General features: G+C 44.4%; 1 protein-coding gene across 2 annotated transcripts; it reads left to right on the top strand.

Moving 5' to 3' along the window:
- Positions 1-25,492: 25,492 nt before the first annotated feature.
- MRPL39 (mitochondrial ribosomal protein L39) lies at positions 25,493-130,473 on the top strand. Of its 2 annotated transcripts, none has more exons than XM_085620547.1 (10): positions 25,493-25,679; positions 32,684-32,890; positions 41,126-41,265; positions 55,253-55,352; positions 70,526-70,593; positions 82,537-82,649; positions 84,025-84,090; positions 103,147-103,300; positions 128,513-128,560; positions 130,369-130,473. In XM_085620547.1, the coding sequence occupies exons 1-10, from the start codon at positions 25,595-25,597 to the stop codon at positions 130,411-130,413; spliced, it is 1,026 nt and encodes a 341-aa protein (XP_085476673.1). In that variant the 5' UTR covers positions 25,493-25,594; the 3' UTR covers positions 130,414-130,473. The 2 variants fall into 2 exon arrangements, with proteins under 2 accessions (XP_085476673.1, XP_085476674.1); XM_085620548.1 differs by lacking the exon at positions 25,493-25,679 and adding an exon at positions 25,695-25,825.
- Positions 130,474-144,179: the final 13,706 nt, after the last annotated feature.

Raw genomic sequence — 144,179 nt, 5'->3', positions numbered from 1 at the left:
CACAGTTCCCAGTGCTGCGGGTCGAAGAATTTGAAGTCTTTGCTGTTCCTGAGACTTCATGAACTCTAGGCAAGCTCTACCTCAAGCCCTTGGAGAGACCCACAAATTAGGTTGCAGAAAGTCCAGTCCAGGCCTTTCACTGCCCAAGACAGAAGCAGCCACTGCAGGTCAGCCCAGCAAAGCACCCAGCAAAGCAGTCCTTGCTTTTTGCAGCTTCTCCGGCTCTTCTTCTTGGCAATCCACTTGATCCAGATGAGTTCTAAAGTTCAGGGGTCTGGGACCCAGTATTTATGTCCAAAAAATCCTTTGATCTTTCAGGCAGAGGGTGTCTGGGCCCGGCCAGAACCAGTTGGGTCTTCTCTGGTGTGAATTCCTCACAGGAGGTGGAGATGGCATTTGTCAGAGGCAGACCAGGCCTTTTGAGGTGCAAGGAAATCTCCTCCCCCTTTCGCCATCGTAGCCCAGGTCTCTTCAGTTCTTTCCTGACCTACCTAGACCATCTGGAGCCCCTCCGGTCCCCCAGCCTTCTGTCATCCAAAACCCAGACAGGTAATCCACAATCCAGCAGAGGCACACAGGATGACTGAGCAAGAAAATACCCGCTTTCTAAAAGTGGTATCTTCAAACGCAGAATGTAAAAATCACCTTCACTAAAAGATGCATCTTTAGATTCTGAGTTCAAGCATACAAAATGTTATTTTCTTACAGAATTCCCTGGGCCAGTTATGTTTATAAGATGTTATAAACAAACCTCCCATTCTATAGGGAACTGGGAGCCTTGCAATAGTGAATAACGAAATTGGCTGTAATTCACTATTAGGACATGCCACACACACCAGGGCATGTCCTACCTTTCACATACACTGCACCCTGCCCACTGGGGTACCTTGGGCCTACCTTAGGGGTGCCTGACATGTAAGAAATGGGAAGGTTGGGGACTGGCAAGTGTGTGCACTGGCCAAGTCGACATGGCAGTTACAAACTGCGTGCAATGGCAGGTCTGAGGTACCTTTTCAGGGCTACTCACAGGGGTGGCATAATCAGGGCTGCAGGCCCACGAGTAGCATTTGATTCACAGGCCCTGGCAGACTCAGTGCACCTTACTAGGGACTAACAAATAAATCAAATATCCAATCATGGAAACACCAATCCATAGCACAATTTACACAGAGCACCTGTACTTTACCACTGATCAGCAGTGCGAAAAGTGCGCAGAAACGTTACGCCAGCAAAAACCAGGTAGTCAGAAAGCAAAAAACACGCCAAAAGATGCCAAGTCTAACAATGAGATAATGCAAAGCAGACTACTGCATGTCCTACCTTTCACATACACGCACCCTGCCATAAGGCTACCTTGGGCCTACCTTACATGTAGTAAGCGGGAATTGGGTGCACTTGCCAGGGCGACATGGCAGTAAGACCTGCCCACAGACACTGCGGTGGCAGGTCTGAGACACCTTTTAAAGGCTGCTTGTGTGGGTGGCACAACCAGTGCTGCTGGCCCACTAGTAAAGAAAAAACAGTATCCCAACTGGTAGCACTATAGAGGACAATTAGACATGTATGTATAATACATTACGTGGAAAGAAAGCGGGAGACTCTGAAATGATTTTGAAATGTGCACATGGCATCATATAATTATGTTCAAAATTGAAAGGTACAGTTATAGCAGCACTATAAGCAAATAATGCGTGAACAACCCGAATTGGACTTGGTGCTCAATTGTGTACGTGAAACAAACAGGTGGCGACGCAAGTGACAATTGTGAAATCAGCGGAAAAGGCGCAAAGTGTGGATGTGAACAAATATATACAGTGGATGCTGTGGCTCAAGTCAATGATTTACAATGTTAGATTTGCAAAATTGAAACAATTTCATTTGAGTCACAGAAGGAAATGCACCATCAGTTGCACTGAGGAGTCGACGACGTTTCAATCCTATCAATCAGGATCATCTTCAGGACCGGGTTGTAGGTAATAGCGGTGCTGTACAGGGAGGGAAAGGAGAAGGGTAAGGGCGGGGCGGGGGATTGGGCTGCTCATGTGAGCAAGGGGGTAACAACGCCCGGGTCACATCAATGAAGGGAGCAAAATTGGGATGCAGCCTTTGAGCGGAGGCGCAGGTAAGTAATACAGTGACGGGCTGGTGTGAATCCCAATGGAGCGTCTGTGCACAAACGGTGGCTACAGAGGTTGGAGCGGGGAGTGGAGGAGAAATTAAAACGAGGAAGGGCAGTCAATGTGTGAGTGGGTAAGGAAAAGATGTGAAAGGCGCATGGAAAAGAACGAGCGCCGGTGGTAGGCTGCTAGTCACGCAGGCAAGGTGATTAGTGTAGGGTGATGTGTAAAATAAAAATGAAGGAGGGGTGGAAAACCGGGAAGCAGGTCGGAGGAAAACGCTACCTGCTACTAATACTGCAGGTGCCTTAACTGTGAAAATAAAGAATTGCTTGCCATGAGAGCTATGATTATGAAAAATCGCCTTGTGTTGGATTTTCTCCTTGCAAAGAAAGGGGGAGTTTGCAAAGTCATTCACGCTTGGGAATATTGCTCTTATATACCACATGTAGACAAGCAACTTAGTGGCTATGTTACTAACATTACAAATCTAACACATGAATTAACTAAGCTGGAAGAGTCAGGAGCCTGGGAAGCATTATGATCGATATTTTGATCCATTGGAATGGGATTTGCTAAGATAGGAGAATGTTTTGGTAGTGTAGGTGGAGGAATTCTTAAATTGCTTCTAACCCCTCTCTTGAGTATACTAATTGGCATTGCATGTGCGCTTATTTTCTTTTTTTTTTTATTTAGTCCTCATTCGACTTGAGTAAAAACAGAGATGTTTGGGATTTCTCGCCCCCCCCTTAATCGGCACCAACCAGAGAACTCTGTTTCAAGGTGGTGTACTTTACACAGAACCTCTCCTTTTGTGATTGATTCCGGCCCTTTCTCAGAGCGACCCAGCGGGCAACCGGAGCGTTGCAGTATCTTAGTGTAGAGTCAAAATCATAGGACAGTGTTCACCTCAGATTCCAGCCAACTCACACATGGTAACCAAAAATCTCTCTTCATATTTGGTGATAACCTATCCAACTTAATTATGAATCTCACAGAATTGACCCAATCTCTTATGTTCGGGAGAACGTTTTTTACCTTTTCTTGGGTGCATTTAGGGCATTTCGGGGATGGCAGCCTTCACAAATGTAGAAAGCCTTAAGAGTGTCCTATGGTGACAAAAATGTGGTTTCTCTTTAAATTTGCAGCCTGCACCGTGGAATACAAGATGTTACAAGATACTTGCCATAGTTCTGCTAGCTGGATCCCAGGCAAGCTCTTCTCCCACAGCTCCATCAGCAGTCTGAAATTGCCCTCTGAAAGTTCAATCAAGCATCAGTATAGGTTTGCCACCTCTTTCTTTCTTGCCACGTTCCTCATCAATGCAGATTCAAACTCATTTAGGGTGCCCACGTTTGCTCCAGCTGCTTGGTGCAAACTTTTCAATTGAAGATATTTGAATCTGGATAGTTCACTATCCGTAATGTCCAACAATTTTTCTCAAGAAAGTAGAGTACCATCTTCAACTAGCTGTTTCCAGCACAATATTCCCGCTTCCCTCAGAGGTGCCGCTAGAGAATCCTTTGTCCACTCCAGGGAGCCGGGAGCATCCCAAATAGGTGCTAATGCGCTGTAGTAGTTGATCTTTAACTCCTTTCTGATGTTATACCACGCAGCGGCTAATCCATGCAGGATCTTGAGGCGCACCTTTTTAAAGTATCTGGGATCTCAGAATTTATCGATGAAACCTAGCTCCCCTCCCTTCACATCTAAAAGCATCACCTTTAACATTTTCCTGATGTCTGAACCATCCGGATCATTTAATAACATTTTACCATTCCTTATAAGGAAAACCCATGCATAATAGGCTAAATCTGGCAAACACAGACCTCCCTTATATTTCTTCCTACGTAACTTTTTCCACGAGATTTGTGTACCCTTGGAGGCCCAGATAAAACTGCTTATCTTAGACTGCAATTTCTTAAGCCAGTCTTCTCTAAAAACTAAAATAGATATTCTGAAATATAAAGATGAGTTTCGGGAAGATCATCATTTTTCTTAGGTTTACCCTTCCAATAATAGTCAACGGTAAGTGTGACCAGTTTTCTAATGACTTACAGATCTCTTTACGAACTTTTTTAAAGTTAATTTCTGGGATTCTCTCGATATTCTGTGAGACCATGATACCCAAATATCTTATCTTTATTTTGATATTCCCTTGTTGTGTGTTCATGTTCCAGGCCATTATCTCTGTTTTTGTTGCATTTACTTCATAGCCTGAAATACGACCAAATTGGGAAGTCAAGTTGTACAATACTGCGACCGCAGAGGACAGATCCGATTTTTATACCATTAAATCATCTGCATAAATGGCCACCTTATTCTCCCAGCTGCTGCACATAAAAGGGGGATTCTATCTTCTTGTCTGATTTTTACAGCCAGGGGCTCTATGTATAAATTAAAAAGTAAAGGAGACATAGGACACCCCTGTCTGGTTCCCCTCTGGATCTTGAAAGGGGCAGATACATTTCATTACAAGACCGGAGGCTACCATTATGCAAATACTTTTATTTGCTGCCCAAACATGCAGCCCTTTAAAGAACGTTAATACATCATAATAAAATAGAACGTTGACAATATGATGAGTGGACTGAGTAGGCTCTCATCTTCCTCTTTTGTTCGCTGCTCTGACACAGCTAAGTACTCCGCTATATCTATCCTGTTTATTTATGATAATTGTGCCATATTTGCCAATAGATGTTTCTTTGTACAACCTCTCTGTAACCCTTTTCAACATCACGATTTCATTGCATGTTTGCCGTTGTTATACTATTTATAACTGCTGTTGTAATAACATCTTGTATTCAAATGACATTCTTTTGTATTTAGAACCCGTTTATGTTTTTTTAATTAAACCTTTATTTCAGGTTTCACCTTAACCCCCTTGTCCAATTTATGGCAAGCGGAGTAACCCTAAATTCACTACAAACATCGTGATGTGATTGCCTTGTAGCCTGTACAAACATTGTGATGTTATTGCCTTGTAGCCTGTCCCTATGTGCCAATACGATTTCGAGTACTGCGAGTATTTTTTGGGGCTCAGGGAACTTAGCGTAGTGTAAGTATTTGGATATAAATAGACTTTAACCCTGCTAAGCGGAGACCAGTGTTTCCTTTCAAATGCTTCGAAACGAGACGCGCTTCAAGCGTCTCGTTTCCTACGTCAGCTATCTCTTTGTTGACTCTGTGTCCTAGCAACACAGAGGGGAGCGAGACGCGCGGGGAGCGAGACGCGCTTCAACAGGAAGCGCGTCTCATCCTTCCGTCAGTTTCCATGGCTACGCTGCTTTTTCCGAGCCAGTGAGCTTAACTGTTTCTCGCCCCTTACAGATCGATCGGAAAACGGTGCCCTTAAAACAAGTACAGGTTCTTGAATGAGACAAGATCGCCACCCGGTGGCTTTCTTTCATAATAATTTACAAAGGATTTCTAAGCCCTCCGTGTAGTGGCAACAATTCCTTCAGCGCTAGCAGTAACTGTGAGTAAACTGCCTATCATTGGCTCGCATCCTTTTCAAAGACTTCTGCCTTAATTAACTTCGGAAAAAATGAATATTGACACTAACCAGACAAATAAAGAACCCCTAGGGGACAATTTAAAGAAATTAATTGATGAGGAGGTTAAAATATCAATTAAAGAAGCAGTTAATGCTGCCTTATCAAAAAGAAAAAGAATTTCACCTCCGCAAGGGACGTACTTCTCTCTTACAGATGGGGATTCACCCTCTGGCAGTGCACCCAAGATTAGGGGTAAAAACACATGGATGAGGCATCAACCCATGCTTTTGGATTTGGTAGCCCCCGCGCTACAATAGATGTTGGTGCTCATAGCAGCACAATAGAGAGATCCCAGTTCCCTGGGAGAAGAGGTGCCCTTAACGGCATTATAGATAATGGTATTTTATATAACACCAATGATTTTTCGAATGACTCTGACCTAGAGGAGGATGAATTTATATTTGATCCACAAGATACCCCTGAGGATCTTGATGAAGACATGGATCTACCCTCAACTTCCTCACTCACTGTTTAAGATTCTTTTGGTCAAGACATGTTCAACCCCACTGCCATTAGACACCCTCGCAGCAAAGAGTGGTGGCCTATGCCTCACGTGGGTAAATATTTATCAAAATGGGTAAGAAAACCACTGGATAGAGATTCACGCAATTTATTGCGTAATGAATGCCCTCGCCCCTCTTCGGAGGACAAGATTTGCAATACACCCAATCTTGACCCTGAACTAATCACCTTCCTTTTTAAGTCAGGCAGAGACCCAAGAAAAGGTATTGAAAGATGCCTAAAACAATGCCAAGATAAACTTCTTGATGTTCTGGGCCCACTTTCAAGAATTCTTGATATGACTGAACAAGCTCGATCCAATAGTACTCCCATCGACATTGAAACTTTGAGGGGATGGGCTCAACGCTCAATTTGTTTCATTGGAAATGCTAACGCAAATTTAATCACTGAACGGAGGAAGGCTGTCCTTCTTATAATGAACCCAAAACTCGCGGATCTTTCAGCGAAAGAGGACATGTGTGATGCTAAAAGCTTGTTGTTTGGTGACAATTTCGTAAAATCTCTGGGTAAATATGTCTCCACCTTTAATTCATTCAGTAAGGCGCAATCTAACATGTGCAGAGTTTTCGGTGGAAGACCACTTTTTGGAAGGGCTGACAGAAGGGGACAATCTGTCAGCCGTGGCTACTTTAAGTCCCAATTTTACCCACAAGAAGGAAGAGACTCTCGTCCCTACAGAGGAACTAGATCGAACTTTTACCCCCAAAGAGGAAGAGGTTCGAGGTCTCGTGGTGGAAGACCTAGGTACCAATCCTTCCAAGGTAAGTGTGAATTCCACCCCTCCTTTGCAAGTGGCTGGGAGACTCAAACATTTTGCGAACAATTGGCTCAGAATCACTCAAGACCCATGGGTTTTAGAAACCGTAACCGGGTTCAAGATAGATTTTTGGAAGGAACCTTTCCAGAAGAAAATCCCCAAGGAAATCGTTATAGACAAGGAAAATTCTAAATTATTAGAAATAGAAATTTCTCAAATGTTAGAGAAAGGAGCCATTATTATAATCCCACATTCACAAACTGCAGAGAGTTTCTTAAGTACCATTTTCCTCGTCAAAAAGAAGGACAAGGGCTGGCGTCCCGTCATAAATCTCAAGTCATTAAACAATTTTCTAATATACAGACATTTCAAGATGGAAGGTATCCATCTTTTGAGGGACATCCTTCAGAACAGGGACTGGTTAGTAAAATTAGACCTGAAGGATGCCTATTTTACCATTCCCATGCACGAGGGATATCGCAAGTACCTTCGCTTCACATGGAAAGGAACCCTCTATCAATTCCAATGCCTTCCTTTCGGCCTATCCTCAGCCCCTTGGTGCTACACCAAGGTCCTACGTCCAGTAGTCAGCTTTCTCAGAGAAAGAGGGATTCGTCTTATTATTTATTTAGACGATATCCTTATCATGTCTCAAGACAAGCTGGAGATTATGAATCCGCTCGGAGGCTCAGACTGTGCTGCGTTGTGCTGTACATCGGCTGGGGCCACACTGAAGATCGTATTTATTGCTGCAAGGGACGTCACGCTCTGCTGTGGGGAAAGCTGAATAACTTCGCTACGGGGACTGCGAGGACCAGGGTGCTGTGTGCATCAGTAATCAGCTGCACCTGGGACCTCTTCCCGACTCCTCCCTACCGGCTACTTAACGCCTCGCGGCCCCCGCTTCGCAGGAGCCGCTCGGAGGCTCAGACTGTGCTGCGTTGTGCTGTACATTGGCTGGGGCCACACTGAAGATCGTATTTATTGCTGCAAGGGACGTCACGCTCTGCTGTGGGGAAAGCTGAATAACTTCGCTACCGGGACTGCGAGGACCAGGGTGCTGTGTGCATCAGTAATCAGCTGCACCTGGGACCTCTTCCCGACTCCTCCTCCTCTAGCCCCCTCCTTCCTTATCAACAAGACCTCGCCCACATGCGTTAGCGGGACGCGTGCGGGTCGGAGTCCGGGGCGAAGACCGGGCAAAGAGCGGGCCGTTTGAGGCCGTTCGAGTACGTATGAGGGAGGAGGAGGCTAACTACCTTACACTTGGGTCGACCAGCATCTTCTGGGAACTTGACGTGGGGAAGATGTCTGCGAGAAAAACCAGGAGCAAAACTTCGTTGGCCCTGGGGGCCCCCAAAGGTACCTTGGACACATACTTTGTTAAGGCAGGGTCCCTTCTCATAGATGAAATTTCCATACTTGAAAGGCGCATCTCCCAAGAGCTGGATTGGGCTAGAAGATCTTCTTTGGGTCACTTCCAACACGCTATATCCCCTGACCCCCCACCTAACTGCCCTTTAATGGATGGGGAGGGAGCTAACGCAATATTACCTGAGCTTTCGGGACCCTTTAACTCTAGTGCTTTAATAACTGATTGTGACATCTCTGCTCATGTTGACCTCAGTTTATTACCCCTCCAACCACCCATTTCAACTATACCAGCTATTAATGTTGAACCTAGCATATTAACTAGAGAGCCAATTATTATCCCTATAGCCCAGCCTGTTCGAACACCGGAACACGTCAGGGAAGGAGCTATCTTGAAAAGAAAAAGAGGGGCGCAAATTACAGGTGGGCGCAAGGCCAATATCCCCAAACACACCACCATTCGGGAGAATAACTTAGTTTGTAGGGCCAAAAAGCCTAAAAGCAGACCCCAAGAACAAGGGCTCCTAACCCCTAATACTTTGTCCCAAGAAAACTCGAGTCTAAATGTTGGACTGAGAGAGGAGCGCCTTACATTATTGAATATTGGCGCACTCCTGAGGGATTTACTCAACCCCATTGTAGGTTGTCTGGTTAAAATAGAAAAAGCCCTAGTGCACCTCCAGAAGGACACCTCCCAAGCAACTAAGGGACCAAGCACACTTAATCAGACCCTACGTAGTAAATCACTTGGTATCACCAACCCCCCTATACTTGAGACCTTAGACGAGATTGGCTGTTTGACTCCAAAACATATACAACTCCAACAAGCCACCTCTAATATCGCAGAGCTTCCAAACTCTAACCTCCCAGAGAAGGCTATAGGCCCAAGCCAGCAAGCGAAGAAAGTAGATCTACCTATAGGTACTTATGGTAAAGACCCAAACTATAGAACCATCGATCTACCTCCAGAGGCTACACCCTATATCGTAATTTTAGCCGGTATTCCCGAATTAAATCCTTCCACCCGCGAACCACAGGGGGCTTTGAAGAATAAAGTAATTCACTGGCTTTCCACCAATAGGCCATTACCGGTAGGCATACATAGTGAGGTGATGATGGTGAGGCGAGTTCCCTGGATAGGAAACACCAGGAAGTCAATTCAAGGTGATTGTGTCCTGATTAATTTTAGGGATCCACTCACAGTTTCACACATATGTAGCTGGTTACCCCAGGCACATGGGTCTTTAATACAGGCACTTCCTTTGTCTTTCTTTTATCCCATTGCTAATTGTGACCTGGGAAAGGATCATTGGGAATTAGTAACCAGAAGGGGTAGGAACTGGGCGCCTAGACTCCCAAATGCAAATCCCCACCTCAGACTTCCAAGTATCGACCATTTTTCTACTCATAACAGATTTTGTAGTCTTGATATGGTGGACTGACCAACAAAGACAGAGAGGGAGGAAGCCCCAGAGCCCAAACGGTTTAACAACACTCAAGCTAGGATAGCTGATTTAACTGAGAAGACCATAACTAACCGGGAACCTCAAGCCATGGTGACAAGTCCCGTTTTTTTCCTTCCAATACCCAGCTTAATTGAGGGCACTGCACTCCTAGCGGCCAGTCCAGTGAACACTCCATCTCTAAGGCAGGATATGAGTGAGGCCAGTCTAGTGGACGTTCCACTCAGGGGGCGGGTCACGGGTGAGGCTGTTACTGCAAACCTTGTCAGGGAGAGTCCCAGGCGTCCCTTTCTTAAGATCTTATCTTGGAATGTGGCAGGTCTGGCCAATAAAGTAAATTGTCCAGATTGGTGCGCATTCATCCAGGCTCAAGACATCTGCCTATTCCAAGAAACTTGGGCGAGAGAACATCTTCCCCATACGGGGTGTGCAACATTTGTTGTACAAGCGAAATGGGCCGGTATAGAACGTCCCTCGGGAGGCTTGGCTATCTGGGTGTCCAGTGAGCTGGGAAGCAGGGCAGTCGTTCACCCACAAAAGTCGGAGGATATTCTCGTAGTGCGCCTGGAGTGGCCGAACGCAAATAGTCTCCTGCTGATCAACATATACTCCAGGCCAACTAAGATCTCAAAGACATCGCAAACTATAGAGGAGTTGGCAGCTGTTCTAGATGAAATCTCGCAGGGCACCCCCATCCTGATTGGGGGAGACCTTAACTCCCACTTCGAGCCCCTCCCAGGCCTATTGGTGGACTTGGCCCAGGAGGAGGACTTGGAGTGGTCTATACCTTCCCTGCAAGCCTCGGCTCCTAGAGCTTGGACTCCTCTTGCCACACAAATTACTACTCTAACTATGAATTATGGTCTTCGGGCATGCAACGGTAGGGCAACCTCGGATAAACCAGCCAGCTACACCTTTAATTGTAAGGGTAGGGAGTCAAGATTGGATTACATACTTGTCCCCTTAGCCCTCTGGCCGCGCATCATCGACTTTCGAGTGTCACCCAGGCAAGACAGTGACCACAATGCGTTGTAACTGGATTACGATCACCCTGGCTTAGACCCCAAGTTGAGACAGAGGGCGTCTTTGGAGGCTGGGCTTGGTCTCACACAAAACAGACGTAGAGTGAAGTGGGAGAGATTAATCTCTAACCCAGAGAAGATACCCATGCTCTATGCAAGGCTTCTTATTCGGAAAAATTCAGGCACTCATGGTCTCTGATATAACTCAGAGTGCACAAGAACAAATAGGGGAGTTCCATAAAGATCTCTCTAATTCAATATCAACAATCCTCACACGAGTGCCAAAGAGGGCTAACGGCAGCGCTGTAGGACCAGTTTGGTACAACAAGAGCTGCCATAACGCTAAAACAAGCCTCTTGACCTCCATCAAGGCGGGTGTGGGGAGCGAAGAGATTAGGGCCAAGAGATCTGCTAATAAAATCTTAATTACCAACGCAAAAAAAGAATGGGAACATCTAAAATGGGAAAAACTCTCAGCATCACTTGCCAGGGGAGATTCGCGTAAATTCTGGCGAACTCTGAACACTGGCTCGATGGAATTGGCCACAGCATCGGAGCCGAACATTTCAGCTAGGGTATGGTCAGACCATTTCCAATCGCTATACCAATCCCCAGATGGGGAATTGGTTGCCCCTCTCTTGCTGTCGGTTGATGACACGGCAGAAACGCCCTTGTTTACAAACAAGGAGGTTAGAGCGGTTATCGTTGGATTGGCATCAGGTAAGGCTCCATGTCTGGACGGTCTTCCGGGCGACCTCTTTAAGCAGGAGCCGGACGTCTGGGCCCCTTACTTAGCTCTCTTATTTAATTCCATCTTGGGTGGTATGGAGCTCCCTGACACCTGGCTGGGCGCAGAGATTGTCCCCATCTATAAAAAGGGCTCACCTCTGCTCCCAGCCAACTATAGACCTATCAGTCTCATAGACGTCCCACAAAAAGTCTTTGGAAGACTGATCTTGAATCGACTCCAGGTTTGGATTGAGGACCATGACATACTGAGCCGCTTTCAAAAGGGCTTTAGGAGGGGTGTGTCAACGGTGGACCAAATTTTTCGTCTGAACCTCCTATATTGGAAGTCAGTAACAGTTGAAGGGGGCAGCTTATATACGATATTTGTAGACCTGCGAGCGGCTTTCGATTTAGTCCCTAGGGACAAATTGTGGGCTGTTTTGACGGCCCTAGGGGCCTCCGCAGATCTTCTTGCAATCCTGAAAAAACTACACCAGAGTAACTTTGCAAGGGTAAGGTGTGGCAGAGGTGGAACTCTTTCAGAAGCTTTTCCCGTTGACAGGGGGGTTAGACAGGGCTGTGTGCTGGCACCGACCCTTTTCTGCCTCTTTGTCAACGGGGTGTTCAACCACCTGAATGAGCTAAGTGATATCGACGCTCCTAAGCTGGCGGGCAGCAGGGTGCCAGCTATCATGTTCGCAGAGGACACCCTGCTGCTCTCCAAATCTCCCATGGGCATACAGAGGGTCCTAGATGGCTTCGTGGACTTCTGTACGATACATGGATTGGAGATCAACACCACAAAAACTAAATACATGATCTTCAACCCGTCTGCTTTAGCTCGACCAAGCCCCAGGATAGGGGCCTCCAGCCTAGAGAGGGTACATACCTTTGAATATTTAGGGGTTTCCTTTAATCAATTTATGAAGTGGAACTCCCATCAGACAAAAGCAAACCTGAAGCTAACCCAGATGACGGGTGCCATTTCCAGGATGACAAATGGCCTGACTTACAAACCACTAGGCCCACGCCTCCATATTTACAAAACCCAGGCTAGGGCGGCTGGGTTATACGGGGGCGAAATTTGGGGGCATACAGCCAACCAGAAACTGCAGATGATTGAGAACAACTTCTTGAGGCAGTTGACAGCCCTACCGTCTAGCACACCATTACTACCATTAAGACTAGACATGGGCTTAAGACCTATTGTGGTGGAGCTTGGGCTTAAACCTCTAACTTTTTGGCGTAAAATATGGTGTACCCCAGAGCTTGAGAACTTCAGAATAGAGTTACAAGAGATTTTGCGCCTTGTAAAAGTGGACCAAGTTCCATGGCTAATGCACGTGAAACAATCCTGTGAGATAATAGGCAGACCCGATTTGTGGTCTGACCCAGCTAATGCATGTTACACGATTTCCCGAAAAACTATCTCATTGGCCTATTACGAGCACAATTTACGTGTTCTACTAACGAAGGTCAGGGCTGGGTCTTTATCTGAGTATTTTCTGGGGTTCAAAGACACGTACCACCGTGAATTAGTCTTAGATAATATTGAACCAACGTTAACCAGAAAACTTTATTTACAATGGCGCTATGGCACCCTCCCCTTAGGGGCTTACACCGCAAGTTGGTCACATTTGCAACCAGCAACACAATGCCCAGCATGCAGCCATCCTTTCGAGTCAGATTTGCATATCATATTCTTTTGCCGAGTATATCAAAGACCGAGGAGATACTGGCTTGCCCCTTTATTAAAAAACCTGAGCTTTAAACAGCACCCCCCAGCCTTTAGAATTTTAAAAACTGACCTATCAGCTTCTACTGTATTCGCAGTTGCGTAATTTTTAACAGCTATGTGGATCATTCGTAACCGCTGTATAAAATCAAACACTGTGTCTAAAACATCTTCTGTTACAGTTGTGCCGTAATTGTCAATTGACGTATTTTTACATGTATTGAGAAATATGTATATTTCTTTTTTATGTTTTTGTATGCTTATTTTGTGTTCCTTTTATGGTCCTAGTGGCCGAAATAAAGCTGATATGATGATGATGAATCATTTAAACACGACCATCAATCTCCTTCAAGATTTGGGATTCATCATAAATATGGAAAAGTCTGTTTTGGTTCCCTCTCAAAGTCTAGAGTTCCTGGGCTTCAACGTGAATACCGTTCTTTCCAATTTAACCCTCCCTCACAAGAAGGTTGCCAAAATAAGGAAAAAAAATTCTCATACTCTTTCCAAAGAGTCTGTCCGTTTAAAAGACCTGGACAGGATTTTAGGACTCCTTTCTTCATCCATCCAAGCAATATCACCGGGTCCGCTGCATTACAGGGGCCTACAAAGACTAAAGGCTTTAGGCCTGAGGAAGGGACTCTGGTACCAGGACTCCGTTCCTCTCACTCAAGATGCCCGAGAGGATCTTCATTGGTGGTTGAAAAACCTTCAAGCCTGGAACGGGAAAGCTATCTTCGGCAATGTACCAGACTTTACCTTAGAATCAGACGCGAGCAACCAGGGATGGGGTGCCCGCTTAAAAGACTTAGAGACAGGTGGGAGGTGGTCTCTGGAAGAAAAACTCCTTCACATAAATTCGTTGGAAATGCTTGCAGCTCTCAATGCAATTATGAGTTTTAAGGAAATGTTAAAAAACTCCAACATACTAATACGGATAGACAACTTCTCACCTGTCTCCTATATAAATCGCCTTGGGGGCGCAAAATTAAAAATCCTATCGGAACTTGCCCAAAGAATATGGTATTTTTGTTGGGAACACAAGATTACCATAAGAGCAGAATTCATCCCTGGGTCTCAGAATGTGAGGGCAGATTGGAACTCCCGTTTCCTCCACGATGCAAGCGATTGGAAATTGAGGAAGGAGATCTTCTCTCAGATTCAAACGATTTGGGGCCCGATAGAATAAGACCTCTTTGCCAGCAGGCTGACCCACCAAGTAACGAGATACTTCAGTTGGAGACCGGACCCATATGCTTCTGGAGTGGATGCTTTTCTCCAATCTTGGGCAGGGTTCAAAGCCTACGATTTTCCCCCCTTCTCAATGATTCAGAGACTATTATGGAAAGTCAAACTCGAGTCTTACTCAATCATTCTGATAACCCCCTTCTGGAAATCACAGGTTTGGTTCCCGGGGGTGATGGAGTTAGCAGCAGACTTTCCTCTTCTGATTCCCTCATCCCCGGGCCTTCTCAAGGGCCCAGACGGAGAAGAACACCCCTTGGTCTTGGAAGGGAATTTGAACCTTCTTGCTTGGAGGATATCAGGAATTCAGGAAGATATTCTGATCTTTCAAGAGAAGCTAAAAGCCTATTGGAAGATTCATGGGCTCCAGGTACAAGAAAAAGATACAAGGGCATATGGAGAAAATGGTCTTGTTGGTGCCTGGAGAGGGATTTGGATCCCGTACTTTGCCCTCTTCAACAAATAGCTAACTACCTTGCTCACCTCTTTGATTTGGGTCTTTCCTTTAGAACTATTAATTGCTATAGATCTGCAATTTCCTCAGGTCACGCTCTCATTAATAATCTTGCCATCGGTAGCAACTCCCTTGTTAAAAGAGTTATGAAGGGTATTAGACTAAAAAGACCTCCCAAAGCTCGTTACCATTACCTTTGGGATGTTAATCTTATTTTTAATCTCTTCCTTTCCTGGCCTGCCAATGAGCTACTCTCCCTTAAAAGGATCTCAATGAAATTGGCTACTCTCTTATGCTTAATTTCCTTTAGAAGGGTTTCTGATATTAGAGTTCTAGAAATTTCTAACAGATTTTACTCCTCTGAAGGGGTCCATTTTGACATCTGGAAAAGAACGAAAACAATGTCTGAATCTATCTTTTATCCTTATTTCCACGATTGTGAAAAACTGTGTGTTGTTAATTGTATGAAATGTTATGAAAACAAAATTTCTAATTTTAGAGATGTAAATTCGGATCAACTTCTTTTATCCTATGTTAAACCTTTTAAACCTGTAAGCTCAGCCACCCTTGCCAGGTGGATAAGGACGATCATGCATGAAGCTGGTATTGACCTTTCTAAATTTGGAGCTCACTCATCAAGAGGTGCAATGGCTAGTAAAGTATTCTGGGCAGGAGGTTCCCTGCCCGAAATACTTAAAGCAGCAGATTGGTCTAATGCAGCTTCCTTTTCTAAGTTTTATTTGAGACCTATTGAGCATGTTAGCAGTGTGATTCTACATAGCTTTAAACATGCATAATGGTAGCCTCCGGTCTTGTAATGAAATGACGATTCTCCAATTATTATGCAGAGAGAATCTTTATTTCATTAAAGACAAACGGAGGCTAACATTATCCCACCCTCTTCTCCCTGAAGAGGTTTGGGTTGAACTCATTTACTTATGGGATGTATTAATATTCTAGTTTATTATTCTAGTTTATTATTGTATTACATTACTTTAATAGTCCTTATACTTTTCACTATACATTGTACCTTTCTTATCCTCAGATAACAATATTAAAGATTAATTGGATTTTTCTGGAGCTTCTTCAAGTTGTTCAGCTGTGTCATCGCAGCCCACGAGGAAGATGAGAGCCTACTCAGTCCACTCATCATATTGTCAACGTTCTATTTTATTATGATGTATTAACGTTCTTTATAGGGCTACATATTTGGGCAGCAAATAAAAGTATTTGCATAATGTTAGCCTCCGTTTGTCTTTAATGAAATCAAGATTCTCTCTGCATAATAATTGGAGAATCGTCATTTCCATTCACCAAGACCTTAGCTGTAGGCGTTTGATACATCAGACTGACGGTCCTACGAATATTTTCTCCCAAATTGCACAACCTCAATACTTTTTGCAGATAGGACCAGTTTACCCTATCAAAAGCTTTTGTGGCATCTAAGGTGATAATGGCCGGGGGTATTTCATGAGGAATGGCTAAGTCTATTGAACCGATTATGTTGTAAGTTAAGTCCTGAATCCCTCTTCCTCAGACAAAACCTTTTTGATCCTCATGTAAAAGGCCCACCAGCACCCCATTTAACATTTCTGCTAAAAGTTTGGCGAAGATTTTGTAATCGCAGTTAAACAAAGGGATGGGCCTATATGAGTCACAAGAATTGGGTGGTTTTGCTGGCTTAAGGATCAGCATGACTATAGCTTAATTCCAGGATGCTGGCATGTCACTACCTTCCTCAAAGATGTGTAAGAACAACTTCTCCATTATGGAAGTGAGGTCCTCACTCAAACATTTATAAAGCTCAGCAGGTATCCCAGCTGGGCCTGCCGCTTTCCCAGACTTCCCAGCCATAATGGCCTCTTGATCTTGCTTCCTATAATTGGACTATTGAGGTTATCAGTATCTCTTTCATTGATTTTACGTGGAACATCGTGGCCCAGCCAGGCCTCTATGTCTTCTTCTGTAACTACTAAGCCCTCCTGGTAAACCTTTTCAAAATGGTTGTGGAAAGCCTCTTCTATTTCCTCACGGATCGTAAGGGGGTTTCCAAATACCTCACACCTTAGTTCTTTTAACCCTTTTGCCTGATCGTTCTTGGTTTTCCAGGCTACAGGTTTTCCACACCCTTCCCCATACTCGAAGTGGGATAGCTTACTCACTTGCCACTGTTTCCTTAATCTCTCTTCAATCACCCCGGCAAGTTCCGACCTGAGTCTGGAGAGATGTCTGTGTGAGCTCTAATTCCTGGCCGACCCCTGGAGCTAATAGCTGTTGTTCCAGCCCGCTGGATATTCTGTTCTATTTCCCCTACTTCACCTCTATACTTCTTCTGTTTGAATATTTGGAGAGACGTTATATACCCCCTTAAAAAGGTTTTATAGGCATCCCATACAACCCCCAATGGAGCACTATTCTGATTGATTGCAAAGAACTCCCATGTCTCAGCATTCAGCTTCTCAATAACTGCCTCATCTAACAGTAAAACACGGTCAAATCCCCAGCTCCTCTGAGCTGACTTAACTGGCAGATCTAATAGTAGGGTTATCGCAGAATGGTCTGATAAATGTACCCCTATCTGCTTTGCATCTTTCGCCCATCTTTACAGATCTTGATCAATTCAAAAGAAATCTGATTTTTATTGGTGACCATACTTTTTATTGTTAAAAGTGAATCCCCTTTCCGTACCCATATCATATAATTTCTCCATATACCCACCCATCCTAACTGCTTCATAGAAGACGTTAGTACGGACCTCATTTTACAATTTGGCATTGCTCTGCTCTTTGATGAACGATCCAAATCCAGATCCAAGAACACATTGAAATCTCCGGATAGGATTATAAGATCAGGAAAACTTAACAACTCCGTAAGTAATCCTCTGAGAGAGCTAGGGTCATCTTTGTTCGGTCCGTAATACCCAACCACAGTCAACTTATGGAGGTAGCACCTGATTCTAGCTACAGCCCACCTCCCCATCCTATTGTCTAAACAATGGGGTGACCCTGTGTCCCTCAGAACCTGGGTATGATTATTATAAGAAACAATGGTTCTGTCGGGTATGAGCAAAACAATTACTTTGTTCTACAAATGAATCGAGGATAATTGAAGAATTAATCCAGAAATGACCACATAAATTGTGAAGTACAAATCACACACACAATGTTAAAGTACAAATCACGGTAAAGTCAACTTTAGAGGGTGAAATGCTGTTCTTTATATATAAATTGCATCATTTATATAGACACCCATATCATTTGTAAAGCAAGGTTACCAAAGTAATAAACTATAAAGTGAATTTGTGAATTGGTGACAAAGTGACATAAGTGACAGAATTGTGCATAATATATACAAAGATTGAATACAAAAAACTTTTTATGTACAAAATATACAAGAAGAGGGCCAGTATTGAAGAGAATTACAATGACACCGTTTCACGAATAAATCAGAGTATGTATAGAAACAGGTCTTGAACTGGTCCTAGTTATTGTCGTCGACGTTTCAACCCAGTGTAAGCGACACTAAATCGTCATGTAGGGTCTTCATCAGGACATTAAAATAAACGATGGCAACCTGCAGAAGCAAGTAAAGTATGTATCAAAAATGTGATATGTAATTATTTTAATGTGTGGTCCTAAATATAACGTTATGATAAACTAATAATGGGAAGGCCATAACTCACCTAGCCTATGGTCTAGGATGGCCTAACAATCAAGCGTTCAGGTGTTCAAGGACAGAGCGCCTCGTCCAATGGGGTTTCTGAAAGTGAAATTAAGCGCGGAATGATGTCAAGATACCGCTAACACTAATTGTCATAAAAACATTGAAGTTGCGCCTCGACAACATTTAAATTACAAGGAGTGCGTCAAAGGGAGAAATACGATTAATCAAACGAATTCGCTCCAATGGAAAAATTCAAACCTAAAAGCGCAAACCGATTTGGGAGGTTAAATACATGAACAAAACGTGACAATCTCGGAATAAACACAAATGTCTTAGGCACTTGGAAGGGGCTCACCTCAAAAGGCGTTTTCCTGTAAGAAAAGCCGTGTCGGGTGAATGAAATGCGTCGGATCCAATCCGAAGTAAAATTTCGTACGAATATCTGTAAGGACAAACGCGTATTAAAGAGGGACTCATGGCTAAGTAAAAAAATGTGACGGGAGGCTTTGGGAGAGTACCTACTTTAGTTCAATGGTAATTAATGTCCAGCGATCTCGACTAAAGCTGCCGCACCACCTTTCGTAGTTGGAGGAAGCCGCAACTGACAGGCCGGCTGCTATATGAAGGCAAGCCAGTGCAGTCCTACCTGACGTAGGTAGAATGACGTACCAGGGAGGTTGCCAGGCAACCACGGTCGCGTCTGAGACCTAAGGTCCACTCTACTATCTTCTACTATGATGTATGGGTTTCCCTTAATCAGAATTGCCACTCCTTTTATAGTTAGCTGTTGGGTGGTACAGATAAGATCTTGGACCCAGCTTCTAGGTTTAAATAAGTGTCTCATTTCTGTGTCCGTTAAATCCGTTTCCTGCAATATTAAGATCTGTTCCGGGACATCTTTTAGGTATTGTAAAATCTTTTCCCTACTATACTTAACTCTTAGCCCCTTCACATTCCAAGACAGGACCCTCAACTGGGCTCTTTGGTCACTTTTCGGTTGTATCATGTTCCTTCTACCGACAGGGCGCCAGAAACCATACTAAGGCGAACGGGACATATTTTTTTTAAATATCTCCCTACTGCTACCCACCCAGTGATCCACATCCCTACCCCTCCCAGAAGCCACTGTGACACCCACCTCAGAGAACCCTCCTTTTCCCTCCTCCATGGCCCAAAACTAGGCCTATGGGCCACCCGTTGGAGTCGGGGGAGTACATGTCACCTCACATCTATTTACCGCTCTTTGCCCACTAGCATTTGTTACATAGTCTGAGGATATTTAAAAGCAATGGTAGCAGGTCAGAAACTGAAAAAAGGAAAGTTTTCTACCGTGTATCCTCTAGCTTATCCCTCCCTCTGAGATGGACTGCAGGAATTTCTCCTCATCTTCCACCGTCCGAAAAATCTGCATCTTATTATTATGCATCACCCTCAAAGTTGCTGTGCTGTGGCAACCAGTTTCTTCAAAGGATAAAGTAGTTTACCTAGCTCCCAATGTTTGGTTGCAGTGATCAATGACACATCTGATCGTATTTTGAAGCTAGTTCCATCCACCCTTAAGGATTTCTTTTTGAGAGCCTTACCCAGAATTTCTTCCTTTATCTTAAACGTAAGGAAGTGAATTAGAATCTTCCTGAGCTTTGTTTTGTTTGGCGTTAACCTAAACGGGTCTCTGTGGACCCTTTGAATATCGGCCATAAGAGCTTGTTCTGTGTAGCCAATTTGCGTCCCTTCTTTGATCAATTTGACCACAAATTCCTTAAGGTTATTCCCCCTTGGGGATTCGAGCTTTTCTTGAAAACCCACTCCCTTTTCTTTTAACAAAGTAATCTCTTTCTTATTTTCTTCAGTTTGGGAGGTTAGTACCATGACTGTTGATTCTAGAGCTGCTGTTCTAGCTGCCAGGGTATCTAGTTTCTCTTCCATTTTCTTGCATGCTGACTTGATCTCAACCTTATTTGTTTCCGAAATCTCTAATCCATTTCTGACTTCCGTTGTCAGTAACTGTATCAAGTCTGAAACTGACTGGGATGCTGCCTCATCTGATGGTCCAGCCTTCAGATCAGAACTCGGTATCTAACTTTGGCCGTTATCGCCTAATTGCATATCCCACCGTGCCTCCTCCAGAGGGGGTAGGATATTCACAGCTGTATCCTGACTCTCGACATCCGCCATCAGTGGTTCCGAGGTTGTTCCCTCCATTAACTGAGGGTCGTCTGCTAACACTTGATATCTACTGGGGCTTGTAATAGTCTCCGTGCTTTTTGGTACCCAGGGGACACTATTCGGGGGAGAAATGTCTTCAATATTAGATTTCTTGGCATTACCTTGAAAAAGGTTCTTAGTGAAGGGGTAACCTTTACTTTGTGCTGCTGAGAGGGCACATTTACCTTCCTTGGTTTCCCCCTCTTAGGCCTGACCCACTCCTCAACCTCAGCCACAGCATGGTCTAACTGGGCATTTACAGATTTTTTCAGCCTTAAAGAATTCTGATTCTGGGCTGGGTCAGGATTACCTTGTATACTTTGATGATTGATTAATAAGGGCCCTTTAAATGGTCCTACCCCTGCGCTCCTTAAGGCATATCTTCTTTGTTGTGCAGTGCTTACTGACTTGTCCCCCCTGGTGTTTACTTTTGGGTTCAACTCCACACTATTTCTTTGTTCCTCCAGAGTAATTCTTGCTTCCACCCCCGAAAATACTCTCAGATATTCTTTTGGGGCATTTTTCCCCTTATTTTCCCTGCTACTCTTTTACTGGGGCCTTTCCCCCCTCAGTATCAGCAGGGATGCTCCCAGCAGCTTTCAAGCCTGCCGTACTTGTTCTGCCCCTACCCCTGCCACCCTGGACTGGAATCCGCGCTACCGCTCTCCGCCCTCTTCCAAACTCGAGCGCCACGCGGGACCACCACAGATCCTGGGAGACCCAGCTGGATTGTTCCACTGCCACCGCCCCTGACTCTGCTGCTGCTGTGGTAAAGACGGCATGGAAGCAACACTCCTTCATGCACGTATCCTGCTACCGGTAAGTAATTCTATCGGCTTTACTGGTGAGTGTTTCATAGTAAAAAGGCAAAGAGCGTTCCAAAAGGCTCCTGACTCCTGGAGCCTCCGTGACCTGCTACTCGCTGGCCGCCATGTTCCCCCCGTGTGCTTATTGTCTTGAGGTTTTGCAAAGATATGTCATCATGGAAGAGTTTGTATTAGGGGTATAAGAAGCTGTTAGCAACAAGAGGAAGAAAAAGAAAGAGCCTTGATTTAAAGGTGGAAGAAATGTAAATCAAACTCTACGACATCTTGAAGGACCTGGGGGAATCCAAGAAGAAGAAACCAAAGTTAATGAATGATGTTTTGTAATAAAAGAGAATGAAGTGATGATTTATAAATCATCAGAGGGGGATTATGGGAGTTGTTTTCTTCTTTATTAAACACATTATAACCTGAGTTTACACTAACTTAGATTGTGTTTACCCTGTCCTCCATCTTGCACCGACGATACAATATATCAATTCAATTCAATCTTTATTCGGATAAGAGTATATCCATAAAACCACAAGTCGCACAGCAGCTTAAAATACACAAATCAATAATAGTCATAAGAATAATATAAAAAACAAATTCAATAAAAACATTATACATAAATATGCATCATGTTATTAGCAGATACAACAGTTTTCCAATTAATGCCCACTCGATTCATGTCATTCATGGTGAGTATATAAACAAATCTTCAGAAAGTGTTCGCTTAATTCATGATAATCATAATAATAGTATAAGGACTAACTCAATAAGATCAACCTTCATAAAGTGCACATCACATTACAGGCACGTACAGCGGCTTTCAAAAAGGTGCCTACATGAAGGACTAATTCTTCGTCGTGTAAGAATTTTCATGTAAGCAGCTTCGAGATGGACAGGCAAGATTTTTTTGTAAAATGATATCAAAAGCCATTTTGCGTATTGTATATAAAATTTACAAAAGAATGAAAAATGTAGTATCGTTTGCCGACTTCGGCCATTGCACGGACATGACAGAGGGTCTATATTAGCATTGTACCCAAGGGGAAAATAGAGTAAGAAGTTTACTGCCCCTGACCTTAAGCAAAAAAGGAGTCCCCTCACCCAGCGGCCTATAGGTTTTAAGAGATAACTAGATGGTATATGTGAGAGATTCTCAATAGGCATGTAGGTTACAACAGTAGATTTCTTAATCTCTCTATCATGTCTTGCTTTACTATAATATGTATATAGGGCCATCCGAAGGTCTTTTGTTGTTCACACTATCTGTTTCAGTCGGATTTGAAAAGAGCTGTTCATAATTGAAATACTTAAACTCTCACTCACCGTGGCAAGCCATATTATATCCATTCCCTTCTCGCACTTGAGGCAATCTCCTATTATCTCTCTTGTAAGAGACGCTGCTGGGTTTTTCCAGATTTCTAACCAAAATAAAGCAGGGCAGGCCTTTATATGGTCTTCAATGTAGTTCAATTTTAATTCACTGTGGCAAACGTATTGGTACGTGGAGAGTGGGGCTCCCAAGAGTATTCGCCAAAATCTTTTTTCTTCGCACTGAATGCTGTTGCTCTTTGTGAAACCCCAAACCTCTGCGCCATATGTTTTTTTGTCTCTGCGCCATATGTTGCTGTTGGTATGCACTGAGGTTTAAAAATGTTCACGATTGCTAAAATTGCCCCTGTCCTCTTTGGCTGGGGAAGACCAAGAATCTAATTATTAGCCTTAGAGAACTTATTCCTGCTGTATGCCACATTATCAGACCAGGAACCATTAGCAGTATATATCACGTGATGACTATTGCTGGTCTTCTTGGTCTAAATAAAGCATTGCTACTGTCCACACTAATAAACAGAGAGTGTGCCAAAAGACTTTCTCTCATTGTACCTAACCAAAGACATTTCAACTGCCCCAGGCTATTGTTATACAATGTATCAATTATATTGCTTGAGTAAATTGTGCGAATGACCAAAATTCGATGTGTTGCTACCATGAGAGAATCTTTGAATGTGTTCTGTAGTAAAATGTTTCTTATTGCTTGTTCCCTATTGCTGCATATCCTGAGAATCATGTACATGTGTAGAATGTATGAATGTCTTTGGCTAGAGTACTATAAAGGACATGTGGATTTCTGTATTGAGGAGACCCTTTTCCAAAGCATCTATATTTGAACATATACAAATGGAAACGGTGACTGCTCTAGTCGGGGAGCACCGAAGTCCATATTGGACTACTCCGCTTCCGGTCCTAGCAATTGGCATGCCCCATGAGCTGTATTTTAGAATACGTTTATGTGCCAACAATAGCTGTATTAGTTTAAGATGCAAGCTCACAGCGAACTCACCTGGTGGTGATGTTGTTTGTGTCACAGGGATACATTGTTGTTTCCTGTGATGTCACTGACAAGTGAAAGGTTGGAGATGTTATTTTATCTGATGTCATCATTATGCTAATGAGCATTTTCAAACCTGGAAAAACCTTGCCTTATTCAGTCAAATAATGTTGGTAAGTATTTTGAAACAGAACCTTCTGTCAGGGTCAGATTGGTAAGGCGGGCACTCGGGCAATGAGCCAGTATCTGAGTTGCAGCTGTGGTCCACCTTTTTGGGTAGCATGGAGGCCGATTTGGGCTTTGTCTGTGCTGTTCAGATGCAGCTTGTGGCCCAGTGTGGGCCTAAGTGGTCTTTCTGGAGGCAGATGGGCCTCAGTTACCTTACTTTTATCAATGGGGAGGGTGGGGGTGGTTGTAGGGGGGCAGAGGTATCATTCCCAGTCTCTCTGGGCTGGTCCTTTAATGTATGCAGATTGAGCAGCGTCAGTAGACCTGAGCAGAAGTGGCCTCACTTATATTCATTCAGGTGTGATTTACGAGTGGGAACTAATTGTGCAGCAGTGCAGGCAACATTTACATTTTTTTTATCTCAGTGAAATTAAGAAAAATGCCTCTTTTAGAGAGCCCTCCCATCCTTTCTTTTCATAAAACTTTGAAAGGCGAAATCTGCAGATGTGGGCCACTTTATTGAGTTTGCCTGGGTCGATTTGTATTCCCGAGCCAACCCTGCCTTCTGTACTTGAAATCGTCAAGCTTAAATAGGATGTCCATGGAAACTTCAGTGTTGCACATTCTTTTAGGCGTTGCTCCCACCTAGCGGCAGAAAAAAAGAAAACATGCAGCATTGTCAAGGAATGAGCTCCTAAAAGAAGTGTCTGAGCAAATTTGCGTTTAACAGAGAGAAGAAATCGCATACGATATCGTAGGGCGGTATATATAGTTGTTTCCTAAATTCAATTATATGGAAGCAGTTTTTTCAGGAACCTTTTTGAATGTATCATGCAAGTATTCGAGGTTTCGGAACACCAACAACGAATAACTCAAGATGGCCGTTGCATTTGACTAATTTTGAAAGCAGTCTGTAGAAAGCAAAAAAAAACATGACTGCCATAGAACTAGAGAACGACCCTCATTGAAGGACATCGTATCCAGTGAAACGCACGCCATTTAGGAGCCGGAAGTCTGTACTCGATAAAGTAGCCATATTGGAATTCTTTATTTTGTATACTGTAAATTGAGCTTCCTAAAAGCTTTCGTTTTTCCTACGACAAGCATTTTTGTAACTATACTTCCACTAATCGGTATGATTTGTAAATTGAAAAGAATTCGAAATTATATTTTACAATAATAACCTCTTTAACAAAAACATTAATTAAGAGTGCTTAATAATTTTGCGCTGTACGTTGGCATCACATAACTATAATACCAACATATGCATCTGAGGAATGTTTGCAATCACCTACTGTGTTTTAGCTCTTCCGAACTAGGTTGCCGAGGATCACTTTGCTACCATGTGTACGGAGGTCCCCAGAAGGACGGACGCTTTCTCTCGAGCGACGTTCCTGAGGGGGACGCTTTAGCGCGGTGCACAGTGTCAGCATGCGTAGCTGTGGATGATATTTTGTGTGTTCAAGCCAGGGTCATTGACTGTGTGCAGGATGGCCGGCGGAGGCTTAGGTTTTCGTCTTATACAGCGAAGTGAGTTGTTGTTAAGAAGGAGAGGAAGGCGGGCGGGTTCTTGGGATCTTGCGGGCTCTGCTGCTTCTAGGGTCTGTGTGTTTGTTGATTGCTGTGGCTGCCAAGAGCAAAAGCATGCATCATTCAGAATTCAAGCAATTTATTAGGTTTGTAGATTTCAGGCTCCTTCCTAACCAGCAGATGCCGATGGCAAGTGTTACTGATGTAGAATTGCTGCATTTTAAACGGAAAAGTTAAAATAACTAACTTTATACTTTTTGAAGGTTACCTTTTTTGTTGACAGTTATTTGTAACAGATGTTTCCGAAATTAGGCTGGAATTCCGCCTGGCAGTTTAACAAATGTTCTAATTTAAATGTTCATCATAGATGCGGAGTTTCTAGTTTGCTTATGCGCGACGTTTCCATATTTTGATATGTTTATATGTGACATTTTGTTGCTTTATGTGTGCCACCTTGAGTGGCAGTTTATTATGAGTAGAACGAAACAGTTAAATCCATGAAATTAGATATAGTATTGCAACGTACCAACAATTGGGTAATATAATGATTTATACGTGGTCTTAAAACAGCCCACAATGCAAGTGACCTGGTGAAAGTTATCAGTCAACTAATACTTGGACAATTATGTCATGTGCCTTACACGTTCCCTTCACACATCTCTCTCTGTTTCAAATGCTACAACCTGTCCTGTTTAGTTTGTATTTTTGCAGAATATAGAACCTGCAAATAGCAATTTATTATCAGTGAAAAATTACACGTGTCAGAAGACATTATGTTGTTAAATTACTGTGTCGGACTGGCCCATGCATTTGACAGTAACGCCATCTAGGAAGCATCACTAGCCGTCATTTTCGTAAGCCAAATTAATGAAATGCTATTTCCATCTTGTGGAATTTTAACAGGTGACCTCCAGATTATTGACTTTTCTTGTAAATAGCGGCTTAAACTACTGAGCTATCATTACTATAAATGGATACTATGATAGGAACTCGCTTAAACAGACTATAATTTTGTCCAAATCACACTCAAATGATAAGAATTAGAACAAGCATGTCTTAAACTGAGTCAGATATATAGAAGGAGCCCATCCGGATATGAACATATGTTGCTTGTTATGTTACAGAGTCCATTGTAATAGCATTAAAACTTGATCTATTATACTGTGTGCAACACCAGCAGGGGTGTGGAATTTAATCAAATATGTACTTGTCCATGGGATAGGTTGCTTCATAAATCTACTTGTCCTGTAAACAAATCCACTTGTTCCTATGGTGCCATGTAGTGCGGCGACAAATTGGGGCAACAATTTCATTATATAAGCACAGTGATAATAGCCACTCTGATTATGCCAAGACTCATACTATAGTAGGGTTTGAAAACTAGCAATTCCCCAAATTCTCCATTTTGTCATATGTCTACAGATCTATATGCTGGGGCTGGAGGTGGCGAAAGCAATAGTCCATGGTTGGAATGCCCTTTTGCGCAAACCTAACTTGCATGTTTTAGGGATTTTCACCAGCTCTACTCTAATCTTCTCCTTTTGTTTTTATTAAATTCTCTCCATCGATCGGCGGGGTTCACTATGAGTGACCACATTCTGCTCTTTCATAAGAAGCATATCAGGTCACAAAGTACATTTGTTCAGTACAGAAACTACTGTGGAAATGTGCACTTTTTGAGACAATTTTTTTTTGTTTTTTGCCAATGTTTGTTATAATGGTTATGGCCCGGCAGCTCCCACAAGTATAACGTTTTACAAAAAACATGTGAAAACAAGGCACACATGGACAAAATCAAAAGGCTGACCACCAAAGTTGACCTATTGGCATTTCCAATGCTCGTTTTTTTCATGTTTGCCATACATTTTTTTTAACTAGTTACACTGATTTTCCATGATGAACATTTATAGGAAACAGTAGCATGAATCAACACAACTTTGCTAAATGATGCTTAAAAGAAATAGTACCTAAAATTTCACAGTAGTTTAGCAAAGCGTTTTTTTCGCAGTTGCATTTTTTGTGAACATTTTATTTTGATAGCAAAAAATCATCAATCTTGATTTCAAGCTTCATCAAATATTTGTACCTAATCAGAGAGCATTCTGGGAGCATCATACATAGTTTTATATTGTTAGACTTTGCAAACGTGAGTACGCGTTTTTATACTGGAACCACTGTCAGTAGTGCAGTCCAAGCTATCAACATTTCCTTAGAGCGCACACCCTAATAAAGGCTTTGCATTAATGAACCACAAATACAAATTCTAAAAGCATTAACATACAGACTCAAATATTATCTTGACTGCCCATCCCTGATCCATAATTCACTATAAACTGGCAGCCAAAGGGTTTGTGATGCAAGGGGTTGGGCCTACTTGTCCCGAGGACAAAATAAACATGAAAACGTGTTGTCCTTGACGCCAAGCAATATGTCCTGGTCATCTGTCTATGGGAATTCCACACCCCTGCACCAGGCAGTTCTTTTATTTTTTGCCATGAACTCTTTGCATTTTGGGATTTGCAGTTTTGGTTTCGTATTAAAGACATGCCCTTCCTTGAATTAGCATGCAAGTGATGTTGGTATAAAAAGCAGAACTGCCCTAAAGTGGCTCACGCTCATCGTCTGAAAATATGCTGATGGTTCCAGAGATTGTCCCTCAAAAGCTGGCTTCAATCATGTTCCCCAAATATTCAGACTTTTGTAGAAAATATTGATGAGACTGCTCCTCAGATACCCAGACTGACTCCCAAATATGCACCAAGCAGCTCCTCGTGTTTGCAGCCCTCCACCCACCAGTGTTCATAAGTATTTACCTCAAATATGTAGTATACAGTTCTACACAGTGCTATGGCGAGCAGCCTTGAATATGGATTGGCGTCATAGTCGGGAGAATGGTCTCATTGCTTGTGGATTCGGAGGGAAGCGATGTAAAACACCGTAGCCGTTTTACATTGGTAGATAAAAATAGACTTTGAAGCAGAGAGTTGTGTATATATGGTCTGGGGTGATTCAAAATGGATGTTCATTTGTTGGGTACAATAATTTAATTAGAGTAAGTACGTCAGTTTGGGCGGAGGTGTGTCTGTGAATATTTGTAAGGTGAAAGTATATGTGAAAGTAGGTCGTTTTAATTAAAAATCTGTTATTAATGGTGACACAGCAGTGGTGTTGCGTGTAAGTTTGAAAGGTAAGAAAGCCTTGAGGAATCCTGTTGGTTGTGCATATCTTTTGTTGTAAATAGAGTGCTGCTCACATATACTGCGTGTGCTGATATATGCCTAGAAGTTCTAGGTAATTTCTTTATTAACAATGAAGCTGATGGTGAGCAGACACACCCAACTACCCATATTATCTTACGCTGTCAGAGGCCAGAAGTCATAGGTCACAAATATTGAGTCTAAGTGAAAAATTTCAATATTGTGTTGTGTGCATTAATGCCAAGCAAGCCCTGAAGTGCTAAAATACAGACAGACAAATGCTTGACCAGAGAATGCAAGCAGCAAAATGATAAACACTATATAAATGCGAATCGTTTTCCAACCAGAAACCATCCTCATACAAAAAATAGCAGTAAAATAGAGGAAATGTTGCAGGTATGCATTGCACTAAACAAAGGAAACAAATAATAGCAAGCTCCTGCGATAAATTAGATGTGCTGCAACATCATTGTAGAGATCAAAATCCTTCATCCTGTTTCGCTCGGTCTTCTTAAGAAATGTCCTCAACCACTTCTTAAGAAATGTCTTAACCACTCATCGAAAAATAGAGAATGTCTAATTTTTTCTGTATATAGTTTGCCTTATGTGTTTTCTAGGTGCCCTCAGAGACATTTTCTCATTTGCTTAGTGCATATAGGTTGTTATTCTTCTCAATAGTTGATGCATTTATTTGAATTATTATGTATTATGTGATTTGATAGTCTTCTTTTAGTTTATATATATATATATATTCATGTATTAAGTTGAACAGATGGTGCTCAGGAAAAAACAGAATAGTTTTAGGCTTTAACGTGAACATGCAAGAGAATCCTTCCCTTATTTTTCTCATCTGACATCATGTTCACAACTGTATAATATGTTGTCTGCTTTCATGTTATTTACATTCTGTGCGGTCACCATTGCTATGATATTATTGCTGTATGCAATTATTTTGTTACATTTATTCTTGACTAACATTGAAGTGAAATAAATCCTTGAAGTTTAACGGGGTATAATTTTTGTTTATACATGCTTCTGACGAAACATTTCCAGAACTCACAACAACAAATCAAGTATGCATGACTGCCTCCGGCAGTTTGTAACTTACCCAATATACATTATCTTCAGCTAAGATGAGGGCGATGCATGTCATAACTTGTCTGTTCCCTCCATTCAAGGTGGTAGATTACCCATACCTGCAGTAGATTTAAGAACCAAGTGTCCAGGGTCCCAAAACTCCGGTGATTGAGACATGATTATTGAAAGCAAACCCTGCCCTCCTTTAGAGTCGGTGTACCTTCTCATAGTGTGCTAGCACTGCCTCTGAGCAATCCATCTCCCCCTTCTCTCCTATGGCAATTGAGCAGAAATCCTCAGATCAAGGTGCTGTAGGCAAAATATACAATTTTGATCAGTGCAAAGCCTGGGTAAAATGCAGCAGAACCTGTGCCTGCAAGTATGCAGAATGAAGCCGCAAAATAAGGGAGAACTAAAAGTAGTGAACCGAGGGGTAAGAAGTAATTGAAAATGAAAATGGGTAGAAAGCTACAAAGTTAAATTATCCCTGCTGGGGAATCTGTGGACAGAAGGCTAGTGGACGGGTCGAAGACTAAAGATTTAAATCACCAACAGTTGGAAAGATGAAGAGCCGCCTAGTGTCACCCTGCAAGCCCAGTCTACCAATCTTCAATTGGCCCGACTACAACCACTACCTGTAAAAACAGCAAATCATCTGTCTCCAACCCTAGAGGTCCTTGATAGGAGAGATGATAGAAGTCAGCCCAGGATTGAAATATGACTGTGGTCAGACAGGTGGGTATGGCATGACCCGAAGCAGGGTGCAACAGATGGTCTAATGAATGATCCTGCTCTGTCCAGGCCTGAAGAGATCACACTTTTTCCCATACCCTCCACATCAACCCCAGCATTAGGTGTTTCATAATAAAATGGTGAATAGACCCACTACGTCAGCATGCCATTGAACTTTCTTCCCAATGGCATATCCTCAGCCGAGGCAAGCACTGCCTGGGTAAGGAAGGCGACTCTGTGACCGCAGACACGGCTCCATGTCTCCAGCCAAGGCCCATCATGAACTGCATAGATGAGGTCTCAACCTCCCCACTGGTCTCCCAAGCCTACCACATATTTAGGCAGCTGGGATTCTTCCAGGAGGGTATTTGTCTCAACATCAACCAAATTCTATCTTCCCTTCATGAGAACCAGTCACTGAAGCCATTAGTTCCTCAGCCAGAGCCATTCGATGGACAGAGCAGCAGATCCCATATAAAGGAAAATGACGGCCAGGGCCACTCCTCTCCATCCTCTCCCATTTCTCTTCTTTCAGAAACTGGGAATAGTGGCTTCTAGGAACAACACGCTGAATATAACGTAGAATTCAAGATCAGTGTTTTTTGTGTACAATATGCATTGTTTAGGAAAAGACAAATAATGCCCCATAAAGAAAAAACTAAAATGAGCAAAAAGAGAAACATACTCAAAACCAGTATTTGGACATGGAGTGGCCAAATAATACCATTAGCGGGAGAAACAGTACAAATCAAAAGCTATATTGAGGTTTTAGTCCCTATGTACTTAAGTGATCAAGTAATACAAGGCTCTAAGAACCCTCTAGCCATGCTTAAATTAAACCGCAGCATCAAGTATTTGAAAGATGTCTCGGATGGGTAAGGAATTGCTCTAGAGAATAGTAAATGAGATGTTATTTTGCTGTTGAAAACCTTTATACTTTTATTAGACTCATAGATCTGTGCTGTCAGAAAGGGGGATATTAATTTTGAAGCTGTTTCCCTATCAATATATTAGGGCACAATCTTGATAAGTTAAAACGCAGCTCATTGAAAAACACCCATGGACCACTGGTAGCTATGATACAGCAGCAGACGGCTCGTCAAAAGAATAGGTGAAAGGTTCAAGCACTGCAAAATAGAATGGGAGTTAAGAACATAGTGCAATAAAATTCCAAAATCAGTTTAGAGAAAATATGAAAAATGTAATAAATAAAATGGTCAAAACACGATAAAAGGATGTGGCGGTAACTGAAGAAAATGTCAAAGAATGCAGATGGCGAAAGGATAGTAAAAGTCTGTACCCAAGGGTTCCTTTCAGCTCCACAAACGGAAATTGCGTTATTACAACATTTAGTCAGAACCTTAAGGAACCAGTAGTTACTATAAATAGGACAGTGGTTCTGAGGACCTGTCCCTTTAAGGCCTAGTCTCATTATTAAAGCTTCACCCATGGCTCCTTTAGGTTTAATATGGTGAATGTAAAATTTGTGGGATAGAAGTGTGTGGGCATTAATCAAAGCAGGCTTAAAGTTCACATTACATCACACTGATTTGTTTGTATGCAAGGCAGGTATTGAGCCCCCTCTTTCTGAGCTTTCTCCAAGTTACAGGAGTTTCAACGTTAAAGCAGTATATATTTCAGTCCCCTAAAGTTAAATCTGAAGACTCTCTCATGGTATGCCCTGCTTTAGCTGTATCACCCCCTCCCCTACCCACCAACTTGCTTGCTAAACTTCATCCAAACACCCCGCAGAGCCAACTTTAAATATTATCTAACACTTGGACTACTCCTTATTTACTCTGTTAATGCTTTGCCTCAGGCTGCCCTATCTAGCACCAACTATTGTACTTCTGTATTACTCCAGTTCAATCCTCTTAAGTATTGGCTTTGAAACATGGGTCCCAAATGTGCCCTGTATTTTTTCAAGTCCTCAAACCTTTGTATTATTACAGTTTAAATCTCTTCAGAAGGGGTTTATAATGTGTTTTTGTTTTACAGGGTTCATTTCAACATCTCTTGCTTCACAGTTTTCATATGCTGAAATAGCCCAGATGCGCAATGAGTTGTTCATCAAAGAGAAGGCGCGCCAGCTGTCACTGTATCCACGTATTGAGAAGATTGAAGTCAAACACATTGGAAAGTCAGATCCTGGTGCTGTGTTTCTAATGAACAAAGGACTATCTACCCCATATAACTGTGCCATGCGTGAGTAAAGAAAAATAGTGTGATTAAAACTCTTACAGAAAATTATTTGCACTTCACTTTGGATGTTGCAATTGTAAATGTGACTCGGAGCTTCATGAGTGGCAGAGATCGTTTTTATTCAGTGTGTTCATTTGTAGGATGTTGCATCAGTGTACACTTTATTTGGTCTCGTTCACCATACACCACATGCTGTCTGTTTGCGAAAAGACCTATTGTCAGCCCATCTATTGCCCACCATTGGTTTGCTTTATGGCCACTCTCATTTGCTTGCTTTTTATTTGTTAGCTTGTGTGGCCCTTCCTTCCTCTTCTTAAGTTTTTTTTCTCCCCTTGAGGAAGCCCTCATTACTTTTGCTGCATATTTTCAGGCAACTACTCCTATTTTCTTTTTGTTTAAGCACCACATGAGAGTGTATGTGTTTTCCAGCTGTCTCCCTTGTGGGTTTTCGCTCCCCCCTACGCTGCACTCAAAGTTCCTCTCTGTTGCCTATGTGCTTCTCCCCCAACCCCTCATGTTGCACTTGCCCATGTAGGTTTCTCCCGTTTGCGTTGCTTTCATGCCTGTGGACTCCCCAGCTCCAAGTTGTTCTCGCTGTCACCTGTGTGCTTCTCTTATCCCTTCATGCTCTATGTTGCTCACACTGTAAGCCCTCAGAACCCAAATTCATCCATCTTCAAAATGACCTGGCATATTGTATTTTTTGGCCTTTTTGCAGTAAGGCAAATGCTTCAGAACGCTACTGGGCTTGAGGATGGATTGAGGCAGACAAAACCTGCTAAATCTGGCACTGTGATCTGTGAGAAGGACCTGAAGAGTCTGGACACCCTTCCACTTGAAATCCAAGGACAGAAAGATCTCAAAGGAACATAAAACTGATCCCCTGGGGCCAGGTCACGATAGACGAAGTGAGAAATACGTTCAATTCCTTGAAGAGCGGCTCCCCTAGCGACCCTGCGCCTCTGCGGATCCTTAGGGAGGTAGCCCCCACTATCATCCCCTCCCTTACTCATCTGATCAATACCTCATTCCAACAAGGAGTTGTACCTTTGAGCTGGAAGAAGGCTGTTGTAAAAGCCCTACTGAAGAAGCCTTCTCTCGATCCTGAGAATCTGGCAAACTACAGGCCCATTTCCTTACTCCCAGGAGTCAGCAAGATCGCGGAAAAGTTAGTTAATAGGAAACTCTCGCAGTTCCTAGAGGCCAATAACAAACTAAAAAATTCTCAGACGGGCTTCCGACCAGGGCACGGCACCGACATCGCCCTCCTGACAGCGGTAGAGGAGGCCAGAGCGCTATTGGATGGGGGAGGATCAGTGGCAGTGATCCTCCTCGACCTTAGCGCAGCGTTCGACACCGTTGACCACCAACTCCTTATTGAAAGACTCTCAGGAGTTGGAGTGGAAGGCACAGCCTTATCTTGGCTTGCATCTTTCCTGGCCCAACGGTCATATCAGATTTGGGAGAAGAACGCCCGCTCATCCGAAATGCCCCTCCAATGTGGTGTGCCTCAGGGCTCTTCCCTGAGCCCCACATTATTTAATATCTATATGTCCACATTGGAGGAGGTTATCACCCCATTCGGAGTGAGCGTCGTCAGCTATGCTGACGACACACAACTAGTGGTGTCCCTGTCCCATCCCAAACAACAGAAAGCTGATCTCTTCAACTGCCTTACGCAGGTCCATCGCTGGATGAATAGATCAGCCCTAAAGCTAAATGGGACAAAAACCGAGGTCCTTATACTTGGCCCGAAAGGAACCGCACTCCCCCTGGACAGCTGGCCAGCCTGTCTAGGTCCTCCCCCTGATCCAAAAACAGAGGTGAAAAGTCTGGGTGTATGGATCGATTCTGATCTCTCATTCACCTCGCAAGCAAAGAAGGTAGCAGGGACCTGCTTTGGCCTTCTAAAATCTTTGAGGAAAGTCCTGCCCCTTCTTCCCCCTAAATCCCAGAAATTACTAATCCAAGGTCTCGTAATATCGAGACTAGACTACAGTAATGTGATTTATCTCGGCGCTCCCGAAGCGACCCTGAATAAACTTCAAAGAATCCAGAACACCGCTGCCCGGATCATCACAAACACCCCGGCCAGAGCATCTGCTAAACCCGCTCTTAAACTCCTTCATTGGCTCCCCATAAGGGAGCGAGTCAAATTCAAAGCCTTGTGCCTCGTCCACAAAACGTTGCACAACCAAGGCCCCCCAGTTCTCAGCAACTTCATCATCCCTTACAAAACCACCAAATCCCTCCGTTCTAACACAGAAAACCTCATTAATACCCCAAGATTCAGGAAAGCCCGATCAGGAGGACGACGCTTTTCGGTACAAGCTGCTCGTCTTTGGAATTCACTCCCCCGCGACCTACGTCTTGAACCTCAATATCTGCGCTTCAGGAAGTTGCTAAAGACGCATCTCTTTCCCTAGCTCTCATACTCCCCCGTGTTTGATTCCTTACCCCTCCCCTCCTCTGCTCTCAGCTCCCGTTCCTCAGGTCTGCTGAACTAGGGTTTCACTAGCGCTGGGATACTTCCGGGTGACTACGCGCTTTATAAAAATAAATAATAATAATAATAATAACAAGGTGGTTCCTCAAACATAAAGCTGAAGGGAACATTTTGTGAAGCATCCCAGCTGACCAGTGTCAACTGGACCTAGATTGGACTTTGCTATTGCCCTCTACATGACACCCTAAAAGCCTCTAAGTGCTCTCCTTGAAGTCCTGGGGGCCTTAGTGGTGTACTTCTGTCTGTTGTTGTTTGGTCACCCAAAGAATGTTTGGAAACTTTTCCAGAAATTTTGCTCCAGAGCTTCAAGGGGAACTTGCATATGGCAGGCACCCCAAATGAAGTGAGCTGATAGTATTTGCATTGTTACACATGGACATCTTTTGATCTAACATTGTTAAAAAAGAAAGCACACGAACAGTTCCATGGACCTTGAAAGGCTCAGCAACACAGGTGGTGGTTTTACAACTCCCTCGAGGCCTGACCTGTCCTCTCTGCAACTGAGAGGCCAGTATCCCACGTTGAAACCACTGGGACTGAACTCCTCTGTACCGTTTCGATTTGCCGTTGCAAAGGCTTGTTGGCTCTGCACTCCAGAGATCTTCGGGCTACAAGAAGCTCTAGCCTTCTGTATCTCTTCCTGCCAAGATCTTCGTCGTCACCGCATCCTCTGCACCGTGAGCCTTGATCTTTGGAGAGCTGCTTGAGGTCCTCTTGTGACTCCTGTGCCTTTGGCCTGTGGGTCCTCTTGAGGGTCGTTTCTTGCCTCAGTGGGCTCCCCTACTTGCTCACGGCCTGCTCTGACCCTCCTGCACTTTGTGAATCCCTTAGATCTTGCTGATCCCAACGTTGCTCCTTCATCGTTTTCCGCACCTGTTGCTGCTGCCAAGGATTGTTGTTTGTGCTCCTGCTGGACACCGACCCCCTGGTTCTCGACTTCCGGCGTGGGGCACCTTGTGCACGGCTCCTGGTCTTCCTCACCATTGCATGGTCCCCACAGCTGTAACAACAAGGTCACCGTCTGCACTCCTGCATCTTCAGTCATTGGTGGGCATTGCTCTTCTGTTTCTCCTGGTCATCTGCGTGGCACAGACTCTGTCCCCTCTGCTTGCAGGTTTTTCTTGTCAAGAATCCACCGTTGGATTCAACCGGACTCTCACACCTTCTTTGGCAGAGGCATCTTTTCTGAAGTCCTCCATTCTCTACGGCGGTTTCCGAGGTCACTACGCACCTATGCACCTGGCTTCCCTGGTGTCGGTATCCTTGTTCCTGGGGCATCCACTGGTGGGGTGACTCTCCAACCTTCTGTCTTCAATGGGGTTTCTTATGGGTCCACTGGGAAGGGTCCTTCTTCTTAAAAACTGCAACTGCGATTCTCCCATTGACTTCTATTGAGTACGCAGCTGTGCTCTATCTCTGCACTCAGGCTCCGTGGGGTTCCTGGGCACTTACCTTGGGTGGTTCCTTGGGTCCCCAGCTGTTCTGAGTCTCCTGGTCCAAGTCCCAACATGGTCGCAGTTTGCATAACACTTTTTTTGTATATGGTTTGGTCTCCTCCCTTGAGACCACTGTGTATTGTGCTTACTTACCTTTTGCAATTGAAGTATTGTGTATTTGTGTTGATATCTCCGGGTAGGAGATATAGCAATGTGTTAGTGAGTGTTGTGTAATAAATGGACAATTTTTAACTGCACTTGGGGGTTCTTTTTCGTTTAACGTACACTACATGATTAGTTTTGGTAAAACAAGCTGCTTAGCACTCCTTCTGAACAAAGCCTGAAGGCTGCTCTCCCCAGCTACCACTTAGAGAGCTTTCTAAGATTGTCTAAGACCAATAAAACCACCATAAGGGTTGTCTGGATTACTGCAAGGTGCTTCACTTAAATAAGTGTGCACAATATACTTAGCCATCCTCCTACACAGAGGGAATCTGAGATTTCAATGGAATGCCCAAAGAGGAAGGAAAGACGATAGAGAAAATGAAGAAATAGGAAACATGAGAGAAATAAGAACAGAGTTTGCCAGAAACGAAAGAACAACATTAAGAGAGGAAGGGCAAGACAAAAAAGACACTGATAAACCGTCTAATAAAGGTTGGCAAGACTATAATGAAGGGAAGAAGGAATTAATGCAGGAGATGCGAAACGGGAATGGTTGGAATAAAAGGAGAATGAATACTAATGGTGTTGAGGCAAAATTGGCCACTTTTTATGCTTGGATCTTATCCTGGCTTCCTGACCATTCTGTAATCTTTCACAAATAGCCGCTGTTTTATTACAATTGGTAACATCTGCCAAATTCAAGAGCAACTATTTACAGGCAGAACACCCATGTTAAGCAGTACATGTAACCAAATCGACTACAGAAGAAAGGAGAACAATATTGACATTGTCACTATTAAATTCTAGAAGATCTTTGCCAGTGAAGTGGACAGAATTTTTTATCTTTTGCATCTCACACTGTCAGAGATTAACATTTTCTGCGGTAGCAGCAGTGGTTAAACAAGCATAGACAAATCGATCTTGCATTTTGGCCCTATTGGTTTTGCCAATGGTACTTAACAATTCTGTACAGTATCTACATTAGTGTGCAGCATGGCTAAAGCATCCACTATGCTGTGAAGCATGGCTGAAGGAAAAATAGCTTTAAAGAGTGCTGCTGTGGTGCAGTAGTCACATCATTTTGTAGGTGCAAGCAACATGCATAAGCACGGCTACAAAACGGGTGACCATTTTTGTTGTTGTTGCTGCTCTCTGGGGGTGAGCATCATGGAGGGTCAGTGTGTGTGGGAAGCAACACTGTGGGGTGGGGGGAAGCAGCCTGGAGGGGCTGGGAAGGAGAAACAACAAAAGGAGAAAAATGGCACAGACAGGGGAAGCAATACGGAGGGAGGAGGTTGGGCGAGAAGGAACGGGTAAGAGTAATGTTCGATGGGCGGGATTGAAACATACAAGCAAGCAGTGGGGGAATACAGAGATCGGTAGAAGAAGCCGCTGGTACGAGAGAATGGTGTGGGTGGGGGAAGCAACACGGGTGGGGAGAAGAAGCAACAGGTGAGTACAGTTTAGGGAGTCATACGATAGTAAGAGATTAAAAACACTTGCACTCTCATGGAGTGCTTATACTAAAAGGAACGAGCATTGAAAATGCAATAGGTCTCGCCTTTGATTAAGTTAAAGCCATTTGCTTTGCTAATGGTATTGTATAGCAAAGCAAATGGCTTTAACTTAATGAAAGGCGAGACCTATTGCATTTTTAATGCTTGTTTTCTCTTGGGGAGAACTTCTGGAACACCCCTTGATAGAGATATTCAAATATCTGAAGAATATAAATAAAGATTTAAACACATACATTGTTCAGATGAGTGATGTCAGCAGGAAGGATCATGGGAGCTTGCTCTGCAGAACTTTCCGTTCTGCTGCAAACTGCATTTGTGTAGCAAAAGATTCACTAATCCTTCACAGCGGAGTGGGGCTGTGTGCAGTGACGTACCCCCCACCCCCATGCTATGAATGGGGCAGTAATGGCACACTAAAGTCAATGACGGGACAGTGACCTGCCTGCGACAGCAGACGTTCCTCTTAGCATCTGAATTTGCAGTGTCGGCACTGAGATCCCTGTTCCTTAAAGAAACTGAGCAGATAATGCCCCTTATAGTAAGCAGCCACAACAAAGAATTACACATTATGAATGGGAGGTGGGAGGCAGCATAAATCAGTCGGTAGGACTGCTGTCAGCTCCTTCCAAGTCGGCACAGGCAGAGAGAGAGCGAGCTCCGCAGTTACCCCCTGCCTTCACAGTGTGAATCCATGCCATGCTTTGTGGCAGTGGGTGTGGTTGTAAAACATTGTGCACAACCATGTGTATTGCCACGGCGAACTCGTCCCGGAGGTATTGGAGCGCTTTAGATGAGCACCAGTTACGTTACACAAGGACACGTTCATTTTTGGAACGCACACGGAGATTAAACGATTTGCCCCAAATCGCAGCATGTTAAGAGCGACGCTGAGATTCGAACCTGGTTCCCCAACTGCAAGGTTGGCAGCTCTGACCATTGCGCCACATGCTTGGCTTGTTTTTTTCTGCCCTTTACTATGTGCCATGAATGCTCGCAGGTTCTCTTACAAAATGGACTGCAGCTGTGCGTACTTTTTCATCTAGCTTAGACAGTAAAAGCCGCTATGGATTGCTTTGTTTAAACACCACGCATTGTGCATTGAGATTTCTGTTGCCATGCTGCGTTCTGCGAAGAGAAGCTGCCCTTTTCGAGTAAAGTAAACAAGTCTGTAAGCCACGGTTGACGTCGACTTTTCGCTTTTTCTGCCATCTCACTTGGACGGCCTGCTTTCCTTCTGATCTTTATGGGGCCATGTGCTTGGCCCCGTAAAGATAAGAAACCTTTTACTTCAGAAGGAAAGCAGGCGAGGCCGTCCAAGTGGGACGGCAGAAAAAATCAGAGCGAAAACGTCACCAACAGCCCTTTAGTGAAAAATCCCCAAAACATTAAATCTCGACAGTGAGACTGCGCATGTGCGCAGCCTACGCTAGTGAGACCTAAAAAGTAGTGAGTGCCATGAAAACGAGCACGAGGACCAGGCAGTTAAACACATTGTAAAGATGCAATGATCGAATGAAATTACAAACCCAAGATTGAAGGAAAAGCCATCAAATAAGCAGAATAATGGGTGACAGTAAATATGCTGCTCCAAGCCTTGTGTGTTGTTGGTAAGCCGCACAATATGTATTGCAACAGACACCCACATGCTCTGTCTACTGGATTCGACCTAAACACTACATTTATGTTTAATATGTGACCTTTTGTCACTGAACTGATAAAATGGACAAGTACAGAGCATTCATGGTAGTCCAATGACATTAGTACTGTGCCGTGGACCTGCCCTTGTTAAAAATGAATCCTGTAATAGTGAGCGTTTGGCTGTCTGCTGTTTAAAGCACGCATCTCTATTTCAGTTTGGCGATCCAAAAATGTTCACAATTTCAGAGGCTTTCTGAATATTCCAAAGCGTGTTTGTCGACTAATGATGGATTGGGGAAAGAACTGTGAAGAGAACAATGTTCTTAACTAGTTTGTTTCATGGGTTTATAATAAATGTTGTGGAGATATCTCTTATTGATTTGATATTCTCTTGGTTCCTTTTGGTAGTCCTAAGAATTGCTAGAATTCATCCTGCAAATATATGGTCTCCAGCAACCTGCTGGCCAGTGGGCCTTTTTTCCAGAGCAGTCATAATGTAGAATAAATACCTTCTGTAGGATAAACATAATATCATACCTGCAAGCGATGCCAATTTTGCAAAAGTTTTTTTTTTATGAACCCAAAGCGGATTTGACATTTGAAATTGAGAATGTGCTGCGTACTGCATTATTTAGTATCTAGAAACAACATAGGAAAATTTGTTTGACAGGTGTTTAATCTTAATACAGTCACCGAGAATATATATTACATAATTGACTACATTTTAGTTTTAGTATTCAAGTCGGCAGCCAGGACTGGCATAATTTTAATCACCCATTGGCTGCACTGATACTGAGTCCAGTGCTTTAAGGGATATTGCATATGTATCTTAAGCTGACCACCACAATCCAGCAAAATCTCTTGCAACATAATGAATGAAAAAGGAGGCCTATGCACATGAAATTGTACTCTATGCTTACTCTGTAATAATCAGAAAATGGGATCCTAATTACATGTTTTCCGTTTAATTGGTTAGATCTTAGCGAGTGGTACTGTAAGCGTGCTGTACTGGCAGTTGTTGATGGAGAGGCTTGGGATATGTATCGGCCTTTAAACAAATCATGTGAAATTCAATTTCTTACCTTCAAAGATGAAGACCCAGAGGAAGTGAATAAGGTTGGTAAGAGTTTATATGCTGCCTCTTGTAATATGTGTAGGACATATGACTATTAAATTCTTTCTGCGGTATATGAGATATAGATTATTTTTGTGCCCATTATTGTATGTGGCAAATATACCCCCAAGAAACATTGAACCCTAGCGGATATCTGTATCCAAAAAGAGGCTATTCTGTATTGCTATATATTCCTTTGTTAATAACCCTTTTACCTTTCCAGCATGTATTGTAAACTGATGACAAACTGAAAACACAACACGAGAAACATCCCACACCAATGTAGAAAAATGGAGTAAGATGTAATTATTAAATTTACTGAGATCAAAACGTCTAAAATCCAATCGGTAGGACTGGAGATGTGCAGTTTTAAGTGAAAATAGTGCTTAGAAGCACTTAAAGCCAACTGTGGTTATCTTGTCACAAGTTCAGGCCGATCGCAAAGGAGCATGGGCCGGATACAGGGACCAAGTTAGGCCCGTTGAATAAAGTACCTTAAATTCTGGATATGGGGCATTGCGAGATCTAGCTTTGAGGCTGTGTCATGCAGCTGCTGTTCTGAGGAGCTGCAGGGCTGCTATGTGAAGTATTGCGTTGCCATCAAGGATACCATCAATGAGGGACTTGTGATGTGAAGACCTGCGTCTAGAATTCGTAGCTCAGCTGCGAATCTGAAGCAGAGCTACAAGGAGATGTCGATTCTGTCCACAGGACCACCGCTGGGCTGGCAGAGCACCTTCAGTCCCACCTACAAGGTCCCAGGACTGGGGTGGCACCACGTAGAGGGTAGGACTCACAAAAGACAGAGTTCAGGTGCTGGGTTCAAGGTGGTTGGAGCCTTTTCTGTCCCTGAGGCTCTGATCAGAAGGCCAGTCCCATAGCCCTTGGAGTCACTCAGCATTTGTCTGGCTCTTTCTCTCTCCTCCAGGAGTAGACACGCTAGCTGTAGGTGCCCCAGCACTCCGGTCAAATTTGCGAAAGGCAGCAGTGGAGCAATCACCTGCAGGCTCCTGTTTCTTCATAAGTCTCCCACTGGTTGCAAGCTTGCTTTTGGTGAGTTGGGGGTGGTGGAAGGCACTGGGGTCAAGGGTCACAGGGCTGCCTTGAAGGACTCTTCTTCTATCAGCCACTACCACATCATGGCTCATGTGCTGGGCTAGCAACACATTCTGCTCTGGCTTATTTTAAAGTTATAGATGCTTCATGATGTCATAGTGGCACAGTCCCTTTTGGCACAACTTCACGATGACACAACTACACATTCCTCTCTGACACAACTTCATGATGTTGCTGTAGCACGGTCCACTTGGGGACAATGTTGCAGGCTAATCATTGTGAGATAATGCATTCCAGTCTTTGGGGCATGCAGCTCGCTTTCCACAGTCTTCCTGAATGGACCGATCCTCATCCTGTGGGGCTCATGCAGGGTTGGCAGACTCCTTCCCTATCTTAGCAGTCAGGTTGACTCCAGGCACCTCAGGACAGTAGAACAACTTGTTTGTTCTAGGTCAGACTCCAGGTGATGTCCTGTCACGTTTGGGAAGCATTCTTTCAGGCACACACCAGCTTTGGTTGCATAGCAGGTATCTGAGTCCTCTGCGGGGCACTTTCTTCCATGATCAAAGAGAACTTGCAACTGGGATCACCTGTGGGCCAATGGCTCCTGCTTAGATACAGCGAAAGCAGACGGAGGAGGTCAATTTTCTGCCTGCTCTTTCAGAACCGGTGAGCTTTCTGCACCTGGCTGTCAAGAGCGACAATGAGCAATGATCACAGAGAGACAAAAGGCTGGCCTCACCTAAAGGACCTTTCACACTCAGAACAGCAGAGACTGAATCCCCACACTTTATGCCCACATCTACCAAGTGTCATTGCTCAGGAAGATTAATTAGCAGCCCCTCTAAGCGAAAGTACTTATTCAAATTGTTAAGGGGAGCCCTGTCTCCTTTTTCCCCACTTTAATTTCTAGATTTTCTCCCTGCGGCTTCAAGACTGTCAGCATTGCACATCCACTGTCTGGGAAAACGACCATACCTCCATCTTGTATACATGAATTGGCCAGGATCTTCAAAAGTGGAGCCCACCAGGCCTCCATTACTCTGGCTCACTCATTCATACATGGGATGTTAGCGGTAGGATCTGGGTTAACCCACAGAAGCAGAATTTTAAACGAATGGGCCAATAGTCCTCTATGCTAGAGAGACACTTACTGATCCACAAAATACGATAGGCTGTCAAAACTTGTCTACATGCCAAACCTATGACTGGAACTCCACTCCATTGTCTGTCAAATGAGGATATGCTTGATGCCCTCCTCCAGGCCACAGGGCAGGCCCAAGACCTCCTTAATGTCAAGAGAGAGGCCCTCAAGCACACACTCACACACTAGATCAGTGTGCGGTTGGGGGCAAAATCATAATAATAGATACAGTTGTGAACTCAGTTCTGGGGAGCACAGCTGTACACCATGCAGGGGACATTCCTGTCCCAACAGCCTATTTTTCATCAGGCGTATATTTTCTGAGTGAAAGGATAAATACATTTAAATAATGTTGCTCTGGCCGGTAACGAATAGTGCCAAGACTTAAAGATTGCATGTATTTCTTTTTTAAAGTGATACCGTGTGACATCTCTGTAAGTTGTGTGATATCCTTAGTACTCTTTTGCATTTCTACTTTTTAAACATCTCAATTTCTATATGACCTGTAATTAGTCTCTTATTGGCTCTGATATAATACAGAGACTGTGCCGCTTCTCCCTAAAATGTAGATAGCCTGGCTTTGGCTGGTGTGATGTCTTGGCAGTGTGTTGTCAATGAATCCAAACTAGATGCAAGCAGGATCCGTGCTGACTAAAATTGAGCTCAATCTTGTTGACAACAGTAGTAGAAAGAGGTCCTGTAGCTTATCAGTGTAGTAGTCTCTTCTGGACTTCCTTTGTGCCGCATCAGAGTTTTTTCATTTGGAAAAGGATGAATTTTCCGAACCTGGAGAAAATTCTTACTGTATTTCACAAATGACTAACATTGTTTCTTTATACGCATTGTGAGATACTTAGCGTTGCTAAACATTCCACAGACATTCAGAGGGCCTGGAACAGGGGTCTTCAACCTTTTCTGTAATTAGAGCTACTTCTGTTCAATGAAAATCGTCCCGAGCTACTAAAATTATTACTGTTTATAATAGTGACCAGATTAAAATAATGGCTACTCCAGTGCACGATTACCAGCAGCGAACACCTTTGTGTGTCAGGCAGGGTTGCCAGCAGTAATATAAAAAAGCATGGCAATTTTGGATGCCTCCGCATAGGTGATGCATGACTATTGAATAATGTATCACTCCAATATCAGCCATAAGTATATTTTGGAAATTCATTTTTCTTCAAACATCAGCATATGAGTTATGAACATACACACTTTTTCATTTTTAAGTAGGCAGGGCTGTACATAGGGAAGCTGGAGAGCTTCCAGTAGCTCCCCAGCTACTCATTGGAGAAGCCTGGCTTGAAACCTCACAGCACACGTTGCAGACGTTGTAGAGATTCGGCAACCTTTTGACACACTCCGTTTGATACGCAATCCTGGTGCTGCCAAATAATAAGTGTTAATGCACCCTTTGTCCATTGTCCAAAATGGTGGCTACATGCACCTCCTTGAACTCCAGGTCAGCAATTTGAGTTTACATTTTATAGCTATGAATTCTTCAAGGATATGTCAGCATCAAAATGTTATGAATTTTGCATGTTGTCTGTTGTTATACACATAATCTCCAGTGTTAAGTCATCATATATTGTGATACATCAGATTTCCTTTTTTTAATTAAATGAATCCTTAGGGAATTTGTATTTAAGAGTGTGCTTAAAAATGCACAGTAGGTTAGCAAAACTGCCTGCATCCTTGTCGGTTTGTTCTCTTTTGTATTGTAATTACATTCATATAGCGCTCTCTACCTCTGACGGGATGTTCAATCTGGAGCACGCTACATCAGATACCAAGGTTATTCCAATGGTTATTCCAGTACAGTTGTTGGTTATGAGGATTACCCGTGCTCCCCAGAAATAAAAAAAGCAATCCATGCATTTACTCCAGTATCTTTGTGCTAGATTAAAATTAATACCAGTTAGGTGTGTTTGTTAGTGGTGGGTCAGTGGTTTCATGCAGTTGGTTGGTGGTACAAGAAGGGTGCCAGATGTTAGGTATAGGTAGGTTGCATGGATGGGGTTTTAAAAAAAGTGAGGTTGTGATCTATCAAATGAGGTCTGAACCACTGGCAGAATTACAATAAGCGATATGAAGGCAGGCACGGATGGGAGGTGACTGTACTTGGAAATAAAAGGCTTGCGAAGGATGGAAGGGGATGAGTGTCGCTCTGAAAAAAGGAAGGAAAGAAAGTGATTGGAGGTAAGTCAGGATCAATTTTTCTGGATTTTAAGAGTATAGTGGAAGAAGACTCTCAGATAGCAAGCAATGTGAGGAAATAAGCCTTTATAACAACATTATATATAATGCTCTATTTCCGAGGCAGACAGGTTAATCATGCAAGTCAGAGAGTACAGATTGTTTAAACATTAACCGAGCCTGTTGTGCCAAGCCTAGGGCAGCCCTTGTAAGCATAGACTGAAGTATCCCAACTTTGGTACGGGATCTGTACTGCATAAGGGTAGGGGTTCAGAAAAAGAAAGTCTTATTTATTGATCTTCCCTCACTATTGTGTAGATTCACTCACTCACTAAAAATGAGTTATTTGACATTGACTGAGGGCTTCTTGCCAATGCGCAGTCAGATTTGTACCTCGCTTAGTTATCTAGTCTCATTCCCCGTTGTTTCTGCGGCACAGCAATGCAACCAAAGACACGAAAGATACTTAGCGCTAACATCCCAAATGTATATTGTGCATGTTTGTGTATTTCGCCAGTGCGGTACATGCTTTGTATGTATAATTCAAGCAGAGTAATGGAAGCCAGTGGGTTACATTTTGGAAGATGGGGGCGAGGATGTTTTCCCAGAAAGTAGAATTCTATTGCTGAAATTCCTGAAGTAGCAGGTTGGAGATGTAGACACAAAATGAGGACAGAGGAGACTGGGCTCGTATGGTAATTTGATTAGGTCCTTTTCCTGAGAGGGCCTGCTGATAAGTGTTTTGTAGCTCAGGCACTTGGTAGATGGTGGGAGTAAATGATGGGACTCTAGTGTCAGAGTGAGAAGGGTCCTTTAGATGGGACCAGTGTGTCATCTTTTCCCGATCACGGTTTGTGTGGCTGCTGATATCAAGGCACACTTTTAAAGCCATGGGCTTTGTTTAATGCCAAAGGTCCTTGGTATCTTTTCTCCTTAGTGAAACACTACTAACCCTGTGGAAGACTCAGGTCGACAAGCGCAGGGTTGTTGATGGTTCCCGTCACAGAAAGATTTTGTTTGGTTGGTTGCTCCTTCGGCTTCTGGGCCACAAAGCTGTGGAATACCCAGCCCCTTCACTTGAGACAAGAAACCCTAGAAGCAACTTTCAGGAAGAATCTTAAAACTTGATTGTTTAGGTTGACCTTATTTCAGCATTGCTTGTGTCTGCTTCTGGCCTTTTCTTGCTCCCCGTTCAGTTATGTCTTCCCTTTTTCCGCATGTGTCTTTTCCCGCTCTCTGCTGATCGTTGTGTAGGACAAGCCTAGCATGGGGACGCTCCGTTTGGAGTAACCAATGCTCTTTAAAAATGTATTACATAAAGTGTTCTGATTCGAAACACCAGCGAAAGTGACATGTTGGTGGCTGCCAAAGAAATTTTAATTATCTTTGCACTGCACAGTTGAAAAATTATGCAGATTATGACCCAATTAGACCAATACAGAGACCACCTGAAACACAAACGTACACAGAACATTCAAATAGCAGTACATGATAGTGCACAATGCAACATGCACACATAGCAGACTGAATTGGCTTAAAATGCCCCTAAATGAGCGCCTCGTATAGACGGTGCTCTAGTCACAGAAGACTTGTGCTGTAGGACAGCAGTGCTCACGTTGGCTCTGCCACTGCACTTACTTTTACAGAAATTGGCTCCAAGCAACAGACCCGCTGCGGGACAGATGCACAAACTCCTGAAACTGGGAGTCGCCTCCAAACCATGCATATGCAGCTGGTTAAACATTGTATGGTGGGATGGTACTGTCTCTAGTAAAGCAATCATAAGAAGACCTAGTGCAATGCCTGCCTCTAGTCCCTAAACAGAAAAGCCAAAATTAGCTTAAGCAGTTGGTACAAACATGAAACTGGAGCAGGGGACTAGGGTGGCTGTGACATTTAGCAATAAGCATTGGCATAGCCAATAGGTCTCGCCTTTGGGACCTTTTAAGTGTTTAGCTAGAGCTATTGTCTTCGCCAATGAGTTAAAGTTATGTTACAGAGCATTGTGGCTGCTGTCTAGCATGCTGAAAAGTTATAATAAAAAATTGTTATAAACATTTCTGTTTCAGACTGACGTATAACATTTGGACAGTTGATAGCTGTGCTTGTTGTGACTTTGGTATTTTTTTTCTGTTTTCGTTTCTTGTTTTGTTGTAGATTTGTGTTATTGATATGTAGAATGGCTAAAGGTTTTTGGTGTAAAGGGGTGTTGAGTGAAGGTTTGTAAATTAGAGTGTAGTGTTATGGAGTGGTGTCACTTCCTGTAAAGTCGTGGCTTGTGATGACACTTCCTATGATGTCTATTCCTGTGAAGCCACGCGCCGTGATGTCACGTTCTGTGATGTCACGTCCTGTGATGTCCCTTGCATACTGCCTAACTAGGTGAGTCTACTCGCTTCTTTTCTCAGGACTTGTGCCCTGGCTAGGCATGATTGAGTAGCAGAAGGGGAAAAGTAAAGATTGCATTATTTTCACTGGAGCACAGTAAGGAAGGCCAGAATGGGTATCAGAAATGGTGCAGCAGACCAGAGGCTACAAAACTGTGTTGCGTTCCAACACAAACCCATCTCCATCAAGCTGCTGAAACGTGGGTTTATGAGATTCGGATCCAACTTCCGGGTGGACCCCTGGGACTCACGAGAGCACGTAGCCAGCAAGCTTGGCCCGCTATGCGCTTTAATGAGCTCTCGGCGTGGCAGTCATTCTAGAACAAGCAGACAGTGAGATCAATAAGGGCTGAAAGGCCACACACACAGCAAAGAAACAGCCAGTTCACTCGTACTGAATTATCTGGGCATCAGTAAATGTCTCTTGCACACAATGGTACATGTACAGTCTGTCTAGAGCAACATCCCCTGTGGCATTTATGTCACCAAGAGGTAACTGCCGTCGGTCACCGCCAGCACAACTCTGATGCAGTCTGCCAACATGTGGACAGCAGCAAGCTCCCAGAGTGTGCCTGTCCAGAACACTCAAGAGCACAGTCTAAGCGCAGGCATGCACAGTAGCAGAAAACACCAATCACAGTCTGCGCCGCCGACCTTCCCGGAGGACATGTGTAGCAGGAAGGGAGACGGTCGGAATAAAGACCACTGCTGTGCAGGATACCTCTGTAAAGAGAATTGTGAACTCTGATACATCTGGAGAAAAAACGATGCTCCAAATGAAACTCAAGGTCTCAAAAACAGAATTCAATAAGATTTACACACTACGCGATCGCGCGTGAGTGCATTCAGCCGCAATAGTAAAAGCACAAGCTGAAAGTGATAATGAGGAAGAGAGGGGGGGCGGGTTGGCACGGCCCTGAAAGTGACGGCGCGCGCACACATCTTTAAAAGTGAAAGCAGGCTGGCGAGTGGCAAATGGCAGCTGTGCATGTCGCGCCCGCTTGTGCGCGTAACAGCAAGCTGGTGGCCAAGGCTTTGCTAGCAGCACTTTTAAAACCCACTTACAAAATGTCTCGCAGACTCAGCGAGACCTAAAAAGGGCCGTGTAGGAAATAAAATGAAATCAGGGCCTTCTGTTTAAAGATAATTTGTGGTTGCAAAGGCTCGGATTCAAAAAATCAGAGCAATTGTGACTGCAAAATAGATTTCGGATATGTTCAAAACCCAATTTGAGATTTAGTAACTCGTCAACGAATAGCAAAATAGGTTTGTGACTACATATTGATTTGCAAATTAAAAGAGACTTGTTTAGGACGTCCCATCCAATTTATGATTTCTTATGGTATGCATCAGTGGTTGGCGACCGCAATTGTGGTCACCAGTATTTGATGGGTTAGCACCTCCTTTGAGGTGACAGTAACCTACGCGCAAACAGGAAGGTCAGTGTTGTAAAATACATTTTTGGGGGAGTAGGCATTGATCCCTGGGACTGCTGCGTACTCGTAAAAAAAAGATTTTGAAACTTTTTTTTTTTTTTTTTAACGGGTGGAATACAAGCTGCGTTTTAAAAAAAGCAAAACAAAAAAAAAATTGCTTTATTTAAAAACAATCACAGACATGGTGGTTTGCTGACCCCAGCAGGCCAAAATCACTATGATGGCAGTAATTCATAGTGGCTTGTAATTTATAACCTACCTCATGCGTATTATTGAGTTAGGTCAAATTGCAACCACCGATTAGTTGGAATTTTGCAAACCAACATGTTTGAACATATCTCAGTTTGCATATAAACAGTGCGTTTGATAGGGGTCGGTGTACAGTTGCAGCCACTTTTACCGAATGCATTGTATAAACTCCAGGCCCTTAATTATGTAAAAATGCATGTAGGTTAGAGCACAGGAAATTCTATACTGCTTTCAAACACACTCCTGCGCTCTGAAGTCTAAAGTTTATAATGGAAGTGTGTGGGGTGCTGGAACTTGGAAACAGCAATACATTCCCCATTGCTGCTTTCTCCCATCTGTGCTGCTACCAAAGGAAACCAAAGACATAAATTATGTCCTCATTTAAGGCACTTTAACAGCATTGCGCTTCTGTCCCCTAAAAGGTCATGCACCATATCATTGTAAGCTTGATACGTTATACCTGTCTGCAAGCCTTCTCTTGGCAGCCATACTTCTGCTGAGCCAGGCAACTAGATAAACAAAATATATTAATCACAACTTTGTGAAGGACAGGCACTCTTTTGTGGAAGCACACAACTTATACCCAACTAAAACATGTCCTCCTGGCTCCCACTAAGATTTTGGAGTCAAAACCCCTCTCTGTAGTTTTCCTGCAAGCCCTTTTTAGAGGTACTACATTATGCTTGGCAACAGCGGCACTGTCAAGCCAGATCTAAAAATTGCACTGACAGGCCTCTTTTAATCACTACATAGCCCCTGTCTACTGTCAAATTGCCAGCTGTACATAGAGATGGAGCAAATAGTATTTTTAGGGACTGATTTTAGAAGGTGGTTTTCTCATGTATATCCAGAAGCACAAACTCTAAAAAAAAATATTTATATAATCAAGTAGCATAATGAAGGAAAGTGCCCCTTTTTGCGTGGTTGCTCCCCACTTTTTGCCTAATGTTGATGCACTTTGACTGAGTGTGCCCTGGGTTCCTGCCAACCAGGTACCCAAGGCCTATGTTGTTTCCCTAAAACTGTACTTTGTACTCCTAAATTGGCACCTTCCTGGCCACATGTAAGTCCCTTGTAAAAGGTACCATGGGTTCCAAGGGCCTTGTGACCAGGGAAGGCCTTTGAGGGCTGCAGCACATACTGTGCCACCCTTAGAGCCCATGTACCCTAACACACACTGCCATTGCAGGCTGCGAGTGAAGAGTCGCCATGTGAAGAGACGTCATGCCTACAGCCACTGCCTGCCTGATATAGGTAAGCCACTCCTCTAGCAGGGTGCACTATACAATTGGTGAGAGTACAGTGGCATGAGCCCTGTACTCCTACAGTTCCTAAGTCTATTCTTGGGCTTTGTAAGTGCAGTACAGCCATAAATAGTATATGGTCTGGAAGGTTTGTCATTACGAACTTCACAGCTCCATAATGGCTTTACTGAAAACTGGGAAGTTTGATATCAAAATTCTCAGCACATTAAACCCACACTGATGCCAATGTGTGGGATTTAATGAAAGATTCACTCGGAGGGCATCTTAGAGACGCCCCCTGAAAAACGACCTGACTCTAGTGTCTTGGCTGACTAGCTGCTCACCAGCTGCCACCCCCAGACATGTTTCTGGACCTCTGGGTCGAGAGACTACTGCTCTCAGGGTCCTGAAACAAAGTACATCCTGGGCAGAGGTGCCAAGCCTCCTCCTCCCAGGATGGGCAGGGTCCACGAAGGGGAAGCCTCAAGAGGCTTTTTTTTCCCCCCCTCATTCGCCTCCAACCCCATACAACTAGGAAATCGGTAGGTCGCCACTGTTACTCAGTTATGAGACGTAGGCCTTCGAGGTAGAAACCTCGTCTCTGTCACCCGCCTACCAGTAGCAGACCGGCTTCCTTCCAGTTGCTGACCTCTCGTTATCAGGGAGGGGGTCATTGCGCTCTCTTCTGATTACTTAAAACCGGCGACTGTTGCTGAGGGCCCACCTGAGATCGAAACTGGGGCACAAAAGAATACGGCGAGACCCAGCACAGCCTGAGAGCTTCCAATGAGGCTTAATCATAGGATGAAGGATTGTATAAATGATCTTTTTTGGAACAAAACGAATAATAGCTATTTAGACTGGAATCCAATTTGTCAAGAAGTCCCAGATGGCTCTCTTCTTATTGTTTTTTAATCTGGCCAAATCAGTCTTAGATGTTTTATACAAGGAGGATAGCCAATCTGAGTGTGTGGGAGGTAAGGCCTCAACTCATCTCTTGCATATTTCCCATCTGGCCAGCAGTATAGCGTAGAATAGAAAACCTCTCTTCGGGCCTAAGATTTCACTTGATATTCCAAAAATAATGAGTCATAGGGAGATTTGTATTGGGTATCCTAAAATGGTTGTTAAGGTGTTTCCGACTTTTTCCCAGAATTCAGAAATGGTGGGAAGGTCCAAAACATGTGCTTCAAAAGGCTTGTCACCTTTGTGAGCTGCCCCAGCCATTTGCTGCTCCCAGCAACTAGCCTCACCGGTTCTGACCCCCCAGTTTGGGCAGGAGAATCAGTGGGAAAAGCAAGATAGGAGATGAGGTGTGCCTACCTTTGCCAACCCCACCCCTCAGGTGGGGGAGGCGAGGCGGCGCACAACTCTTAGTCCTCGCCATTTTGAAGATGGGGGGACCCAGCCAACCAGAGTGAGGCTTATTCCCCCCTCCCACTGACTTGGCCCCAGCCCTACCGGCCTGTCCCGACCTCGACCTGCTGCAGCTAAATCCCGGTGTATCCTGCAGCCCCCCAGAACCCGGAGGACCTGCCCTGCCTTCCCCAACCAGACTTTGTCTCCTATGAACACTGTATTTCCTCACCAACAGACTCTGGCTCCGGCCAAATCCGCGAGTCTGCACCACTCTGCACCCGAAGCCCACGGCCCGAGTTTGAGTGGAAAAACCCCTCAAGGAGGTCTCCACGGCGATCATGCCCTGGTGATCCCTGACCTGCCTCGAGTCTCCAGACGACGCTTGTAGCCCCTTTCTGGAGGATCCCCGCGACTGGAGCCGGTAAGAAGAATCCGATGGCAAAAGACACCCCTGCACCCGACTCCCCACAGCCTTGGCTGGCCTAACTGATGGTGTCCGGTCATCCCACAAAATCCCAACTTACCAGTCCAACCGTTGGTTGCCTCCAGAAGATCTTCATTCCTAAGGCCTGCAGTGTTTGTTCGAACTGGAGAATCCCAATTGAAAGTCACAGGGCACCCGACGCCAAAACAGCACCCTGCACCTGGCCGCCCAAGTGCCACTGTGGGTGATCCTTGGGTGCTAACTTGAACCCCCTTTTGTCCTGAGCTTAAGTCCAGGAGCTATGCTCTCTCAACCTTGTGGCCTGCCGTGAGCTACCACCAATTGGAAGCCCACTATCCCCCCACTGGATGACATTTGGCCTCAGCACTCGGCCACACTAGTGCAGCTGAGGGTGCTTTAAGAGTGTATCCTTGAACCTAGGGTACCCTAGAAAACCAACTCCCAAAACGAAGTACTTACCACTAAACAGATGACATCATTTCCTCCCATAGGATTGCATTGACTGCTTTTCTGTGAAAAATGCTTTAAGTGTGGAGTTGGAAAATTGTATGAAACCTGAAGAAACTGTATATTTATAAAAACTGATTTACTCGCCCTTTATCTAGGAAATGGTCCACTGTGATATCTAGGTAGATCACACTGAATAGAAAAAGTAACTTAAAAATTAATCTGAAAAGTAACTTACAAAGAAATCTCAATAGTAACTGAAAAGTAATTCCAACTGTTTTATGAACAAGTGACTTACCTGTAATGAATCCAATTGCATTTAACTGCTTTAAAACTGTATTTAACTGCATTACTCTTGCACAGTACTATTACACTTACATGTACCAGGCCTGGCTTGGTTCTAGAAATAAAATACAACTAAATAATATTTTTATGCAAAACAAATTGGTCTGAGTTCAATCTTTGAGTGTGTGAAATCATTTCTTGCCGGAGTGTGTACAACAAATGCTTAACACTACCCTCTGATAAAGCCTTACTGCTCGCCCACACTACCACAAATCGAGAGTATGGTATTATCTACTTTTACCCACGCCTACCTTTGGGGATCCACTGGACTCTGTGCACACTATACCTTACTTTGGAATAGTATATACTGAGCCAGCTCCCTACACAACTGCACATTTTTGCAGTTTGCAAAAATGTTTAAAGATTTCTATCTTTGATTTTCAGTTTCGGTTATACAATTTGGGCTTGGAACTAACCGTGTTGCATTTGTAGTATTGAAACATGTATATGATTTTGCATGCCATGTATAAACAAATACATTGCTAAGACTTTTATAGCAGAGAACACTACTTTGACATTAACGCACTAGTCGCCAAGGCTTTTTCCCACTTGAAGGCTATAGGAGAAAGAGTTAGTGTGTACTTGTCCAGTAGACTAAAATGTAAGTGAAGGCTTCTTGTCCCCGACCACAATGTGTATCAGGCCGGCAGGTATTTCAAACACTTAAGACTGCTCTAGAAGTTACTGTTAAATGATTGGGCCTCTTATCCTTAGTGATAAAAAGGTTTGAACTGCCTTTCTGTGATACTAACATTAAGTGTTGGGATTCTTTGTCTTTTATACTTAGACTTACTCCATACATACAACATGCAGTTCAAAGAATGTGCACTTGTGCAAGCTTCCAAGGTTACTCAACCTAGGGACACTTGTCTCCTGCTAATGAAACATTCTATAGGAGGAGGCCATTTTGTCATATGTCACCCTGCCTTGTATGTTACTTATATGGCTGAAGTTACATTGAGACTAAAATGCGATATACCATCCTTAAGAGGGTCTCATCTCTAACTAATGCCAAACATTTGTAGCATTGGCTGTAGTTTTTCAACACCTAATGTATGTGCACTTTAGATGCTTCCTGTAGCATGTTGCTCACCACAAAATCGCAGCCTCTCATAAAAACATGGCCAGTGTCATGGGGAGTAACCAGTAGGCATCATGATTTACATGTGCCACAATGCCCAAAAGTGGACTTTTGAATGGGCTAATTATTTTTTTTAAAACTTTTTAAATTAGAAATGTTATTACATTTCTCTTTATTTCCCTATAGAGAGCTCTCTGCCCTGGTGGTGGTTATCCCTACAAAAAGGTGAAAAGTTATTTGTAGTAACTTTACACTTGTTAATTCAGTTGTAAGAGCCTCCCACCCTCATGCTTAAGTCTACACCTAGGGGTAAATCTCCTCTTGCAAGCGATAAATAGCAAAAAAGTCGAATATTAAACCTAGAGGTAGGAGTAGATCTACACATGAGTTGATCTACACATGCAAACTTACCTTTTTTAGAGACAGCCCCTCGGTGTTTTCTTTGGTTTCTCAGGGGCCCCATTTGCTGTTCAAAATCTTTTAATGTTGCTTCTTCTTGTCCATTTCCTCATCTACCTCTGCACTTTGCCTCAATATATGTAAGCAGGTTTGTATTTTGTTTTATATGTAGTGACAATGGTGACCACTTTTTATCTGCAGGCTTATTGGCGTTCCTGTGCTATGCTGCTCGGTTGTGCGCTGGAATCTGGTTTCAAAGACGAATATATGGTTAAACTCCTCAGAGCTCCAGAGGTGCCAGGTACAGTGAATCAAAAAAGTATCTGTTCCAGAATTTGTCTGCAGTTTTTGGTAGAAAACATACAAAGGTGAACCTCAATCGGAGAAGGATGCCTTGAACTTGTGTGATATTTGTGGGGGAGTTCTTGTGTGCGGACCCAGACTGGTGAGTGCTGGAGACGGACATTTGACCTCCACAGGTGTGATTAATAAAGTGGGCGGTAAGTGTCCATTTTGGACATTCCAGTCTGTACATACACACTGTCCTGTACCTGTCCCTGAAACTGGCTGGTGGGGGGTGTGGCCAGCCCCCATCCTTTGTATTATAGCTGATTTCAGCTCCTTGAGTAAAACCCACCAGCTCATCCCTTTCTCTGTTACTATGCAATTGTCCTCGAGGCTGGGCTAATAACGTTCCCCATCTAATCCAACCTAAACTGGTCTCCCGATGGACATTAGGGCAGGAAGTCTACAAACGTGGCTTTGAGCAGTGGTTACATGGCTTCCCCTGTATTGAGGAAGCCTTGAGACTTTTTAAAAGGTTAGGTCCTCTGATTGGCTGTTTGTTGTGTCTCGTGCTCCCAACTTGTGCTCCTGGTGGTATTGGAACTCTCTGTGTGGCATCGGGGGTTCCACGAGCGCATCAGTTGGGAACAGAGGAGGCGGTGGATCCGATCTCCGGCTTGCTATTGCCCCTCCCACAGCATGCTTTTTATAGATAAATAAGTAACTTTACTCAGACCTGTTTGATCTTTCTTCTGCCGTAAGATTGGTGGCGAGAATGGGATCGATCAGTAGATGGCCGCCTGAGCACTCTGTACTGAACTCTCTCTGCCAGTAATTTATTCAGCGTATTGGCATGACACCATGAAGGCTCACACATCAGTATAGATGAGAAGAAAACCAGAGCTAAGAGTGGAACCTCTGTGCACTTGCTGTTCTTCTTTCAGATTGGACCTAAGCCTTCAAAGCCTGCAGAGTTGTCTTGCCTCTTGACTTGGGACAAAGGAAGATGTGCCTGCATGAGGCGCTGGACCGCACTTGTCAAGAGGTGTGACCTGATGCAAGGAATGATGTTCTGTTTGAGATCATTTTCAGGCCTCTTTAGGAACGTAGACAGCCCAACCGCATTGAGGTCACCCCAGTCCAGCGAGAGAGACTTCTGTGTTGAGCACCTGCTCCATCACTCGAGAAGGGTGACTCTGCTTCTTCCCTGAGCATCACCATAGAGGGCTGTTGGGTCAGGCTGGGATTGGGAAAGTTGGAGTTGGAACCCTACGAGTGGTTCCACGGTTCCAGCAGTTGCTGCCTGGACCATGAGGAAGACTGTTGCGGAACAATAAACTGCAATTTAGCATGCTGAGCATCTTCCGTTTAGTGGGGTCGATTTGCAGCCGATCCCAGGTCATTCCTGCTTTTGGGGAGTGCGCTGTGTGTGGACTTCACTGTTCTTGTTGCCTGTCTTCTTCAGCCATGCCGTCTGTTTCTTCCCAAGAAATGGCAGGGTTCCAGGGGCAACGCTCCACACTAAATCGGCACCACCAGCGTGTGTGCAAAGTGCGGACATCACGCTGCTGCTTAAGTAGGTGTGACCAATCTAGCATTTTGCAGGTTATGCTCATCACTTGTAAAAACCATACATTGCGCGTAATGCGATGTAAATTTGGGAGGCCATCTTACTTCCTAGGGAAAGTGCAAGAGCGTCCTTAAGATGCCCCACTGCCTGTACAAAGCGCAATACGCCACTATTTCTGCAGCCATTTTGGGACACTGGCCAGGTTCCAATTCAATTGCATTGATTTCACAGCTTTACAAAACACGAGGGAGTGTTTTCAGGAAGCTCCACTGCTTGCAGAAAGTCACGCTGCATGAAGCCATGGCAGCCATTTTGGGACATTGGGCAAGTTTTCATTTAATTACTTTGAGCTCATGCTGTACTGTATGACTTGCCTGCCTTGCCTGCAGTATCAGTGAGAGGCGCTCCTTATCACAGAGAACTTTAAGCCAGTAAATTTTTAATTCAGCTCCTATTAGAATACAGTGCTTGTAACATTGGTGACAGGCAGACCTTTATCAAAGTATATTTCACACACACTTGTATGTGCAATTCTGTTTTCCTCTACACTTGTGATGCATCGGAAAGACTAGTCCAAATTTTTATCTCATTACTATTTATCTAATCTGATCACTTTCACTCATTGGGCCCGTTTCATAACCTACTTCAAGCACTGATCCTCCAATGGATCTTTTACCTGACAGGGATATTCAGAGAACGTGAGACAGTTCCTTATGAGGACCTGAAACAAGCCAAATATCATACTAAATCTCAACTACCAATCTACATTTGTCATCAACAATTAATAATTCTTACAATCATTAGGTTCACTGCAAGAAAGACTCGAATACGATAAATTTTGCTCATGCAAATGGTTTATCTAAAGCCTCAATTTGAATGGTGCGGAAACATGAAATTGCATTTCATAATTGGATTTAATACAGTTAATGTGGTAAATTAGCCACACAGTGTCATACAGATTCAAATAAAGAAAACATTTGCTGGTTGTCTAGGAAAGGAAATGAGATAGAAACATAGAAAAATCGATTATTTAGCATTTAGATCATACAAACCAAAGAGTGCAGAGTCGCAGTTCAATGTGCCACAAGAAAGAGTCAGAATAACCCTTCAGCCGAAAGGTCATCACCTGCACGCTTTACCAGTCGATAAATGCAGGTTCGGGTCAGTTCAGGAAAGTTCAGTTCAAATGGGGTTTGGTATTAAAGAGAAATCAGAGTTCAGTCCGACAGCATGCCAGGCAGGAAAGGGATAAATGACAGCCAGCCCCAACTCCTCCTCCAAGGGGCAATTATACTTCCAAAAGTCTAGTTTACTCCCATAAAGTATCCGTTCTTGTCATCCCATATGATTTTCATTGGTCATCCACAGTGGGCTGTTCATGGTGTGATCAATACCACACTTAAAATCCAGAAGCATTAAGTAATGCTTTTGCAAAATCATCTAATTCAACTAGTTTATATTTCTATCCTTTCCTCGGAAGTAAGAAGATTCACTTTACTCACTGTCTGTCCATTCCCAGACGCTCTCTCTGGGTTTGCAATTTTATCGATACATTTCTGTCAAAAGTGTTGCTGAATCGAAAGAGAGTTCTTTGTTTTAGAGCATAAAAAGGAGATTTCTCAGAGTTCTCACAGCATGTTTAAGTGACTACTTCAACTAGATTCTGTTTTTGGAACACGGAAAGAAAAGCATCTGAGGTCTACATAAATATTTTGCTGAATCATTACCACGTTCTTAGTTAATTAATTCATTCTTCTTCTTCTAAAAGTTACATGTCCATATTAGGCACTACAAAAAGTGATTTGCATGTATCATTTTTAAAACCAATATTTACTTTTCCATTCTAAAGTTACAAGTTTTTATAACGCAATACTAAAATATGCTGCAAGCTTTCATATTATCTGTCAATACTAAATTAAGCATTTGAATCATTATTATGTAGACATTGCTCTCATTTTTGACATCTTTTAAAAGTTATCGTCCGCACATTTTTTGTATTAAGTTTAGTTTCTCTTACAAAACCTGTTTCTGTTTCTCTCTTTGTTTACAATTTCATGTTTCCAAACACTCCTGAATGCTTTTACGATGCAGTATAAAATCTCAAGTTTTTCATTTCTATAATTTTACACAATTTCATCAACCATTTTTTATCGTCATTTTCTCGGCAATGGTGAGAATTGATAGGGGCGATTATTTAACTTTTACGCTCCATCACTTGCATCGTAATCAGTTTGTGCCAACCACCCACACAATTACTATTCTTTTATTAATCCAGAAAGGAGAAAATAGCAGCGCCACCTCCATTTCCTTAAGTTATAGGTACTCATTCTCTCGATTTAGGAACAGTGGCATGAAACGTTCCAGTCATATCTCAAAGGCATTGATGGTGATCAGATCCCCACAAAAAAAGTAAAAACACTTTAGTGTACAATTTGGGACCGACAGGAGGAGCATTTTAAATACTTCCTTTAGAAGTTTAAATGTGCGCAGTGGTATTAGTGATGATGGTAACTTCGCCTGAGATGCAGGATGAGTACGCGCCCATTGTAAAGACTCTGGATTATAGATACAGTCCAAGGAAGAGCACCATTTTGGAACTTCACAAGTTTCTTCAGCAGGCACAGTTGCCTGGGAGATGTATTGGTGACTTTGCGACTGCATTGAGAACACTTGCTTCGACTTGAAATTATTGTGATTATAAGGATGAAATAATTTGCAATCCGTTAATCGAGAGAACGAACAATAAGAGAATCCAAGAAGGGTCATTGTCGACAGAGGATCCTGACCTTGAGATAGCCTCAACTGTGGCTAGGGCTATTTAGACTCTGAATTATGTTTGAGGCAAATGAACATGAATGTAAAGTCAGGTGAAATAAAACTGATTACCATGCAACCTGATAAACCTGCTGTAAAGACTGAGAGTAAAAACTTGAGACCTCCAATATCAAGAGTGTACATGAGAAAAGTGAATTTGCATGCTTTCGATGTGGAATAAGTCTCATTTAGGCAACACCAAGTTCTGTGCAGCCCTTCACCAGGTCTTTTTCAGGTGTGGCAAGAAGAGGTATTTTGCACGGGTCTGCAAATCCTTGATTTGTCCTCCTTGCTTTCCCTCTAAAGCCATGAGGTGATGGGCTCAAAGTCCGCCCGCCCTTTCATGGCCACGCCCCCTCCACACACAGCAAAACAAATGTGGAAATTGTCAGTTCTGATTACATTGCAATTAAAAGACTTAAATACTATAAAAGAATAGAACATGTAAAATTAAAACGCTTGATATAAATGGCAGCTGGCATACATGTTGGCATATACTGCCACCTACTGGCCAACAGAGCAAAGCAGTTTTCAGATCGGAACAAAACCACATGATTTCAGTATTATAGTTTTGGTAATTATTTAGGTATTGCCAAACTGTCTTTGCAAAGTCTGTTGAAATAGTCTTCTTGCTGAACAGTAGGCTGACTTCGATATTTCAATTTAAAGTTGGTGTTTTTGGAGTCATAGTCCCAGTGTGCCTTTTGAAATGCCAAGGCTAGCTGTGAGAAAGGAGTGGCTGACATTGATTTTGGAGACAAGACACTCTTTGTCATGAAGGTGAGAAGACTGCACCAGACGTGTTTGTGGTTCTTCATTAAAGAATGGAACTGGAAGTGGTGAGGTAGAATTGAAAATGTGCCCCTATTGTACCCACCCTCATCTCCCCGAAAGCCGGTCTGGTTCTTGGCAGACACTGCTGCAAAATCTCAATGTCATCAAACAGCAAAACAAACAGTTTTCGGAGACTCTTAGAACCTGACTCACTTAGAAACGCATCTGAGAAAAATATATCCATGTAAACTAAGTGTTTGCAATCTGCACAACAAGCTTGGCACTTGATTTCAGAGCAAGAACAACCCATTGCTAAGTCCAAATGCAGAAGCTGCCTGAAATGCCTCACAGGACAAGTTGTGCATTGCCCCATATTGGACAGTCTACCTCAGCCTTCATGCAGCGGGATGCTACCTGCACTGTAAAAAAAGAAATGGTCACCTAGACAACGGATATTTAGCTTTCTTTGTGACTTGGTTCTTGATGAGGTGCAGGAGGTCATTGATGGTTCCTTGTTGAGTATGAATGAGCATGGATGAATTTCCAGTAGGTGTCGCTCTAGTTGTTAGTTTGTTTGCAAAATCTCCTTTTCCTCTTCGCTCTCCTTAGAGTTCACATTCTGGCATGTCTTGTGAAGCTGCGTTTCTAGTAGGTTGTGATCTTCTTGGAGGTTTCTTGCCTTTGGTCAGTATATAGTAGGCATCTTTGTCCTTGTTCTGATGGGGCGAGAATTGGGTTGATGGTAATGACTCTGCATTTCTAATAGTGTCTGGTTACTGTCCTCAGGTGCACTCCATACTGTTATTTACGTTGATAGTCATGTGCCACGTGGGCGACCAAAGTTTCGGTCTTGTTCCCCTATATTTATTCTCTAAGTTTGCTATGAATATTTGTACCATATTTTAGCGGCGTATCCCTGCTGGATCGCCTCCGTTACATCATAGAGCAGTACGTTGTGAAGGGTAGATAATAAAATAGTTAGAAGTGGGTCTATGTTAGTAAGATTAAAACAAGATTAACAACCTATTTTAAAGTAAGCCTCCACTACCACCCCCTCCCATGTGACTCAGCACCTGAGACGGTTTCATGCCCCACAATGAAGTAGAGGTGATTTAGGGTATTCGGATAATCTTAGATGTCAAAGAAACTTAACACCATTTTAGGTTTTTGTATTACCATTACTCAGAGAAAGTCAACTTCTCGTAGAGACTTCAAACTGCAGATTCCTCGCCTTAGAATATTCCCTAAATGTCAAACTGGATCTGGAAAATCTTGAGCAGTACCATAGACCGCCGGTAGGTGGCTCTGATCGGCTTCGTGTTGGTGTTGACCATGCCAGAAGTGACATTGCGGTGCCCCATAAGCGCCACCCCGGGATGCTGACATCAGTTCCTTTTTTTCTGTGCCAACAGCATGGATTCGGAGAGCTACCTCAGTCATTTTGGGACCAACATTTTCGACCTTTGTGTTGACTACTTTTTGAGCTGTTGCAGATGTCATAGTCTTATCTCCACTTGGTCGGTCTCTGCTGCCTGGGGTCGGGCCAGGACCCCGAGGCCTGTGTCGAGTGTGAGCAGATGCATCACAAGGCAATTTGCGAGCGGCGGGCGATGAAGCTCCTGGCGGCATGGTAGATTAAAGCTCTGCGTTGTTCCTAGTCCAGGGGTAGATCCCTTGGCCATTCTCTGAGTTGTTCCCGTGGACAACTGTCTTTGCGTTCCAAGACCTCCACCTCCAAGTCTGGTAAATACATAAAGCACAAGAAGTAGTCAACGTGTTCTTCAGCTTACCCATCCAAAAGCTGTCCTTCTAGGCCCTGCTCCCACACACCACCTACGTAGCTGACCTCTGTGTCTGCTACCTCGATTTCCCCAGAGCCTGTGTGATGCCTTTTCAAGTAAAATAGTTCTATAGTAATGCATGCCATCTTTGGGTCCCCTACTCCATCTGTTGTGCCTTTGGGCCCCACAGAGACGTGAGGTTCCCCGGCTGGATTACTGCCAGTGGGTCTGCCCCTGGCACCAGCTGGGCTCTCTCACGGGTGCTTTCTTTCACCCTGGCTTCTTTCCACCAGGTGCAGTCCTGACGCCACTAGCTCCACTCGTCGTTGAGCCCATCATCATTCCTGACCTCAAGCCGGTGCCGCTCAATGTTGATGCCAGCGGTGTCCAGACTCTACCTACCCCTAGACTGCCCCCCACCCCCCCAGATTGACCCTTCCCTCCTGAAAGGGGGAATGAGAAGGAAGGGTATGGTTCCCTGGAAGAGGACCCTGAGACAGAAGAAAACTTGTTTTAAGGGATGGGCGACACTAGTAGTTAAGTCACTTCTCCAGACTCTGGCATGCTTTCCCTTAAGGGCCCACTTTAGGAGTATAGTACATACTTCGCCACTGTTGTACCCAGGGCAGCAGAAATCCTTGACGTACAGCTCGCAGCAATCGAGGTCAAGACCAACATCTTGACAGAGGTGCTCCGCCCAGGTGTGGGTTTGGTTGCACCATTGCTCCCCTTCAGTGAAGCCATGACCGACATTCTCCTGGGCCACACCTTGCGCAGGGGCTCCTGTGTACCGCATATATACCTCCAGCCGTTGTTTCACTCCAGGAGATCCAATCTTCCTCTCCCAGCACCCCTCTCCTGAGAGCCTGGTTGCACAGGCCTCTACTGCCAAAGTCAACCCAAAGGCTTTTCCTTCCACTCCACCAGACAGGGAATCCAAGAGGCTAGACACCCTTGGGGAAGCGCATTTTTTCTTCCACCTTCACCAGCCTAGCCTTGCAGACGGTATTGTCAAGCGCTTTAGCTCTCTGTTGCACAGCTGCTTCCTGAGGGAGGGCCAAGCCATCCTCAACCAAGACTTAGTGATTGGTCGGGATGCAGTGAAGTTTGCCATCAGATGTGGACTCGATACTATGGAATCCCTGGGTAGAGCCATGGCTTCTATGGCTCGTCTTGCCTGGTTGCAATCCACTGGATTCTCGGGGGGATATCCACTCATCACTGATACACATGCCCTTAGATGGTTTGCGCCCATTGGGGAACATGGTGGATATACTTGGATACTTTTGGGAGGGCCGGGTACCTGCTAGATCTCTTGGACTTTCTCTAACTGCCGAGCCCCAGCAACAGTCCATTTGCCCATACTGCTGCCGTAGTCAGGGCACATATGGGTTTCCAAAATTCCAACCATACCCGCCGGTCTAACAGACTACCTAGTCCTGTCGGGGTTGCGAATCCCATTGCGGGAGTCCGACAAAGCATACTGTCTGGTCCACCTCCCCCCGTAGGCGGCTGCCGCCACTAAGCCTCTATAGTGCACCCTCCATCTGCACAGCAATTCCGTTGGCATCCGGATCAGGCGCCACCTACCCCAAAGACCTGCCATCACCTCTGACAAGTGGGGGCTCCACATTGTGTGGAAGCCCATCCATTTGTGGAAACCCCTCTGCTTTCGCCACCATCCCAAGAATGGCTGATGTAGGCCCATCTCTCCTTGCTTCTTCAGAAAATGCAGTCCCTTCTGGCCAAAGAAGTCATTGAGAGGAGGACCGTTCCAGAAGTAGGATGTGGTTGCTATTTCTGCTATTTTCTGGAGCCAAAAACAGACTGAGAAGTCCACCCTATACTAGATTTGTGCCCTCTCAATGCCTTTCTTCGGAAAGAGAAATTCATTATGCTCACCGTGGTTCAGGTATTTTCCCTGACCATTGATCCTGGAGACTGGATGGGAGTGTTAAACTTACAGTATGCTTATTTTCACCTCCCGGTCCTGCCAGCCCACAGGCTTTACCTTTAGTTCACGATGGATGTAAGGCATTGGGTTCTGCCCATCGAATCCACCCAGATTTTTAGCTTTTTGATCTCTTGGTTTTTGACCTTTTTACTGTGGGTGAGTCTCACAATGGGTGACCCCCCACGTTAAACACACAGTAAATGGACTGCGCGTGTTTACCACCAGTGTCTGCTTTTAAAGATAAGGCTGCTAGAATGCTGCAAGGGTAAGAGACACTTGGCTGGTTCCACAAGAACACGTGTGCCCACGCATATGCACACATGTGAGGGCTGTGGGTATGAGACTCCTGTAGTGCGCAGATATCAGGGGGTTCGAACTTCCAGTTTTCCATGGCTCCTACCTCAAGTCCCAGTGTCCAGGAAAAAAAAAACAAGAGAGCTCTAAGCTTTGTGCAAGACCTTTTATATGGGGCCAGACAGTTCTAGAAACCAGGAACCTCTGGTCTATCCTGGGGTGCCACTTCACCTCTCCACTCCAGTCCCAACCCTCCTGCACAGCATGCTGGGACAAATTTAAAATGGGGTCACTGGTCATATTTCCTCTGGGGGCCTCAGCTCCACCCCTCGCTGACATCACTGTCAGGGTCTTTCCCAACAAACCTTCAAAGCGGAGCCCCCTCCTGTTTGGCTCCAGAGGTTTGGGCTCCCTCCTTTGTTCAGTGGATTTGGGCTGGCCCATCCGTGGTTCAGTGCGACATATAATTGATTATTACAGATCCTTCATATCCACCTCTTTGAATGAAGCACTGTTAATTGCTCCCTTTGTGGGGTGCTGCCTATGTTCTTGCTGCTGGCGAGAAATTTAATTAACTTGGCACAGCAGTGTAACAAAAGCCTTGGGCTCTGATCTTGAGCTGAGGCAGATAAATACAACAATCCTGGATGACCCATAAGTTGTACACCCCATTTTGATATGTCGCTGTACTCTGTAGGCCAAAAGGAAGCAAAAATGGCCTCTAGGGCAGTCTTACCTATATGTGCATAATGGAACATCACTGCACACAAGACAGTAAACCACGCTAACTTTCCTTATGAGTGCACACTAACATTATGAGGCTACCCCACGTCAATATCCAATCCTGCAGTGTGCCCTCTGCAGCAGGCTATCTAAACTCATGGTGAATGACACTTTCAAGAAAGCATTGCCAAACAGTCATGAAGAACACTTTTCAATAATGCATTGTTCAAAGCCTTATGATAGCCACCTTTGAACAAAGTATTTCCCAACATGCACCATGACTGATATCCATGTGGACGAAGGACTGACTACAGTTGCCCTCAGGACCAGTGGGGCTCTCCCCAGGACCAGGGAAGCGGGTCCCCTTACACCTCCTAAGCTCTAGTTTGCAGAAGAACAAGGCTTCTGCACTCAGGAGGAGAGAAGCACCTGAGGAGAAGAAGAAAGGCTGGTGCAAGGAGTCAGTTGAACCTGCTCTCTGCATGGTACGCAGAAATTTGGGTTCATGATCCTTCAGGGATCAAATGTAATGTTGCCAAAGGTATTTCTACCAGCTTATGTATATTTTTAAATTACTGCACAGTATTCAGTAGTGTGTGTGTATGTAATGTTCTTTTACTTTTCTAAAGAAAAAACAGACTGAATGATTATGTATTGTGTTACTATTGCATAACAGCAATTGATTACTAGCCCACACCACCTCTCTTGAGTAGGCCTTTGACTGCTGCTTCGCTACCCTGAGAGAGTCGAGCGCTACAATTGGTTTCCATTGGAAGGTGACTGTGGACCCATTACTTGTGTAGGCCTCACAGGGGAAACAGCATTTACTCTGAAGTTTTCACTTCGTATTACATTTTCCATGCAGTTTTTACATCATAAAGACTGTTGGCATGCAAGTCTTTACAACGCAAGACAAAACCACAAGTTTGAGGGTAATTAAATAAGGTGAGGTTGGGGGGGGTCAACCCCCCAAAAATAACATTTTCAAATGGTACCAAACCAGTAAACGACAAATGTAATTAAAAATGTATTAACAATTAATGTATAATTTTTTAACAGTTGGTGGCAGTGTTAGACTGTGACCGTATTTTTCAGAAACAGTAAGCGTGGTAAAGGTATGCGTGAAAGTGGAATACATGGTGACGGTGTTTCTAATACGAGTGAATGTAAATGCGTGGTAGTGGTATGCGTTGTAAAATCTGTGATGTAAAAATGTGCGCGGTGCAGGAAGGCATGGTAATGTCATGCAACTGCCACACAGCCAATGGCCCGTTTACTAACCGTGGGACAGAGGCATTTCCAGTTCGCTGAGCTCCCCTTTGGCCTCAACACTGCCCCTCAGGTGTTCACATAAGTGATGTCAGTGGTTGTAGCTTATATTTGGAGGTGAGGAGTTCCAGTCTTCCCCTATCGTGATGCGTGGCTGCTGAAGGCAGCTCACCCCACCCTACGGGGAACCTCCTGGATTCACAGAGGTTTTCGATCAACATGCAGAAGTCATTCCCAACCCTTCTCAGACACTTCCTTTCATTGTAGATAATCTATATACAGTGCAGTTCTGCACCTATGTTCCAGAATGCAGAGTCCAGGATATTTGGGGTATGATTCCGATATTTCAGCCTCAATCCTGGATTTTGGTGAGATGAACTCCGAAGCTTCTGTGTCTAATCACATCCTGCTTCCTGCTAGGGAAGCGCATGCTTATGCGGGCTGTGTAGTGGGATTTGAAGTCCAAATAGGCACAGCACCAATTAATTTTCTTTGACCTGGTCCAGATTTTGAAGGAGACTTCAAACGATCTGCTTTGGCGGCTGATGGACTGCAATTGGGTCAATGACAGACCCTCTCTTTTCCCCACCCAGAGATGACAGTGGGGACCAATGCTCCACTTCTGTGTTGTGGCGGCCACCTTGGAGAGGTGGAGATCAGAGGACTCTGGTCTCCGGCGTAATCTCAGCTCTACATCAGCCTTCTGAAGCTGAGACCTATCTGCTTAGTATTGAAAGGCTTCCTTATGTCCATCAAGGGAAGGCTGGTTCAGGTGTTCACAGACATCACCAACACAATGTGGTATTGCAACAAACAGGGCGGGATGGCATTGTCGACCCGTGCCAGGAGATTCTGTGCCTCTGGACTTGGCTGGAGCACCAGAACATCTTCCTGGTTGTACAACACCTGACTGGCTCACTGAATGCCAGGGCAGCTGAATTCTTCCATCAATGCCTTGTGGATCACAAATGGCAACTAGATCCCGAGATGACACGAGGTCTCTTCCAAGAATGGGGAGAATCTTCACTCGATCAGTTCGCCTCCACCAAGAACGTGCAATGCCAGCGCCTGTATGTGCTGGAATTTCCAAATCGGCTGTCACTCGGAGACTTATTCTGCCTCAAATGGAATTCAGGTCTCCTATGTGCTTTTCTGCCAATACCTCTCTTGGCCTGAGTTCTCAAGAATATTAAAACACTCCAGGCTAAGTCATTCTAGTGGCTCCAGATTGGGCACGGAGAGTATGGTATCTCATGCTCCTGAGCGTCGGTCGTCTGAGAAGGCTGCCCCTTCGGTAGAATCTCTTGTCACAGCAACAGAGCAGAGTGATACATCCAAACCTTCTTCCTCTGCACCATCATGCATAGAGATTGAGCAGTGACAGTTGAGGGTCTTCAATCTCCCTCCTGAGGTTTGTGACGTGCTCTTGGCAGCCAGGCATCCCTTCCTAAAACCGTATATGCCTGCTGTTATATGTTTTGGCTTGGTGTTTCTCAAGACCTGTGGACCCCTTCTGTCCCCTGTTGGAAGTGTTGATCTTTAGCCCAGCAGTATCTTGCTAGGGTGGTCATCAGTTCTGGTAAAGGCAATCCTCTGACTTCCGGGCTCTGCTGAGCTATGGGGCATACCTCCAGTGGGGAGAGATGTCTGCCAACCATATCAACCATGCAATAACATCTAACCAACAGGGGAAGGGAAGGAGGGTAGGTGGTGGAGGGAGGTGAGTAGGAGAGCCAATAGAAAGGTGTAGAGAGGTTTGGAGGATCTGGTCCCATCGCGTGCCTGATAAGATGCAAGTAGAGGGGCGGGTCATTTGGGGGTGGTGGAATGCCTTTGCGTCATGCAAAAGTTGTGATTTGAGAAATCCGTGAGCGATTGGTGGGGGTTGATGAAAGGTGTGTGGCGGGATATGGGTTGCTGGCCTCCTCGCCTACAGAGTACCGGTGGGGAGTACGGTGTGCAGGTACTGTCTCATGTGTTGGCTTCTGGAAGTATGGTTGGTCTTTCAGTCTGGTTGGGGGGGGACGGGGCAAGGGTGGCCTCATGTATCTGTTTTCAGTTCAAAGTCTCAAAGAATGCGCCCCACACTTTTTCAAAGCTCTGGGCACTGCTAAAGGTTACCTGTCAGCTATTTTGGCTTTCCTGCGGTTGTCAGATCAACCCTCCCTGTTCAGGTCACCTGTTGTGACTCGTTTTCGGAAAGATTTGCAACATTTGTTCCCTGCTACCCCTTTTGTGATGCCCCAATGGTTCTTCGAACTGATGCTCATATTTCTCATGTGTTCCCCTTTGAGCCCCTACACGGATGTTCTCTGTGGCTTTTGACTAGTAAAACTGTTTTTAGGTGGTCATTACTTCGACCAAGAATGTTAATGAGCTTCAAGCTTTCTTTGTTCACACTCCGTACACCAGCTTCTTCCCTCATAAAATGGCTCTTTGGGTGAGGGGCTCTTTCCTGCCGAAAGTTCTCACCCCATTCCATGTCGGTCAGAGCATGACTACTTTTTTTGCTCCACCTCATCCTTTCAAGGAGGAGGAGAAACTCCATCGCTTGGACCCAAAGGGAGCTCTCTCTTTCTATGTTGGATCTCACCAAAGAACAATGGAGGTGGGGAGGGGGCTGAGCAGCTTCGCATCAGGTTTACTGGAACGAAGAAAGGCAGAGCTGTACAGAAACGGACCATCTCTCGATGAATTGTACTCTGCATTAAGATCTGCTACACATTAGCTAAGAAGCAACCTTCTGAGGGCTCGCGGGCCCACTCCACCAAGGCTGCTACTACTGTCCTGGGCATCTGTAAAGCTGCTACGTCTGCGTCACTCCACACATTCATGAAGCTCTACTACTTGGACAGTCTGGTCCATCAAGATGGGCATTTTCTCTGGTTCATCCTTCAGCATTTTCTGGTTTGAGTCACTTTGCAGACCCACCTCCGGGGAGGTATTGCTTGGTTGTCTAATTTAAGGTGAGGAACCTGCGGTTAGAAGTCTCTATCAGAAGCAGAGATTCTAGGTAACAGCATGTTCCTAACATACCTCCCCCCCCCCATCTTCTCCACTCTGCAAACTTGGCTCTTCACCACCTTTAGGCACTGAACAGTGGTTCAGCATTGTTTTTTACATGGCGATATATTTTTGGTGCAGAAAGTGTGACATTTAATGGGCACAGTGATGCCACTTTCAACACGGACAATGCCAACGCGGAGCCGATCGACACCACCTACTGGTGCACAGAGGTACTGATCAAGATTTTCTGGATCCAGTCTGATGCCTGGGGAAGAATCTTCGGTTAGATAGTCTCTACCAAACATGGCGTTACCCAAGTTAAGTAACTTGTTCTTTTGTACCATGTACCTTTTGTATGTGTGAATATTTCAGTAACATTGTAGGTGAGTTAAAGGTTTTTTTTAGTATTTGCAGTGTACGTGTTTGTATGGTTATGTGATTCAGTTGTTAGTCACTTTTTGTATTGCTTGATTGTAGTGTTTATTTTCTTAGATGGGTGTGCTCAGGCAAATATAATATCAGCTGTAGAAGTTTTTCTTCTCTTGGTTTTATTGAAGATGGTGTAAATGGTCGCACCTGCATTGTTCGCTCAATGTGTCCTTTGCTTTCCCTTGGCAAAGACATTAATTTTGTCTGCTGTGCCCAACACACTAACTCCATCTTTGATATTTTTAGCTATTTAGCCTTGTCTCATATAGGCGAGGTAGGATTAAAGATGGACATTTTATCATTCTGTTCTCATACATGTTCGTACCACAAAGATGTAGCTATGTGCCAAAAATACATATTTCTGTTGATGCCATGTTTTCTTAAATCTTGCGTGTATTAAAGTACACTGCGAAACGGTTAGATCGCGACTGATCGCTGCTAACCTTCTTTCAGCTGCTGCTACTTATCCTGAAAATGTCACGTTGAGTACTTTATTTTTCTGTCATATGAAAAGAATGTATAGCTTTTGTTACTTTTACCCCTTTAACATGTATATTTATCATTGCACTCTACAGTGATCTCTGGAGCCTTCTGCTACGACATTGTTTTAGACAACCGACTAGACAATTGGAAGCCAACACAGGTATCCCTTTTTTCTATTTAGTTCTTAAATATGGGCCCGATACAAGAGTTCATCATTCCTTCAGATTGAATTTGCAGGTGCGCCTTATCATTGTATATTTAACTAGCAAAGCACATAATGCAGGGAAACCTCAATTCCGGACCAGTTGTGAAATGTGTTTATCATGTGCTGTCTTCCCTTGAAAATCCACAGCAGCGCTGACAACAGTTTCAGGATTCATAGTACAGCAACTTATGGGTGGGACAAAGGAAAAGAAGAGCCGAAGCTAAAACAGCAAGCATTTACAAATACATGTTTGACCTTTCCATATCCAACCGTTGTGCATAATCTAGCAAACGGCAAACATTTACCTATCCTGGCTTTCGCAGAGATGTTTGGCTATGCATGTGCTCCAGTGTGCATGTTACATATGTTCTCTTGCCCGGTCTAACTCTCAAACAGGCTCGAAGGAGAAAGTGCTCGGCTAATGGACATTGTTTATTCTTTCCAGCCAGTAATGAGAATAACTTTCCCAAACCCTTGTGTCTTGGTAGTTACATACCAAGCAGCTACTTTTTGCTTAAAGGTTCACTCTGAGATAAAAAAAAATGCTGGTCCATGTAGGTCCTTCCAGTTTGCAAGACTTGGGTCATCTTTATACAACTGTGAAGTCCTTAATCCTGGATTTCAGTAGACCGAGTTAATTAAAAAATGCAATTGTCTACATTAAATGAAACAATGTGTGGCATACAAGGTACTGTTTGAAAACTGGGTGATCAATTTTAGATGAAAAGTACAGATCATCTCAAAAACTGCTCTAAACTATAATGGGAGGCATTAGTAATGGAGAGAGTACCGACCATAAAGGGAGTTATTTGCTGAAAACAAAGCATATATAGTAAGTTTCGATTACGCTGTTGTGGTTATTTAAAGTTGGAACTTGCATGCCCAGTTTACATGTTTTTCTATTAAAAATCATAGAAAATTAAGTGCGCTTACTAGAGATTATTGCCATGCATCAGTCAGTGTATTTGTATGTGGGAAGTACATTCGATTTCAGGACTAAAATACACTTTCGCTACACTGAGCAGTAGGAACGTTCAGTAATTGACTAGAAAAGTCACCATACTCTGCCTAAAAGCAAAGATTTAGTACATACCTCAAGTTTTGAAAACGTAAAAAAAAAAAATTACATTAAATTCTTGACCCCTCCCAGCCTTCGCTTTTCTATTTGAAAGTATTGATAAAAGGCAATATTTTTAAGGGCTTCTTCAGGAAAACATCATATACTAGCAGCATTCCTTGTTCGACTCTGGACAATTGCAGTCTGATTTGTTTTAATGATCCATTTTCCAGACAGTATAAAGGGATGCATGTTGTTGGGAGCTTGCAGAGTTTAATGTTATAGGAAATAAACTGCGGTCTCTCAATATCACTGGTTTAGGATTGAGGGAAGCTTTGCTTTAAAATATTGCTGGGAGGTTCTTAAAATAAATGGTTACAAAATTGAAAGCTTGTCTCTCCCTAAGCATTCACGAAGAAGGAAGGTCTAGCTGGTCGCATCACATGGTTTGTTTTCTCTCATGCTCGGTGTGATTCCTTCTCCTCCAGTCTCCCTGACTAAACATGTCTCTGCTCAGCCTACGTAAACTGGAGGGTGACAGAAGGTGCCCAAACCGTGGCACGAGATGCCTCGTTGCTCCGGGCTCCCGGCTTCCCTCATCTTAGCCCAGTCCTGGGCATTAATGTAGGCAAGCAGTAGCCGCCGGTGGCTGGATGCGCCTTGCATGGCCGTACAGGAGAAAGAGGTCCTGTAACACCAGGTGTGGTGGCACACACTATCCGCCCTACGAACGGGACCATGTCCAGATACCGGTGAAGAGACGGAGTGTGTAGATTGGCAGTCACTGGACTGTGAGGAGTTTCTGAGCGTTGTGACATGCTGTGGGTTCCGCAACAACAGCTGTGCAAGTAGACCCGACATGTAGGTGCTGACAGAGGGGCTTTTTTTGGCTTCCACCTCCCACGCGCCCAGTGCGTTGTGGCATGGGATTCTTTCTTTCATATGCATTGTTGGGTGTATCGTTTCAGTTTCACGTCCCCATGCAAGGCAATGATGCCTTATTTTCCTGCCAATAATGAGGATCGGCAGTTTGGCTCCCAGGAGTCACTGAGGTAAAACAGCCTCCTAATGTTTGCCACTAATGGCGCTCATGCAGCATTAACGCCAAACCTTGAAGTAAAAATGCGGCGTAATAGAACATACAGTTAAGGCTGGTTATAAGGATGGGTGATTTATTTATATGAACTGCGAATTAGGACTGCATTGCTACCCTCCTTCACTTTGATGCCCTTCATAGCAAAGGAATTGTAGAATGCATAGCTGTTTCTACACATTTCTATTTATGTATCCTGTGCGATTACATTGTGCAACTATAACTTTTCTGCTACAGGTGGATTTATTTGTTTTTCACAACAAACTGAATTACCTACAGAATTTTATTTTCATATGAAATAACGCACATGGGAATAATAATAATAATAATCCACATTTGTAAAGCGCGAACAATCACCCGTAAGGGTCTCTAGGCGCTGGGGGCCGTCGGGAAGATTAAGCAAGCTATTGCCCAGAGTCACAGGTGCTGGGCTAATCTGCCGCCGGGGATCGAACCGTGATCCCCAGATTCCGGAGTCAGTCGCCCTGGCCGCGGCGCCACACACCTTCCTCGTGGGAACGTTTAACCTATTGGTTAGGGGGTTCTGGAGTCACTCCCAACCAGAAGGTAGCGCCAGACATAAATGTATTTACAAAAGAACAAGAGCACCCTGTATGTCCATGTGAACAGGGGAATCAAGGCAACCTTAGCAAGTGTTCACATGAAACTCACGTATAGAAAAAAGATTTTGTTCTCAGACTTTACTGCGCAGAAAGAATCTATTAAACAGCTTTTCAAATTACATCAATACTACTCTTGAATAGAGAAAAGAAGATTCCAGAGCAGCCAGTGTTACGGATCAGCCAAATCAAGTTTATTTGAACAAGGAATAATAGTTCAGACAAGTAGATGTGAGTGTTTCTCAAGGAAAGCAGGGAGAGTGAATATACCTCAGGTGAAAAGACAAACCAAAACCGAATTTGAAGACGAGAAGTTAAGGTGCAAATGTAAACATACATTGTATATTGGTTGCTTTACAACAAAAGACAGCAGTTTTTTTTTTTTACTATTCAATAAAATTCGTGACACAGAAAATTAATCATTGTATCACAGTTCAAAGAAACAATCTATCTATACATTTGTTGACGATGTTTCGACCCTTGGAAAAAATAAATAGGTTTTCCTCTGACTGGACTGAGATGCCTGGGGTTGGCTGAGGAAACGGAGGCCCGGTCTGGGAAGGAAGGGCCACTATAGGTAGGGACGATTGTGGTTCTCAGTTGAGCAAAATGCTGTTTACGATTGGTTGGGGCGGCAATCCCCTAATATTTCCCTTAATTGGAGAGGAGCATCTGTAATGGGCTCTCTTTCAAGGTGAAGGGATCTTGTATGCCTGAAGATAGCACATCAATCAACTATCAGCAAAATTATACCCATTGGGCAGTGTATGCTCCCAAGCAGACCGCCGTGCGGTTCTGTGTGAAGTCGGCTGAACCTGCTCCTATTTGTACCCAGGACAAAGACGTTAAGTCCAAGGCCAGTTGGCTGACCTCCTGTTTGGCTACAATGACACAGCAAGCTGCAAGAGCACTTTTTCATGAGGTGCACAGCTGCCCATTACCAACTGGACCTGACCTGCTATGTTATGTCGATTTGTATAGTGTACTCATCACTCGAGGGTATCCAGGCACTTGGTCTGGACCCTGCTGTTGACCTTTGCTTTGTCTTGAATACCAAGTGCTCTTCCTGAGGTCCTGGGACCCTTGGCTGTGTTTATCTGGATTCTTCCCAACACCTCTGAAATATTTGGACTTGAAGACCTTCGGAGGATTGGGAAAAATCTGACAAGCTGGTCCACCCAGGGCACGACCTCTCTGTGCTGAACAAATAGGTTTCCTCCACGCTGAGCTACTGTGCAACATCAAATCCATTTCTGTGAGACCTCAGTGAGAAGGTATCCAGCCTTGTGGAGCTCCTGTCATACACAGCCCACAGTTTTGCCCGCTGCGGGATTTCGAGCTCCGAAAAACATACTTGAGTCCGAAGGTAAAAATCTTGTCCAGGCGAAGGTGGCGAAGGTGTCCGACAGGCAAGTGGACTTTCCTGGGCATGTAAGATTTTTTTTTTGCTTAATGTTTTTCTGCCAAAATTTAGCTCTTCACCGAACCGTAACCTTGCCAACACAGTTCTCCCCTTAGCAGTATGGTAAATGCAGTTTGTAGTGCACACTTACTTGGTATTTTGCTGGAGTGTTCCACCAAAGTTGGTGCAGATTAGTGCTGGACATCTCTAGACACATGTGTTTCTGGATTTTATCCGTCATCAGTAGAGATCAATAAACGATTTTTATCTGGGGTCGCTGAGCAGGCTGCCACAATTCTTACAGGTCACAGTCGCACAGGTGCATCTCCACTAGCTCGTCAGCTCAATGGCTCAAAGGAGCCTTTTTAAACAGGAAGGGGTGGGAGCACACTGCTGACCTCCCAGCACAGTTCGCCCCTTAGCATTATGGTAAATGCAGTTTGTGGTGTACGCTTACTTGGTATTTTGCTGGAGTGTTCCACCAAAGTTGGTGCAGATTAGTGCTGTCATCTGAGCTAACCCTGGTTTGTCTATCTGATCGGGTGCTTCTTCTCGTCAGCCTCAAATTGTTCCCAGGACTAGGTCTACCAAGAACATTGTCTACCATGAACATTGACTACCATTTGAGCTTGCAACAACAACAAGGTGAATGGATGTAATGCTTGTATTAATCTCAGCCACTGGTTATCGCTTGTGGCCACATTCCAGTCCATTATTTGTTGCCTACAATGCCACTTTAGACAAAGGCCAGGCTTCTGCAAATCAGTAACTACTCTGCTCCTCATGGGAACAGTCCCAAACTGCTAGGCAAGTCACCCTCGAGAAGGGACCACAGGCAACCCCAGACTGATTTCGACCTACTTAGGTCATTTGGAACCAAGCTGCACCCGACTGAATAGCCCTCAACACCGCAGCACACCTTTAATATGGCCCTTACTTTTCTTAGGTGTACCCTGATTAAGCTGTTACAGAGTTTTTCCCTGTATCTCCTGAAGACCGTTTTCCCAACGTGGTCACCTCCGCTCATTGCATGAGTGAGCTTCTAGCTCTTTTGTACAGCCATCCTACATCACCACTTTTCTGGCCAAATTGGCACTACGGGCTAAAGCAGACTTTCTGCAAGAGGCTGACTTCCTTTCATGTCGCCTTGCCTGTCACTCTCCCAACTTCCTTTGCTGGCATGTGCAGTGTCCGTCTTCAATATTTGTTACATGTCCAGCTTTACTTTACTATCTTTTCCTGGTAGGAGCTCAATCCCACCATGCTTTGCTGCCTTCTGATACTTACAAACTTTACTATATTCCTCCTGCCAGCCTCAGGGTGTACATAAGCCTTCTGCTGTCTGTCACCCTATGTTTTTAACTCCGAACGTCCTTTGCTCCACCTTGCCCCTCGAAAGAGGATTAGAAACTCATTTGTTTGGACCCCAAAAGAGTGCAGAGCTTTTACATCCTAGGCCATTAGGTGGAGCTCTTTGTGGAATTCTTTGTGGCACAGAAAGGCAAGGCAGTGCAGGAGAGGACCTATCAATGTGAATAGTCCTCTACATCAAATCTGCTATACGTTGGCCAAGAAGCACCCCCCAAGAGATTAAGGGCCCATTCAACCAGAGCCAATGCAGTTGCTACTGCACTGGCATGTGGAGTGCATGTCTTCAATATTTGTCAAGCTGCTTCGTGGACATCAGTGCACACGTTCATAAAGTACTACTGCCTTCTCAGCTTGGTCCGATGGAAAAGGAATTTTGGCTGTTCAGTTTGCAGGACTTTCTGGACTGAGTCATTCCACAAACACTTCACCTGGGGAGGTACAGCTTTGTATCTTTTTTCCAAGGTGAGCAATCTGTGGTTAGAAGTATGCATCAGAAGAACAAGGTACTTAGTTTCGGTAATGTTTTTTCTGGTGAATACGCAGAATACTCACCGCCCTCCCATCTCCCTATTCTGTGAAATGGACTGTTTTCAATCTGAAAAGGTCCCAGTCTAGAGATCTGCACACTGGTATGAACCACTGGTCTTTGGGCAACATGTCTGAGGGCGCAGACGGTGCCAGAAAGAAACTGACATCAGCGCACTTGGGTGGTGCTGATGCGATTCCCTCATCACTTCCCGGGCTGAGCAGAGTTAAAGTAGAGCTGTATTGGCATTATTGGACTATGATTGAAAGTCTTTAAGATTTAATCTGGCGCCTAGGGACCGTGTAAAGGTGAGGAATCTGCGGTTAGATAGACTATCTACCAGAAAGGGTGTACCAAAGGTACGTAACTTGTTTATTTAGTAAATACGTAAGTAAACGACTTCTAGAGCGTGCGCATGCCCAAAGGCATCTTGGTGCTTTGTATCTGTTTACTTTTTTTGTTTCCCTGGATCTTTAAGGCGAAGAATTTTTGATACATTTGCATTTAAAGTTTGAAAGCCTCCCAAATCATAGATGTGCTTGCAACTAACGCTTTTGAATAAATAAAATAAAATCTCTAGATATCACAGGCATCTCAAACTGCTATCACAAATAAAAATTACAAAGAGAACATCAAGGCCACGGAAAAAAATTGTTGGAGATGCCAGCTGAACGGGTTGTGAGGGGTCTTTGTCCTTAATACACCCTTTAGGTGCAATCAGTACACAGCTTACGCTTTGATATATTATTTGGATGACTAGTACTGTTCTAATTGGCACAAAATGAACCTGGCATAACAATATGTTTTCGTAGATTCAGAGCCAGCAAAACCGTACCACTCCTCACAGCAGGGGAGATGTGGGAAGAGGGATATTTAGTGCGAGAGAGAATACAGATTTCAATTTAAAAGATACACACTCTCGCACCATCATGACAATTCGCTTTCCAGCCACAATTCCCCTTCGTAAAATAAAGGGTGCAGTAGGGAGCTGTAGCCCCCTCTATCCTCCCTACATCCAAATTTATTTTGGCAGAGTGTTGGATAAGGTCTCAGCACCATGTATTTTATTCAAGGAATGATGCATGGTGTAAGTGTAAGTGGTGTCCCCAGGGCAGGGGTGGGGGCTCACAGGAGATACAATGTGATAAGTAGAGTAGAACTGGTATATTTGGAGGCAAGCTAATAGGCTTCTCATGGGGCAGGGGAAGAACCTCTACCTCATGATAATGGGTGTCGTGGTCAGCTGCAGTTTTGTTGTTATTGACTGTGCTGGAGGCATGAGCTTCCTGAAGTTGGGTTCGGTCTCAAGGGGATGCTCATAGTGGCATCACAGGCCACACAGGTGCAGAGAGAGGAAGAAAACACCTCTTTTGTGTCCACCCTCCTTATATTTGCACTGTGTCAGCACAAGGTTGAGAAAAGGTTTATTATTATTTCTTTTTAGATTTTGTGAAGGTTTTTGTAAAGATGACAGAATTTTTACAGAATACTGTTTTTTGCAATTAGTTAATTTTATTTATCATATCGCTTCAATCCTGTAGAGTTTGTCTGATTTTTGTTTTTGGTAGTTAGAATAACTTAATTTATCAATTGTTGTGTAGTCTACGTGTTTTCGCTTACCACAAATTGGGTTTTTATGCGGGATGGCAGCGTAGTATTTTTTGGTGATCCATTATGATCGCATTATCAATTACTTCCACACTAACGCTTTTTAAAAACGAGTATCTGATTTACGATGTGTGCTTTTTAATCAAAAGGATATGGGATTGGTTTACTCTTTCATAAAAGTTTGTTTTTCTGGTGTTTGAAAATATAGAGTAGAAGCTTGATTCCTTACCTCTACGTTTTTTTTAATTGAATCCATTAAAATTAGGATTTTGCACACTGATGCTGCATTTTCCTCATTGTTTTCCTTGATTTCTCTTTAATTTCCAAGCAGAGATGGTTGGTAATTTCTACTTGGAATCATTTTCTCATTGTTACCTTGTCCTGTCCAATGTGTAGTTCAACTTTGGAAGTGTAGCAGATGCTGACACCGAGATTGTACGAGTCACGTTGCTGTATACCTATGGGGAGGGAGCAGTTAATGGGAACCCTTGAGGTCCATTGGACTCATGCATGTATTTCTTGGTTAAGTCGCAGCTGGCGTGGTTTACCCCATGTTGTATTATAACTTCAGAGTAGATTTTGGACTGTAGTCATAAGAGCCTGGGAGTAACTGTGGCCATTGTTACAGAGGAGGTGAGCGGCACACCTTTGAGTAAGGGTTTCTGTCAACCCAAGTTACAAGTAAGGAAGCAATGTATTACATTTCCTTGCCCCTTGAATGTATGACTGTAGCTGTCTGTACATTCAAGTATTTGACTAGCACCTTGGTCAGTGCTTCTTCAAGGGCACCTACAGGTGGCCGACCACCATTGGCGTGTGGGCATTATGTTTCAAAAACATATTAGTCTTTGAAATACTAACTTTTATTGGTTTTAAAAATTAATCAAATACTCTGTTCAAACTTACCTCTGAAATTACCTGTTCGAGGCATATGAGCTGCAGATTGTACACTTAGCATAGATCGCCATCTGGTGTTGGGCCCGGATGTTTGCAGTTTGTTTTTGTTCTTTGGACAGTCTTTGGAAGTCACGAGTTCGGTGACTCCTCCTTCGGTCCGTACTGCGCATGGGCTTCGGCTCCATCCTCAGATTGTTTTTTTCCGCCATCGGGCTCGGATGTGATACTTCGTGCTCCGGCTTCGAACTTCTACGGTTCCAGCCTCGACGGAAAATCCTCGTTTCTTCGAGTTTCTTCATCATCATCTTCATCTCTCGAAGCGGCACTTTTCTCCATCCCGTACATCGGCACCGGCCTTCGGGCCCTCCTCGACTCCGGTCCCAGCCGATGGAAAGGACTCCGTTCAAAAAGTGCTCAAAATGTGGGTCTAAATTTCCCCACACCGACCTCCATCAGGTGTGTAACCTTTGCCTCTCTCCAGAACATGAGGCTAGAGACTGCCCCGCCTGTAAGTCTTTTCGATCAAAAAAGACCATCCGGGATCGAAGAGCTCGACGCACCATGGCGCACTCATCGTCCGCAGCTCCACCGGACATCTTCGGAGACGACGCCGAAGCTTCGGGGCAACTACACACCGAGCAGGAGGACGACGTCGTCCGCGCTTCCGAGGCCGACGACTCCGACGTGGAGGACATCACACCGGCGCAGCGGGTCGTGAGTACTGTACCCCCTCCCACCCCCGCGCCCAAAACCAAAGAGACTCCGGTTACACCCTCGCCTGCAGGCCTGGGCAAAACCAAACACACAGCTTCTATCACCCCACCTTCGGGCCCGGTGTCGAAGCCTCAGAAGTCTCACGGCAGCTCGGGCTCGAGCCAGCCGACGCCTGGTGCCGAAAAACACCCTCCGGCACCGAAAAAAGTGATACCCAGCTAGACTCCGAAGCCACCGGTGCCGAAGCCTGGACTCTCGGTGCCGACAAAACACAAACACAAATCTGTCGGCACCGACGCTCCGGCGCCGAAAACTCCTTCGACGCCGAAAAAACCGGAGGTTCCAAAAAAGCATGGCGCGCAGAAACCATCGAAACCCTCGGCTCCGAAAACATCGGCGCCAGCGGACGATTCGGCGCCACTGGATCTCTTTACACCAGACCCTTTGCAAAAGACTCTATTTAAAGATCCAAAGACTGGGCTATTAACTTTAGTTGTCAAGAAAAGACGTCTTGACACACCGGCTCCTCCTCCACCGCCCAAGCGGAAGGACTCTGCTACTTCTCCTCTCAGAGTGCCCTCCCCACTACCACCTCCTCCTCCACCCCCTCCCCCTCCCAGGTCTCCGCCACCCTTACCTCATCACTCCCCGACCCCGTCCCCAGATCCGGATTACGGGGATCCAGATTATGACCCGGCGGACGCCCCAATGGACCCCACTCCACCGGGGACCCCAGACCCATGGGAAGACTACCACAACCCTGACATACCGGATATGCCTCAGGACGACCTATACCCATCCAGGCCGTCTCCTCCAGAGGACTCCTTAGGGTTTCATCACTTAGTGCAGAGAGCAGCACACTACCATGGGGTGGACATGCATAGTGAACCAGTGGAAGACGACTTTCTACTGGACACATTTGACATTCAGGACAAGTCCACGTCTATCTTGCCCATGCTTAAAGGTGTCACCAAGCATGCTGCAGAGGTGTTCAAAGACCCCGTCAGGGCCAGGGTATTGAACCCCAGAATAGAAAAAAAGTACAAGGCGGCACCCACAGACCCTGCATACATTAAGGGCCCTGCTCCCTTAGATTCCCTAGTTGTGTCCACAGCTAGAAAGCGGGCTAACTCCCAGTCCTCAGGAGAAGCCCCACCGCCAGATAAGGAATCCAAACTTCTAGACGCGTCTGGCAAACGCACCGCCTCCCAAGCTTATGGAAGTCCTTAAACGAGTAATTCCTCCCAGGGCACCACCTTCCCCTGTATGGAATCTAAATGTAGTTCTTACACGGCTAATGGGTCCACCCTTCGAACCAATGCATAAATGTGAGCTACAGTTCCTCACCTGGAAAACAGCTTTCCTCGTAGCTATCACTTCCCTTAGAAGGGTTGGTGAAATACAAGCGTTCACTATACAGGAACCCTTCCTACAAATACATCACAGCAAGGTCATACTTCGAAGTTTCTGCCCAAGGTCATTTCCCCCTTCCATCTCAATCAATCGGTGGAATTACCTGTCTTTTTCTCGCAACCTCAATCTGTTGCAGAGAGGGCCTTACACACACTCAATGTTAAAAGGGCTTTGCTGTACTACATACAAAGAACGCAACCCTTCAGGAAGACTAAACAATTGTTCGTTTCCTTCTCTCCACCACATAAAGGCAACCCCATCTCTAAATCAGGGATAGCTAGGTGGATTGTAAAGTGTATACAAATTTGCTATCAAAAGGCAAAAAGAACATTATCTGTTCCACCTAAAGCCCACTCTACTAGAAAGTTAGGGGCTTCTATGGCTTTTCTAGGGAACATACCCTTAGATGACATCTGCAAAGCAGCCACATGGTCAACACCGCACACCTTCACAAAACATTACTGTGTAGATGTGCATTCCAAGCAGCAAGCTAGGGTGGGCCAGGCTGTACTAAAGACACTTTTTCAAACAGCTGCAACGGATACCGGTGGTCGCCGCTAAGGTTGGGTACTGCTATATAATCTATGCTAAGTGTACAATCTGCAGCTCATATGCCTCGAACGGAATATGCTACTTACCAGTATGCATCTGTTCTTGGCATGTAGAGCTGCAGAGTTGTACACGCCCACCCGCCTCCCCGGCTACCTGTATCCGTTCCAGTACATCTTATTTAGATACAACACATGGGTTTCTCACTGTTATTACTACGCTCCATCATTTCCCTGTTGGCGAAAAACAATCTGAGGATGGAGCCGAAGCCCATGCGCAGTACGGACCGAAGGAGGAGTCACCAAACTCGTGACTTCCAAAGACTGTCCAAAGAACAAAAACAAACTGCAAACATCCGGGCCCAACACCAGATGGCGATCTATGCTAAGTGTACAACTCTGCAGCTCTACATGCCAAGAACAGATGCATACTGGTAAGTAGCATATTCCTTCTAGATAATCCTGGAGATTTTTAAATTCACTGTTTGTGATTTAGGTACACAGTAGTCATGATAGTTGCTGACTGATATTTTGTGTGCACCATGTTGTGTCTGCTGTGGCCAATGCATTTGAGGGATTACAGCATGTAGTGGCTATTTTTTCTTTGACAAATCCATTGCTTTACCCATGGTTTGCTTTTTGTTTTCAGGGAAACCTACACTCGTTTACAAAAGATGTTCTGAAGCTAATTCATAAAGATCAGCCCTTTGAGCCCTTGGAAGTGGATGCTAAAGTGGCACTTGAAATGTTTCAGCACAATAAGTAAGTACTACAATCTGCACAAATTACTCCGCTAAAATGGTTTTGTAGCAGCTCTAAGGACTCCTGCAAGAAGAGGGTGAAGGCATAGTCTGCTGTATCTTTCTGTAGATGTACTGTACTGCATTGGCAGTTGAAAAGACTGTTAAATATACAGCAGCCAACACCAGCAATGCAGGTGTTTGGGGAGGACTGCTTCCAATATAGTAAACTGTTTCTTGGTTTTACGCCAACTCCTAGAAGATCTCCGCCAGAGAGCCCCTTAAAACGGGCCCGTGAGGGACTGCAGCGCCACCCCCACGAGGAGCACCTGCCCAATGATGATGCTATATACTTGCAAGGGTGTGTGAGGGCACCACAAGATTTATACAGGAGTACTCTTTCTCTCCTCTCTGCACACTCAAGTCAACTTGGAGACACCGCACACAGATCATAGCCGACTTGGCTGTTATATACCTTCCCTTTTTTCTTAGGAACTGATACCACTTACATTGTTGTTGTACTCAATGTTTTTAACCAGGCACAAAGGACTTGAACTTGAGATTGATTGATAAAACAGAGTAAGAAACAAATGGAATAATTATTTCCATCTTTAAAGAAATTCTGTATGGATCAACGTAATGACTACTTATTCACTGATTGTTCACTTGGTGTTTGCTTCACCACTAAATCTATTGATAAAACCATGGCGATGGTTTGGCATTTGATATTCAGAGATTAGAAATAGTTCAATAGGCGACTTTACAGAATTATCATTTAAGACCCTAACATTCAGCTTGAAAAACGTACATTTGTTTTTTGACACTTGTCCATTAGTGGTAGTAGTCACTGCCCATGGGTGCTTGACTTCCCTTTTAGTAAAGTAAATCTTTCATTATTGTTAATCTGTGTGACCCCTTTAACTGAACGCTGTTGCTGGCTTTCTCATATGGGTTGGCATGTTTGGTGTATTCAATTTTATTTCATTCTATTCAAATAATAATGCTTGAACTACTGCTAACCATAACTGTTAATTAAAAATCATTTTTGATTACATTATTATCTTTAACATATTGCTAACATTGACTCTTAATAATTGTAAATGTTTTAAACTGTTTATTAATTATTCTTAATCTAAATAAAACACTACCCCTAATTAAATTAGTAAGCCTTACCTCTACATTTGAATACATTTTATATTAATTCTCACCTTAATTAAATTAGTTAAACTAAATTAAATATTATTATAATTCTCTAAATTAATGTAGTGATACTTTGTTTTGTTGATGTAGTGACTCGTTGGTACAATGCCAGATAATAGTAAGGGATCTTAGAAATGATTGAATTGTGGGCTTACTAGGAAAAAGTTCAGCTAAACTTTTTAAATATCTTTACTTAGGTATAAATCTACCTTGGTGGAGGAGAAAGCATCTCAGAACCCAAAAGGAACCGTCAAGGTATACAGGTAAGCATGCACTTATTTCCTTAAAAGTTCTTTAGAGACATTTAAGCTTAAACTGTTTTAGGATGTCAGGGTAAGCATCCACTATTCAAGGGGCCTCCAAGTTAAAACTAGTACTCATGTTGCATGTTGTCTGTGTGCATCTGCTGTTCCGTTATAGGATACTGGGGTATAATGTATTAGTTTGAGACAATTTATTTCCTTAAGGCCCTGCTGCCCCCACATTCCCCCTGCATCTGCTTCTAGCACCACAGTTCCCACCACCACAACCAAAGGTATTGCCTCAATAATGCAACTAAAACAACTCCAAAACCACAAATCCAGTTACAAAGTTACACAACTCCAAATCCTCAGCAAACAGTAAATCTGGCTACAAAGAAACTCCAATTGAACACCACCTCTCCCTTATAAGTCCAGTATTACCATATATCCAGTCACATTACTTCATCTGCATCCTTTTCCGTCTATATTCTTCTCCTCTTTTCCTTCTGTCTTTAAATTCGTATTACCTGTTGACCTCTGAGAAGTGGAGGCCCCGTGGAAAGAAAACTGTAACTCCAAAGAAACGACACCTGCCCAACCCAGATGCTACAGTTACATAACTTCCTCAAAATTCCAGCACAACTTCACAAATACTCCTTTTAAACTTCACTACTTCAACAGAACCCCGAACCAATGTCACTACTCCATCTCAACAACTCAAGTGAAATTCTCATTCAGAAACATCTTCAACACACATCCAGAGCTTTTATTTACAAAAGAGCTGCCGTCCTGTCGCTCTTACTTGACTAGTGGAACCCTACTCGCATAACATGACCACCATTTTTCTGTTACTAAATTAACTCAAATCCATCCGCAGTCACTCACAGCACTCCTTCTAATTCAACTCTAGCACAAATCTAGCTTAACTCTAAAACGTCAACACAAATCCACCATGACTACACACATCTGCTCCAGCTCAGTAACTTCAACATAGCTCCACCTTCAGCACAACTGAGTAAACAACAGTTCCAACTCCACAGCAGTCACATACATCCAATAACAAATGAAACCTCTTCAGACCAACTTCATTACAATGCCATCTCCTGAACAGGATATTAACAGAACAGTAACACTACACGGAAAGCACTTCAAGTTTAGCTCCCATTTTTTACAAGTTTTACTGAGGCATTACAGAGGTCCCTATATAACACAGCTGGTTTCACTACGAAATACAAGCTCCTATACCACACTAAAAGAACTGGAGTACAGGAAGCACAACTGATACATTACGATTTCACCTGAGATACTACAATTACAACGGAACCACTATATTTACACAGCATTACCAGCAACATTTCCCCTGCTAAATAAAGGCTACAAGAAGTGTGCATCATGAATAACGCAAGTGACCACACTGGTCTACCACAGTAGACTATAACACTTTAAAAACAAAATCTCTTTTATATTTATCAGTGTTTGTTTATATATGGCGTAACAGTTGATTTAAGATGTTTGTTATTTAATTAGCTATATTTATTTAGATATATGAAAATAAGTAAACTTGGGCTTGAAATGCTTTTTGCATGCACAAGTTGAAAAGGAAATTTCAAATTAAGATTATCTTGCTTGTGTGCAGTCAATCAATCAATCAGTTCATTTGTAAAGCGCACTACATACCCGTGAGGGTTTCAAGGTGCTGAGGGAGGGCGGGGTGCTGCTGCTACTGGTCGAAGAGCTAGGTCTTGAGTCGTCTCCTGAAGGTCAGCAGGTCTTCGGTTTGTCGTAGGTTGAGGGGGAGGGTGTTCAAGGTTTTGGCGGCGCGGTGGGAGAAGGACCTGCCTCCGGATGTGGTTCTACGGATGCGCGGGACCGTGGCCAGGGCGTGGTCAGCGGAGCGGAGTTTCCTGTTGGGTATGTAGAAGGAGAGTCGACTGTTGAGATAGGCTGGGCCGGTTTTGTGGAGTGCCTTGTGTGCGTGGACCAGGAGCTTGAAGGAGATTCTTCTGTCGTTGGGAGCCAGTGCAGGTTCCTTAGGTGGGGGGTGATGTGATCGCAGCACGGGACGTCGAGGATTAGGCGTGCAGAGGCGTTCTGGATTCTTTGCAGTCTGTTGATGAGCTTGGACGAGGCTCCGGCGTAGAGGTAGTCTGCTGCTGACTAGGGCCTGGGTGACTGTTTTCCTCGTGTCTGTCTGGATCCATCTGTATATCTTGCGGAGCATACGGAGGGTGTTGAAGCAGGTGGAGGAGACTGCGTTGACTTGTTTGGTCATGGTGAGTTTCGAGTCGAGGATGACTCCCAGGTTGCATGTGTGGTTGGTAGGAGCCAGTGATGCGGGCCACCAGGAGTCGTCCCATGCTGAGGGGTTGGGCCCGAGAATGAGGATCTCCGTCATGTCTGAGTTCAGCTTAAGTCATCCTGTCGGCGACGGCCTTCATTCCCTGGTGGAGGTTGGATTTGGCGGTGAGGGGGTCCTTGGTGAGGGAGAGGATCAGCTGCGTGTCGTCGGCGTAGGAGATTATGTTGAGCGGGCGATGCGTGCGAGTGGTGCCATGTAGACGTTGAATAGCGTCGGGCTGAGGGAGGATCCCTGTGGAACGCCGCAGATGATCTCGGAGGCAACGGACCAGAACGGGGGGAGGCGGACTCTCTGAGTTCTGCCGGAGAGGAAGGAGGTGGTCCAGTTCAGGGCCTTGTCTCGGATCCCTGCGTCGTGGAGACGCGTGCGTAGTGTGCGGTGGCAGACTGTGTCGAAGGCGGCGGAGAAATCCAGGAGGATGAGGGCCGCCGTCTCGCCATTGTCTAGCAGGATCCTGATGTCGTCTGTGGTGGCGATGAGGCTGTTCTCGGTGCTGTGGTTGCTGCGGAATCCTGATTGGGAGGGGTCCAGGATGCTGTTGTCTTCGAGGTGACGGGTGAGCTGGATGTTAACTATCTTCTCGATGACCTTTGCTGGGAACGGAAGGAGGGAGATGGGCCGGAAGTTCTTGAGGTCGCTCGGATCCGCCTTGGGTTTCTTCAGTAGGGCGTTGATATTGGCGTGCTTCCAGCTCTCAGGGAAGGTAGTGGTCTCGAAGAAGAGGTTGATGATGTTGCGCAGGTGGGGTGCGATGGAACTGCCGGCTTTGTTTAAGATGTGGTGTGGGAGAGGGTCAGACGGGGATCCGGAGTGGATTGTGCCCATGGTCTTGATTGTGTCCTCGGTGCTTACGTTGGCCCAGGTTGTCAGGGAGTCGTGGTCGGTGGGATGCAGTGGGTCCGGCGTGTCGAGGCCTGTAGGGGTCGTCCGGGGGTTGAAATTGTCATGGATGTCGGTGATCTTTCGGTGAAAGAAGGTGGCGAGGGAGTCGCACAGGGCTTGCGATGGCGGGATGTCGTTGGCGCTGGAGTTGGAGAGTTCCTTCACGATGTTAAAGAGCTCCTTGCTGTTGTGTGCGTTGTTGTCAAGGCGGTCTTTGAAGGAGGTCCTTTTGGCGGTCCGAATGAGGTGGTGGTGGTTGCGGATAGCGTCTTTGTGGGCAGCACGGCTGTCCGTTGTCTTGTCGCTGTGCCATTTGTTCTCCAATTTCCGGCAGGTGCGCTTTGATGCTAGGAGTTCCGGGGTGAACCAGCTGGCTCTTTTGCTGGTGTCTCTGTTAGTGGGCTTTTTCAGCGGGGCTAAGGTGTTGGCGCAGTCGTCCATCCAGTGTCTGAGGGTGCGTGCACCATCGTCTGGGTTGGTGGGGTTGGTCGGTGAGTTGAATGCAAGGTTTGTCTGTAGTTGTTCTTCAGTGACTTGCCCCAGCAGCGTCGGGGGATCTATAGGGTGCGGTGGTGTGTGAGGGGTTTTCGGAAGGAGAAGTGGATGCAGTGGGGGTCTGTCCAGGTGAGTTCGGAGGCGTGGCTGAAGGCGACGTGGGGGCTTGAGGAGAAGATGGCATCAAGCGTGTGACCGGCGATGTGGGTCGGCGTCATAACGAGCTGTTTTAGTCCGAAGTTGGCGAGGTTGTCGATCAGGTTGGAGGAGTTGTTGTCGTTGTTGTTCTCCAGATGATAGTTCAGGTCTCCGAGGAGGATGTAGTCAGTGGAGGTCAGCGCGTGCGTGCTGATGAGGTCGGCGATGGAGTCACAGAATTGTGGCCGGGGTCCTGGTGGTCTGTAGACGAGGGTGCCTCTTAGGGTGGTCTTGGGGTCCGTGTGGATGTGAAAGTGCATGTGTTCGGCGGTGCTGAGAGTGTCGTGGTGTTTGTTGAGACCCTGATGGTGTTCTTGTGGACGATGGCGATTCCGGCTCAGTTGGTGCGGTCTCTGCGGGTGATCTTGTACCCGTCGGGGATGGCTATGACGATGTCTGGAGAGGAGGCTTCGTTCATCCAGGTCTCGGTCAGGAAGGCGACGTCCGGGGATGCGATGTCGAGTAGGTCCCAGAGCTCGACGGCGTGTTTGCGTGCGGAGCGGGTGTTGATCAGGATGCATCTGAGCTGGTTGGGTTCCGTCGTGGCGGGTGTCTCGGTGCCTTCGAGGCAGGAGAAGCTGCAGTTTCGGCAGGCGAAGGGACCGTGGGTGCGCTTCGGGGTGGCCTTGCAGCAGGTGTAGGTCCTTCCTGGGTTTAGAGTGACGATGGTGTTGGCGTCGTAGCGGAGGCGGTCTTCATGGCTGGTGCGGGGGGGCAGGGGTTCTGGCACTGGGCGCGGTCCAGGCGCGGACGGGCGCAGATAGGCTTGCCTTAGGCGCCGGGCGCGCGGCCGCGCAGAACCCGCCATATATGGGGATGTGGGGAGGGAGGAGCAGCTGGGAGGCGTGTGTCAGGGGCAGCGAATGGGCGTGGAGGGGGCGGGGCCGCAGGGGAAGCAGCCGCGGGGACGGGAGCAGGGAAGCGGAGCGGTAGCGGGAAGGAGACAAGGCAAAGAGGGGTACAGAATCAAAAAAGGGGGCACAGAAGTAAGTCAAGGGGTACAGAATCAAAAAAGGGCACAACAGAGAGCAGATACAAACCTAAGGCCACCACTGGCCACCAGGGATGAGGCGCAGGTGGTAGCCTGCGGGTGGTGGAGGGCCTCGACTTCAGCGGCGGCAGCAGGCGTCAATGGGGGTGCAGGCAGAGCTGCAGCGGGGGGGAGCGACCTACCAGGCAAGGGCAAGGCAGTACTCTGTATGCACACATATATGTATATTACAGTAATTATGTAATTCATATAAAGCATAAGGCGAATAATATGAGTCTTATTCCTCAATCAGCTATTCATATCTGCAAACCACTAGCATGCTATCCCCTCAGCAGAGTGCAATAGTTTATTTTCTAATGTTTGCAAATGACTGACACTTTAAGGCCCGATCTGTGCAATGCATACCCAATACGTGTGGGCGAAGGACTAGGGCCTGTTGACAACCACAGTCACCCCATACCATGCAGGGATCGCAGAAAATCTCTATTTCACATAAATAACCAGCATTTGCAATGCAATAGGTCTCACAGTTGTTAGAGTTTGAGCTATTGGCATTGTAAATGGCAATGCCTTTTATTTATGTGTTGGTTTTTAAAACCTAAATAAAAGGCATTGTCATTTACAATGCCAATAGGGTAAACTCTCGCAAATGCGTGACCTATTGCATTGCAAATGCTTGTTACACATGGTAATACTGTCTGGGCAAACATTTCACCTTTTTAGTACCAGTCTAACAACCAAATATATAAATAGGCAACTGAAAGATGACCAGCTAATGTCTGTGAAGGGTCTTCCAAAGCGTGTGAACATATATCACCAAGTTTTCAGTAACCTTTGATCCTTTAGTTAGAAACAATTTATCTACAGATTATGCGCCAGATAATTATGCAAAATAAGGCAGAAGCAGCAAACACAGGATCGCATAATTCCAGTGGCCCTCCCCATGACCCAATATTATATTTGAACTCTAACTTTTTGATGGTCAAACTGGATCCTCTCCATACCTGTCCATTGGGTGCAACGTGATGACTCTATTGCAGGTGTCTCCAACCGGTCGATCGCGAGCTACCGGTAGCTCGCCGAGACCCTGTCAGTAGCTCGCGACGCTTGCTGCTCAATTTAGTAGCCCATTAGTGTTATTTGGGCTATTTAGGCTTTTTTCATGCTCCGTTGCCGCCATCACCCAAAGCAGCTGCTCTGATTGGCTTAGAAGAGCTTAGCTGGGGCGGGCTGAAGAGGATGACGACGTTCCTCTCCTTTCTTTGTGGATCTTGTGACTGTTTCTGCGCCCCCTGCCCTTTTCTCACTGGCACCGCACTGTTCATTGTGCGAGTGCGACAGGAGCCATTGGGGAGCTGCAGCAGGCGTGTCAGGGCGGAGCAGCTGGTTTGCAGGTCTTGCAAGCAGGGACCCGCGCCATCTGCCCTTTTCTGCAGAACAGCTTTCCACCTCATATCTCACCAGCGCAGCAGGTAAGCCGTGTGAGCACACCCTGGCCCCCTGTAAAAGTAAAGAGTGAATGACCCTGCATAGTGCTGCATACCGACTTTCGTAAGGCTTTGTCTGGTCAACAATTCAGTTAAAAGCCATGTATTGCAATCGATATGGTAATCGTAATGGGTAAAAGTGTGTCTGCTTATTGTTGTGAGCCGTGTTCCTAGAATAGATAATACAGGAAAGGTTAATTCTCAGATGAGCCTGTTTAGTCAAATGCCTTGTACTGCTGTCAATATGGTAATCGTAATGGGTAAAAGTTCGTCTGCTTATTGTTGTGAGCCATGTTCCTGAATGGATAATACAGGAAAGGAAAGGTTAAATCTCAGATGAGCCTGTGCCTCAATAGTGGCCAAGATCCCCTGTAAAAGTAAAAATTGAATGACCATGCATAGTGCTGCATACCATCATCATGAGCCACGAGACTTTCATAACTGTGTCCGGCCAACAATAGTCAAATGCCTTGTAATGTAGTGCGATCAATATGGTAATCATAATGGGTAAAAGTGCGTCTGCTTATTGGTGTAAGTAAGCCATGTTCCTAGAATGGATAATACAGGAAAGGAAAGGTTAAATCTCAGATGAGCCTGTGCCCCAATAGCGGCCAAGATCCCTTTGCAGTATTTTTTCGGAAACAACAAGCTTAGGATTGCGAAAAGGTTTCATTCATTACCACTCATATAGCGGGAGGGTAGCCAGTCAACATCTTCGAACAGCTGTAGATGGGCCAAGAAAATTAACTTAACATAAAGAGAACAGAGATTGTTTATTTTTTAAGCATGTCCATTATTATTTTTTTTTAATCACACAAAGTACTGTAGGTGTAGGTAGGGAAGTAACGGCCCTTTAGTGTTGTTTGGTGGGCGATTTAGGCCGGGCAGACTTTTTTCAGGCTCCGTTGCCGCCCTTACCCAAACCAGCTGCTCAGATTGGCTTGAGCTTAGCTGGGGCAGCCGAAGAGGATGACGTTCCTCTCCTTCCTTTGTGGATCTCGTGACTGTTTCTGTGCCCCCTGCCTTTTCCTCACTGGCACCGCACTGTTCATTGCGCGAGTGCGACGGGTGCCAGTGGGGAGCTGCAGCAGGCATGTCAGGGCGGAGCAGCTGGTTTGCAGGTCTTGCAAGCAGTACACAACTGCTGGTACCCACGCCATCTGCCCTTTTCTACAGTACAGCCTGCCACCTTATATCTCACCAGCGCAGCAGGTAAGCCGTGTGAGCACACCCTGGGCTCCCTGTAAAAGTAAAGAGTGAATGACCCTGCATAGTGCTGCATACCATCAACATGAGTCATGAGACTTTCGTAAGGCTTTGTCCGGTGAACAATTCAATTAAAAGCCATGTATTGCGATCAATATGGTAATAATGGGTATAAGTGCGTATGCTTCGTGTTGTGAGCCGTGGCCAGTGTTCCTAGTATGAAGTTCCGAGTATGGATACACAGGGAAAGGTTTTTTTTAATCTCAGATGTGAGCCTGTGCCCCAATAGTGGCCAAGAACCTTTTACAGTATTTTATAACGAGACAACAAGCTGAGGTTGCCGAAAAGGTTATCATACATCACCACTCCTAGCCAGTGAGTAAACATCTTCGAGCAAAAAACAGAGATGGGACAATAATATATTTGGAGAACTTTACATAAAGAGGACAGGGATTGTTTATTTTTATTTTTTGGCTGCAGCATCTCCATTATTTGTTTTTTTATCACACAAAAGTACTGTAGGGAGTAGGGGTGGAGCACACATGGTATTAATTATCCCCTTTACGGGCCATGCAGTTAGGCTCCTACTCCTATGGGACCTCAGATGGAGCAAACTGCCAATGTAAACGGCGATAGCCAGTCCATAAAGTCAAAATTAGACAGGCCATAATTTTCTACTCTTCTACTTAGTCATCCATTGCAAAGGTGCCACCAATTGGGACCCCCTTGAAGCGGTTGTCATGGGAGCCTGATAATAGGAGGCCTGTCGGAGGTGTTACCATGGATCAGTCATGGATACCAATTTAAGAAGAGAATTCGTAGCGTTGTTAACTGAACAAAAGCAACGAAGCATGCTTAAACGTTTAAACCAGAATAACAGAATTAAGGCTTAACTCTCCATCTTCCAAAATGCTTACAGTGGAGCAAATATTTATTTGCTTGCATTGGAAAAACCTTTTACATAACACATGGAATATGAAAGCAACTTCCCAACAGGCTCAGAACACACATGGCTAAGAGAGAATTCACAGATGAAAGAATGAGAGATGAAATGGTACTTTGTGATGAAGTCGGGAAGCTAAGAGTCTTTATCTTTTGATAATTTTATAAGTGATAGGGGGCTGATATACGAGCTAGCAGGGGTGCACTATTACTTGCAATGGATCGCAGTTTCATTATTAAATCCTGAGTAGCGACACAAGATGGAATGGCCAATTAAGGTTGATGAAAAGCTCATGGCAATTAAGAGGATGAGCTCCAATAGGGCACTGAAACCAGATACACTGCTACATTTTACAATAGAACAGGAGTGGAGATCGTATCTGTTGTGGCCAATCTCTCTCTTAATACCTTATTGAGAAGGAAGGGATAACCCCAGATGACTGAGGCCAACATTACTTTAATTACAAAGTTTGGAAAGTGCACTGTTTTATCGCCCCAGAATACTGATTAACAGAGACACCACCATTATCACTGGAATTTTAAGCGGCAGACCCCTAACATAAAGGCTTTTTGTTTTCTCATAGCCTGGCCTGTCAGGTTTGTCCCCGGTAGAGTTGACTATTATTAAAAACATATGTATATGGTGGGAGTGACGCCATATTAGGACTGCACTCGAGAGGCTAGTGGGGCGGGAATGGCCTACAGGTGAACCAGGCCCTACCAAAGGCTTGTCTGACAGATCAGTACATTTCATTAGTTGGTTTTTGGGCTGCATTACAATGATTATTTCAGTGACAGCTATTGATAGGCACTGATTTTGAAGCTATTAATTGAAAGGTCGTAAACTAGCGGTTTGCCAACAGCACACATGCACAATCTTTTCTTTCAGTGTTATTGTGTTCAAACCACAGTATGGGCTCTGAAGAAATAGGCTTAACGTCAATGAAACTGGGCGGGGGAGGTCTCTCGGAAAAATGCGCGAGTTGCTTGGGATTTAGTAGCTCACGACGATTTTCACTGACCAGAAGTAGCTCTCACTACACAAAAGGTTGGAGACCCCTGCTCTATTGTGACCCCCCAGCCTCTACCCCCCTCGGCAGCCAAAACATACTTTTGCAGACCGTTCCATTTAAAGATAGTGGAGTGTTTCTAAGGATGGTGAAGTGGGTCTAAGGACGGTGGAGTGGGTCTAAAGGACACATTATTATTTTTTTATTTTTGGTAGGCATGGGGAGATTAGGTGATTTGCCCAGAATCACAGGATATGGAGTCGACCCCGAGGCTCGAACCTTGGTTTCCAGCACCAAAGTCAGCAGCTCTAGCCGTCCAACCATATCCTTTCCCAAGCTTTCTTCTTTTGACTCACTCCCGACATCGTCTGCGCTCTGTGCAAGTTTTTGCAATAGGTCTTGCAATGAGCTATTGGCATTGTAAATGACATTGTTTTTTTAGTTTGTTTCCTTTCTAAAAAACAAAGAAAATGCTCTAATGCAAATTGGCAATAGCTAACTTTTTTGTAACTGCGAAATCTATCGCATTGCATTTGTACTAGTGTGAGTTATCAGTATTGTAAATGGTACTGGTCCTTTCGCTAAGCGGAAGGGTACACAAGCATTTGCAATGCAATAGGTTTCGTACTTGTGAGAGTTTGAGCTATTGGCATTGTAAATGGCAATGTCTTTTATATATTTGTTAAAAAAACCTGCAATAATAGAAGTCATTTACAATACTAATATGTTAAAGTTTCAAAAATGCGAGATCTATTGCTATGCCAATGCTTGTTTTCCAATGTTCAGGGGGACGGGACTGTATAATATTAGTTGTCGTATTGCTAGATGTACAGGATTTGTATACCTAGACGTGTGGCGTGCCAGGTGTCATCAAGCACTGTGGGCAGTGCATGCGTCATTGACAGATGATTAGTAAACATCTGGCACAGCTATTGCACCGTTTCACTATTGCCTCAACATTGCTCGTCCAGCATGACAGGCACCTGATGGCTTCCACGTGTGTCCCTCGAAGAACCAAGAAACCGGTGGGGTGTGTGTGTCTGTCTGTGCAGTGCTGTGTGCATGTCTGTGTGTGCAGAGCTGTGTGCTGTGATTGAGGTCTAAGGTGGGGTGTGTGTCTGTGTGTGCAGAGCTGTGCGCTGTGATATAGGTCTAATGTGGGAAGTAACGTAGAAAGTGCCATGGGCCATGTTGCAAGCAAGAAAATAGCCCTTTGTGGCTGCTGTTGGGACAGTAAAATACAGCAATGGCAAGGTTCAATGGGCCCCTGGAGCTTCTGGGCCCCGGTGCAACTGTAGCTGCTGCGCCCCTGGGCAAACCCCTGCAGTGCACTTTGCACCACCCCCTTGGAGCCCAAGCGAACACTCTCCTGTGCATTTAGCGCAACCAAGCATGTGGCATCGCTGGAGGTTATTACCTGCTGTAGTTTACTGGGCGCAACGGTTGGACTCCTCGCACAGGAGCACTTAAGCTTTTTCGGGGTACAAGCACCGAGAGAAACACAAACAGGAACACACACCCTCTCACACTTCCTGTGAGGCACATGCAGAGAACACTCCTCCAATATTTGCCCACTGTGCAGCAGTGTAAACTTTAATGCTACCCTCAACTGAACCCCTACGCTCTGCACCCTACAGTATGATATCACCAGATTAGTTTTGTAAGGTGGAAAATACTGCCTGTAAACATTAATGCAGTCTTTTATTTACTGGGAAATTGTAGGGTCATGTACATATAATTTAAGAAGCAAATCGACCCCTCCTCCGCCACCCAGAAAACATTCTGCGCCTGAACAATTTGTTTGCCCAGTCCTGGAGCAGAGCTTTTTCTTTTCCTTGAAAAAAAGCTCTCTCCGGCAGCCTCGCTTGTCAGGCGAACGCATCTCCCAGGCTTCAGCAGCGGCAAATCCCTCTGAACTCAGTTTGAACCGAGATCTCGATCGTAAATCATCCCCAGCAGGGAAAAAAGCATGCTGTTTGCATCTCGTGCCGATCCCCCTTTCTTTAACACTTTCACAGGCGAGCGAGGGAGCCCAGCAGCGCCGGTAGGAGTTCACAGCCCGAATCTCTGTACCAGCAGCAGAAAAAAAAGAAGGTGGGGGTGGGAACCGGGGAGGGAGCGCACTACATAGCAAAACAAATATATAGAATGTGGGCATAAAAGCAATAACGCGAGCCACAGCTCAGAGTTAGAGTGGCCCGATGCAATCAGTCGCAGGGAAAATTTGCATTGATTAGTGAGTGCACAGGAAATAGGATTTTTAATAGAAAGGTGGAGTGAGTTGGAGAGATTTTTTTTAAAGGTGAGTTCGATAGGCTAATGGGGATTTTTTTTTATATGTTAGACAATGTCAGATTGTTTTTAATTAAAGCACGCAAAATAAGGGCTCTCTCCAAAATCACAGGATGGTGCCGGGCCTCAAACTTGGTTTTAAAGTTCCAAAGTGGGCAGCTTTGGCTGTAAACTTATATAAACTCCCCACTTTCCCGTTTTTTTTAACGTTACAAACTCAACATTGTTGTTTAAACGCGAAGCAAAACACGTGAAGACATATGTTTTTGAACTTCTAACACAGCAACCGAGTGAGTACATGAGTTAAGCATCCTTCTCAGTATTAGAGATGCAACTACTCCAATTTGCACGTTTACCGCCATGCGATAACAATAAAAAACTGGATATTGTTTGAGAGAAAAAAAATTGGATGGACATTCAGCTTCTTCACTCTGTGGTCCATTGTTGATCAAGCACCGCGTGCCGCGGTGCATAAATAATATGGCTGCACAGCAGCCCCACCCACTTCTGGAAAGTGCAAAGCGCTCCGCAAGGCAATACATTAATTTAAAAAATGCAGATTACTTGCTGCCTGTTGCACCCAGAACGGAGGTGTCTGCGTGTTGCAGGGAGGAGCGGTTGACATGAAGTCCTAAAGACTGACAACCAGAATTAACCCTGAGGCTGAAATGCCCATATAGGAGGCCGAGCCATCGCGCGCGCTGTGCCAGGAGCTGAACGCGTTGACCTTAAAAGTAATGTAAGCGCACAAAGGCAATGTGAAAAAAAGCCCTGGTACATCATAAACAATTAGCTAACACGCTCCATGCACTTTGTGCCTGCCTGCAGTGGGAACCAGTTTTCACTCAGCTGCATGTTTAAATTTGCATTGCGCTTTCACTTTAAGTGAAAGCGCCATGCAAAAATAAACACGGGGCTGAGTGAAAACAGATGGCCCCCATAAAGATAAGAAATTGCTTTGCGACAGCAGCAAAGCAGACAACCCTGTCCGGATTGGCCGAATGAAAAGGCGAAAGGGCGTCAACAAAAAAACCTCATTTCCAATGGCAGGCCACCGTTTAGCATAAACGGTGATGCCAGCCAATGAAAATGAGGGGCGGGGCTTCAAGTCCCCTTCTCAAATCTACTATCTTACAATATCTCGCGCGCAGCACTTTGCGCTGCAACGCCAGGCCAGACCTAAAAACAACTGTATGTACATTTGGCATTATTAAACACAGATTATTTAACAATACTCAATAGCCTATCTGATGTAACATTTTCAGAGATTTTCTGAAGTGTTGGGAATCCACTTCAATGAAAAATGCTACACAAGGCAACACTGCAGCATAAAAGCTAACTTGCTGCTTGGAGAAACAATAGAAACATGGAGGGAAAACGAAGAAAAATACAGTGCGATATCCTTGCAAACTAAACTGAAAATGAACTGTGTTCCTTTAAGTAGCTAACAGCTACCATATCCAAGCATACATTGTACTTTCAGTTGTCTTACAGAGTCACTTCTTTTGGAAAGGCTTACTTAATTTGCTTATTATTACTGAAGGTTTTTGCCATTCATGCAGCGGAGAGGTGAGACGATAATTTATGAGATCATGGAAGTTGCTTGGATTATGGGCAATCTGTATCCAGAAATGAATGGCACAATGTCACTCTCAAATCAGTCAGCATATTGTAGACGAGCCAAAAAGTGTCTTCTAAATAGCTTGATAAAATAAGATGGCTGCTCTGGCACCAGAATGTGTACAGTAATGTTTAAGGAAATTATGGACAGATCTCCAAGTGTCTCCTAACTTATTTAATTCAGAGTAATGTTTCTCCTCCAAGCCACAATACCTGCTGTTACCTTTATTGAATTTCCCTTTGACATACCTGTTAACAGTTATTTTGTCAGTTGGTAACAAAAACAATACAGGAAACAATCCACCTGGCTAAAGACTGTTTAAACGTGGTCAGGCCAGAAGGAGTGGACCATAGTTGCAAAAAAACTGATTCCTTCTTGAATATGAATTGATAATCACCTGGAATGGTGGTGAGAAAATATATCTTGGCTCTTCCCAGCCACATAATATTATAATGCTGATAACCAGTTAATCAAAATACGTGTCAGGTGTGTGTGAATCTGAGTGCAGCAACGCTTACCATATCATGCTAAAGGCATGTCTTTGGTCTATATGTGAACATTTGGGTGAGTTTCTTGAGGTTCGATTTATATCGAAAACCCTTTCAGCCATGCACTTTGAAAGGACGTGTAAGGGCCCGATGCATATAGGAAACCTCTGTGGCCTAGTCATGAGTATGAAGCACTGTAAGTTATACAGTGAATCTTGCACAAGACGGCCAAAGATTGAGAGTGCGCAATTCAAGCATTAGAGATGCAAACAAAATACAACTCTGGAGCTCAGATAGAATTTTAGTACATTCATATGCAAAAATAAAGCACTTAGGCCAGAAGATATACTCTTGTGCAGTGTGGGGAAGTCCAGCTCCATAAAAATATTCACTATAATGTGGTTGACTACATGATGTTTCTTTTGATGTGCTTCCTGTTTCCTAAAAAAAAAAAAATTGTAAGCGCCTTGGTACACACTCTTGTTGTTGATGGAATATCTTTCTAGCATACTTCTATTACTTTTCATTTGATGGTTTACCTCTGAGGAACAGAAAACCTAGTTCCCACTTACATGCCATTGTGTCAATATTTGAGATAGATGTTTTTCAGTATTGAAAGAGACATTACAGGCCGATGCAAGAAGAGAAAGGACACTTAAAATAAAAAATCCTGATTGGTACAAGTAAACAGAATCTGTAGTGGCCCTAGGCCAACTTTCACATAACCCCGATAAAGTGGTGCTGACGCAAATTTGATACGTTTTGGAATTGCTCTGCTCTAAAGTCCTTTGGAGATGATATCTATCATAAAATAAATATAATACGCAGAATTTCTTTACCTAGGACACCGTTATGTGTCTTTTAGGATCAGAACCCCAATCAGAGGGCCACTGGGCAAGCAGGGTTTAGTGGGCCCAACTGAAGGGATTGAGGTCATTTACCCCTGATGTGTCTGGGCTCACCCTAATATGAATCCCGCTCAACTGATTCAAGCACCTCCTTCTGCACCTGACTTGTTAGTATCCTAGCACGAGCAGTCACTGCTCCCTTGGAGGGAAGTGTAGATAAAGATCAGTGAACACGACTCATAACTCGACTTGCACGCAGCGCACACAATAAATCAATGTCCAGTCAAATACTTATTTTGTATAACGTTTTTTTCTGCCTTGCTCATGGGGTCAGTCTCCTTGCTTCGGCAGGGCTCCGACAACATCTCCTCTGTCTTCGGGCCGCCTCGGATACAAAGCCTCCCTAGTCTTGGTTGTAGCAGCAGTTTTGGGTCACAGGTAACAACCCAGACCTCTGGCCTCAGCACCTTGAGTGGCCCCACCTGGCATACGGGGTCTCTCCAATGAACCTCTCTGTCTGGTCATACTGGCCTCAAGTTGCCTCCTCCGCACATGGGGTCGCTGCACACTTTCCACACATGGGCGATGACCCAATCGATGCAACCTAGTCCTTGGCACACGGCGCCCCTCCTGACATACGGCGTAGCCAACTTCCTCAACACTGCACACAGGCAATGGCCCAGTCGATACAGCACTTCCTTGGTGCACGGCGGCCCTTCCTGGCATACGAGGTCACCAAACTTCACAATGTGGCATACAGGCAACGGGCCAATTGATGCAGCACTATCCTTGGTGGGTGGCAGCCCCTCCTGGCATATGGGGTTGCCAAACATCACAGTGCGGCACATGGGCAATGGCCCGATTGGTGCAACACAGCTTCTCACAACTCGCTCATAAGTCCCAATCTTCTGGGCTCCTTTCTGGATCTCGTTCCCTCCAATACACTCCTCTCCCTCATGGGTACACCGGTCTTGGCGAGCAGGCAGGTACTGGTGCTCCAGACTCCAGTGCAGGTGATCTTGGTTTCTCTGAGTGATGCCCGCTCACCCAGCAGGAAGGCTAGCAGGCTAGCCGCTAGTCCTGGCCACAGATCTTTCCCTCCTCATGCAGCCCGGCTGGCTAATCTGCACTGACAAAGTTTGGGGTCTCAGACTCCCCAACATATAGTTCTTTTGTAGGCACAAAATTTGAGTTAAGGTCTGCACCTTTGAAGTTTTATGTTGGGGTTCTGCTTCTTTGAAATGGACATCTCTCCCCTTTCATCTTCCTCTTGAAGGTTGTCTGTCACAGGAGGTAGGACTCCCGAAGCTGATTAACCCACAAGATTCATGGGAGTGACCAGAGTTCACACCTGGATGTCAGCCACAGTGATATGTGCATCAAAGGTTAATCCTGGGCCCTCAGCCCTACCCTTTGATTTTCTCCCCTCAGCCTAATCTCCCTCTTCCTGTGATATGTCTAGACCCCTTTCCTTGTGATCTGTCACTGAATCAAAGAGCATTTTGAAGTACACAGGGAGAGCCTGGCTCCCCTTCACACAGTGCGTGTACCACCCAGCCTACAGAAATGCAGCAATATACAATTCTGTCTGGGGGAGATTCCTCTACTCCTCATGTTTTCACAAGGCAGGCCTGGGCTTCCCAAAATGGAACTCAAGGTCCTCCTTGTAATGTACCAGTGCAGGCATCTCTGCACTCAGCATACATTCACAGCACAGTCTATTGGCTAGTATAGGTGTGCCCATGTACCATGCTACCACCAGCATTTCCACATGCAGCACACACCCTCACACTGTTCAGTACTAGTCTCTCTGTACTGCACCAGTGTGTCACTTTAAACACATCCTGCCAGCGCACACATATTTATCATATGCACAATGTCCCCACACTGCACACTCTGTGTAGTGTATGTCTTGCGCGTTCACATGCACTTGGCACGCTTTCACTGTGCACACACTTCTACTTCAACCTGATGTAGACCAAGTGTGAGTTAATTAAACAGCAGCAGCACTTTAAAAAAGGTGAGGGAGCCTGTAGGGCTCACTCCAATGACACGGGGTAAAAAGGACCTGGTCACTACCACTGATCATTGCATGGAATGCTGCCACCAATGCTCTTGTGCTGTTTAACTCCTGGTGAAGACAGTAGAATTCCACTACCATGCGGGTAGCGCTTTGGGTGCCCCTCCCGGTTCAATAAGACCACAATCCAGGAGATGGGCCTATGTCATGGCGCACACGCATGACAAAAATAGAGTTGAGCACTCATGGCAGGGGTACACTTCTTTACCATCCAGAGGACTTTTCCATCCTAACATTATGTATCTTTATTTGTCTATAACTTGATTTACAGATCTCTGGTTATAGAAAGGCTTTTGTTTTAAAATGTCTACATTGTGGCATTTTTTGCATCTAGAATCCTTGCCGTAAAGTTGTGAAGTTTGTGATTTTAAAGAAACAGCCTTAGTACCCAGTACTCCTGCATGTCTACCAATAAGACAGCATCTCGTGTGGGTATATCTATTGTAATGGACAGAAACAGGCAAAAAGCGCGATTGTGTGAAGTGATTGGACTGTTAATGTGGTCCTTTCACGGTTATGATTTTGGCCTGTTCCTGTCTTGTAAAATGAGCTCACTCGCACACACACTGGGTACTGTTTTTATCAGAAGTCTGGGAGCTTTGGATGTATGGGACTTTTGCAGTTTTGAGAAAGTCTGCACTTCTCTGTCACAGAAAATGGGAAACCAATACTTTGACATTTGCAGGGCATCCGGGGCAAAAAAAGGTGCTGAGATTTATAAAAGCCACATCACCCTTGATTCTCTTTGGTCTCTACCCTGACCCTAAACATTGCAGAAATGCCCTATGGAAGCTGATCCATAAAAACATACCTACAGTCTAGTGCTTCGATCCATGCTCAAGCCCATTGAAAGCCCATGCATGTCTGACACACCCACACTCATGAGTCAAAGAGGAACACTGGTCGGGGTTACGTTTTGGCAGAGATATGTTCCTGCTTGTGAGAGGCTGTGTGAGTAACTGTGCATTAAATACAATTGCTAAAAATCTGACAGTCATGTTCAGTGTCTTCTACTGGCCAGCAAGGCAGGCTGATAAAGGTCTGGCACCCAGTGGAAGAAACCTTTTTTGATGCTGAAAATCTATGGTTGTGGTATGTTTCGATATTGCCCAGCGGGTCATACCTCTGGCTAAAAGTCCGGTCCGTAAACGGCACTTTGCATTCAGTTGCTTTCCAAATTTCCCATATACATTGCACTCAGTTTACCGCCTGTGACCACACTAAGCCCATTCAAATCTCATACATGACGGGCACCCCCACACTGGGTAGACCCAGGGAAACAAAGATGGGGATCAAACCTTGGTATGGATATTTTCCTGCAGAACTCTTACAGACATTATGTTGAGTGTGTTCTACCAGCCAGTCAGGAAGAGGGAGGTCTGACTTGCCATGAAATAGTCTTTCGGTTGTACATTTGTATCAACACATATCTGGTATTGTCAGACCTCAGACATTCAGGGCAACATTTAATTGTTTCACGTTCTGGGATTTATGTTTGTCTATTTGCGAAATGCAATAAACTTCCTGCGGTGAGGTACTGATAAAGGACTTGCCCCCCAAGATAGTCCTTAATTTGCCAGAAAAAATATATTTTGTTTGTATGGGTGCACAGAGATAAGCGGTAGATGTGTTTAAACAACCTAACAGCAAAGCTTAAAAATTTTTACAAAAAACAGACATAGCTGCATGTAAAGTCCCTGGCAGTGAAAGGGTTTAAAGGTACTACTAAGATATGAACTAAACATTACAGAATACTACTTTAATACTTCTTACATTAAACAATTGTGCGAAAAAGCTAGTCCTGATTGAACCACGTTGAAAACTGTAGAGGTAACATCAAACATATTTATAAATGGGTTGCCATCCTTTAAGAAATCCTCCTCCTTTTCAGTAAAATATGATTTAAGCAAAACTTGAAATTAATTAGGGTTTTCATCTATGCCCTCTCAAAAAGATTGCATGTCATATTTGTGAATTTATTTCCCCTTTCATTTTTTTAATGTTATTCTTCTTGGAGAAAGGTAGTAGTCATTTATGAGAAATCGTAATATATTCTTTCAGTTGTGCGTTTCTCCAATAACAGTTGGTCCAGATCAGACTTCTGATCAGACTTCTGATGAGACGAGCTAGCATTGCCAAGTGGTATGCACTATTGACCTACTTTATCTTTTTTATTAGATGTGGTGACTTTGTAGATCTCTCAGATGGCCCACACATTCCAAGAACTAGCTTCTGTTTCCAGTATGAAGTAGCAGCAGCTCACAACATTTCCGAAAACGTACCTGAGCTTGTCCGGAGATTCCAGGGGCTTTCTCTACCAAGGCACTTGATGGTAATTTTTTAAAAGCATATTAACACTGAACTATCTGTGAGAATGACCTGTTTTCTGTGTATTTTGTCAAATTATTTAAAATAGACAGTTGCTGTCCCTAGCCGAAGACATCACTTTTATGTGTAATTGAGTAGCTGCTTATGTTCTGTTTAGTCATACATGAAGAGCGTTGTTGAATTATAATTGTATTGTTTATGATCGAGGGGTTCTTTTTTTTAAATTGTCCTGGATATGTACACCTGCAAGTCTTTATTCCTTCTTCATAAATCCATGGTGGGGAAATATAATTAAGCCCTCCATAGATCGTCATACTATAAGACTTGCACATCTAAAGCCTACAATGTTCTTGGTTCCTCCAAGCTGAAGTGTTGGTAAGTAATTCTTCTAGCCAAAAATTGATGTGCTCAGATCTTACATTCCTCAGCCTCCATAAGCTCATGGCCTGACTCAACCAAGAAGCACACCTTATCAGCCAACGTGGGCAAGTTATTAAAACCTGGGAAAGTTTCATCATTGTCCTAAGATGTATTCAAACCCTTGGTGGTGAATCTGTCTTCTTTAGAAGCAGCCTAGTCAATTACGATCTCAGCAAATGGATAATCCCCTAGAACCTCAAACATGCCATAAATTCTTCCAACTTGAATGTCACAGACACAAATCTGGTAAATACATTAAGACCTAGTCTTCAAGGCACCTCTCTTAAGGCCAAACATATAAGCGAAGGTAGGGATTCACAAAACATTATTTCCCATATACGCCTCTCCTTTATTTTACGTGGTAGTAACCTCCCACTTTATTGCCTTAAACTTTTAAATTAGTCTAATTTTTACAGATGGCAGTCACCACACTATATTACCCCTGACTAACGTGCAGGGGTATCACTGTGACTGGTGTATACAAATTAAACATCACAATAAAAAAATAGTGAAAGAACAAGATGACACCTCACGTGCGCACCACCAATAGAGCTCGCTGGTTGGTACTCACCAGCTATGCCCACTTTTTTCATCATTGGTAGCCATCTTGCCTTAAAAAATAATGTGTAGTGTCCAAAACATACAAAAAGTGGTGCTCAAAAATAAGTGAAGTGAATAAATCACATCCCACAAATGCGACCTTGTGAAACTAAAATTAGAATAAGTTGCACTTCGATTGATACCAACTTTATTATTCACTGTGCACTTATTCAAATCGGTTGCCAATCATGCATACCGCTTCATACTGAGCCGACATGTTTCATTGCCACCACAATTTCAAGGCAATTTTATCAGGGCAGTGAGGTCGCCTGGCACCAGTACTGGACACTGACATTTTCCTTTTCATTTACAGGGACTGCCAAATATAAAAACAAAACAGATACATAGCCAATCACTCTCAAAGATTCCTTTTCTACATAGTGTCTGCAACTTTGTTTTCACAGCACTAGCATTTACAGTACCATAAATGAGCCATGGTCCTTCATACCAGCTCTTTTCTTATGTCACTCACACACTGCCTATGCTTAAGGGTAAGCTGAAACATGCGGACGACATCTTTAAAGATCCGGTTCACGCATGAATGCTTATACCAAGGGTGAATAAGAAGTACAAATCTGCACCATCAGACCCAGTTTACATCAAAGGTCAATTACCATTGGATTCTTTAGTGGTTACTTAAACAGGCAAACTCACAAGCATCGGGGGATGCCCCTCCTCCTGACAAGGAATCTAAACTAATAGATGCCTCCGGAAAAAGAATAGATGCACAGGCAGCCAATCATCGGCATATTGCCAATATCCAGGCTGTCTTAGCGAGATATGACAGAGCGCACTACGACGAATTGGAAAAATTGCTCCAATTTCTACCTGATGAACATAAGTCTAAGGCACACGACCTAGTTCAGCAAGGAAAGCTAATTTCAAACACATCTATTAGATGCGCTTTAGATGCAGCTGACACTGCGGCGCGTGCAGTCAACACCAGTGTCTTGTTACAAAGGCCCGCCTGGCTTAGAATTTCAGGTTTTAAACCCAGGCTTCTATCTTAAACTTACCTTTTGATAAAGAGAATCTCTTTGGTCCTGTTGTAGACACTTCCTTAGAGAAGATGAAGACGGACTCAGACGTTGCAAAATCTATGGCAGTCTTACAGTCCCCATCCAATCGGTGTTCTTTTCGTCGCTCTTCTACAGAGGGGCCTCTAAAAACATATCTCCAGACAACACCTCTACATCCTATAAAGGTAACAGTCAGTCAACCTCTTCGAGAGGTTACTTTCGAGGCAGATTTAGAGGCAATAAAGGCAAGGCAAGGGAAGAGGTAAAGGTACCACACCCTTTGCTTCCCCTTCCCACAATGTTTCCACACCGGTCAGGGGGCGTCTCTCAATTCCTCCCCGTCTGGCATACAATAACTTCAGACAGATGGGTTCTAGGAATTATCCAATCTGATTATTGCCTGGAGCTTACCAACAATCCCCCAAACATTCTTCCACGTTCACACAAAATGTTACTAGAGCATTCACACCTCCTCAAATAAGAGGTTCACTCACTTTTGCAAAAAAGAGCTAAAAAGTCCGTACCATTACAGTATCCAGGATCAGGCGTGTACTCCCTATACTTTCTCATACCCAAAAAGGACAGCTCTCTTAGGCCTATATTAGACCTCAGAGTGCTAAATCAATATATTCAATCAGATCATTTTCATCTGGTCACGCTTCAACAAGTGCTCCCACTCCTACAGCAAGGCGACTTTACATCCACTTTAGACTTAAAGGACACATACTTCCATATTCCAATACATCCCGCTCATCGCAAATATCTCAGGTTTGTGGTAGCGGGACAACACTGCCAGTTCAAAGTGCTTCCATTCGGAGTCACCACTGTTCCCTGGGTATTCACCAAATGCCTGGCAGTAGTTGCTTAACACCTGCAGAGACAGAATTTTCATGTATTCCCATACTTGAATGACTGGCTCATCAGAGCCAACTCTTATCCAAAGTGGCTCCTGCACACTCAAATAACACTGCAATTACTTCACGATCTAGGGTTCACACTGAATGTGTTGAATTCCCGTCTCCTGCCCTCCAACACACAATCATATTTGAGAGCCACTCTGAATTCTCAAAAGCTCTAGCCTGTCCCAATGCAGCCAGAATCTACAATATTCAGGCTCTAATCTCTTTCATCCTGACCGGTCACTTCCAGCTCGAGTATACATACAGCTGCTGGGAATGATGGCATCTTGCGTCATAGTAGTTCCCCATGTTTCCCACAGATAGGTCTGTTAGCCACACATCAAAACGCAAAATGCCCAAACTTAGCCTCCGGGTATCCACACCGATTGTCCAAAGGCAGTGCACTATGGATGAACTCGTCAGGGATATTTGCCTACACTTTTCCGCCTCGCCCACTCATTTCACTAGTGGTTCGGAAGCTCAGACAAACATCCCTCACACTGATCCTAGTAGCTCCCACATGGGCCCATCAACCTTGGTTCACTGCCCTGTTGGAGCTCTCAGTAGTTCCTTATCAAAAACTACATCATGGAGACATAAGACATCCAGATCCCAAAGAACTCAACCTAGCCATCTGGCACCTGAAGTCATAGTGTTTGGTTATCTCAACCTTTCACCAGACTGTATGAACATCATTAAGGAGGCCCGAAGGCCTACTACAAGGGCTTGCTACACAGCTAAATGGAAGCGGTTTGTTATAAATTGTAATAACAACCATGTCAACCCGTTAGATGCTTCCATTCAAAATATCATTTGTTACTTACTACACTTGCAGCAGTCAGCATTGGCTTACACATCCATACGCTTATATCTCGCTGCAATAGCTGCATACCTTCAAAATGGACAGCATCTGTCCCTTTTCAGAGTACCTTTTATCAAGGCTTTTCTGGAAAGATTTAAGATTTATTCCACCAAGATTTCCACCTGCTCCAGTGTGGAATCTTAACATTGTCCTTACCAGACTAATAGGTCCACCCTTCTAGTAATTGCATAAATGTGAACTGCAGTTTCTCACTTGGAAGGTTGCTTTCCTCGTTGCTATTACATCACTGAGGAGAGTGGGTGAGCTTCAGGCACTATCCATAGAGGAACCATTTTTCCAACTCCACAAAGACAAAGTGGCTCTTCGCACTAACCCCAAGTTCATACACAAAGTGTGATCTGCCTTTCACATCAATCAATCTGTTGAGTTGCCTGTGTTCTTTCCTCAACCAGATTCAGGGGCAGAACGGGCTCTACACACTTTAGATGTTAAATGAGCTATATTACATAGAGAGAACAAAACCATTTCGTCAAACTGAACAATTCTTTGTGGCTTTTGCTCCACCACACAAAAGCAATCCTATTTCTAAATCTGGTATTGCTCGGTGAATTGTTAAATGTATCCAAACATGCTATGCAAAAGCAAAGAGGACTTTACCAATACCCCCTAGAGCTCATTCCACCCACAAACTAGATGCTACTATGGCTTTCTTAGGAAACATCCCCATAGCTGACATCTGTAAAGCTGCAACATGGTCTACACCGCACACATTCACCAAGCACTATTGTGTAGATGTGTTAGTGAGACAACAAGCTAATGTAGGCCAGGCAGTACTTGAAAACACTTTTTCAGACAACTGCAACAGCTGCGAGTTAGCCACCGCTTTGGGAGAATACTGCTGTATAGTCAATGCAAAGCATGTGATCCACAGTTCACATGCCTCGAACGGATAATGTTACTTACCCAGTAAACATCTGTTCTTGTCATGTAGATCTGTAGATACACATGCGCCCACCTGCCTCCCCGGATACCTATACCTGTTGCAGTTCTTCTTACTTACATACATACACATGGACATCTCTATTCTACCTTTACTAACTCCATTCTTACCCTCTGCGGGAAAACAATCTAACAATGGAGTCGATGCCCATGCGCACTATCAATGAAAGGAGGAGTCACCTACCTCGTGACTGGAAATACTTCCTCGAAGAAAAACAACTTGCAAACATCCGGACCCAACACTAGATGGCAGGAGTATGCAAAGCATATGAATCTACAGCTCTACATGCCATGAACAGAGGCTTACTGGGTCAGTAAAATTATCCTTTCGAGTGCGCACAGAAAACTATTTCCAATTTGCAGCATTTCAGAACTAAATCCAATGCCTGGTCTTCAACTTCAAGCACTGCCACTACATGAAATCTTTTCTGTGGCTCCCTAACAAAGAGCACACAGACTTCATAGAATTCTCAGTAGCTCAAAGGACAATACTTGTGCAAACAACCCTCAATTTCAGTAAAGTCAAAGAATCTCATTGGCTTAGTTGGCAGCTAAGGCATTCCTGCTAGAAGCTCTGTCACTCTAAAAGATGGCAACCCTACACCTTGAAAGCTTTTACTCTAGAATTCCATGCCACTGCAACAACCCCCCCCCCCCGCACTAGGCTCCATAAACTTCTGCAAAGTAGTGAAGCCTCATACTGTCACTAACTCTTTCAGGATTCTTGCTTGCTTACCCCTATTTTTCCTCTACTTCTTTAACCTGTAAAAGTGGTTGTGGTGGCTATCCAGCAGCACTTACCTCTAAATAGAATTAAAACATTTTAAACCATATATGTGCACAGTGCAGCAATATAGACTTGGGTTCTTGGTGACTTCTAAGCAAATGATCCCAGTGCTTAATAACTTATCGTAGAGGATTATTCCTCTTGCGCATGATCAGCATAGCTGGGCACTTTCTGAGCCATTTCTGTGGTTCCTGCCTTTCCATTATCAGTTCTATCTACTCATTTGTTAATTTCTTTATCCTCGCTTTTTTTCTCTGCCCTATTACCTAAGGTTGCTTTCGATAGTCACTTTTTTTGCCACCTCTTATAGTCTTCCAGTTCTTATAGTCCTTTCCTCACTTTCTATCGCCACTACTTTCTAACTCTTCCATCTGTTCTTTTCTCTGACAACTCTTCTGTGTATCCTCTTTACAATTTGTCTGTCTTCCACTTGATATTTTGTTTCAACTTATCGCCTCTCTCTGTAACACTGTTCTTTTCACTATTTTTATTACTTTTATTTTCTATTCACCTTACGACTTACCATGTATGTTTTTTTCTTGTAGCCATATCTTCCTTTTCTGCCCCTTTCCAGATACCACTTTGTCGCTATAGTCTTTTCTCTTTGACTTTGCTTTTCGTCTTCAGTGTTACAGGTATTTTTTTGTATTCCCTGTTCCTGTATTCTCCTCTTTTTTATTACTGTTCACACTATTGATGACATCACAGAAGGTGCTTTACACCGCTACTTCCTAGAATCCACTTGCCTCAAACTTTGTCCCACAAAGCTATTAGAGCAGTGATTGTCCTCATGCAATCCTTAAGTTGAGCGGTAAAGGCTGCTGAACAGATAGCTCACTTCTATGGTTGCCAGCAGCTCACCACAATCCTATGCATAATTTCCATTCAAACTACATTTTTCATGGACATTTATTTCTCTTTTTATTCACAGCTAAAAGAAAACACTTTGCATAGGCAACCTGTTATTACAATTGACAGTTTTGTGTCTCTCCTTTTTTTGTGTTCAGGATGCCCACATTAAGCTAGTAATATTCTAGTTTTTTTTGGATTAATAAAGATTGTTATGCCTGAGAACCAGTGTTACATGTTTGTAACTTGAAATTCCGGACCAGCCTTCAAAATACCTAGGTCTATCCGTACCTAGCAGACAACATGCCTTTTACTGATCTCGTCTGTGGGTCAGCAGAGTATAGAAATGTTCATTGTAGTGTGAATTTATTCGGAAAAAAAATTAGTGATGTTGTTGAGAGTATTTCATCCAGTATTGAAGTTTTTGTCTTTGCAAGGTGAATCCATGTAGTCTCTTTTGCACCTTGCCGTTTTGCATGTGGTGGAACTGCCAAAAAGCTGATTATCGGCGGCAGGAGTGGCATCCTTTGGTAGCTAGTGCTACGTAGTCGTTCCATGGGGCCTTGTGTTCCCAAACCTGAAATTATTGGGTGCAGGCATATCAGGCCCAATTTTACAGGGAGCGTTTACCCATCTAGTAAAACCACTTGGAACTTCAGGGCAGGGGTTGCAGGCACAGCCAATACTGTTTCCTATCGTTAGTGGCTCTTCTGGTATTACAACTTTTGGCTTCTGGTCATCTATGAAATACTTTGGAATATGAAAGTTATGGTTTCTCTTTGGTTTCAGGGAGATAGTCTTGCTTTACATTTGTTAGGCATTGCTTGTTTTCCCAGGCAGAGGAAGAAAGGATATTGGCTAATTTCTGCTCTCCCAATTTTTTCTTAACTGTTAAGTGTTTGTGTTTCTCGGTTAGTCCTTCTTATCCCTTTGTTTTGATTGCCAAGAAGATGAGTGGCTGACTTCAGATAGGAAAGCAATCCACCCAATGTATTTCTTTAGGTAATCGATTTGTTGAAAATAATTCTCTTCCAGGGGATCCTCATCAATAGTCATAAGCACTGAATATTCCTGCCCATGCACTGGGACCCCGCAAAACTAGTCTGAAAGAAACACGTTAGTTAGATTCCTCACCTTAGAATATCCCCAGGCGTCAGACTGGATCCGGAAGATTTTTCGTCAGCAATACCCCTTGCGCGTCGCTAGGCGTCGTCTGCGGCTCCGCGTCCGTCGTCGGCGTCGTGCGCCGGAATGACGTCGTCGGAGTACTTAGACGCCGCCCTCGCGCGCTGACGTCAGTTCTTCTTTTTTCCGCGCCAGTAAGCGCAGATCCGGGAGAGCTACCCCTTTAGTCAATTTTTGACTAACTTTTTTGATCCTTTTTGATCTTGTCTCGACTCCGGTGCCGGTAGGATGCCTGGTTTTAAAGCCTGTGCTGACTGTAGCCGCTTGATGTCGGTTACGGACCATCACCGCCGGTGTCTTTACTGCTTAGGCCTCGACCACGACGCGGAGTCGTGTTCGGACTGCAAGGCCCTGACCTCGAAGGCTAGACGGGAGCGGTCCCGTAAGCTTCTCGAGATTCGCCACTCGGCTCCGTGCGCCTCTCGATCCCGGTCCAGGAGGAGGTCCAAGGATCGGTCGCGGAGCCGCAGCCGACGTCACCATCGGTCGTCGGGATCCAAGTCTTAGGGTAAGTCGAAGCATTCCAAGAAGTCCAAGAGGCGACACCGCTCTTCGGACTCCCCTCGCCGGTCGCGTGACTCGGCCGAGGGTCATGGTGGTTCCACCCCCGCGGCTCCGGCTGGGCCGCAGGCGCCGCGCAAGTCCCCATACCCACCGGTCCCTGGGACTGACGCGACGCCGGCGGAAGTCAGTGCCTTCCTCTCGGCCATGAGGAGCCTGGCTCTGCCGTCGACGCCCGCTGGCGCGCCTTCGGGCCCCGCGGACCCTTGCCTGCCGGCGGCTCCGGCGCCGTTGACGGCTCCGGCCTCGACTCCGCAAGCGCCCAAGGGACCCGTTCCCAAGTCCCCGCCGATGCCGGTCGACCTCGTAACGCCTCCTCTGCCGGCGTCGACACCGGTACCACCCCCGACGCCGACGTCGACTCCGCTCGACGTCGAGCCGCAGTTCAGCCCCACTCCGGGCCCGGCGTTCGGCGCCGCTGGAGACACATTATGTCTATCGCCCGGCTCCGTTCCTTCCTCCTGTATACCAGGAATCGGATGATGGGGACAACTGGGAGGGATCCGAGGATCCTATGGCCCTTCAGGCTCAAATGTCACAGGACTGGGCAGATGAACTGGGGGAGGCCAGTGGCCTGGATACCTCTCCGGACACTGGATTTGTCTCTCCTCCGACTGTGGCTTCGGAGGAGGGCGCTGCTTTCTCTGTGGTGCTGCGCAAGGCGGCCGCAGCCCTTGGGCTCGAGCTGCCTGCCGTGGCTGTGAGGACTAACGTCCTTACTGAGGTGCTTCAGTCTGCAGCAAGCTCCACTGAGCCTCTGCTGCAATTCAATGAGGCCCTCATTGACGTTCTACAGGGCACCTGGTCCAAGCCCTCCACAGTTCCTCCTGTGGACAGGAACGTCGCCAGGCGCCACCGCCCTGCTCCGGGCGACCCCAGTTTTCTGTCCCAACACCCTACCCCTGAGAGCCTGGTTATCCAGGCCTCTACCTCCCAATCCTCCTTCCCGACCGCCCCGCCGGACCGGGATTCCAAGAGACTGGAACAGTTTGGCAAGAAGCTGTTCTCCTCCCTTAGTTTGGGCCTGCGGTCTTTGAACACCGCCTGTCTCTTGGACCGTTATTCCCACTCTCTGTGGGATGCGGTGGAGGACGTGCTGCCCCTGTGTCCGGAGGAGGTCCGGACACGACTTACCCAGGCTCTGGCCGAATGGAGGGATGCAGCGCGACATGCTATCCGATGTGGGCTTGACACTACGGACTCGCTGGGTAGGGCCATTTCTACCACAGTGGCGCTTAGACGTCACGCCTGGCTGCGGTCCACGTCATTTTCGGGCGATGTCCAGAGCACTCTCATAGACATGCCCTTTGATGGCACTCGCCTTTTTGGCGAGAAAGCGGACAGTGCGCTGAATCGCTTTAAGGACTCCGGGGCTACGGCCAAGTTCTTGGGCCTCTCGGCCCCGCGGTCGCAAACTTCCGCCTTTCGCCCCTTTCGTGGCCAAGGAAGGGGTGCCTCCTCACGTGCGCCTAGCCACCAGCCGCAGAACCAACCTGCGCGCGGTCCCGGACGTGGTTTCCGCCGAGGCGGTTCTGGAGGACGACGAGGTCAGCCCACATCCACCCCGGCAGCATCCGCCTCAAAGCCTTCCTAGTCCGAGCTTTCAGGCCCATTCCACGCCAGTGGGCGGCAGAGTTCGCCATCACCTGCTCCACTGGCGGTCCATCACATCGGACAGGTGGGTGCTGCAAATCGTCTGAAGGGGCTACTCCCTCCCCTTCGAGACGACCCCTCCAGCCATGCCACCGCAGCACCACCGTATCTCGGGGGATCATTTGAATCTTCTCCACGAGGAAGTTTCGGCCCTCTTGGCCAAGGGGGCCGTCGAGCGCGTTCCGAGCCCTGAAGTAGGTCGTGGTTGTTATTCCCACTACTTTCTGGTTCCCAAGAAGGGCAAAGGGGGCCTACGCCCTATCTTGGACCTCCGGAACGTCAATGCCTTCCTCCGGAAGGAAAGGTTCAAGATGTTAACTTTGGCTCAGGTTCTAGCTGCCCTAGACCCCGGAGACTGGATGGTAGCGTTGGACTTGCAGGACGCATATTTCCACATCCCCGTCCTGCCGGCCCACCGGCGTTACCTGCGGTTCACGGTGGGCCAAGAGCACTTTCAGTTTACCGTGCTCCCCTTCGGCCTCACCAGTGCCCCTCGGGTGTTCACGAAAGTGATGGCCGTGGTCGCAGCTCATCTGCGCAGATCAGGGGTTCCAGTCTTCCCCTATCTCGACGACTGGTTGTTGAAGGCGGGCTCGCCCCAGACAGTCGTCTCCCACCTCCAGACTACGGCGGATCTCCTGCATTTGCTGGGATTTTCCATCAACGTGCCGAAGTCACACCTGAGTCCCTCTCAGAAGCTCCTCTTCATCGGAGCGGTTCTCGATTCGGCGCAGTTCCGGGTCCATCCACCGGAACAGCGGGTCCGGGATATACAGGCCCTGATTCCCATCTTTCGGCCTCTATCCTGGGTTTTGGTCAGGCTAGTGTTGCGGCTTCTGGGGCTGATAGCCTCCTGCATCCTACTAGTGCATCAAGCCAGGCGGCGCATGCGGGCTCTGCAATGGGACCTGAAGTTTCAGTGGGCCCAGCATCACGGCAACCTGTCCGACCATGTCTTGATCTCGGAGGGCACTGCACAGCAGTTGCAGTGGTGGCTCACGGACCGCGATTGGGTCAAGGGCAAGAGCCTCTCCCTTCCCCAACCGGAGCATGTCGTAGTGACAGATGCGTCCCTCCTGGGATGGGGTGGCCATATGGGAGAGGCGGAGATCAGAGGCCTCTGGTCTCCGGCGGAGCGTCGTCTCCACATCAACCTGTTGGAGTTGAGAGCGATCCGACTTGCACTGAAAGCCTTCCTTCCCTCTGTCAGGGGAAGTGTCGTGCAGGTGTTCACGGACAACACCACCGCCATGTGGTATTGCAACAAACAGGGCGGGGTGGGGTCGTGGACCCTTTGTCAGGAGGCTCTGCGCCTCTGGACATGGCTGGAACACCAGGGCATCACCCTAGTGGTTCTACATCTGGCGGGCTCTCTGAACGCCAGAGCAGACAAACTCGGCCGCCGGTGCATGATGGATCACGAATGGCGTCTGAACTCTGAAGTGGCGCAAGGTCTCTTTCAGCAGTGGGGAGAGCCTTGGTTAGATCTATTCGCCACCGAAGAGAACGCGCAATGTCAGCAGTTCTGCACCTTGGAATTTCCAAGGCGGCACTTGCTCGGCGACGCTTTTCGTCATGAGTGGAGTTGCGGTCTGTTGTACGCCTTTCCGCCTATACCACTTCTGCCCAGAGTGCTGAAGAAGATCAGGCACGACCGGGCCCAAGTCATCTTGGTGGCTCCGGATTGGGCACGAAGGTACTGGTATCCCGAGCTACTCAGTATGTTGACCGATCCTCCGATACGTCTGCCCCTTCGGGAGGATCTTCTGTCGCAGCAGCAGGGGACGGTCCTCCACCCGAACCTGTCCAGCCTCCACCTCCATGCGTGGAGATTGAGCGGCGGCAGTTGATGCCATTTGACTTGCCTCCTGAAGTCTGTGATATCATTCTGGCAGCCAGGCGTCCCTCCACAAAGACGGTATATGCCTGCCGGTGGAACAAATTTGTGGCATGGTGCACAGCAAAGGCTGTGGATCCCCTTTCCGCTCCTCTTTCTGAGGTTCTACTGTTTCTTCTTTCTTTGGCCCGGCAGGGCTCTGCCCTGGGCACCCTGAAAGGTTATCTTGCTGCCATCTCTGCCTTCTTGCGGCTTCCTGATCAGCCTTCTCTTTTCAAGTCCCCTGTAGTTACACGCTTTCTAAAAGGCATTACTCACACGTTCCCTCCTGTCCCTTTTGTAATGCCTCAGTGGGACTTGAATCTTGTTCTCACATTTCTAATGTGCGCTCCCTTTGAGCCTCTTCATAATTGTCCTCTTCGTCTGCTGACGCTTAAGACTGCTTTTCTAGTAGCCATCACCTCGGCTAGACGGGTGAGTGAGCTTCAGGCTTTATCTTCAAAGCCTCCTTTTCTCTCTGTTCATCCGGACAAGGTTGTCCTTCGGCCTCGTCCCTCCTTTCTTCCGAAAGTGGTGACTCCATTTCATCTTGGGCAGTCTGTCACCTTGCCCACCTTCTTTCCGCCTCCGCATCCTTCCAAAGAGGAAGAGAGGCTCCACCGTCTGGACCCAAAACGTGCGCTCTCCTTTTATCTGGACCGCACAAAGCAGTTCCGGGTGGACGACCAACTTTTCGTTGGATACGTGGGTGCTAAGAAGGGGAAAGCTGTGCACAAACGGACCATCTCTCGGTGGGTCGTTTTGTGCATCAAAATTTGTTATTCCTTGGCAAAAAAGGACCCTCCTGTTGGGCTGCGCGCCCATTCTACTCGGGCCACAGCGGCTACTACTGCTTTGGGACGGGGTGTCCCTTTGCAGGACATCTGTCAGGCGGCGACGTGGGCTTAGCTACACACGTTTGCCAGGCATTATTGCCTTGACAGCCAAGTCCGGAGGGATGGCTTCTTTGGCCGTTCTGTCCTCCAGGACTTTCTGGTGTGATCTTGGTTCGCAGACCCACCACCGGGGATGGTGTTGCTTGGGTATCTATTCTAAGGTGAGGAATCTAACTAACGTATTTCTTTCAGATGAACAAGTTACTTACCTTCGGTAACGATGTATCTGTAAGAAACATTAGTTAGTTAGATTCCTCACCGACCCACCCATCCTCCCCGTTCTGCGAACTGACATCTAGGGTTAAGGTTATCCTTTTCAGGCCCCTAGATTTTATTTTTGGCACCAGTGTCGGTCTTTGCATGGCTCTGCGTTTCTGGCGCGGAAAGCTATGTACAAGAACTGACGTCAGCGCGCGAGGGCGGCGTCTAAGTACTCCGACGACGTCATTCCGGCGCACGACGCCGACGACGGACGCGGAGCCGCAGACGACGCCTAGCGACGCGCAAGGGGTATTGCTGACGAAAAATCTTCCGGATCCAGTCTGACGCCTGGGGATATTCTAAGGTGAGGAATCTAACTAACTAATGTTTCTTACAGATACATCGTTACCGAAGGTAAGTAACTTGTTCTACAAAATTATATATGAAAACCTATATATACAGCTATATATATATAGCTGTATATATAGGTTAGACAAAAAGGCTAATCAATACACTGACAAACACTATTTTAGCAACCATATACTATAAAAATATAGACAACAGGAGGAAAAGTATCACTTGAACTCTCTTTAATGAGTAGGATCCAAAAACTCCATCTGGAAAACAGCAGTCATTATTAGCTTATAAGCTGCATTGAACACCACTCACATAGAAAATAAAAGTAATTGTAAACATAAAAACTGGCCATGCCTTTAAGGCTTTCCAGCTTCCCATCATGCCTCAGGGGTGACAGAGGAAGAAGGGGAAAAGCGTAAACCAAGCCCCCTGACAGTTCATCAAAAGGGCATTCCCTCTCGACCCTGGCCAGTAGAACCTTGACGCAAAGTCGCAGCATTTTTTGTTTGTCTCGTCTGCGAAAAGATCGATGTTTGGACGACCCCAGAGAGTTCAAGTGATATTTTCCTCCTGTTGACTATATTTTTATACAATATGGTTGCTAAAATAGTGTTTGTCAGTGCGTTGATCAGCCTTTTCGTCTTATTGGAGGCTGCATTGATGTGAGGAAAAAATATATATGTATATATGTATATATGTATGTGTATATATATATGTATATATATATATATATATATATATATATATATATATATATATCCCAACGATATCTCCTTCAACCTTCAAAGAAGTGCACCGACACTTGGCAGAGTTTCGTCTCAAATTCATTTAATGGTGAGACAGCACGAAGGAAAGCAGCAGTTAATCCCAACGTTTCTGCTCTATCGAGCCTTGATCACGGGAGGCAGTCTCTTTTCAAAATGACCCACGTGGTTTGCACTTATATCTGATTCACATGGGCCGTATTTTCACTAAGAGCGCGCACAGGGAAAGTCTTTAAATTTTAAAGGTGAAACAGCGCTGTCTTTTCTTTTGCAGATGACAAAATGCGCAAACACTTCTTCGTAAACTAATTTCCCCAGCGCTAAAAGCCAAGTCCGCCAGCTGACACAGTTCGTAATTTCAGTCTCACCCACTGTACTGAGACGCTTCTCTAGCCAGCAGTACCGGAAAGATTTCCTCTGCTCCCAACTTGCCACGCACAGCGAAGACATTCACAGAGGGCAAGCAGGTCAGGCTTCAAACAATAAATCCAGCCACAGTGCCCCACGACACAAGCCTGAACCTTCAAGGGCGGCCAGTACATTCCAGCGCGGGGCTTCTGGTAAAATATCCCAACGATATCTCCTTCAACCTTCAAAGAAGTGCACCGACACTTGGCAGAGTTTCGTCTCAAATTCATTTAATGGTGAGACAGCACGAAGGAAAGCAGCAGTTAATCCCAACGTTTCTGCTCTATCGAGCCTTGATCACGGGAGGCAGTCTCTTTTCAAAATGACCCACGTGGTTTGCACTTATATCTGATTCACATGGGCCGTATTTTCACTAAGAGCGCGCACAGGGAAAGTCTTTAAATTTTAAAGGTGAAACAGCGCTGTCTTTTCTTTTGCAGATGACAAAGAAGTGCACCGACACTTGGCAGAGTTTCGTCTCAAATTCAACTCGATAGAGCAGAAACGTTGGGATTAACTGCTGCTTTCCTTCGTGCTGTCTCAGCATTAAATGAATTTGAGACGAAACTCTGCCAAGTGTCGGTGCACTTCTTTGAAGGTTGAAGGAGATATCGTTGGGATATTTTACCAGAAGCCCCGCGCTGGAATGTACTGGCCGCCCTTGAAGGTTCAGGCTTGTGTCGTGGGGCACTGTGGCTGGATTTATTGTTTGAAGCCTGACCTGCTTGCCCTCTGTGAATGTCTTCGCTGTGCGTGGCAAGTTGGGAGCAGAGGAAATCTTTCCGGTACTGCTGGCTAGAGAAGCGTCTCAGTACAGTGGGTGAGACTGAAATTACGAACTGTGTCAGCTGGCGGACTTGGCTTTTAGCGCTGGGGAAATTAGTTTACGAAGAAGTGTTTGCGCATTTTGTCATCTGCAAAAGAAAAGACAGCGCTGTTTCACCTTTAAAATTTAAAGACTTTCCCTGTGCGCGCTCTTAGTGAAAATACGGCCCATGTGAATCAGATATAAGTGCAAACCACGTGGGTCATTTTGAAAAGAGACTGCCTCCCGTGATCAAGGCTCGATAGAGCAGAAACGTTGGGATTAACTGCTGCTTTCCTTCGTGCTGTCTCACCATTAAATGAATTTGAGACGAAACTCTGCCAAGTGTCGGTGCACTTCTTTGAAGGTTGAAGGAGATATCGTTGGGATATTTTACCAGAAGCCCCGCGCTGGAATGTACTGGCCGCCCTTGAAGGTTCAGGCTTGTGTCGTGGGGCACTGTGGCTGGATTTATTGTTTGAAGCCTGACCTGCTTGCCCTCTGTGAATGTCTTCGCTGTGCGTGGCAAGTTGGGAGCAGAGGAAATCTTTCCGGTACTGCTGGCTAGAGAAGCGTCTCAGTACAGTGGGTGAGACTGAAATTACGAACTGTGTCAGCTGGCGGACTTGGCTTTTAGCGCTGGGGAAATTAGTTTACGAAGAAGTGTTTGCGCATTTTGTCATCTGCAAAAGAAAAGACAGCGCTGTTTCACCTTTAAAATTTAAAGACTTTCCCTGTGCGCGCTCTTAGTGAAAATACGGCCCATGTGAATCAGATATAAGTGCAAACCACGTGGGTCATTTTGAAAAGAGACTGCCTCCCGTGATCAAGGCTCGATAGAGCAGAAACGTTGGGATTAACTGCTGCTTTCCTTCGTGCTGTCTCACCATTAAATGAATTTGAGACGAAACTCTGCCAAGTGTCGGTGCACTTCTTTGAAGGTTGAAGGAGATATCGTTGGGATATTTTACCAGAAGCCCCGCGCTGGAATGTACTGGCCGCCCTTGAAGGTTCAGGCTTGTGTCGTGGGGCACTGTGGCTGGATATATATATATATATATATATATATATATATATATATAGCTGTATATATATGTTTTCATATATAATTTTTCATAGTTTTCTGGGGTCCCTGCGTATGGGCAGGAATATTCAGTGCTTATGACTTTGAGGATACCCCTGGAAAAGAACTAGGATTACAGGTAAGTAACTTATCCTTCTTGCTTTCTAAAAGAGTTTTGGGGTGCTGAAGACCAATTTGGTTCAGTGTCTGTGGTTTCAATTTTCCATGTTGGCTGTCACATTATCCAGTTAAAATGCCAATTCTTTCCTCTTAAGCCTTTCAGTGTGTTTGTCTCTAGTTCCAGCAGACATTGCTCTCTTTCACAACACTGTTGTCATAATCAAGCAATCTCCTGTTTCTAACCACTGATAACGTTGTATGTAGTAAGTCAGTGTATCTTCTTTTTGTTTCTTGGGATGCGGCTTAGGATCATATTGAAAACAATGTAAGGCAGTAGCCTTGAATTTTTGGAACTATGTTCATTCCTGTTCAAACAGTCCTCTTTCCTCCATTTGCGTCCTACCCTCCTTCGGATGACTAGGCCCAAAAGGAGCTGTGTATCCTGAATGCTAGATCTGTATGCATTCGAAATTGGGTGCCCAGGGAATTATATTTTTAAGAAACAAGCCACCCCTGGTAAGAATAAGGTATTAAGGTGGACAATTGGTTCCTGGTAGGTGTTCACCACTGCAGTACTGATGTGATAGTTTTGACAGATAGGCAGCAGTAGTCAAATGAGTCTTGCTTTAAACAAACCAGCAGAATCTAAAAGAAAGTTTAATTCCTTACCTATCGTAACTAGTGTGAAGTCCAAGATCATGTGGGTCAACTCACGTTAGATGAAAACTACAAGGCTAGCAGACAAAAGATACTCAGGAAATAGTATTTTTATATTAACTGCTTCTCACGTCATAGTAAATTGTATTCTTATGGCCATGTTAGTTGAGCTCCTCTGCTTATGGGGTGTATGGTACAGCCCATTTCCTTAGCTATAGTTCAGCTTACTTGACCATGTCGTAGAGGCATGTATCCTTGGCTGTCAGAAGCACTTGATGACAGTGTTGGTTATTTCTGTGATTCTGGGACGCCTCCTCAGTTACTGGAAGGAGAGTGGATATGCTTGCTGAACCATTCCAGCGGCCCGTCATTCTAACAAGGGAGACTTTGAGTCTCTCACTGGAATCTATTCTCTATACTCACAACTTTGCAGGATACCCAAGTATAGCAGTTACTGTGTCATGCATACAACACAAGGTAGAAGTAGAACCACTGCCTTGAAATTTACTTTTCGTATATTGTTCCAGTCTCAGGCTGAATACCCTCACATCACTTTGTGCGTTGTATCCTCGCTTAACATTTGAATGAAATACAATTTCTAGAATCCTTGTTGGTAAGCATGCTGAAAGTGCTATCCTAATGATTTGTGTTGCTAAACCCATTGATAATGTGGTGATGGTGGTTATGTAATAAATTATTAGCTCTCTCTTAAACATTAATAGAATTGAGAGATATTGTCCCGTGATCTGCCACTGTCTGTGGTACATCACTTGAATGAATGTTCTTTGGAATTTAGTTTGTGTATCACAAACTCTGAAATCTGTCTTCTTCATGCCTTTCTTTTGAGAACTTCCTTGTGCCTCGTTGGAGGGCCTGAAACGGTGCCTCTGTATGTCTTATTTTTCAATTTTATTTAACAGCCCACAAATCTTTTCATGTGTCCTATTATGTAGCTTTTATTTTTCTTCTTTGTTTTTCATCTCGTCTTTTTTCTTGTGTCGACTTCTGACTTTCCTCACAAAATGTTTTATGTTAAGCAAATTTGTCTTCAAGGATTTTTGGGATGTTCAAAAGTCAACTTTCTGTGGATGACTTTAAAAAATGCTGATGCTGGAATCTCTGTTATCATCTATACTTGATAACAGTATTATTATAAATATGCAAACACAACAGCTATTATTGCCTATGGCTGCCACAAGCGTCTTATCAATAGGAAGATTCAGCGGGTGGTATGCTCATCTAAATAAAACGAAAATCGTATTGAATCAAAACAAGGAGAAACAGTACGGCAGTAAGGTCTGCAAACAAGGAAAATAGATTCTAGATGTGAAGTAAAACGAGAGGCTCGTTGGCTAAACCCTCCTAGAAAATGTAAATACTTGTTTATCATGACAGTATACCAAGGCTGTTTCTTCCAAAGACAAATGTCATGCTGAGGAATTTGAGGCCACTAGATTGTAGCAGGTAGCCATTGTAAAGTTCTGTTTGTGAAAATCCTGAAAACACACATTTTCTCTGAACATTTCATCTGATTGAAGGGAATGCAAGCCTGCCAATTGTTTCTATTTGGGCCATGCATAGAATTTTGTTATACAACATTGGTTGTACTCTAAAATCAGTGGTTGGGTCATAACCATTCTTCCCTGGTAGAAGAAAAAAGCTTTTGCTGATGTTGCACATAAATCCACTCAAAACATCTTCAAATGCCCTCTAGAGATGAGGGTAAATTACTTGACAAGTCTCTGCTCTCTGTAAAGTCACCATAGCCTACGGCTCTCTGAAGTCGCTATAGCCTGTGAATTGTTGGAACACCACCCCAAATGTATGCACCTCATTCACATTTCTGAAATCTTCTGTTCCAGGGAAGTGTGATTTTTGGAGAAAATAAAACTAAGATATCAATGTGCTCTTACATTGGCTAAGCCACTGCAGTGCCCTGCTCCAAGATCTGGTCCATGGACACATTTAATAGGATCCATTCTCCACTCCCTCCCCAGGTGTCTGGTGTTCTTGCATTAGCTGGCCCAGGTTGTGGTACATATTCTCCAGCTGAATGCCATTCAAGAGAGTACAGTTGTAATTCTGGCGGTTGTTACTCTAGAGAATTCCGGGATGGGTTCAAATTTGTAAAGAGCAAGATTTATCCTTTATTTTTGTGTTAAAAATGTGTAAAAATACTTCCGGTTCAGCTCAAAGATAAGAACGAGAGGAATGACAAAAATCGCGAATTGGCACCTCCTTCCATCTTGGCCATTATGGACAAGACACATTATGTGTGATTTAAAAAAAAAAATCATTTTTGTCCGGGATCTTGCCCGTAGTAGAGTCCCCCCACAGGAAGATTAGATTCATTTATGATTATTTTGGATGCACATCTATGCTGCTTCAATATGCCCTTCTGATACTTTCACTGGCAGCCAATTTCCTCAAGGTATCTCTACCTATTAAGTAGATTCTCCTGTTTTGGTCTATTGTAATTCAGACTTGAAAAAATATATTTATGCTCCAGGATCCAAGCAATTAAAATAGAGTGGGACCGAACCAACACAGATCACAAGGCATGCCTTTCCTGCCAAGACCAATGGAGGCTCGGGTAGAGATGGTCCCTTTTTACTTCCCTTCCAATACCACCAAGGATTTAGAAGTACAAAGTAAATAAAAAAATAAAAAATAAAAATTTAAGAATACAAATCCAAGCAAAATATTCTCACGAGTAGTGAAACTACAGCAATATGTATGAACAGTAGTCGTTCTAGTGTAGAAAACAAATTAAATCCTTCCCATGTTTGAACTGCTAAATATCTGACCGCTGGACAGGTGGGAGCAATCTCACCTGCCCCTTGTTTAGCACTTTGTCATCAGGTGCATGACACAATTTGACTTTGACAAGGTGTAAGGTACACAAAACCTGTGATCATTATTCAACCTTATTCCTATACGATCACTGAACTTTCAATTTCTTCCTTTCTTGTATTGTGGGTGTATTAGATTGTAACAATTCCAACAGGTTTTAGGAATAGTTCTGTTTCATCACTAAGCCTGGATAACAGTTTTTGTTGTAGAAAACTTGGATATTTCTCATCACTGCGTAGAGAAGTTAATAACAGCACTTTATTACTTCCTTAATGTTTATTTTGCTGATAGCAGTAAGAAGGCTAATATCTTCCTTAATATGTTTTTCATCACACCTATCTATCATTGAGAATCAACACTTTGGCTTGGTTTACTATTTTCTTTCCTGCTACTGTTTCCTTTTTGTCAACTCTATAAAGTAGCCTTTTTTATATCACTTCTAGCACTTGATCTTAGCATAGGCCATGTTTCTAAAACAACTATTGTGACAAATACCAATAGCGAAATGTTTGGAGTTGGATTAATTTGGAGGCAGCTCCCACCCTTCACAATGGAAAAGTAAGATTGTTTCTCTGTGAAATAGGATTCAGAACACCTCCCCACTGGGTTTAGGTTTTAACAGAACTGACTGGATTGTATCTAAGCTGAGGCATTACGTGTGAAAACTAAATCTTTATTCTCTCCACCTGATCAAAAGCAGTGCATGTGTTGAACTGGTGTGCTTCTTATTCATTGATTAAGTTAGTGGTATTTTAACTGAGTAAATTTCCACAGTTGTGATTGTGGTGTTTCCTTGAGTGTTTTGAATTTTTGCACATTGTATTGCATCACATCATCTACTTTCATAATGAATTTCCTTCCAATTTTATTTGAACAGCATGTTGCAAGCTTTACTCTGCAACTCCTTCAAAGGTGGGGCGTGTAAGCAACATGTATTGTATGCTGCATTTCTGTGATATAGTGTTTGCAGACAGGATGCAATATCCTTCCTATAATATACTCAAAGATGCTTGTTTTGGGTCTTGGAAAAGCAATCTTCTAGCTGAAATGTCTGAAAACCCTCAATATAAATTTAATTAGCTAAAAGCCTTATATTCTGATGTATATGAATTAATGGAAAAAACGAAAACTAGGAAACCACATTACAGGAAACCAAATCATGGAATGCCCATTTTAAGGAAGGCCAGTTGTGAGTAAATAAAAATAAATTGCAAACTAATTAAACATTTTAAAGGAAAGATAATTTTCAGGAAAAATCCAAAATTACATTAAACGTGGGTGGAGTTTAGGACTAGTGAGGGTTTTTTGGGTTCAGGAATGGGTGGAGTGTAAGGGTTTTAGGGTTCATGGATGGGTGGAGATTATGGCTGGTGAGATGTTTTAAGGTTCTGTGATGGGCATTGGTCTGGGGCGGTGAAGAGGTTTTAGGGGTCAGGATGGGGTGAGTTGTGGTTGGTGAAAGGGTTTTAAAGATTGTCATGGGTTGAGTTTAGATATAGAAATGAGTTTTAGGATCCAGGGATGGGTAGAGTTTAGGAGTGGTGTGGAGTTTTTAGGGGTCATGGATGGGTTATGTTTAAGAGCGTTGAGGATTTATTTTTAAGAGTTCAGGGATGGGTGGGGTTGAGTCATAGAAAGGGATTGTAGGGTTCAGGAGTTTAGAGATTGGAGTTTTAGGGTTCAGGGATAGCTGGAGTGTAGGGGTACAATGGTTTGTAGGATTCAGGGATGGGAGTGGTTTCGGTTAAGGATGGGTGTACTTAAAATGTAGTGAGGGGATTTTAGGTTTCTGTGATGGGTGGAGTTTTGAGGTAGAAAGGGCTCTTGGGATTCAGGGATAGTTATGGTTTAGGCATGGTTAGGGGTGTTTGGAGGGGCAGGGATGAATGGTATCTAGGGATGATAAGGGGTAAACATATTAGAATCATCCAAAGTAATTGACAATGTAAAAGATATAAATCCGAAATAGGCTCCTCTGAAGTAAAGCACAAAAATAAATACCTCAAACAAAACTGTTTCTGAAGGTAAGACCTGCAACCATTGTGTTTACCTCTTAAAAGTAAGCATGCAATATTCTGTTCCGTACAAAAAAGAGATTCTATGAATTGGTTTCTATTAAATGGTAAATTCCATTAATTCTGAAAATTTCCATTAAACAGTTAAGGGGAAGTGGTTTCTCAGTAATGGTATTCCATAAAATCGTTTCTATGAAATCACATCCAACCATTATATTACCCAGTGTTGACATTTTCACAGCTTCAATCACTTGATAAAGGGTCTTGTCCTCCCTCCCCAATCTTTGACTTTGCTCCCCTCCTGATGAATAGCTTAATTTCTCAATATATTAAAGTCATAAGTGGACGATTGACTTTTGATAGACATATTATCCCAAATATGAGACCTAATCACTGTCACTGTGAGTTGGATATAAGAAGGACTTGACTGACTGTTCTATTTGGACCTATGTGATGCTAGAATAAGTATTGGGGAATTTCTGTGTTTTCACTACATTTCATTGAAGAATGTTACTGTAACCTTTGTATAAATATTATTATGTTTTATGGAGAACTGGTATTTTTGTTTACCCCGTTTCACCTATGTACTCATGGTACAGTCTACTCGGTTCCACTTCTCTCCTTGTTCCCTGGTTTTATCTTAATATCTAGTGTGTTCACTCATTTGTTAATGTTATTCTGTTCAGATGCCAAGAGTCTACTGCCTGGCAGTTAGACTTGAGTTAGACTTGAGATTGTAGCCCTGAAGCTGGAATCTTAACAGGGCATTTGTGGTTCTATTCTGTAAATGCATCTACTGAAGCTGTACATTCTCTTCCTTATTCTTCAACTACCAGATCTCATCACTTTTGTATATTTTGAGTGCCTCTTTATTTAAAATACTCAATTGTTGTTATTAGTTGATTTTAACTTTCTAGAATATCACAACCTTTTCTTTTCCTAAGTGATTTGGGGTCAAATTGTTTGGGTACTATCTCATTGCCATCGAGGGGGATGTTCACAATTATGTAAACAGCACACTTCTTCAGGATTTAGGTTTTGAAGTAAGGAAAGCGCATGCATGTTTAACTGTTCCTTTGATTTAAGCAGGCAATATGTCAAAGAATTGAAGCTGCCGTCAGAGCAGGCAGATTGTGAAATTAAAGAGTACATTTTAGGTGAAGATGAAAATAAAATTAGGATTCGATCATTATTACAGTCAAACTTAATAGTGAGGATACAAAACCTAAATGTTCTTGTTGTGGAAAATTAAGATATTTATTTCATAGTCAAATTTGTTATTGCAAAAAATACTACTTGCAGAAAGTGTGGACAAGAGGGCATTTCGCAAAAACTTGTAGAGATGTGCCAAGCTAGAATGTAAATGCAGTAGAGTTTTTGGGAAATGATGTTAAAATTTTGTCTTCCAGGTGAATGGAGAGCGTGACAATGTACAATTACCAAGTTATGTAATTTGTTTGAATGGTGGCACTATTTACGTAATGGTTGATTCAAGCTCACCTTATACACTAATTGTTAGTAATATTTTTAAGGAAAAAAATTTAAATTCAGGGTATAATAATCCCATTCTGTTTTTCTAATTCCAATTTATTTTCTAATGGGGCATATATAGGTTCTGCTGCCGGAAGCTTTTGTTCAATACCAATAAACGAGAGGGTCTTATTATCCTATTAAATAAATCAATATATTGTCAGTTTGAATTAAGCAATTCATCGACCCAAACAACAACATTTTTAAACTTATTGCATAAAATACATGCTCAAATTTAAAAAGATTCTGCAAGCGATAACATTCGTCAGACAGATAACAATAAGTATCATATTAAATATACAAAATTAATATTAAAAATATTTTAAGCAGCAATAACCTTCTAGGCGTCGCCAATAGATTAAATCCATCAACATGGAATGATTAAAAAAGAATGCTACTCTGTGGCACTAAAGGTCTGTACAGAAGCAATAACCTTCTGGTGCATTTGATATGCTAAATGTAGCTACTGGAAACACTACAAGCATCCTTGTCTCTCTGTTACATAATCTCAGAGAATTATCTACTCTGACAGGCCTAAAGACCAGCACTTAGCTGCAAATCACCTACATCTCTGTTGGGAATGTGCCATACAAAAGAATAGAAAATGCTCCTCCGATTTGTCTGTAAGACAAAAGATTGGACAGAGCTTCGACTTTTCAATTAACAAGTGCCATGAGGACATATAGGCTGTCAAGGGGAGAACACCATGGCGAGAATGCAGGAAAAGAGAACGTGCCCAAGTCGATTGAATGTAACCCAGATCATCCTCTAATTTAAATATGTTTTTGTACACAAGAAAGGCCTTGGTCCTACTACCTGTGGAGTAAGAGATCTCGCTATCTATGATTAAATGTGCCCATTATGCCTGTTTAATGGTGCCTTTATCAGTACTATTAATGACTGAAGGGCTGTTCCAAAAACTTCCCAGCCCCAAAGTGCTAAAGGTCTGTTTGACATGTGCTAGCCGGTGAATTTTATATGAATTTTGCAATGCTAAGATGTCACCTATGGCTTCTCTATAGGGTTTTAAAGCCTCGGTTGACCAAAACCAATACATTAAGGGTTGCACTCTTGCCACTTCTGTGATAAGCTTCAGGGCTAGATTTAGTCTGAGGGGAGTCCCATACCCCAAGCTAGCAATGGTCCTTATAAAGTTGTTTTCACCCTCACTGAGTGGAGAAGAATCGCTGACGCCGCATAAATTCGGCGCCATATAAGGCGGCGCTCTTGACCTGGGTCTTATAGATTTGGATTACATGAGATATCAGAGATGGCACTCTTTTGGCAAACTTCACAATAGCAGATGCTCTGATTGAATAATAAGCTTCTTTTTTTGGATATGGGTCCCCATGATTCATAGTTGGACAGTCTAATTCCCAAATAGTTGAATTCCGAAACTTTCCCTAGCGTAATACCACCTAATCTGATGTTACCACACAGTGTCTTCCCTTCTGACATAAACCATAAGCATGGTTTTTTGGGCATTTATCTCTAGCCATAGGTGTTGCAAAATAGCTGGAACCTTTCAATGAGTATTTGTAGGGTGGGGTGTGATTTGGAAAGCAGCAAGGTGTCGTTGACAAAGACCAAAGCTAGCACCTTTTTGTTCGCTAAAAATGGAGAGTTGTTAATGCAGTTTGACAGAAAATCTACACATTTGTTTTTAAACAAAAGGAAAAGTGTGAGTCCATGGCAGAGCATTGGTGGGCTCCTTTGGCTGTGTCGATCTCATCTGTTGCTTGCGTTGTTTAATTACCTTTGTGCAACTTGGGTCATCCATAATAATAGTATTTTTACATCATAATGTTGAACTCCATGTTGTGTTTAGAGAATCTGCTGAGATGCCTTTTTTTGAAAGTCATTTTTTTTCTTGTAGGCGCATCACACAGCCTGGCGTAGATTACTAAAGCGAGCACAAAAAATGGTATGTTATTTATACTATTAAAATTTAAAGAAAGCTGGTAATGGAAATATATACTTCAAAATCAGATTACAAGAACTAGTTGAATCAATGTTTTTTTAATATCAGTGCATGATAAGCAAATGATGCAATGCTGTGATACATAAATAGTAGTCCTGCTCAAATAACGCTTTGGACTGTTTGCTCTACTGATGGCACTATTTAGTATGGCGCGAGGTGCCACATGAGCACTGTAGGAGGTTGGTGCCATTTGGTACTTCTGTCTCCCTTGCGAGGAGAGGGGTTGAGGTGCGGTGGGGAAACCTGCAGCATGCCATCCGTGCTGCGGGTGACACTGAAACTTCTGGCATTTTATCCTAGCAGATCCCATGTGCTAAAATGAATCCATTGAAAGTAGGGGTGGGCTAAACTCACAGAAGTTTGCTTTGCAGAATTCCACAGAGTTACATAAAAACTCTGCGAGATGCAGAGGAAATTAATTTTAATGGACCAGCCGGCATGCCAAAAAACGCATTGGAAGTTTCATGTGCAGGCAATCGAATCACGCATTTTACTTTGGAAGTTCTGGGCTTAAATAATACCTTGCCAGCAATGGCTTGTTAAATGTAATCACAGAACTGGAAACAAGATAGCTAGCAATCTGCGACAACCCTTCTAGCGCACCTCACCTCCCTCAGCCAGGGGGGGACCCACTCAGTCCCTCCTGAACCTCCAAAACCTCTTTGCTCCCTTGAGTGCCTCCAACACAACCCTCTTTACTTCGCAAGACAGTATTGCTCCGTCACTATCACGGGCGCAAATTCCTGCTGATCCCGAGCCCAGGAGCCCGACATTCTTAGTTTTCATGCGGCGAACAGCCCAATAACTTTGTGCCGATACTGGGATCAGTGCAGTCAGTCATGCTAGGGAGGGGTAAGAGAGGCCGACTCTGGAAGTAGTTTTGTGCTACATTAGAACGTAGAGCAAACCAGAAGTTACTCTCAGAAAGAGAATCTTGGGAAGGAGAGTCACCGGAAGTCCTAGAGAGAAAAACGTTCCATTATAGGCTCCTGCTGGATACTGTGGGCTGTGACCGAGTCATGGTGTGTGTTGGAAGGGAAGCCTTTACCACATATGCAAAGCACACTTCCATTATTTCAGAATCGGGGTTCCCCTAGATTTCCAACAGTAGTCTCCGCTCAGTAATATAATCATGCATTCTCAGTCCAGAAATAAAAATGGCTATTATCATTCTGCGTGTGCTTGGTAGGGGTGGGCGCTGGTAAACTCTACCATGCTGCGGTTGGCAGAGTTTTTGCCGAACTCTATGCTTCAAGCAGAGCGCCGAGTGGCAAAACTCTGCAAACTCTGCCAGCAGAGGGAGTTTACCTCCCACATCTAATTGAAATTCTTCCATCGATGATATTTCATTTTAGCCTTAAAATGATGTTTTCCTGCGTATTACTGATCGACTGCATACATTATAGAATTGTGTATAGTTTTGAAAGACTAGTCTTACCTCTATGTAGAAGATGTGTGCCACTGTGGAACAATTGTATAAACTGCCAGAAAGTTGAAATCTATTGGTGGAAGAAAAGTCTGGTCCATCGTGACCATGCACTTATTAATTACTCACATGCTTTCAGAGTGGGTAAATGCTCACTGTACGACACTGCAGGAACATATTTTTTAATGTTGCATCCTTCACATAACTATTTAAGAAAGCTGTCCTCTTTGGGGCAAGATGTATGCAAGTGGTGGAAAGATCTAGGGATGGTGGTTGACATGGAATACCAGTAATGTAATTTGTTGTTGTTGGTTGTGTTTTACAGATCACAGAAGAGGCAATTGCTGGAACCATAGAAACTAAAACATAATGCTGATTCTTTTCTAATATTTGTTTGTATATTACATAATAAACTATGTTATGAATTCTCCATGTATGTTGTGGTGTAATTATACTGCAAGAGTATAAAACTTCTTTGTCAAAACATGCAAAGTGGAAGAGTTGACTCTTTGAAACAACAAAATGGAGCTTTGTCATGCTGCGCAGCACTCGCCGCTGTTACATGCGGCTAATCAGTTGCTGTTTTGAATTGGATGAGTTTACCAGATGAGAGTAAACACTTTTAAGTAGCACTAAAGACCTTTACATTTCTGTGGTCTGCATAGGAATTAAAACAAGTAACATTCATAGGTCAACATGCGTACATAACAGGGCCCTGTGACAGTTCAGAAATAAACCCACCAGCACGTAGGTTTCACTTTCATTGAGAGTCTCTTTCAGCTAAGAGATGTATACCAAACCTTCATGAAATGTACTAGAGTCAGCATGCCAGCCATTCTTAGACGATAACTGCAGTAATCTGCCCCAAGTTGGTAGTGAACTAAAGTAATTCTCATATGGATCCTTGTTTTACGGACTATGTGAAATGCTGTATATAATTTTAAAATATTTTTACTCATGGGCGGAGTTGATCCTATAGATTCCAACTCCGTAAACTTTCATACATACAGACCTTTACAGGTACCAGTACATTATGAACCTCATCGTGACCCGGAAGTCCCTTTAGAACACTAGGAACAACAGTCGTGGTTTGGTACCTTCAGAAAGCTGAAGTGGGACCCATAATTAATGAGGGGTTCACTTGGCCGGTATTGTCCGGATATACACCATAACCTGACACCGCAACTTTGCCTTATGCAGAAATTAACAGATTACTGAGTCAGGAATGTATATAGCCAACCTAGTGCATTTTACAAACACCTGTGACCTTTCCTCCTGTACCTGCACCACATGTGCATGCCCCAATACAGGCAATCAGTCCACAGACCACAAATGCTATCATGGGTGCAAAACACCCACAATTGGAAGCGGTCTATCTTCATACAGCACCCCAGAACAAGCATAGAATTTTGACTGTCGTCAACTTGGGATGGTGCTGCCAGTACATGACTGAACCCCCTAGGGAAGCACATTTGCTATTATTTCCACCACTGTGAATGCACATCCGTATTTGCAGTGTTACTGGAGGTTTTAAAATAAGTTCAAATAAAATTGAGTACAGAGCTGCATCAGCTTTAGATTTAGGGATGTGATTGTTGGAGAATTTTGAGACCGTTCCTCTCAATTATTCTGAAAAACATCCGCGGAGAAGCTGCAGTCCAGGCATTAGGACAGAGAATGGCGACAATCCTGGTTCAGGATCATGAACGGTAATTGCTGAAAATTATGCCAGGCGTTAACACCTCTGTGAGCAGTGATAATTCAGGTTCTCGGGCACTTAAACTGCATCTCAAAGCAAAAACTAAATTGAGGCTACTCCTGCAAGGGAAAAGCCACACAAAACAGAAAATAAGAACAGGATCTCCCACAACATAGAATCCAGCAGGGGTGTATGTAATTTGAGGGACCGTGATAAAATCAAAAAGATCGGTATCAGTATCCTGATAGCCCTTTTCCCCCCGTTCTTTTCAGCAGTGAGACAGTAAAAGGCCTCAAGTGGAGAAACTGAGTACCACAGAAAGGATGAGTATGTCAGGCAAACAAAGTGAATCAGGACGTGAGGCTAAAATTAGTGTAAAGAAAGATGAGAAAGATTTGGACTCCAAGACTTGCTTTAAAAAGAAGAAAGTTGTCAGACTAACTGGTCAGAGTAGCAGGTGTGTAAATTCTGTGCCAGAATCACACAGAGCATCTGGTGGTGCCTCCAACTAAAGAATATATCCAGGTTGAAACTCCAGATGGAGATGTAAACCCTTCGATATGGCATATAATGTAGAAATACATATTGAGAGGGATAATATACGTAGCATGCAAGCAATATTCCGGCCTCTTTTAATAGATGATTATATCATTCTTGCAGAAAATGATTGACCTCTGGCTGTTACAAACAATGCTCAAAAACTGAAATATATCTGTACACTGCCAGATACATCAAAGGGGGCCCAGGGGAAAATTATTTAGTGACCACTAGGTTCCTCACTCCCTAATTCTACACGTATTATAACTACAGAATAGAAACCTATGGTCTAGCTAGAACACAAATTGGAGAGAGAAAAATAAGAAGAGAAATCAAGAAGCACGTGAGTACCACTACTAGTGGAAATGAATCCCATCAGCCACCTGGGTAGCCACCCACATCATCTGGGATCCAGTAACCCTCGCTGTGCCATCAAGATTGAATAAGGCAACAGCTTGGCGGGCAACTAGACTAGAACTCACGGTTCAGGATATAGTATCTGCCGTGTAAAACAAAGATGTGGTGTGGTCATTGAAGGTTGGTGAAAAAGCAGTGCAGTGAAGATTGTGACTATTAAAATCATCTACTGAAACAGATATGAAGCTTTAATGGTTCTAAGTGATGAAAGAAAACCAGTGCAAGAGCTGCTTTAAAAAATAGCTGCTCACGTCCAGTTGGAAAGAAGGTCTACATGTTTCAGCCTATGGATTATGTGGAAATCCGGCTTTCGTCAGGACCTAGGAGTATTTGCTACTGCTGTGTAATAATGTGAATAATCCCAATTGTGAAAAAACATCAAAAGTGAAAAAAACACAATAATAAATGGAAGATATACAACCTACTTTGGTTGTGGACTTAACCATTCAACACTCTTTACTGGTTATTACAGGAGTGTCCATCCATTTCCTAAAATTGAAGAATAAAAAACAATAGATAGTACAAACAACTGCTTCATTGATAAATTTTCAACTTCTAGCATGATAATGCATTTCGCAATATGACTTTACCAAAATTTCAATAAGCTTACCCGTCACAGTACGGGCAGGCTCTCCTCCTCACCAGGCATCCGCTCTGGGCAATGAGGCACCGCTCTGAATCAACAGAAACGGGTGTGCAATTTGTTGTAGCAGATCACACATAAATGTAAATTACATCTTTATGAAGCAAAGCACATCTCTTTTATTGGCCCACACACCAAAGAAAATCGTCATGATGCAGCCCCAAGTGACTGCCCCTTTTATTATTAATCGCCACTCGTAATAAGAAAAGGACGGAGCAAGCCGTTCGTTCCGACCCTTTGAAAAACCGATGTTAATAATAGCGATCAATAGCATCCCCATGATTTAATATTCATTTGTTTACAAGGGATCTACTCGTTATTGTCAATTGAGAACTCGTCACTTGAAGTACGAAGTTACAGCCTTCACTGACTCCTACAGCGTTTAGTGTTTCCGTCAAATGTAGCAAAAACAGGGTCACACAAAAGCGCACCGCGTTTGTGAATAGAGGGCGCTCGATCAAGACTGACTACACTCAGAGCTGGTCGCTGGACTAACCTGTCCGTCGGTACCGCGGTCTTCTGATCGAGCAGGAAGGGGAGGCGGTGGTGTGTGTACCTCGCTAGTTTAAATAAGCCGGTTTCTTGGCACCAGGATCACGCGTCATCATGGCGCGCCGGTGTGAAAGCCTCATGGGAGTTGTAGTATAGAACCACAGAGAATGCATTATGTACAGAAATATAAAATAATCAGTGAGTTCATTGTTAAACAACTTAAAATGGACTACGATTATTATCTTAACAATCATAAAAGAATTCGAGGGATGCTATTTGGAATATTCAGGTTGTCCTACAAGCGACAAGGCAATGATTAATGGACTACCACTCTAAGTACGACCTAATACGGTGGTCCATTAAGTCGTGTTGCTTTAAGTTGTTTTTAATAACTTTTGAACATCTAGCGCTCATTTTGCACAGAGTATGGTTCATGCAGAAGAGATTTACGTTTTGATTCGCAATGAGACGTTTTTCATTTATTAATAAGATGTTTCAGCAACAACTACAACGAGTAGATCCCTTGTAAACAAATGAATATTAAACCATGGGGATACTATTTCTGCATAAATGACATGCAGCACAGGTCCGATATGGTAAATGTGAGCCTGTGATAGCGATGAATGCTCGGAAAGGGCTTTCTCCATATGTCCCATTGCCTTTCTGCACTGATAGCAAGCAGCAGCAGAACACTGATGTACTAGAGGCATGTAGCAGTGCTGAAAGGTACTCCTCTGCTACTATTGAGGCTGATGATAAACTGAGAGAGGAGTGGGAAGAACTAGCGTTGGAAGGGAGAGCAGGGGGTGGCTCCCACTGTGCCAGATTTTACCTACTTTATGCTACTACATAATTATCTGAACTCGGAACCCTGACATCAGTTAAAAATGTCTTTACATCCCCCCAGTCATCCCTTGTAGCAAGTTTAGGAACCTAGCAATCTTAAAGCTAACCAGATGTATCAGTAGAGGATCTTGAAATAATGGCATTGCAAGGTGACAAAATCTTCTGTATTACACACGCACTAGTTAGTTGATGAAAAACTCAAAGTTTTAATAATAGACCCAGTAGCCATTAACTTCAGTTTCGGTGCTGGGCCTGGTTTATTCATTCCCGTAAGAATACCCCCCTGCCTGCATGGCTTAGAAACAAGAAGCATGGCTTCACATTAGCTTAGCAGCCTGGAGAAGAATGTAGAAAGCATTTAACACATAGTGGTTCAAAAGGATATAGACTAGGGGTGCGGCTTACTGCCAAAAATTTTGAATGCAGCTTGAGAGCACCCCATCTATATTTTTAATTTACCTTTTCACCTTTTTCCCTGCCTCCACCCCTCACAAAATCAACACTGTGGCAGAGGAGCGGAGGCTTTTTCGGATTGAGGTGCAGTTTCTGATTTTGCCTCCCCCCGCCCGACCCCCATGGACTTCGTGGAACACCTTTGGGCCTCATGCAGCTCGTGTGTTTGCAGTCAGTCGTGGAGGCAAAGCCACAGGGGAAAGGAGTCGGCCGACTGAGAGACGAGAGGTTGTGGGGGCTCTGCGGTCCTCTGAGAATGCACTGGACCATGGTTGCAGATGTTCCCCTCTCCCCTTCTGGATCTTCATTGCTGGGCACCAGAGGCCAACCACCTGGACTATGGGTGGTGCCTTGTGATTGGCAGTTGTTGATGGCCCCCTGGGCAGTGTGCAGAAGCTGCATTGGGAGAACCTTGCATTCCAGTTGAGGACAGGTATGCTGGAGCCCAAAAGGACTCTCCACGATGGTTCAGACCTTAAAATACACCCACTTACAAATAGCACCGTGGGGAATCCGCCAGGCTCCAGAGAAGTTGATGCACCTTTTCCACCATCCTCAGTATTAGAGCCACCTACAAATTAAAGTCCTCAAATATCATGAACATTTAGGATTACGTTGTCAATGATGAGAGGTTAAGTTTAGTTTTTAAAGGCTTTATTTAGTTATATGGTTAGGATCTCAAGTATCTTTATTTAGTTTAGTATTTACAGAAATATAAAAGAAGGTTAGAATTTAACAATCCGGACATGTGTTCCATAAAGAAACCCAAGAAGGTAACTAAATGATCTATTCTAAATAATAAGCCATAAAGAGTTCTGCTGGAAAGAGCGGTAAATAAAATATAAACTCCTCTTGAAGAGTAGTTCTGGAAACTCAGCCGAGTTCCCATAAGCTGCAATAGCAACTTTAGGAGTAGCGATCTGTGCAGTAGCAGTAGTACTAATCACACAAATTAACAAAGTCAACTCAAGGATCTGAGTCCACTCTCTATGAAGAAGAGTCCCCGGTAAAGGAGAAAATCCAGCAGCAAGACTACCGGAGGGGTAAGAGGGAAAGTAGAGGTGTGGTGGTCTAATTAGCAAGGAACACTCGTTATTATACTATACTGAGAAGTATCCCTCTAGACCTATCTTACTTTACTTAGAGTGGGTACAGATGGGAATAGATATCACAACAGTGTTTTCATTTTTACAACTTTTTTTTATTGTTTGTATTTATTTTTTCTTCATAATTAATACTTCTTCACAATGATTTCTCATACAGTACAATTCATCTCTATTTTAATAAATAGTTATTTCTTTTTATACAATACAAAGTGTAAACAAACGTTTTTTTTGATTTGTCAAACCATGTGAGTGTCATCAATAATTCGCAACAAATATTGGGGTGTCTCATACTGTCTGGTCGCACGTTTCGGTGGCCTAATATTCTTCAGTTGCAACTGAAGAATATTAGGCCACCGAAACGTGCGTCGACCAGACAGTATGAGACACCCCAATGTTTAGTAATCTGTCAGAAGACTCAACGGCTTGCCCCATTTCTGTTCTTCTCCGCTTGGGGTGCTGTATGCAAGTTGTTGTATGAATGTGATATGTATGTAGATTTTTTAGAGGTGTGATCGGCGTGGGGATATTCTTATTTGTTGCGAATTATTGATGACACTCACATGAAAACACTGTTGTGATATCTATTCCCATCTGTACCCACTCTAAGTAAAGTAAGATAGGTCTAGAGGGATACTTCTCAGTATAGTTGATGTTTTTTTCCCCCTGTTCCCTGACCTTAAATTAACTCATTAGGGGGTTACCTTTGTTAGCGTGACACTCGTTATTATAACCTTTTAATGCACATGTATCGATTTGTAATAGTGCCTTCCCTCGATGTCCAATCAGAACAGTCCGTAAGGTGGTGTTGTCAGTCATACAATGCATCTTCTTCCAATTCCCACAGTGTTCACTCTCGTCATCTGAATTGATACAGTCCCTTGGCATAATTGTTACATGAAGAAAGGTTCCCATGACAACCCTCTTACCTAAGCTAAAGACGCATTGTGAGTTTCAGCACAGAAACAAAGGCTAGTCAGAAAATGTGAAAACATATATCGAGTTAATATGAAAGCAACAAGTCTATATCACCATTTATTCTCTTCAGTTTCAATAAGTTTATTATTCTTGATGGAAATTATCTAACATGGGGTGAGAGGAACTGAATGAACAGAATACTAAAGTATGCACATTTCTAAGATGACATCATTGTTCGGCTGTTGCACAGATCATTTTACTATGAACAAAAGTCGAAAAGGAGCTTCGGGCCTAGTCGCTGCAAAGACTTAAGTATTTGCTGCTTGGTGCAAAATTTGAAAATACATGCAATTGTAATAAAGAGTTTCTAATAGTATCTTTCACATCTACGTTTGTCTCTCCACAGTATGTTTTGGTTTTATTTACTTATTCTACTAAAAGATATTCACACATTTTGTAAGTCATTTCTAAAATATGCACTTGTACTAGAATATGTTCTAAATTACATTTCTAATGTGGCAAAATTGTCAATTTTTAAATATGCAGTCATTTCTCTCCGGTACGTTGAGAGACAGTAGAACTTTCCTCACCTTATTCAAGGTGGCCTTGTATGGACGAAGGAGACTGTCCCTCTCCATGAATATCTTTCCTGATATTGCGGGGGCGTGGCAGGTATGGGGGTGAGTCTGCCACATACATGACCTGTGTGACGGGCCAGGAGGAAGCTGGAGATTTCAGCGATCCAATATCCTCCTGACTAAACTTTGGACCGGGCCTCGCAGATACGGGGGCTGTAGCTGGGTGGTGTGCCCAGCTGAGATCCTTGTGCAGGGAGTGACACGATAAGCGGAGTGATCTGGACGGAGGGTAGAGAGAAGAAAGAGCTAGGCCTGATACAGCAATTGTAGCAGAGGAGCATATTCTGAAACTAAAAGATATTGAATGATGCTGCAATCACACAGGTGACCCTGTTTCATCATCTGAGGTGGGGTTGGCCTTACACCTACCTCCATCTTGCAACCATAAATTTTCTTTCCGGATGTCTCCTTTTGTCTTATTACTGGAAGGGCTCTGTGTGCTCAGAAAAGACTATCACCCGACTGCTTGTGCCGCCTCCATTGGGCTAGGCTGCTGATGGCTGGCCAATTTCTGGAGCGCACTGAAGACTTGAAGGCATGACTGTGAGTGTCTCACCCAGAGGCTCGAGGGGCTCCTCCTAGCCATGGATCTTATTACACCTTATGATCCAATATGGTTAAAGACAAAAACCTGAAAACCACCAAACAAGGCACTAAACATAAATATGCCCAAACTAGAGGCCCCGGCCAAGAGTAATCACTGAATATGATGAGCCTTGCACTCTCGCAGACTGGGCCAGCTTCTAATGTCATGTCAGACACCTGTGCAATCTTGTAGGTCATCAATTCTTCTAGAGAGGACCTTGCGCCCAAAATCGGAGTGGTTGGCTCTGATATCACTCTTCTAAGGCAGGAACTGCGGCAGGCAGTGGACAGAATCTTAGAGGCAGAGATTGGGGTGTGATAACTAGAAGACACAGTCAAAACACTGCAACAAATGGTGTCCAAACTTCCTGCGGTGCCCGGGGGATTATATGCATGGGCTGAAGATGGAGAGGCGTACTTGCAGAAGCAACTTACATTTTGTGGGATTCTTGTAGAACTGTGAGGGTGCCTATCCTAAGACATTCCTAGAAAAATGGCAGCAGACATTAAGGTCTAAAGCACTCCTCAAGAAATCTACTCGCACCCTTGCTATGACAAGTCAAATTTGTTCAGGGCAAGCTGTTTTAAGGCCTATTGGCCTGGTCTGGCGAGGGAGATTGAGCTGGCAAAGAAAATGTGTTCTGTTCATTCAGAAAGTGAATGAGCAATAAAGATGGCTTTAAATCTTGCTTTTATATTATCACATGTGTATTCAAAGACAGAAGTCAAATGTCAGTTTATAGCTTCTTACAAATTGCTTCTTATTTTGTCCTGGAGATTGTACTTTTGTTTCTCTGACTGCAGAGTTATCTGATTTTGAGTGACCTGTCTGACAATGTTGCAAGGCACACAACATTTTAATGGTTTGTAAATGAACTGTACAAATATTTCAATACATACTTCAGTAGTTAGGAAAGCAAATTTTGGTAATTCTGAAGTGAGATGGAAACAAAGATTTTAATAGGATGTCACATAATACTTTATTTGGTGATGTGCAAGTGATAAATATTTCCTGAAACACAATTTCCACACAATATCATTTGTAAGCTATGTAGTTTGATAAGTAAAACTACATGTCAGTGGGACAGCTAACAGTCATTTCAATGGGAAACGTCCGTCTGTAAATGAGTGTTACCATATTGTGCATTAGTAATATATTTATTGAAATTGAGTGTTTTTAAATATGAACTGAGAAACATTCCTGCCCGTTCCCTGATGACAATGCTATTAGTGAACTAAGGGGCTAGTCAGGGGTTATGTGTAACCTATATATGGGCTAGATTTTTATTGTACATGGCGCAAAGGTTTGGTGTATTAATTCAAACTAAAGAGTTTTTTGTAAAGCAGACATGCTGAACTCACATATTTGAAGGTGCACTTGTATGTGATAATTAAAAAAAAAATAGACTCAGTGAAATTAAATATCTACCAAGGATCACACAATTTGAGAACAATTTGCGTCAAGTGCATTACAGTTAGTGCAAGTAGGCTGTTCAAGTCACTAGACCTGAAGGTCTGGTAATATTTTTCAGATTTTCTGCCTTGAGTCTAAAGGAAGGTTCTCCACATGCTTAAGAATCGAACACATGCATAGGATGCTTCTGCAGAGGCCCCCATTGGGCGCCCACATCTCATGATTGCTCGCTTTCTGAACTACAAGAACCAGAGACCAGATCCTCAGATTTTTTTTCAAGAACAGGACTAGTATACGTACGAGTCACAGTTAAACATGATCTTCCCAGGTAACACAAAACTAGTGTGGCAACAAATAAAATCTTTTAATGCAGCTAAAAGGCAACACCAGAGTAGAACTATGGTGACTAGTTATAGAAAACCAAACCATTGCCCTACCTGCATTAACCACAACACATTTGTTAGCAATTGCCCAGTGTACAAACTGCACCACCACCTGATTCATCCTCTCAACTTGCCCATTGCTTTGGGGATGGAACTGCAAAGTTTTCAAATGTTTGACATCCCCCAATCTTTGAAAACTGTGACCTCCTCGTTAGCAAACTGTACACCATTGTCTGACAAAAGGAACTGTGGGAAACCTTGCTTAAGGATTGTCTTTAAGAAATCAATGACTGTTTTTCCAGTAGAGTCAGCTCCAAATTTTACCTCCGGCCACTTGGAATACAAATCTACCAGCACCAAAGCGTAACAGGAAAAGCTAGGGCGAGCATAAAAAGGACCAACCAAGTGAATTCCCACTTTTTTGACGCACGTGAGGGGGACTCAAAGGGTTGTAAAGGAGGCTTCCTCACAACAAACGTTTTTTCAGCAAAAGCGCAAATGGCACATCTGTCAACAAATTCATCGACTTCTGTATCCATGGAAGGCCGCCAAAGAGTTTGTCTAAGCCTGCGTTTCGTAAATGTGCAACCTAAATGACCTTCATGGGCTAATTCAATCAATTTAGACCTCAATCCGCATGGAGGCACCAATTTGACCGGACTAACAACCCGTCCAGACAGATAACTCATCGTTCACATTCCAAAAGGGTTGACAGGCAGATGTAATGGTTTTCTCTTTGGGTCAACCTTTGATGACATACTCCATGGCGCGCTTGCACACTACATCCATGTCCAACTCCAACCTCCACTCTGTCTCAGATATAGCACACAAGTTTTGCTGAAATGAAACAACTCTCCTCACTCTCTTCATCCTCCTTCTCCATCTCTGAGAGATGAACTTCTAGACAGAAAATCTGCCCGATCATTTCTGACCCCCACTTTGTGTTCAACATCTAAATGAAATTGCAATCATTTAGTTTCCAACCTGGCTATGCGAGGTGTCTTCTTGAGCTTATCGCCATTCAAAATTGTGAGCAAGGGCTCATGATCCGTCTTGACCAAAATTTGGTTCCCCAAATGTACGGTTCACATTTCTGGATTGCCCACCAGCATGCAAGTAACTCCTTCTCGATGGTAGAGTAGTGTGTTTTCGAATCTCTGAGAACTCTAGACACATATCCAATAGTGTTCTCATGACCCGTAGCATTTTGTGTCAAAACCGCTCTCACCCCTTGATCACTGGCATACACAGTAATACAGCATGGGTAAATTGGGGTTGAATGGTTTCAGTACTTTGGAACTGGCAAGCTGGTGTTTGATCCAGACAAATGAATCTTGGCATTTTGCATCCCAACAAAACACAACATTCTTTTTTTTTTTTAAAGTTTGCAAGCACTTTAACATGGTCGGCATAATCTGGAATGAATTTAGAATAAAAGTTATTTAGGCCTATGAAAGATTTCAATGTGTTTTTGTCAACAAGAACTTCAGCATTGATAATAGCCTCCACTAAACTAGGCCTTGGTTCAATACCATCACCTACACCATGTGGCCCAAGTACTCAACCTTGTTCTTGAGAATCTCACACTTTACTTGTTTAAGCACAATCCCTTTTTCCTGAAAAATGGACAACACTTTAAGTATGCCATTGTGCTCCTCTACTGAGGAGGCAAAGATCAACACTTCATATTGGAACACTACCACACCCTTGACCCCTTTGAGAAGCTGGTACATGATTCTCTTAAAAAACGCTGCAGCCGAAGCCAACCCAAACGGCAACCTACAGTATTGGAATGTACCTATGGGTGAGACAAATGCAGGTTAACGTCTTGACTCCTCATCTAAGACCACCTAATGCTAGGCAAATGCTAGGTCTATTTTGGTGAACCATTTCACTCCTGATATGAGTGCCATTAAATCAGAAATTTTCTGAAGTGGATGAGAGTCCACGCAGATGGCCTTGTTTGGACTGGGAAAGTCTGCGCAAACCCTCAAATATCCATTACGTTTGGGAGCAACCACCAATGGAGACCACCATAATGAAGACTCGATAGGCTCTTATACCCTTGTCGCACAAATTCATTAGTTCTTTTTCCAAATCTTCCCTGACAGGATATGGCACACTGCGAAGCTTGTGCTTAACAGGGAGAGATCCCTCTTTAACTCCTATCCTATGACGAAAACACTACCCCCAGCACGACCCCCTACACTACACAAACACCACTGAACTACCCTAAAACACTACCCCCTACACTACACAAACACCACTGCACTACCCTAAACCCTAAAACACTACCCCCAGCACGACCCCCTACACTACCCAAACACCACTGCACTACCCTAAACCCTAAAACACTCCCCAGCAGTACCCCCTACACTACCCAAACACTACTGCACTACCCTAAACCCTAAAACACTACCCCCAGCAGTACCCCCTACACTACCCAAACACCACTGCACTACCCTAAACCAGCACGACCCCCTACACTACCCAAACACCACTGCACTACCCTAAACCCTAAATCTACTCCCAGCACGACCCCCTACACTACCAAAACACTACTGCACTACCCTAAATCCTAAAGCTAGTACCAGCACGACCCCTTATACTACCCAAACACCACTGCACTGCCCTAAACCCTGAAACACCACCCCTCGCACAACCCCCTAAACTGCCTGCACACCACTGCACTGCCCTAAACCCTGAAACACCACCCCCGCACGACCCCTTACACTGCCCGCACACCACTGCACTACCCTAAACCGTGAAACACCACCCCCCGCACAACCCCCTACACTGCCCGAACACCACTGCACTAAACCCTGAAACACCACCCCAGCACGACCCCCTTCACTGCCCAAACACCACTGCACTGCCCTAAACCCTGAAACACCACCCCCAGCAAGACCCCCTACACTGCCCGAACACCACTGCACTGCCCTAAACCCTGAAACACCACCCCCAGCATGACCCCCTACACTGCCCAAACACTACTGCACTGCCCTAAACCCTGAAACACCACCCCAGCAAGACTCCCTACACTGCCCAAACACAACTGCCCTAAACCCTGAAACACCACCCCCAACAAAACCCCCTACACTGCCCGAACACCACTGCACTGCCCTAAACCCTAAAACACCACCCACAGCACGACCCCCTACACTACCCAAACACCACTGCACTACCCTAAACCCTAAAACACCAACCCCAGCACGACCCCTACACAACCCAAACACCACTGCACTACCCTAAACCCTGAAACACCACCGCCCGCACGACCCCCTACACAGCTTGCACTGCCCTAAACCCTAAAACACCACCCCCGCACGACCCCCTACACTGCCCGCACACCACTGTACTTAGCCCTGAAACACCACCCCTGCATGACCGCCTACACTGCCCGCACACCACTGCACTGCCCTAAACCCTGAAACACCACCCTCTACACTACCCGAACACCACTGCACTGCCCTAAACCCTGAAACACCCCCCCCGCACAGCCCCCTACACTGCCCGAACACCACTGCACTGCCCTAAACCCTGAAACACCACTCCTGCACGACCCCTTACACTGCCCAAACACCACTGCACTGCTCTAAACCCTGAAACACCACCCCAGCACGACCCCCTACACTGCCCGAACACAACTGCCCTAAACCCTGAAACACCACTCCCAAAAAAAAACCCTACACTGCCCGAACACCACTGCACTGCTCTAAACCCTAAAACACCACCCCCAGCACGACCCCCTACACTACCCAAACACCACTGCACTACCCTAAACCCTGAAACGCCATCGCCCGCATGACCCCCTACACAGCCTGCACTGCCCTAAACCCTAAAACACCACCCCCGCACGACCCCCTACACTGCCCGCACCCCACTGCACTTAGCCCTGAAACGCCACCCCTGCATGACCCCCTACACTGCCTGCACACCACTGCACTGCCCTAAACCCTGAAACACCACCCTCTACACTACCCGAACACCACTGCACTGCCCTAAACC

Source organism: Triturus cristatus, chromosome 8, assembly GCF_964204655.1.
Source record: "Triturus cristatus chromosome 8, aTriCri1.1, whole genome shotgun sequence".
Lineage (NCBI taxonomy): Eukaryota > Metazoa > Chordata > Amphibia > Caudata > Salamandridae > Triturus > Triturus cristatus.
This window is presented reverse-complemented; position numbering and strand designations above follow the sequence as displayed.

Bases quoted from the DNA above. Each gene is read 5' to 3' on its own strand.
- MRPL39 (XM_085620547.1), top strand. From the start codon at position 25,595: ATGATATTTTGTGTGTTCAAGCCAGGGTCATTGACTGTGTGCAGGATG. The intron at 84,091-103,146 runs GTAAGCATGCAC...CTTTTTTATTAG, and splicing joins GGAACCGTCAAGGTATACAG to ATGTGGTGACTTTGTAGATC. The intron at 103,301-128,512 runs GTAATTTTTTAA...TTTTTCTTGTAG, and splicing joins CTCTACCAAGGCACTTGATG to GCGCATCACACAGCCTGGCG.